Raw genomic sequence first — 144,179 nt, forward strand, 5'->3', positions numbered from 1 at the left:
TTATGCGATATAATACAACGTAGGTCGACGAAAAAAATGGTCAAGTAAAAACGCATTATTCGATATAACTTGAAAAGAACTTGTTAGATCTCAATTAAATTCAAACGGAACCACGTAATGTAACGCACCACCTTTCGATTAAAATAAAAATCATCGAAATCGGTCCATCCAGAAAATGTTCTGAGGTAACATAGAAAAAAAATACAATCGAATTTAAAACCTCCTTTTTGGAAGTCAGTAAAAAGGGGTAACAAATATTTATATAATTATCTATTTGATTTAAGAAACTAATCAAATAAATTAAATAATCTTCCAGGTACAGCTAATAATGTACAATAATGTCTATATAAGCCTACAAATACAAAAATATGCGAAAAATGTTCAATCAAAAGTTTAAACGCGGAACATGTTTGTATTATCAAACACGTGGAATTATTTGACATAAAAAAATGTCAACAATTTCAAACACTCTTTGTGTCGAACATACTCGTATATTCGTGTCGTGAAAATTTCGTACGTTTTTGTTATATTGTAATAACGTTATTTTTAACGTTATCTTCACCAATTTCGTTGTCTGGAAGACATCGTTGTTATACGACCACTTGCTGTACTGCTGTACTGTTATATTATAGTTGAATTTTATGTTCCTTATTTTTTTCAACATTTTTTTTGTTTGTAGTTTGTATATATTGTTTTTAAAAGTTCCTACGAAAACACTAATTTGCAATTCTGTTATTTCCAATTTGTTTTGACGGCCGATCCATGAACACACACTCGTATTCAACATTTGAAGATATCGCGCTAGGGATTACGAGGTCGATCACTTTTGGCAAATGGCTATAATATAATGTCCGTAAAAGGCCTGTTTCATCGACTGTGGATAACACTATTTGACGAATAAAGGCAACCAACGGATAACATTTTTGGAGTTTAGTGTATAAGAATCGTTTTTCATATAAGGCCTCCAAATAAAAAAAATTAGGAGTAAAATCTACTGAACGAATGACCTTGTAACGCCATCTATCGCATAAAGTCTAAAGGCGTAACGTCGTTTTCTAATAACGCCATCTCGTGGTAACGTATTGTCAATTAATAGCGTTATTTGATATGTTTTAGTTCCAACTTTTTTCCTATAATAAAAATGAAGTCATTGGCCATTTGTGGTTCATTTACAGGCTATTTAGCATTAATTTAGTTCAGTCTACAAATGCAACTGAAATTAATTGTTTTTGCTAATAAAGTAAAAAAAAATACTGTAATTTTCATCGACAAGTAGGTAATACAATGCCACCTGCATTGTTGGGAAAATAATCTATTAAATACTCATTACTAGAGGAAACTAAAAATTACTAGTGAGATCTCGATGAAATTTATATAGGACTACGATTATCATCATATTTCGATTATAAAAATGAATGATTAAAATCATTACACTCAGTAAAAAGTTATGAGGTAACAAACGTACAAAAAAACATACAGTCGAATTGAGAACCACCTCATTTTTTAAATTCGTTAATTATTAATTATTTAATAATAATAATTCCTGCCGGGCTTTGTGACTTACCTGTAGTGTCATCTTTCGGGGGACAGAACACATCAACATACACAGGCCTAGTATTAAGTAAGAGCCCGAATTATTAAGTTCATGTAGGAGGCACTAGATGTCGCTGAACTCATATTTTTTTGATTTGTACTTCAATATATCTTTATTAGTACTTTTTGAATGCATTTCGAGATATAAAGTAATAACCATAATATAAATAATAAATTAAAATCCTTACAATATATATATTTATCCAAGTTCATTCGTTCGTTCTACTCCAACCCTTTCAGTGATGAAGACAATTTTTTGATTAAATTTTTGCAAATCATTCTTACTGATAAGATTGCCTAAACTCTATCGCACGGTTTGATCCTCGCTCGGAGTGTATATCTGTGTTTGAATAAATGACTTTCCGGTGTGGATGTCTGTCCTTATGGATATCTCCACCGTGCTTCGGAGCCCGTTAAGATATTAGTGTCGATTGATAGCGATTGTTACTCATAGTAGGGTATATATCTACCAACCCGCATTGGAGCAACGTGGTGTATTAAGCTCCGACCCTTCATCTTACATGGCCACCAATCAATCAATAAATCAGGAAAACAATGTGTTTTTTAAACACATTTATAGAAGTAAAACTTCCTTACGCACGCTTGACTTTGGAGAGTAAGCTGGTGAATGCGTGGCGAGAGCGTTACGAAATTTGTGATCGGGCGAGGCGAATGGAGCAAGAGAGGTGCGAACACAAATTTTCATTGTCTTTCTCTGGTAGCCAATTACGTGTTGTAGGACACAGCGCTGGCCTATTGTGCAGGCCTATTGCTAAAGAAGTTTTACTTCAGTCGTGTGGTTTAAAGCACACTTGTTTTTTGATTTAAAAAACTTGAAGAAATAAAAGTTTACTAATAAATAACGTAAACTGTTTTACATTCATTCTATGCCGTTATTTTGTGCCAACCTTGTGCCAGAGGAAAACAAAAAGAATAAAAAATAAACTTTCCAGTATGTATATTTATTTACACAGCGTTTATAAATTAATCTAAATTAAATATAATTTTTAACATAAATTTGCATTATTTCATTTAATATTTTATTAAGTTACAAGCGACCTCTGTCCGTCTATGTTGTTTTACGCGATAAGTAATCACCAACATATCATATACTAAAATCTTCTCCAAAACATTTATCGCTTCTCTTTAATACAGATAGCTCAGCTACCTAGCTAGGAGAAGTAGAGATCATAATAGTAATTGCTTTCAAATTACACCTAGAAACTGATTGTTCCTTTTTTGTCACTTGTTACTTGAATATATTGTGTAAATACGGAAATAAATAAATGTATATGTATGTATAAACACGTTGCATCTTATGATATAAATATTATTCCGATCGATTTAGTGCTTTCGCAGTATAATCGAACAAAAAAAACCGGCACTCCATTTATTAGTATAAGTTTGTTTATTCTTTCACTAATAATTAATAATTAGTGCGAATTCTAGTTACTGTATAATGCTTTAATTATAAAAAGCAGAAAAAAGTCGATTGCGACGAGGCATATCAAATTTTTTGAAATATTTATATGTAATATCTGGGGGCACGGTAGTGCCCCCGCCAAGACGAACCAAAAAAAAAAAAAAAAAAAAAAAAAACGAAAAGCACTACCTATCTTTTCTCGAAGTGCTTCGTCGGTTTTTTGAACCATCATAACTTGGGTTTGGATTACACCAGATAAACAAAATTCTCAGGATATGATGTCAATAGTAAACTTACTAAACATATAAAGTTTCAATTGCATAGCTCTTATACTTTAGATTTTATTGATATCTAAAAAACCCCGATTTCGTCACTCACTGATGATCATCAAAATTCTTAGAGTACTTCCTGAAGTCCCAGAAAGCTGAAATTTGGTATGTAAGCTAGTATTAGTACACAAACAACAAAAAAATTATAAAACTTGGAACTTTTACCCCCCAACCCCTTAAACTAGGGGGTGGAAGTTTGTATGAGACTTCCGCAAATTTTGATGCTAGAGGTCTGAAAATTGATATAGAAACTCCTTGTTACTGCTTGTTACAAATAATAATAATAAAATACATTAAAAAAAATCGGTTATTAGTTTATGTCGAAAATTTACATTTTGTAATTTTGGTATTTAAGTTTTGGCGGAGGTCACCGTTTGCATATCAGTTCAACATAAAATCAAAAACAGCGTGCTTAAACCAAATATGGTGAAGATTGGATGATATTTATGGTATAAAATGTGTCGGAGGTAAAATGCAACTATAATATTGTCATAAGCAACTTACAAAAAGAAGTGAAATCCCACCAAAAACATTTTCATGTAAAATGTTGCCAAGACGAGATCATATGGCTCGCACTGTCAAAAAGTTATCAGATCTCATGTAGAGCCAAGCTTCTAACTCTACACGCCCTAACTCTACAAGCCCTAACTTCACAAACTCTACACCTTAGTCAAAATATGTGGCTTGGCCGTTTCGCTACCGTCACGTGCTTTTCTGTTATACAATAGTTCTATTAAAGAAAAAATAAAAAGAAGAATAATAAACAGTGAATAAATTTTTCACCTTACGCCCACGAGACGGTAGCGAAACGGCCAAGCCACATATTTTGACTAAGGTGTAGAGTTTGTGAAGTTAGGGCTTGTAGAGTTAGGGCGTGTAGAGTTAGAAGCTTGGCTCTACATGAGATCTGATAACTTTTTGACAGTGCGAGCCATATGATCTCGTCTTGGCAACATTTTACATGAAAATGTTTTTGGTGGGATTATAATTTCGATGTTGACAATAATTAACATTTTCTTATATTTATTTAAAGCACAGATATACACGTGTAAATTATAATTTTTACTACTTAAATAAAATTATTAAAGAAATAGTATTTATATAAAAACTGTATAGCTATATTTTATTATATATTCGCTAGTACATTCTTGATCCGTACAGCCAAAGAATGGAACTCTCTACCAGCGTCTGTGTTTCCAAAAAATTATAACCTGGGGATCTTTAAGTCGCGAGTGAATAGGTTACTTCTAGGTAAGCGTGCTCCATCTTAGACCGCATTTTCACTTATCATCAGGTGAAATAGTGGTCAAACGCAAGCCTATCATTGTATAAAAAAAAATATATAAGATAACATTAATTTACTGTCCAGATTCATATTGTGATATTCTAAAGTCTGTATAACCCCTGGATAATGTGTTATGATAATAATAATTTTTAATACCGAATCGACAGCTTCGAAGATTTTTCAAATATATTAATTTTAAAACTAAATTTTACTTTATTACAACATGTATTTGGTTAAAAAGATAGATTAATTTTAAAAAGTATTTTATTGGTAACAAATGACGGTACAATTCACACTTTTATAATAATGTTAATTATGGTGGTATAAAGAAATGTATTAACAACTAAAGTGCACCGTTTGTCTAAACTAGTTAGATAACTGTATCTCAGAAAAACAGGGTTCTCCTCTATAGAAATCTATATCTAATACTCTAATATACTTTTTAATATTATAATAAACATACAAGACTTATCTCGTGGCTTTGCCTGCGTTCATTGGTCCTATAATGTATATTAGTAATTTTCACACATCATTTTAAGCGATATATTTCTAACGATTGGAGGGTGCTGAGTTTAACACCCTTTTTTAATTTGTCTGTTTTAATTACTTGACATGGGCACCTGATAGCGATCGTTACTGATAGCAGATATATCCGCCAACTCGCATTGGAGCAACGTGGTGGATTAAGCTCTGAATCTTCTCCTACATGGGGAAAGAGGCCTGCAGTGGGATATTACAGGCTGAAGCGTAATTACTTGATTATTGTACTAAACCTTATACTAGCACTAATAAAATGACGAGATTGCTGTCGCAAAGTTATATTTCATCATCACATCACACCACATTACAAACCGCATTGGAGCAGCGTACAGCAGCGTAGCAGATTGTAACGCAGCATAACTTCCATCCTTATATCCAACAGAAGAAGTACCTAATATTAAAACTTTTAAGTAACTAACTATAAGTCATACAATAAATGCACATGTTTTTGTAACTTAATTAATTGTAATGCTACGTAATATTATATGACTAGAAATAATTTAATTACGTAAAATGTTTGTACGAATTTGTACACACATGCTGTTTTATTTTAATTATCTATAAATTATATAAATTTATTGAACGAATCATGAAAATGGTTTCTTATCATAATAACACGTCGATTTAATGATACAATATATGAGTCTTCTTAGGATCTAAAGCAAATAAATAATTAAAAATATTATTTACAGAATGTTATAGTATAATATATATGAGGTAGGACACAGCAGGAAACACCCTGAAGTGCCTCGAGTTTAAAGAAGATCACAGCTAAATTAGACTGTGTTATATTCCTAGGGTGAGTAAGCTGACCAGAGCTCCTGGGGATTGTGGGTAGGGTCAGCCACGCGCTTGCGATGCTTCTGGTGTTGCAAGCGTCTATAAACTACAGTAATCGCTCACTATCACGTGGGCCGTACGCTTGTATGCTGATCAAGTTTTATATTAAAATATCGATCGATAGTTCAATTTATCTGTGTAGGTAATTGTTGCCTTACTGGATTTACACCAGGATAGCTGTGCGCGTGTACTTACGTATGCAATATTTGCCTAAATACGTCACGATTGCCCTCAGAACGATGTTATTAAAAGCAAATCAGAACGCAGTGTTCGTACCAACGTGTTAAAGTAAACTTTTTAGACAAACTTCATCACTTTTTTGTGGCAATTGTCAGACAAAAGTCCATTCGATCGACATGTTCTAAGCGACATTCGTTCGTAATACAATCGTCATGAACACCGTCAGAACGATGTCAGATCAAAGTAAATTAGAACGCTTTTTACACAAGTTTTTTTTTATTTACTATGACTTAACAGAGTCCTAATAACTCCCATATTGGTACAGATTCTTAATAACTAATTTAAATGCCTTGGTCGTTAAGGATATAAATATTGTTAACATACTAAGCTCAAGATAGAAAAAAGATGCTTATTTTATATTTGTTCTCGTAATAACACCATTAAGCATAATTATAATAACTTACATATCTACTAACTATAATATCTTAGACATCTTTTTTTACCTTTATTCATCATCACATTTCTGTTGTGCAGTAAAACAAACTACTATCAGAAAATAATGCTTAGTAACATTTAAAGTCATCAAAGCAAATATAAATGAGCGGTGATTGAAGTCGATTATTATTATGGGAAAAAGTTGAGTTATTCCTATATAATATTTCTCAATGACATTTTGCAAATAAGTTGATATGAACTAATAAATTGCAAGTTATAAATAATAAATAAATATCTACACAATACACACACGGTCGTCTGTTCCTAGATTAAGCAACTTAATGCTTGTGTTATAGGTAACAGCTGACTGGTATAGCTACATTTTTTTTCGATAAGCATACATAAATATATTATACTCAGACTCGGGGTGGGGATCGAACCCACAACCCCCGGGCAGAAAGCAGGGTCACTACAAACTGCGCCAACGGGCAAGTCAAAGTTAACATAGCAATTCCAATAATGTTTACATTACATTCCTTAATTATCAAATATTAACAATATGAAAAAACTCTGTACTCAGATGGTATATATGTACTATTTGAGAATACCAAAAGTTATGACACTCGATGTAAGCATAGCTTTTATATCTGTAATTTTAAGTTTCACTAATACCTTTTCTTGATCTACATGTGTGCATAGGCATATTTATTACCACATAAATCACTAATATTTCTTTATATACAGAGTACGTCCTTCCAAACTTAGCGTAATTACAAAAATTGAGCCTTCCCCCTGTCCTTCCAGGCTGTTTCTCGCAAGGAACTCCTGTTTACTCTTCCGTACTGGATACTTCCATTACAAGTCGGTTTACTCTGATTACTACTTCTGAAGGTGACCGTGGTACAAGTCCTGACGCTAGACGTGTTGGATTTTTGACGCAAACCTTGCATCTGTGAATGGGTGAATATTTTGAAAAAAAGGACGCGTATAATATAATGCCAATCAAAATTCGACGGCGGTCTGATCTCAATCGATCCGTCTATTCTCAGTCTGGTCTCGGTCTAGTCTTGATGTAGTCTCGGTCTAGTCTCGGTGTAGTCTTGATCTAATCTCAATCTAATCTCGGCGTAGTCTCGATCTAGTCTTAGTCTAGTTTCGGTCTAGTCTTGGTCTAGTCTCAGTCTAGTTTCAATCTTGTCTCGTTCTAGTCTCGGTCTAGTCTCGATCTAGTCTTAATCTAGTCTCGGTCTAGTCTCGGTCTAGTCTCGGTCTAGTCTCGGTCTAGTCTCGTTCTAGTCTCGGCCTAGTCTCGGTCTAGTCTAAATCTAGTATCGGTCTAGTCTCAGATAGATTTTAGTTATGTTTTGTTGAATACGACAATGTCAATCGCAGTCCGAGTATACTTTATTTTTATTTCGACCGTAATCTAGTAAAATTTTGTTTTAGTAGTAGATCAATTATAGTTTTATCATTTGTTTTGTCTTATTTTGGTCTCGGTATGGTAAAAAGCCGACTTGTGAGTTACAATATTGGTGATGAAATCATGAATAAAGCTCAAAATACAGTGTATAATGGTACTATCAAATATCCTTGCTTCCTTCGTATGAATACCTTACCAGACCAAGACCAAAACAAGAACTAACTAGTATTGCAATGTGTATCGGCCCTTTAAACAAACGTGATAAATTTTAAACTAGAAATGCTAAGTAGTATTTATAATAAAAAAAAAACAACTAAAAAACAAAATTTATGTAGAAATATGTCTAAAACCAAATTTAAAATACAAAAATGTTAACAATTAATTTACCTAACTAATTAGTGTACCTAAATTATGTACTAATTTTTTTACAATTTATTGTATAACATATGTCAAAAGCATGAAAATACGAAAACTGAACTTAAAACTGCACTACTCTACTTCACGTAGCACAATATACTTTATTTAAAAATGAATCTATGTACAAGTAAAGCCGTACGTATTGCATTGTTTATAAAATAAGTCGTGTCAGCGAGATTCCGACGATTCTGGCATTTAAGCTTAAGCATTAATTTCACATACATTTAATTACATTTTGTTCATATTTTTTTATATCGGTGTTCGATAAAGACCGTAACACAGCGTCTTATCATTTCATCACTTCGCTCTCGGGCACTCACATCAATCTGTAAGGAGGATCTTTACACTTACCCCTTACAATCAATAATTAATATATTTTTGAAGTAAAAATTATTTACGCACGCTTGGCTTCGGGAGTAAGCTGGTGAATGTGTGATAAGAACGTTACGAAAAGTGCGATCGGGCGAGGCACACGGAAGTTAAGAGGGAGATATAAGTTAGTGCAGATAGAAAGAGAGAGAGTTACGTTTCGTAAGTTTTACTTCAGTCGTGTGGTCTAAAGCACACTCGTTATTTTTTTTATTTTATTTTTTTAAGATATTTATTAATAATTCGTTTAGTGTTTTAGCGTTACTATCTAAATCAGGACCGTATGAACTTACATGGAAATGAGTACTAGTGTTTATGTTACCAGGGTCGTGACAGAGAAGCTTGCGAAGCGATCTTCTGAAGTTGCGTGTCATCAGACAGTATACTATTGGGTTGATCGCTGAGTTCGTGTGTCCTGGAGTTACATAAATAGAGAAAATAATTAGTGAAAATAACACAGAGGTGATTAGAGGCGCGATCTCTGAAAACATTTAATTTTGCAGCAAAAAGGTATTATACCTCGATCAGTTATTAGTTGCGATGGTCCACGTTGCGTTATATAAAACTTCTTATATTAAATGGCAATATGATTATGTCTAATTTATACTCAATTCACACAGACTTTATAATTTAAATGAAATAAAAATCAAAAATTGGTTTTTTTCACCGTGGAAACTTACTATCAGTAAAATAGTTTTAAAAACATTATTTCAAGTTTTGTTAATCAATGATTTCATTTTGAAATTATGTTTTAAAATTTATTATATAATAGTTTTAACAGGCAGCCGATTAAAATAAAACCTTAATATTTCTTAATTTATTTAATTTAAGAAATTGCAATAAAAGTAACATTTACCTAACAACAACGTGTACGGTAACACTAACGCCACGGAGTCAGCTTGGACAGCGTTGATATCGATCAAGAGTTGAAGAATATTGTACGGCAACCAACACAGCGCGAACAGTACCGCCAGGAGAAGCAGTATCCATGCTACTCGCTTTCTTTCGCGGACGAGTCTTAAACGCTGAAAATAGAGAAAAAAATAAGTTCGGTGAAAAAAAATTAACTGTTTTTTTTATTACAATAAAATAACTTTATCGGATTTTATCGCGGTTTATTGTTTTTTTTTTCACTTGGTCGACGTTTCTGATCATCATCATTTCAGCTTATTGCAGTCCACTGCTGGACATAGGCCTCCACAAGTTCGTGCCAAAAATGGCGCAAACTCATGTGTGTCGCCCATAGTCACCACGCTGGGCAGGCGGGTTGGTGACCGCAGGGCTGGCTTTGTCGCACCGAAGACGCTGCTGCCCGTCTTCGGCCTGTGCATTTCAAAGCCAGTAGTTGGATGGTTATTCCGCCATCGGTTGGCTTTATAAGTTCCAAGGTGGAAATGGAACTGTGTTATCCCTTAGTCGCCTCTTACGACACCCACGTGAAGAAGGGGCTATATTCTTTAATGTCGTAGCCACACAGCGTACGTTTCTGATACTTTACAGCAACCATGGCCACGGGAGGACTAGTCCTCTTGTACCAGTAGGCTACGTATATTATCACTTTAAACAATCTATCCAATCAAGAACTAAATAACTATTTTTGATAGGTTTTAAGACATTTCTGAATATACGGTGTGTATGTAGATTTAGTAATTATACTATTATCTATACAAATAAATAAAATCGGAGTGTCCGTTTGTAATATTAAAATAACCGCTTTTTACTAAATGCATATGGATATACATACACACGGTAGATATACCAAAATAAGATTTTTTTTACAATTTTTGTGTCTGTCTGTATGTCTGTCTGTTTGTTTCGGCTAATCTCTGAAACAGCTGAGCCGATTTTCACTGGCAGATAGCTAATATAATAAGAAGTAACTTAGGCTACTTTTATTTTAGAAATTTTTTTATTTTATAACTCTGCGAACCGAAATATATATATATATACATATATACATATATATATATATATATATATATATATATATATATATATATATATTGTTTAATTCCACGCGCACGAACTCACGGACACAGCTAGTATTTTTTGTAAAATGACGATTCGAAGGTGATTTTGAAGTATATTTGAATAAAGTTGTTTTTGATTTTGATTTTTTAAATTTTCATACTACTTAGTAACATTTTTTTTAATGAGGCACAATTTCACTCAGGCAAAAATCATTAGGGCCCGTACTAAAATAAATGCTCGGATAGTTTCAAAAAAGCTCTGTGTTTCCATTTATTTTGTGTTGTGTGAAACTTTTCCAGATTCAACTTTCTCCATTCACAAGACATTTGTTGTTTAACTAACTAAATATTTCGTCAACATGTTTGCAAAGTCAACGTTACGCATGTCTGTTACTAATTGCCTTTTCAAAGTTTAGTTGATCTCAAAATACTGTTAATAATAAATATATGTATGAAAATATAATATTATAAAGCTGATAAGTTTGTTTGTTTAAGCGCGGTTATTTAAGACTGATTGGATTTGAAACATTATTTTTGTGTTGATAGCCCATTTATCGAGTAAGACTTATTCTATTTTATCCTCAAATTAAAGCATGTAAATCCACACAACATAGCTAGTGCTATTATAATTTAATAAAATTACAAATAAATTTGAATTATATTTATTTATGGGTTTAGTTATGGACTTTGTTGCTCGAAGTTCATACTGGACTGTAATTTTACGATTCCGTATCCAAAGGCTGTTAATGAAACTGTAACAACATATTTCATCAAAGGAATGTCTGTTAGTGACATATGCCAGACTTGAGCCTACGCAAAATTCTTGAATCCTTTTTTTCTGTCTATTTAGCGCGGGAAATATTTGAATTGGGATTTGGCAGTTAAGCCGTTTACTTCGAGGGTCACTAAGCCGTATCAGAGGTGTGAAACCTCTTTTCTTTACGTGAACGAGGTTAATCTTAAAACGGTTTAACAATTTTAAGGTTTTGCTCCATTAGATATTATACCAACAGAAAGAGAAGAATTTGTAAAGACTTTATTTTACATAGATTTATTTGTTTAAAATTGCACGTTATTATTTTTATTATTTCTGGAGCCCCGATACAGAATTAATCTCTGTGAGGGCCGTTGAGTGTGTAGCGTTTGTTTTTTTATTAATATTATTTTTATATCATAAACGTAGGTAGTCATAAAATTGATGTGTAATGAATCAAAAACGACTACTCAGACCTTGCTTAAACTTAAATGGGACCACACGAAAAGCTTGTCAATAAAAAAAATACACTCGAATTTTGAACAATCTCCTTTTTTGGAAGTCAGTTAAAAATTGTCAATTTCAGTTTAAAATTTAGTAATTATTTTAATATTATTTCAGATTCAACTTCGTTTAAATGAAGAAAGTCGAAAGTCAATTCCTTTGATCTTTAGTCAGTAAATTTAATGAACAAGACTTCATTAAAATGTAAAGATTATAAATCGAAGTTCAACGCAATCTGATTAGTCTTTTCTTTTTAAACCGACTTCCAAAAAAGAAGGAGGCTCTCAATTCGATTGTATTTTGAACTGACTTCAAACAAAGAAGGTTCTCAATACAACGGTTTCTTTTTTAAATGTATGTTAATACGCAATATTAGATATAACTAAAAAATTACTATTTAGATCTCAATTATATTTAAATGCGACTACATGACACGTACCAACTTTGAATTAAAAAAAACTTGATAAAAAAAAATCATCGAAATCGCCCCGCCCAATAAAAAGATATGAGGTAACATGTATTAAAAAAAAAACATTCGAAATCAGAACCTCCTCTTTTTTGAATTCGGTTAAAAAGGCATCCACAATATAATACGTAAATTTTAAAATATTTTACGCGATCAATACAATCAATGAAAGTAACAGCTAAATATAAAATTCTTACTATTTTCTATAGTAAGGCTTATGCCTAAGACTACTTTAATTTCCAGTAACAGAAAAACCACAGTCAGTAAAGCCGAAGTCAATTTAAATCACCCTTTTAAATAAACGAAAGTAAAAGGTTCTTTATGAGAAAAAAAATTCACTCCTATAAAATTTGCATTTATATTGTTCTGGACGACACCCGAAGCTTGCTTTTGCTTTATATTTCAAATACATAAACAATGTTTTTGGTTTTTTATTTTGGTTCTTTGATTTACAAAGTAATAAAGAGGTGCCATTTGCAAAAGCTGAATATCGTTTGTTTATTCAACAAACATTTGCCCAAAGGACACCGTATATTAAAAACACAATATGCATCAGACATTTTAATTTTGAACATTGAAGTTTCCGCAATTTTGTGAAATTTACATACATTCGTACATAATATATAGCTAGTTCGACTGTAGAATTCTTTCTATAGTAATATTATAAAGGGGTAAAGTTTCTAACTTTGTTTGTTTGTTGGGGGTAATCTTCGCAAATACTGATTCGATCATGAAGATTCTTTCCCTAACAGAGAGCCACACTATTCAGGAGTGACATAGGCTATATTTGATTGTTACTGAACAAAAATCTAGTAAAAAATAATAAAAGAATATGAAAATCAAGTTGGAGAAACGCGAGTGAGATGAAAACTTTACATTTGCATAACAATAACAAAAATAGTAATTAACGTCCAACGATGTGGGCACGGGTTGGCTAGTAATATAAGGCGTGTACAATCACACACATACTTTTAAATGTTGTTAAAAGAAACACTATTTAAATTCACGAGCCACGTTTTAAGTTTATAAATTAATTTACTGCAAATGTATATTATTATCGATGACTTTAACTGTTTCTTCCTCTCCTCGGTTATACCTATCTATATTTCTATTTTTAAATATTATATTTATATGAATATGTATTTATTTATGAACAGTATTTGAGTATCTATATAAAAAAAAACTATATATGTATAACTGTACACCTCTATGCGGTCTAATTCTTTATCATGTCCTTTTCATACTTGAAGTTGTCAGGAAGAGATGACTCTTTTAGCGATAAGACCGCCATTGTCCATGTTTATGATTTCCTTTTCAATGTAAAAAATTCTTCTCTTAGTGTACAATAAAGTATAATTATATTTTGATAATGCATTACAGCATTTATTACACGAAAATAGCCTTCATTTAGATAATATTACCCGTAGTGGACACATAAACGGACACATTGTATTAATCGAATCATCATAATGATATCGTCAAATACAAAGATAAGTCATATAAAAAAATATAAGCGTATCTTAAAATTAAAATCTGTAAAAATTTTACTCTGATTTGCTTCTGTAGGACGCGAGTTTTATATCGGGACGCAGATAACACAAATAAAAATGTTCACATCACAACAAATAACAAATAACGACCGTAATTAAAAATTGTAAGACAAAATTTGTATATAGGTATTTATATTAATTTTATATATTTATTATAATTCATCATCATCACTTAAGCCTATCGCAGTCCACTGCTATAGATATAAGCCTCCACAAGTTCGCGCCAAAAAATGGCGTGAACTCATGTGTTTTGCCCATAGTCACCATGTTAGGCAGGCGGGTTGGTGACCGCAGGGCTGACTTTGTCGCGCCGAAGACGCTGCTGCCCGTCTTCGGCCTGTATATTTCAAAGCCAGCAGTTGGATGGTTATCCCGCCATCGGTCGGCTTTTCAAGTTCCAAGGTGGTAGCGGAACTATGTTATCCCTTAGTCGCCACTTACGACACCCACGGGAAGAGAGGGGGTGGCCTCCCGTGGTTGCTATAAAGTATTAGAAACGTACGCTGTGTGGCTACGGCATTAAAGAATATAGCCACCGTATTCTTCCCGTGGGTGTCGTAACAGGCTTGTGGAGGCCTATGTCCAGCAGTGGACTGCAATAGGCTGAAATGATGATGATGATGATGATCAGAAACGTCGAGCAAATAAAAAAAAACAATAAACCGCGATTGTACGAACCAAGTCGTACATCAACCTATTTGCGAATCAGCGAATTTATTAAATAAATTGGTTATTAATATAATAAGCGGGCAGCAGCGTCTTCGGCCTGTGTATTTCATAGCTAACAGTTTGATAGTTATCCCGTTATCAGTCGATTTTTTAAGTTCCAAGGTGGTAGTGGAACTGTGTAATCCCTCAGTCGCCTCTTACGCACCCACGGGAAGAGAGGGGGTGACTATATTCTTTACTACCATAGCCACATAGCTAATTATTATTAAAATTATTAAATATTAATTCAATTATTACCTGCTGACTGTTAGCACTGCCCTCGGTTTGATCGAATGGAGGCAGCACTGAGCACAACCGACGTCCCATCAACGAATACGAGACAACGACAATACAACCTGAAAGAAATAAATTTCGACGTGACAAAATAGAATATTAACTGCTAGGAATATTAATTTTTAATGTATATATGTAATTAGTTGTTATACTCGTACGTTCCTACAAATGGAGGGTTCCGTGTAAACGGCACGTGATCAATTACACCTATAAAACTCCCCATTTGAAGGAACCTAGTTAAAAGTCGAACACCTTATATAAATGTATCTATGGAAACGAAATAAAATTCTGCAGTATCGCTTTTTCATCTTATATATAAAAATCTCGTGTCACAGTGTTTGTTGCCAAACTCCTCCGAATAGACTGGAAAGAATTTTTCGAAATTTTGTTTGCATATCGGGTAGATCTGAGAATCGGCCAACATCTATTTTTCATACCCCTAAGTTTCAAAGGAGGAGATTCAGGGGGTTATTAATTGGCAAAACAACGTTTGCTGGGTCAACTAGTATATTTTTATAATAATTACGCACCTATGAGCAATAAGAGCTATCATCGTGCTCTATATAAAGAGATGTAGTTATTAGAACAGGTGCACGAAATCAATCAATACACATCGCGCTCATCAGTCCACATAACTTCAATTAGCACCTCTCGTACCAATCCATTCACACCGCGCCAATCATTACATGCAGTATCAATTAACACCGCGCTTATCATTGACACCATACCAATAAATATACCACCCTCAGTCATCACAAGCCCGTGTTCCGCCAATCAATGTTAGTTAGAACTTTCACCACATTTTGCAGCAATTATTAACAGATAAGCCTAACACCTGAGTTTCTTAACATTTAGAAGAGCAAACAAGTCCCATGAAGTTTAAAAATGGCCATAAATGTTTTTTCACACCGGTGTATATTTACTGCTTGGTAAATAAAAAAATGTTTAAGCAAGCTGATATTTCAATTTTATTTAATCGTCCCTAAAAAGTTTTGCTATACTATTTTTACAACTAGACGGATAATAAATGTTTGCATAAGTATAAATATCCACTCCAAGTTTAGGCTTCTACACGTCACACGCACCTTTAGACCAGAGCAGTCGGTTAATTTGTAATTAAAAAATATGTATTTATATTAGTGTACTGTTACCTAAATTAGGTTGCCAATCTTAGGAAAGTGATTTTATAGTGTTGGTTATATTAAGACAGTTAGTGATTAGCAGTACTTGATAACTTTCTTTAATTACAATAAAAATGTTCGTATTTCTTTTTTTTATGAAAGAAGCAACCAATGTACATCTATACTTGTCAAGAAAGTACTTACTAATAAAACAGGGAAGCTGACAGCTAATTAATAATAAATTGTTATTAATTACTCATCGACTCAAATGATTAAAAACGTTGTCACTTCCATATTTAAGAGTAGTTAATTACTGATTATTAATTATAAAATAAATAATTTAAATAAATATTTTGTGCCATTTAAAATTAATATATACAAAATAACATGTAATTTGTGGCGTATCTAATGAATTTATTGTTGCCCTAGTTCACATACACACACACAGACACACACTTAAGCTGCTTAAAAATATTTTTTGATAAGCAGCTTAACGTGCTCTCCGAGGCACGGTGGGGAGACCCACAAGGACTGCACAAACATCCAGACTACGGCAAACACCTGTATGGCCAATACAAATGTATATCTCTATAATTAGATGTATGTAAATAGATAACATAACCCGCTTACCTGGAACCGCGTAGACGAGTATGAAACTGAACGCACCGAACAATTCCTTCCTTATCGAGTCCGGCCACTTCTCTGTGCAGAATTCGATACTGCTTTCTACCCAAATCTGGAAACAAACAATATTTTTAATGATACTCTAGGGATAGACACAAAACTGGATACGCTTAGGATTTTTGTATCATGGAGAATTATCTACCTTAATTATTTTTCTTTTTTTTTAATTTATTTAAGGCCTCGAAGGCTTAAACTAAAATTTAGAGTAAGTTTCACTTTAATAGGACGTTTTTAAGCCAGTTAATAACTACAAATAATCGTAGTAAAATTGTAGCAATTTTGGTTTATAAACAATTTTACAGGGATGAAACGACGTGACACAACTAGTTCATATTAACGTAATTGGTAATCTGATAGCCAATCTAATAGATTGACAATCGAATTGCCCATCAGGAAAGATTAGATGAAGAACGAAGACATTTGTAATATTCTTTTCATAATGTTATCTCAATAATACTGGCGTAACTCAATGGCCCCTTCGATGAGATTGATTTTATTCTATCTTACTATCTATATGTCTCGTATATAAACTATTTACTTTATTGAATCAAATTCGTTTAAAAAAAGTGTGTGTGTGTCAGCTCCGACGCACAACTGAAGTTTACTCCTTCAGATCAACTATCTAAATAGGCACAAAAAAGGCTTACTAGTCTAATAAAAAGATTAATACCATATCAAATGGTAAATAAACGAATCAAATAACGCCATCTATCGGCATCCAATAGGGTTTCGATAGATGGCGTTAACAAAAACATAACGAGGTCATTAGTTCAGTAGATTTTACTCTTCATATTTTTTTCATACTCGGGGCCTTATATGAAAATCAATTTTAAGGAGTAACTCCAAAAACTGTAACTAGAGAGAGCATAGTTAGTAAAAAACTCCTGAATGTATAATCCATTTAAGTATCAAAACTTACATATTTGTTTTTATAAAGGTAAATTCAGTATGCGAAGTCAAATTCTTAAGTCATATGCCCAATTCGTGATTTCGACTAAAAATGTTTATCACGTTTGACGGATTACAAGCAAAAGCTTTCAATACAGTCCTGTGAGTATCGTATTATTGGCGTATTATCTCGAGCTACAAAATCAAATCTAAACATGTTTTACGTTTTAAATCGTGTGTACTTTGTTGATTAATTAAGATCGAGAAAGATATATAATGTTTGAAATGTTTTGTTAGCTGAGGTAGGGCACAGCTGAAAATATCCTGCTCAAAATTTGAAGCTGCTCAACTGGGGACCTCGACCTTACAGAAGATCACAGCTAAATAATACTGTTTTCAAGCAGTGTTGTGTACATGTGGTGAGTAAGGTGACAAAAGCTCTTGGGGGGTTAGGGATAGGGTCGGCAGCACGCTTGCGGTGCTTCTGGTGTTGCAGACCTTTAAGTGAGACGTACGCTTGTATGCCGATTTAGTTGTATAAACTAAAATTAATTTAAACATTATACCTTCAAGCTCTTCTTATACAGTAGTAATTTTTTTTAACCAACTTCCAAAAAAGGAGGAGTTTCTCAATTCGACTGTATTTTTTTTTATATCACTAGTTCGGCAAACAAGCGTACGGCTCACCTGATGGTAAGAGATTACCGTAGCTTATAGATGCCTTACGATTTAAAGTATTGATGTTTATTTATGTCACGGATCTCAAGACAAGTTTACTTATGGCTTTTATGCAGAGCCTTTGAGTAAAATAAAATATTATATAAGGTGTTTTAAAAAGAATTACTTGATATTAATAAATAAATCTTAATTTTTAAAATACGCCATTGCATAGGAGTAATTCAGAATTGTTTTTATAGCCTACGCTTCAGCCTGTAATATTTCGCATGTAGGAGAAGGATCAAAGCTTAATCCACCACGCTGCTCCATGCTTGGCGGATATATTCCTTATTATGAGTAACAATCGCTAACAGATGTACATGATAACAATCGAGACCGACAGCTTAAAATGCTCTCCGAGACACGGTGGGGAGACCCACAAGGACTAAAAACCAAACCAGAAATAAACATTTATATAAACGCAAATATCCACTTTTAGCGGGAGTCGAACTTGCGGCCGTCGGTGTTTAGGCGCCGCCGATATCACCATACCCACTAGAACGGTCCTTTTATAGCCTGATTCGATAAATTATATGACTTTTGCATAGAATAAATTTAGAATAAATATTAATTTATTCTTAAATAACCTAAAAATTGTTTTTGCAGGCAAACGGAAAAAACCGACTTCAATTATATCGACAAGAAATACAACGTAGGTAGACGAAAAAGTAGTCAAGTAAATACGCATTATCAAAGATTACTCCAAAAGTTGTAATCAGATCTCGATGAAATTTAAATGTGACCACATGATAAACATCAGATTTTGATTAAATTAAAAATCATCAAAATCGGTATACCCAGTAAAAAGCTTTTTTGGATTTTCAGGTTTCCCTCGATTACTCTGAGATCCCATCATCAAATCCTAGTTTCCCTTATATCTCCTTTCCAAGAAAAAAAGAATTATCAAAATCAGTTCATAAACGGCGAAGTTATCCCAGAAAATACATTAATATATATATTCGCTGATCTAATTCTATATTCAAATGAATAATTTTAGTTGCATACTTATTTCAAGTCGTTTCACGAACTCGAAATTTAATTAAATAAAAACAACAAAACATAATTTGCATTTCACTCTATCAAAAATTAACAGATATCATTCAGCGGCGAAGGCGCCATATTCGCTGGGTCCCGCTCGCGCTCGCCGTCCCACCATATATATATATATATATATATATATATGTGTGTGTGTGTGTGTGTGTGTGTGTGTAATCGTCGAATTGAGTAACCTCCTCCCTTTTTTGAAGTCAGTTAAAAAACACGTTGTTATTATTAATATATTATTGTTAATGGTATAGATTTTATTTATCCCTCTCAAAATAACTCTATTATAAAGTACATAGAACTTCTTACTTCAAGTTTAATTGTTTCAATGTTTATATTGTTTAGTTTAGTTGTAATTTGAACAAGTGAATATTCCCAGAAACTAATCGTTTATTTCAGTCGGTGGAAGTAAATCCGATACAGAGTTATAAATAGAATTATATACTTATACAGTAATTATTTTTGTCTGGTAGAGAGTTTGAATTTCAGTGAAAATTACTGATAAGTACTGAGTAAAATGCTTAAGTTATTGTTAAATTAGTTAAGTTTTGTTAAACTAAATAGCATCTAAAGTCAAGATACCATGTTATTTTATAATTATGTTTGTGAGCAAACAAAAAAATCAACAAGTAATACATATACATATTACATACATATAAATAGGTAGGTAGACGAAAAATTACTCAAGTAAAAACGCATTATTAAAGATACCACAAAAAGTACTCGTCAGATCGCAAATAAATTTAAATTGAACCGCATGAGAAGCACAACCTTTCGATTTAAAAAAATCAAAAAATCGGACTACCTAGTGTAGCGACATCTACCTCGCGACATACAAAAAATTAGAGAAAACTGACGTATCCCACATCGCGCTATCAAAGTTATCAGAGTGATTGAGTATATATACAATATCCCGACAACAACCGCTGGGGCAGTAGTCCACCAGACACAACACCCGTCTGGTCGGAGGATCCTCCTTTTGCGATGGCGGATGAGGGACCTCACACCCCGTTCCTCGTACCCCCAAACTAGTAGAAAGTTAGGAGATAACACACATAATAATTGTGTTTCCTCGCAAACGAAAAAAAAACCGAGTTCAATTACATCGAAGAGTAATACAACGTAGATCGACGAAAAAATAGTCAAGTAACTACGCGTTATCAAAGATTACTCAAAAAGTTATTATCAGATCTCGATAAAATTTATATATGATCACATGATAAACATCAGCTTTCGATTAAATCAAAAATTATCCAAATCGGTACACCCAGTAAAAAGTTATTGCGGATTTTCGAGAGTTTCCCTCGATTTCTCTGGGATCCCATCATCAGATCCTGGTTTCCTTATCATGATACCAAATTAGAGATATCCCCTTTCCAACAAAAAAAGAATCGGTATAGCCAGTAGAAAGTTATGCGGTATAATACAACGTAGGTCGACGTAAAAGCGTCAAGTAAAAACGCATTATTAGATATAACTCGAAAAGTAGTTGTTAGATCTCAAATAAATTTAAATGGGACCAATTGACACACACCACGTTTCGATTAAAAAAAATTGTACAAATCGGTCCACCCGGTCAAAAGTTCTGATGTAACATACATAAAAAAAATACAGTCGAATTGAGAACCTCCTCCTTTTTTGGAAGTCGGTTAAAAAATACAGTCAAATCGAGAACCATAACGGACTTGTCGAAAACTTCGACAGTTATTGGCCATTCTTTCTTCCATGAGGAAGCTCACAGCAAGAAATATCTTTCTTTATAATACTTAATTATTTCATAAATATTTCAGAGCTCTTGGGGGGGGGGATTGGGGGTAGGGTTGGGAAAGCGCTTTCGATGCTTGTAGTGTTGCAGGAGTCTATAAGCTACAGTATCCGCTAACCATCAGGTGTGCCGTACGCTTGTTTGCCGACCTAGTTATATAAAAAAAACTTCAATCACTTTTAAAAGTAATATAGTATATCTCCCAAAAAAAAATACAATTTACTTTATTATATGGGCTGTAAACCCGATCCAGAATACGAAAAGTGTTGACGAAAGGACACCGTCTACTACTTAACCACGCGTGACCTCTTCGGCGTAAGGATCTTACCGTACTAGAATACTTGCTACAAAAAGCGATAATTATTAATAAACTACAAAAGTAGAAACACAAAATAATTATTTCTCTTGAAAGGAAAATTACATTTCAATCAATAGAGTAGTAACGTTGTCAAAGCTCCAAAAGTATTTAATAGACGAGATCTTTCTCAATTTATTTCGGTTCAGTAATAATAATAAATAGGCTGAAATATTAAAAAGTAATGTTTATTTTATTAACTTCACTTTCACTACTTAAATTTAAATGTCATGTTAAAAGTTTAAAAGATTGAAGTGAAGTAGATTTTGATAAAAATAAGTCACTCCAATTAACGTGCGCAAATTTTTTACGACAAATACGATACGATGGTTATTGATAGTAGTACTATAGATCCCTACTAATATTGTAAATGTGAATATAACTTTGTTTGTTATGCTTTCACGCAAAACTACTAAACCGACCACCAAAAGTTTCACATTATATATATTATATCTTTGGAGGTATTAGAAGTAACATAGGATACTTTATTTAAAAAAAATTCAAGCGTGTGAAGCGGCGGGTGAAAGCTAGTATAAGTATAATAATTTGTTGGTAAGAAATTAAACTGGTGTCAAAGTAATGATTTTATGGATGTTTGTAATAAAATAAAACAATGAAAGGATCTCAAAATCTAATCCAATCGTATATTAACGTTTTATAGCTGAAAATATTTATCGCTCTTCATATACCAATAGAACATAGTCCTAAGTATCTTATTCTTTACCCCTTACCACTCGTACATCTCAATCGTTCAAGTTTTTTCATTTAATAGTTTTCTTATTTGCTATTTCTTGGATATTGCAAAAGATATGTTTATTCTGTCTACAGACAAGAATCTATTACAAAAGGTAAAAAAAAAAGATATCAAATAATAATACTTCTAAATTGCGGCTTCTTATGATTGTCAAAGTAAAGGAACAACTTCTATTGTTTTGATTGACTTTGAAGAAGATAAAATGAAGAAGAATAAATGAGAGTAAAATAAAAAATTATAAGTAATCGTTGATTATAATCTATATTTAATTTTTATACACGTCTATTTTAAATAAATAAACAAGATTTTTTATTGGTTGTTTCTAACCGTATTATATAAAAATCACTAGATTCGTTGTTTTTTTAATTAAATCGGCAATCAAGCGTAAGGCTCACCTGATGGAAAGCGATTACCGTAGCTTATAGACGCCTGCAGCACCAGAAACATCGCAAGCGCGTTGCCGACCCTACACCCAATTTCCACCAGGAGATTGTCCCTTACTCACCACAGGGACACAACACTGTTTGTCGACCTTACGTACGCTTGTTTGTCGACCTAGTGGTATAAAAATAAAAAAAATCACAAAATTAAAACTTGACTTTTAGCTAAACCACACAGTGGGCTTACTTCAAGCGATTGTACCATCACAAATAATTGCGGCACTAGAACCACAAAGCACAAGTTTAAGAAGCCAAAAGTCTCAGTGTGTACTTAAGCATCACTATATTATGAACCAAATTCTGCAGAGTAACTTAATATACTTTATCTCATTGAACTTGTGAACTAAACTGTAATAAAATTATCCTCTAGATGGATACAAGAAAACACACAAACAAACAAACTTACTCTTGATTATAATAACAAACCTCCAAAAAGGATAACTTTTTTTAATACAATCATAGGCGTGCGTGTGACCACTATTTCAGGTGATGATAAGTGAAAATGCGGTCTAAGATGGAGCACGCTTACCTAGAAGTAACCTATTCACTCGCGACTTAAAGATCCCCAGGTTATAGTTTTCCGGAAACACAGACGCTGGTAGAGAGTGCTATTCTTTGGCCGTACGGATCAGGATGTACTAGCGAATCGCTTATTGCATATAGGGGGAATGTCAACCATATAAGGGTAGCGTAACGCAGAGCGTCTGGTTGTACGATTATGAAGGGGGAGGGGGGAATGAGGTCATGGACTTGCTTATATGAAAAAGTATAGAAAAGCGATCATTTCAACTACAGCCTATTACTTAAATAAGTAAAAGGCTTTTATACTTATAGAGAGCTTAATCACAGTAAGTACCTTTGCATATTTACAAAGGAAAATACTTATCAATCGTTCAATAAATATTCCTTTGTATGACTCTGTTATTCCATCTATATATAAAAATAATTAAAATTGGAATGTCTGTTTGTAATATTAAAATAAACCGCTTTTTACTAAATGCATGTATACACGGTACATATACCAAAATAACACTTTTTACAATTTTTGTCTGTCTGTCTGTCTATCTGTTTGTTCCGGCTAATCTCTGAAACGGCTGGACCGATTTTGACAGGACTTTCACTGGTAGATAGTTGATATAACACGGAGTAACTTAGGTAGCTTTTATTTCAGAAATTTATTTGTTTTATAACTCTGAAAACTGAAAAATAACTGTTTTGTTAAATTCCACGCGGATGAAGTCATGGGCACAGCTATTTTATTTATATGAAAGATGGTATTAATAATAAATATTGTAATTTTGTGTATAAAATATAAATTATTACCATTTTTTTTTAATTAAGCAAAGAAATGATTAAGCTTTTAAAATACAAAGAAGTTTTTGCGCTTTGAAATATTATTACTTCCTTGTTTAATATTTCCTTTTGTTCATATTGAATTTAATACGATGCGTATTGTTCGTGTTGAATTATGAATTATTCTAATTGTTTGTTATTTTTAAGTCTTTATAACGTTTTGTGTTCTTTTAGGTTAATGATAAACCGTAGTGGAGAACAATATCTGTAATTCACATCTGGTAATTCTAACATATACGCTTACACGGTAAGTCGTATGAAACATAACTTACTTTCAGGTTACGCGGGGTTTATCTCTCATATTATTTTGGTTTTTTTTTTTTTTTTTTTTTTATAACGATATATATCCACGGGCTTATAATGCCCGTGCTCTTGTTATTCCAATTATTTGTTTGTTACTCTCGATACCTTGGCACCTACATATGCAACTTAGAGACTAATTAAACTAAGCTTAGTATCACTAATCCTACGTGAGTCCACCGACCAAAATTTAAAGTTATGCTATCTTAATTTACTTATATATATAATTACTACTATTTATTATTACTTTTTCCTTTTCGTCACTTTTATCTTACAATTGTCCAGGGGTAGAAGCTGTGTACATTTCTTGAAATTTTTGTATTTATACTGTTATTTTTATTATCTAAGTTTATATTTACACTTATATGCTAGTTATCATATATTTACACTTATTTCCTAGTTACCTTATATATACACTTATGGCCTACTGGCCTACTTACAATATACACTTAGCCTAGGTTACTGTTAGTAAGTTTTTTTTTTTTTTCGTTTTTTGTTTCTTTTTTATATATATTCTTATATATTTATCACCATATATGTATTTTTTTTTAAATTAATATTATATAATTAATCTTAATTAATTTGTTACACATGTTAAGTATAAATAATTTGTACACGTTATGTTATATGTAATTAATCCTATTTAATTTAGTAATTATTATTTATATTTATATAATTAATCGTATTTAATTTAGCACTTAGTACTTATGTTTATTATTTTGGTTAACCTTGATGTCCTTGATCGCTACAACATTAAACAAAAAAAGATTGCCTTGAAACGCCTCAAAAAATCTTAATATAATGTAGCTGAGAGTCGATCATATCCGTTTTCAAATTATTAAAAAAACCGCATCATAATCACTCCAGTGCAGTCCTTGTGGATCTCCCCACCATGCCTCGGAACGCACGTTAAGCCGTCGGTCCGGGTTGTTATCATGTACACCTGATAGCGATCGTTACTCATAGTAGGGAATATATCCGCCAACTCGCATTAGAGGAGCATGGTGGATTATGCTCTGATCCTTCTCCTACATGGGGGAAAAGGCCTATGCCCAGTAGTGGGATGTTACAGACTGAAGCGAATCACTCCACTTAGTTTAGGAGCTAATATACGACTGATTTCCAGATACGTCAAACCTATAACACCCCCCATTCGTTGACGGTTGGTAAAAAGGTCAATGTAGTAATAGATAAATAATATTTTATGAGACAGAAAAAAATTATATTACGTGTTTATGCCAACATACGTCTAGAGACAGTTCGTATTAATTTCGGTAAAGGAAAAAAAATATATGGCGCAAAGCGAAGTGACATGGTACGACAAATAGGTCAAGCAATTTAATCATTTACAGTATTCTATATTATTTATAAGTAGAAAAACAAACAAGTTTGAGTTAGATAATTGTGTTTGCTCGCAAACGAAAAAAAAACCGACTTCAACTACATTAATAAGTAATACAAGGTAAGTAGACGAAAAGAATTAACAAACGCACTACTCGTCACTACTATTTTCGAGGGTTTCCCTCGATTTCTCTGGGATTCCATCATCATCAAATCCTGGTTTCCTTATCATGGTACCACACTTGGGATATCTCCTTTCTAACGAAAAAAGAATTATCAAAATTGGTTCATAAACGACGAAGTTATCCTCGAACATATATATATATATATATATATATATGTGTGTGTGTATCAGAATGAGGTAGATCTATCTCGCTCATCGTCTCAGAGTACTCGGTCTACTGAGGGCTTCAGCGGTCAATGTTGGCACGAGTAAACACAATTTATGATATCCCCAATTTATTGTGACACAGGAATCACTTAACAGAAGGATAACCCAACACAGAACGCGGGATAGTTATTAGTTAACGGGGCGGAGACTAACTTTTTAGAATTCGATGGATTCACCGTGCGGGTGCCGAGTCCATCGTGTGGCAGAGGGAGTAACTCAGAGTAGTGCCTAGGACTTGCAACCTAGGTGTAGGTTAAGGAAATCCCCTTTGAGATGTACATTACCGCTCTCCTTCACTGCTCGGGTTGTCCACCCTGCTTAGCCAAATTATAGATCGTTATGTAATAATTAATTGGTTTGCACAAATTAATTATTGAAAGAGTCTAGATTAAGCTACTAGAAGGATACAACAAGTGCATCGTGCCAAGCCAGAGCCAAGAATGCCTTAGACGCGGTTGCAACGTTCGTTTTATACACGTCAGAATAACTCGAGTAATATAATGAGTGAAGGTAGGTGACAATCAAACGATGTGCTAGGTGGCGTGATCGGTGCATCTGTTGTTTATAAATTCCTTGCTAATTACGTACGACAGCAAAAGTGCCGCAGCATATCATATAACATATCTTATATATATATGTCGAATTGAGTTAATCTCCTCCGTTTTTGAAAAATCAAATTAATAATTAAATAACAAAAAAAAAACAACAAGACACGAGAAGCGTTAAAAACTGCACAAAAAAGGAGAAGGTTCTCCGTTCCAACGTACTATCTATAAAAACTATATATATATAACGATCTAAAAAAAGTATTACTACAACATTAGAATCACTTTATATCATATAACATATAAAAATTACCGATTTTATATAATACATTATAATGGAAATAAAATATGTCAAGAAGATACTTTAAAATAAAACAGTACAAAATTCACGTGAAAATTTTTCAGACATTCAAATGCGTCCTGGAGTTGTCGTGTTTCCTGTTCAATGGCTTGTTTCTATTCGTTGAGCTGGGAATTTTAACGTTTGTTTGTTTTAATTTATTTTTTTATGTTTGTTTGTTTTTGCAAAGTTGGTGCTCAACTTTTTTTCTGTATGGGGAAGTACCTTGTCCTTACAGAATATCACAGCTAAATAACATTGCCGACGACAGACGACACGTTAGCGCAGCGCTGATAGCACTGGCTGTTACGCTGGCGGTCGCGGGTTCGATTGCCGCTCACGACAGACATTTGTATCGGCCATATAGCTATTAGTCGTGGTCTGGGCGTTGTGTTTGTGTATTGTATGTATTTTCGGACCCCCAACACAGGAGAAAATCCTACGGGGGGACAGACCACGACTAACATCTATATGGTCGATAGAAATGTCCGTCGTGAAGGGAATCAAACCCGCGACCGCCAGCGCAACAGCCAGTGCTATTATCGCTGCGCTAATGCGTCGTCAAATTTAAATTAAATATAAAAAAAAAACAACAGTAAAAGTAATAAATCAATAAAGTTACGTAGAATACGTTCAAGTCTTAATTTCTAAGAGATATAAGATTTTTTATGTAGATCGAATAAAATATTATGTTTTCCCATTAGCTCAGTATTCGACTTCAATCTACAATTCAACTTGCGAACTTTTGTCTTAATTTATAAAATTCAGAAACGTGCCATTAAGAAATTGCTATTCGAAGTTTTGGAAAAGATATTTAAATTACAGTCTGCGGTGGAATTATCTGAACGTGTCTGAAATATACATTTTTTTTCTAAAATATTAAAAAAATCAAAGTGTGAAATTATAATTGTGTTTGCTCGCTAACGAAAAAAACCGACTTCATTTACATCGACAACTAATACAACGTAAGTAGACGAAAAAATTACCAAACGTACTAGTCGTCACTACGATTTTCGAGGCTTTTCCTCGATTCTCTTTTCCCTGGGATTCCATCATCAGATCCTGGTTTCGTTATCATGGTACCACACTTGGGATATCTCCTTTCCAACATAAAAAGAATTATCAACATCAGTTCATAAACGACGAAGTTATCCCCGAATACACATTATATACATATATACGGTCGAATTGAATAACCTCCTCCTTTTTAAACGGTTTTATTTAGCTCACCCCGTTTGTTTTATTTTTATTTTTTATTTATTATTTATTCTTGGGTCAAATTTAGTAATTCAAATTTCACCCTCTTCCTGTCAACCGATTAATCTGAAATTTTGTATACACTTTGGATTTTGGTGACAATACAATTATGTTTATTCATTATCATTATAAATTCAAGATGGCCGCCGCTACAAAATGGCGGATAATTTATGTTTTATTAATCCCATCAATATGGGTATCAAATGAAAGGGCTCAACAAGCAGAATACAATAAACTATAAAAAATTGAAATCCAAGATAGCGGCCGCTACAAAATGGCGGATAACGTAGGTTTTATCAATCCCATCAATATGGGTATCAAATGAAAGGGCTCAACAAGCAGAATACAATATACTATAAAAAATTGAAATATAAGATGGCGGCCGCTACAAAATGGCGGATAACGTAGGTTTTATCGATCCCATCAATATGGGTATCAAATGAAAGTGCTCAACCAGTATAATCAATGTACTATATAAAATTAAAATCCAAGTTGGCGGCCTCTACAAAATGGCGGATAACTTAGGTTTTATCAATCCCATCAACATGGGTATCAAATGAAAGGTCTCAACAAGTAGAATACAATTTACTATGCAAAATTGAAATCTAAGCTGGCCGCCGCTACCAAATGTCTGATAACAATTTTTTATCAATCCCACCAATATGGGTATCAAATAAAAGGGCTTGACAAGAAGAATACAGTGCACTATACAACCTCAATATTTAAGATGGCCCTTGCAATAATGAAGCACTAAATGAATTAAACAGAATGCGAAATAAAAACTAAAAACTAGAAAATAAAAATAGATAAAAAAACTTTTTAAGTTAAACGGTTTTATGTTAAACATACATTGCAATGTTTAAGATAAATGTACTAAAAACCAAAAAATAATAAAATAGATACAGTCGTGGGAATTATAAACATATGCATAGACTAGACTAAAATAAAACCGTGGGGCACGTCAATTGTCTACAAATTATCGACTTAATGTGCGATAGAAGAATCGTTTAATTCGTCGTTAAAATAGGCAGTTGGCCCGCAGACGGTGAGGAAATTACTTACTATTTTCTTGCTCATGGAAATTCCAATAGTTATACACTCCATGTAAATAAAAGAGATGTTTCAACTAGTTTATCGTTGGACATTCACACTGCTGGCTGGCGAGGAATCGTTTCACTGCTCGTAGTTTGTCTTTAATCGACAAAACATATGATAAAAGTACTACTCGCTCACCACTATGAAACCCTAAAACTCGCTTATAATCGAGCTTGCTAGCTTGTTTCCACATTCTAGCCCTACTTATCACACGTCCATCTTTGTCGGTTGAACAACTGCCTAATTATAGTGTAACATTACAAAACAAACATTTTAATCAACGATTGTAGACAATTGACGTGCCCCACGGTTTTATTTTAGTCCAGTCTATGCATATGTTTATAATTCCCACGACTGTATCTATTTTATTATTTTTTGGTTTTTAGTACATTTATCTTAAACTTTGCAATGTATGTTTAACATAAAACCGTTTAACTTAAAAAGTTTTTTTATCTATTTTTTTTGAAGTCGGTTCTTATTGTAAGGTTCGTATTGTTCGCAATGGTGACATTGAAAATTGTACGATATTTTAGAGCTTGTTCGTGACTACAATAGATGAATCTTAAATAATCGGTGATCACGACAAATTAGAAAAATACTTTACGCACAACATTACATTACTTTCTTTTTAATATTAATTTTGTTTAATGGCTTTTAGTTGTGTCAGTTTGACACATATCATTTGGCCAATGTCACGTGGGAATATTATTACCTACTGTTTGTTTACTTTTATATAACTTTTCTGTCAGACTTCACATAACCTTTACGGTTTGACATTTATGTGACAGCTATTTGAATTCATGCGTTCGGAAACTATTTTTCTTTTCTTACGTTAGAAATAACTGTACATTTATTTTTTATATAATTAGGTCGGAAAACAAGTGTACGGCTCACCTGATGCTAAGCGATTACCGTAGCTTATAGACGCTTGTAACAACAGAAGCATCGCAAGCGCGTTGCCGACCCTACCCCTAATCTCCCCCCAGGATCTCTGGTCACCTTACTCACCAACAGGAACACAACACTGCTTAAAAACAATATTACTTGGCTATATTCTTCTTTAAGTTCGACGTACTACCCCATTTGGGCTGCTCCCTATTTTGATCAGGAAATTTCCTGCTAGGGTGGGGTAGGGCATTACCTCAGTGCCCTACCTGAGGAGTTGCCTCATTTTAATATGGTTATAATTTTTTAAATTTTATTTTCTGCCTTAATTGTTTTCAATTTATATGTTTCGTTTTATTTTTATTTGCTTTATTAGAAAAAAAGGTAAAAAAAGTAAGAGGAAATATAGTTTGGTATGAATTGTTATTTCTACTTATATACGTTCTTACTATTTTAATATCCTTTATAATTTTATCATCATTGTTATAATTTTGTTAAGCGAAAGTTTTTGTAAGCTAAGCTTTTTCATTTATAATCCTCATTTTATATTAGTCGGATAAAAAACACATTAATATACTTTATGTGTTAAGAGCCTAATTTAAATATAATCTTCATATAAATTCACAGTTACATTATCCGATACAAAGGAATCTCAAGAGCTTAAATATTATTCCATTTTTATCCATTCCATTCCACGAAAACGAAATTGAGAATTCGAATTCATACTTATACATAATTAATTTCGATGCTTATTATTTATTAACTGACTTCAAAAAAAAAAAGAAGAGGTTCTAAAGTCGATTGTATATTTTGTATGTGTGTATGACTCATACATTTTTATTAGGTTTACCAATTCTGATTATTTTTTTTTTACATACCAATGCTGATGCTTGTCGTGCGTAGTATTTCAATTTGAACGAGATCTGTCAAATGTTTAATTTGAGTTATACCTAATGATTGTTATTTGTTTGAGCGACATCTAGTGGGCAGTGGCACTTCTAATGATATGAAGTTGCCGCTTATCAGCCAATGAGAGGGCGACGGGCGAGGGGACCTCGCCTAACTGCATACGATTTTTTTCCTTTGTTCATAAATTTAAAATTGTAGCGTTCATCATTTTTCTTCTTTCATTATTCGTTGTTATTTGGTCAGACAATAACGGAATCCTTATCATACGAGTCGTCTTTTATTTCAAAGCAAAAGTAAACGTTAATAGTTTTAATACCAATTGATCTTGAAATCGCATACAAGCAATCTGAATTACGAACATTATTTAATGGACATTAAAATTCATCATCATTACAGCCTATACAGTCCACTGCTGGACATAGGCCTCCACAAGTTTACGCCAAAAATAACGTCAACCCATGTGTTTTGCCCATAGTCACCACGCTGGGCAGGCGGGTTGGTGACCGCAGTACTGGCTTTGTCGCACCGAAGACGCTGCTGCCCGTCTTCAGCCTGTGTATTTCAAAGCCAGCAGTTGGATGGTTATCCCGCCATCGGTCGGCTTTTTAAGTTCCAAGGTGGTTGTGGAACCTTGTTATCCCTTAGTCGCCTCTTACGACACCCACGGGAAGAGAGGGGGTGGCTAAATTCTTTAGTGCCGTAGCCACACAGCACACATTAAAATTAGAATATTAAAATTAGAACATTACCAGCATAGATAGTTGAAAAATAAAGTAATAACTTATCAATGTAACTTGAAGATAGTTTTTTTTTTTTTTTGTAATAAAAATTATTTATTGAAGCTACATAATTATTCCGTATAACATTTTAATATGCATAAAGTTGTTAGCTGAAAATCTTTGTCAATCTGATCAAAATGTCAATCGTTGAAAATAAATTAAACTATGAATTTAGTATTTTTTTCAATAATAGCCCGCCGATAGAGGTGGAGATTTTAATTACTTTTCTCTTCCATACCAGTTCTCGCTTTCATGCCTCTCGCACTTTCATTCCTTGTACTTTCTCTTTCTTGCAAACATCTCACTCTGACGGTGGGGTTCCCCTCTAACTCAATTATATATATTTACAATTTATGGGATAACGGAAGGACAGAGAAACATTATTTAAATAATACAATCTAGTTTAGTATTAGAAGATTCATTTTTAGCCAGCTCGCTTCAATTTCTTGATTTAGATAATTATATACTGTTACATAAAGAATCTCGTTCATCTAATTCACTAGTAAATTTAATGAAATCTCAAGATTTTACTGCGCAGTCCCCATTGAAGCACTCGTAGAGTCATTCGCTTCGTCGCTACGTACGCTGCGATAAAATAAAATAGGCACAATAAAGCAGATAATCGACTTTTAGAGAGATATTTGTATTATTCATTGATTCTTCTATATGTACATAGGTAGTATTGACTTCATTGTTAATAACGTAAGCCCTACTTCTCTTATAGTTATTAGTATTTATTGAAATAGCTTTCAGTTAGGGCTACTTGCAAATAGATCGTTCTTATATACTTGATAACCCCGTCAGCGCTGTTTGTAGTGGCGCTGCCTTCTGCTGTTCCGGTTGCGCGTTTGTATCTTGTCTGAGTCTGGGTGTACTTCAGCCTATCGCAGTCCACTGCTGGACATAGGCCTCCATAAGTTCGCGCTAAAAATGGCGTGAACTCGTGAGTTTTGCCAATAGTCACCACGCTGGGTAGGCATTTGTATTTATAAACTTACTAGATTTTACCCACAGCTTCGCTCACATTATTTTTTCTTTACATAAAATGTATCCTATACTACTTCTAATACCTCCAAGAATATGTGTACAAAGTTTCATTATTATCGATTAATTATTTTTCGCGTGAAAGCGTGACAAACAAACTTAAATCCACATTTATAATATCAGTAGGATATATTATTACTATGTATATTTATCAAAAGGAAAGGAGATGGATACGATTCCATAAATTCTTGGGCCAAAATGTAATGAAATGAAAATGGTATCAATTAATGCATTTAGGCTTATTGATCCCTCGCTGAAATTTATCTATATTTTGGCTATCTGAGAGTGGAGTTATTAGACTTTTTGTAGAAGTAAGGTTATGTTACAATGTCTACAAAAACCCGATCACTAAGTTCTTGTAGCACTAATGTTTGTTATATTTAGTGAAGACTGTTTGAAAACTCATTACAAATATTGATATACACTTGAAACTACAAATAAATATCTGGAAAGGACTCAGAATGCATCGGAAAACAATGAACACGAAACGAGTGACGGACACAGTATCACTGTTAGTCAGCTGTCAAAGCTGTCATTAAAAATATGATTTATTTTAAATCAATACGAAATCGATAATCATTTTGGTTTATCAGATATTAATTGATATTTTTAACCGACTTCCAAAAAAGGAGGACGTTCTCAATTCGACTGTATTTTTTTTTTTTTTTTATGTATGTTACAGCAGTTGGATGGTTATCCCGCCATCGGTCGGCTTCTTAAGTTCCAAGGTGGTTGTGGAACCTTGTTATCCCTTAGTCGCCTCTTACGACACCCACGGGAAGAGAGGGGGTGGCTAAATTCTTTAGTGCCGTAGCCACACAGCACGGCTTTGAAATACACAGGCCGAAGACGGGCAGCAGCGTCTTCGGTGCGACAAAGCCAGTACTGCGGTCTCCAACCCGCCTGCCCAGCGTGGTGACTATGGGCAAAACACATGAGTTCACGTTATTTTTGGTGTAAACTTGTGGAGGCCTATGTCCAGCAGTGGACTGAATAGGCTGTAATGATGATGTATGTTACATCAGAACTTTTGATTGGATGGAGCGATTTCGACAAATTTTCTTTTAATCGAACGGTGGTGTGTGCCAATTGGTCCCATTTAAATTTATTTGAGATCTAACAACTACTTTTCGAGCTATATCTAATAATGCGTTTTTACTTGACGCTTTTTTCGTCGAGCTACGTTGTATTATACCGCATAACTTTCTACTGGATGTACCAATTTTGATAATTCTTTTTTGTTGGAAAGGAGATATCTCAAGTTTAGTACCATAATAAGGAAACCAGGATCTGATGATGGGATCCTAGAGAAATCGAGGGAAACTCTTGAAAATCCGCAATAACTTTTTACTGGGTGTACCGATTTTGATAATTCTTTTTTGTTGGAAAGAAGATATCCTTAGTTTAGTACCATAATAAGGAAACCAGGATCTGGTGATGGGATCCCAGAGAAATCGAGGGAACTTCTTGAAAATCCGCAATAACTTTTTATTAGGTGAACCGATTTTAATGATTTTAATTTAATCGAAAGCCGATATTTATCATGTGGTCACATTTAAATTTCATCGAGATCTGATAACTACTTTTTGAGTAATCTTTGATAATGCGTTGTTACTTGAGTATTTTTTCGTCGATCTACGTTGTATTATACGATGATATATATATATATATATATATATATATACGACGTAATTGAAGTCGGTTTTTTTTTCGTTTGCGAGCAAACACAATTATCGATATTAATGTTACATTATTGTTTACAGCGTTAATTGTGCATCTAAATACCTTGAGTTAATTAACTAGTGCTAAATACCTTGAGTTAATTAACTAGTGCAAACATTTTCTTTTTGGATTCTGTAATCGATTATAGTTGAATCGATACCCAAATAATTTGATGAAAACTATCTTTCTCAATTTTCTCCGCTTCCAGATTCAGAATTGAGCTGATATTTTATATTTTAAAATAAAAAAAATATGACCAATTTTTTAAACCATATCTCTACTCATTACATTTTGGCCCAAAAGTCCCCATCTCCTTTAGCTATATCAGCCGGCTGTTACCTAAACATAAGCATTAAGTTGGTTACCATAGGAACAGACGACCGTGTGTGTATTGTGTAGATATTTATTTATTTATTTATATTAGATTTAGTGTTTTTTATCGACATATTTATTTATATAACATTTATGACATATATTCGTATAGAACGAAAAATTCGAAGAAAAAAAAGAAAAAATGTGAACTTATATTATCGTTTCTGTCAAAATAACTGTTACGAGTGTGTCACGGCACTAATCGTAAGGTCACATCACTAGTAATTAGTTAACGTGTCATGTAAGATGGCGTCTCGAACCACTACTTAATTGTCATAATATAATTGTTCTTTAATAAAGTCATTAAATATCTTCCTCGTATAAATATTATGTATTTCATTGTGCATCTCTGACCAACACATTACAATAACCAATAGTCTTGTGAACGTACAAAATAATATATATATATACATTTACAATTTTGCGATTTCGAAAAAAAACTTTACGAAATTATTACAAAGAAAAAGCTTAATCAAAGGGCAGTAATAGAGAACAATACTCTTAATTAAAATTGAAATACCTAAGATGTAAAAGATTTTGTCAGAGTTACAATTATATCACTCGTAGTATATGGTACAAGCAATTTGAATGAAAGAATCTGCTATATGATGCAACATTTTTTCTCATTGCATCAGATTCTAATAAAGACGGTTCAAAATTAGACGTTATGTATATTTGCATAGTGATTTTAATAAATATCATCCGTTATAAGTTTTAGAACAATATTTTACGTAGCCTAGGTTTAATTCTATTTGAAATATTTTTATGTTAACCAGACATACAATTAATGATATCAATATTTTTCTTTACAAAAACATATACAGTCAAAACTTATTACAGCGATTTCCTCGTGTAAATATAACACAACGTTACACTCAGTTTATATGAACTATCATTATATTTTTGTGAAAAGCTCTATAGTAGGTGAAACTGATAGAGAAATTTAAAAGAAATATAATTAATTCGTAATTATTAATTCGGTCACTAACCCGCCTGCCCAGCGTGGTGACTATGGGCAAAACACATAAGTTCACGTTATTTTTGGTGTAAACTTGTGGAGGCCTATGTCCAGCAATGGACTGTTTAGGCTGTAATGATTCACGGCGATTAACAGATTCAACATCCAGCCATATTACAAGATCCAAGATGCAATGCTGCTAATGTGGTTAATATGAGATTTTAAATTAACATGGTTATTTTTATTGCTAAACTTATTCGAAAACGGCTTATTTACCATGTTTTTATTTTTATTTTACGGAGCTCGATATTTCGATATTAGCTACAAATGTCTTGTTCACGAGACAAGTTTGCGGGTAGATCTTGACGGCATTAGCAGCGCCCCTACCGGACTACCTCCTTTCTCATTCGTTTGCTGCGTAAACACTGTTCACCACTACCATTGTCACCTTCACCCCTACCATTGTCCTTTGCTTTACGTACACTCGACTCCCGTGTTCTAGGCTTCTTGCTCCGCAAAATAAAAGTAAAAAACATTGTAAATATACCGTTTTTTTAATGTAATGAAGAATATGATTTTCAATGATTTTTTTATCGTATTTTGAATATTTTAATATGATTTTCAATGATTTTTTTTTCTTTAATAAAAATCGTTCTTGTAATACAGTTTTAGGTGGATGGGAGTGATTCATGTTGGATAGATGATCTTGAATATATATAATAAGACGATTAAAAAAAAAACAGAAATATTGACTGTTTTGGTATTCGTAACTCAATTCATTCACGACATCCGTCCTTTTTATTAAATCATTAAAATAAAGCATAATAGTACACCAGCTTAAAATCAATGCTACTTTCAAACGAATCTGTTTATTGCTGAGTCATAAACGACATTTTAGATGAAATTCCCTAATATTTGACTTTTATTTACAAGACAAAACATTTGATTGAAATCTGGCTGAACCGTCATACATTGTTGTCTCGCAAACAGTCAAACGCATAAAGTTGAAATAATCGTCACGTTTTCTGAAATTTTCCCATTTTTCTGCTTCAGAAATTCTAGAAATTATTTTTTAAAAATGGCAACCTATCTAGGGATTTTTTTAGCTATGTACGATTGTGTTGATGGAATCTATACATATAATAAAATGGTAGGAAAGTCAAAACACTGAATATTTTTTTTAAAAAGAATACTTGGGGTGTGATCTACAATCGGTACCGAAGCCAAAAATATAGTTTTTAGAATTTTTGTCTGTTTGTCTGTATGTATGTCCGGGATAAACTCAAAAAGTACTGCATGGATTTAATTCAAATTTGGCACGAATATTATTAAGAAGTCGGGTCAACATATAGGCTACATATTACGCTATCACCTACGGGGAACGAGCAGTGAACCTTTATTTCTTCAACGCATTCTGTGCAACGTGTAATCAAACGACGCATATTTGAATGTTGTTGTTATTATGTTAATAACCATGTCATAAGCTAGCTTCACACTATAAATAAAGACATTCTGTAGTATATTTAGTATCAGCATTGCACCCGTGCGAAGCCGGGGCGGGTCGCTAGTAAATGAATAAATTGGAATTGATTTACTTTAAGATATTAATGTACAATGAGAGTTGCCCTTGGACTCAAAAACGGATTGAATGAATCCATTCAATTTCTTATGAACAGACGAATCTCTGTTCACTGAATGAGTGTACGAGTAATTGTGTCAATTATATAATTTTGTTGTAAATTGTGAGTAGAAATATATCTTAGAAATAACAAATTTTATTCGCGCAGAAGATTTATAACCGACTTCCAAAAAATGAGGAGGTTCTCAATTCGACTGTATTTTTTTTATGTATATTACTTCAGAACTTTTGACTGGGTGGACTGATTTAGACAAAAAAAAATTTAATCGAAAGGTGGTGTGTGATTTGATCCCATTTAAATTTATTTGAGATCTAACAACTACTTTTCGAGTTATATCTAATAATGCGTTTTTACTTGACGCTTTTTTCGTCAACCTACGTTGTATTATACCGCATAACCTTTTACTGCCATTACTACCATTTTTAATTTAATCAAAAGCTGATGTTTATCATGTGGTCTCATTTAAATTTCATCGAGATCTGACAATAACTTTTTCAGTAATCTTTGATATCGCGTATCTACATGACTATATTTTCATCTACCTACGTTTTATTACTTGTCGATGTAATTGAAGTCGGTTTTTTTTTTCGTTTGCGAGCAAATACAATTATTTACATATTATTTGTTCTTAGAAAGCTTAGAATTAAAAAAAAATAGTGTCTGCTGAAGACCGCACAGCGGAAGCGAATATTAGATTTGCAATCTGAAGAGCAGCTGACTGTATCTTTCTCGCTAGGTAAACTCGGCGGTCCCGACTTCACCCGATTGAGCCTTTTACCTCTGAGCGTGACGGATCAGCCTAACTTACTACCTACGAAAAAATGTGTGTGCGGTAGGCCAAAATAAGTTTTCACTTCAAAAATATTATAAGTTACCTAGTGTTAAAAATTAGGTATGAATACTGTAAAAGCATTTAGCTGTCAGCGATTAAATAAAATAATGGAACAGGAACGTGAGAATGACGAAGATATGAAAGGATTATATATTTTTGAAGTAAAACTCGTGGTGGATGATGAGGATTGTGGAAAACCGGGATGGCTGGCGCGAACTTGAGGAAGCCCATGTACAGCAGTGGATTGCGATAGGCTGAAGTGTCAAGTAAAAATTTCATACTGACGCTTGACTTGGGACTTAAGCTAGTGAATGCGTGACTAGAGCATTACGAAAGGTGTGTTCGGGTGAAGCGAACAGAAGTTGAGAAGGAAAAATAAGCTATAAATGAAAACTTTCAAATATTTTCGAACCACATCTTTATTAAAAGAATTTATCACAACTCGATATAAAATTAATTTATTTACAACAAATAAATAAGGTTATATAAAATTGAAATTGTATAAGTCCGCTGTACTTAAAATTATTCAAAAAATTATACAATGACGCACAATTTAAAAATTGTGAAACTTTGAGATACTCTCAAATGTTATTAGACGGCTTTAGATTATTTTTTTATTTGTAGTAATAAAATTTTCTAAGCCTTATTCATCGTGAAGTAAGCAAAGGCTCTGTTTATTGATTCTGTGTAAGATTGAACTGTACTTGTCGAATGTTATAAAATGAAAAGTTTAGTGAGAAAAAAAAAACGTTGGCATGAAAATATTAATCGTTGTCTAATCTGATCGGTCTCATTTTTTGAACGATGTAATGTCATCAAATTGACGACAGACACATTGTAGCAACTACTTTTATGGACTAGCTGTGCCCGTGACTTCGTCTGCGTGAAATTTAACAAAAAGTTATTGTTCAGTTCGCAGAGTTCACATGACAAACATTTGTATTGGCCATACAGATGTTTGCCGTGGTCTGGGTGTTTGTACAGTCCTTGTGGGTCTCCCCACCGTGCCTCGGAGAGCACGTTAAGCAGTCGGTCCCGGTTGTTATCATGTACACCTGATAGCGATCGTTACTCCAAGTAGGGAATATATCCGCCAACCCGCATTGAAGCAGCGTGGTGGATTAAGCTCTGATCCTTCTTCTAAATGGGGAAACAGACCTAAGCCCAACAGCGTGATCTTACAGATTGAAGCGTAAGTTACTGTTAAAATCATGACCATGAATTGTGATAAAAATACTAGAAGCATTTCCCCCCTTAATCGCAATACCATCTCTGGGCATAAATGTCAATCACTATTATATCACCAGTGGATGATATGACAGTTGGTTTTTCCACCGTAATTTGTTCAGGACTGACCGTGACTTTGATCTCCACCGATCTTTAATGTCGTGTTTGCGCTTCTAAATACTTCGTGTATGATTCTGAGCCCTTAGTATAAGACTCAATACTACTGCGACCCACGAAGTTCTCTTAGTAAATAGATATTATGATATCAAAAACAACAAACATATGTTATAAAACAAAACATGAAAAACAACATGTCTGTTCTATTTTAGCTTTTGTCCACACTTCTAATTACCTCACTTTTCCTTATTTATTATCTTTTTCACATCAAAACAACATTTGATAATATTATTATTATTTGTTGGGGAAGAAGTCTTTTTGTGTTTTCTAGTAAAAAGTTGCAATAAAATATGTATGATTCTATTCCTTTTAACTGGCTGGTTTTAATATCTGAACCATTTTTGAAGAGATTGATCGCTGGTGACGACAAGTGTATCTATCACCTACGATAAGAACGTATGAAAGAGATTGTAGCCAAACGTTAGTCAAGCTGCACAGACTATCGCGAAATCTGGGCTGATACGCAATAAAGTTATATTGAGTGGGGAGACCCACAAGGGCAGACATCCAAACCGCAAAAAAGAAATATTTGTACAAATCAAATAAAGGGCCCCCATCTAACGTTTGGAATTGGAACTATAGGTTATTTTAAGGTTGGAAGATTTGATGACATTTCTGATGTGACAGAAAGTTAGTTTTATGTTTGACATTTATGAAATGGGTCGCTTTTCGCTTGAACAAAGTTAGGAAATATTAAAAACTTATTTTCAAAGTAGTGAGTCTTCTACTCAAACTGTAAGAAATTTACGAAAAAAAAATTGACAAAAAGGATGTGCCGTGAAACTGGATCGTTGTTGGATAAAGCAACCCGTGTACGTACTCATCCAGTGCGCTCAACCGAAAAAATCGCTGCTGTTGCTCAGAGTGTGTTCTCAAGAATTGATCATTTCACGCACTTCTTTGAGAAGAGTTTTGCATAAAGATCTCGGTATGAATGCGTACAAAGCTCAATTAGTGCAAGAGCTAAAACTGCATGACCATCCGATGCGTTGCTATGCGACCATCCGTTGGTTTGCTCAAGGGGTCGAAGACCGCTTGATCGAAGATGAGCATTTTTACCGAAAAATCATCTTTTCAGATGAAGCTCATTTCCACCTCGGAGGATAAATCGTCATATCTGGGGCTCTGAAAATCCACACGTCATCGTGGAGAAACTAGAACGAGTGACTGTCTGGTGCGGATTTTGGTCTGGCGGCATTATTGGGCCATTTTTCTTCGAAAATGAGCAAGGAAACGCGTTACAGTGAATGGCGATCGCTACCGCACCATGCTAAGCGATTTTTTGTTTCCCGAAATTGAAGAGGATGACATAGACGATATTTGGTTTCAACGGGATGGCGCAACGTGCCACACAGCTAACGTAACAATCGATCTTTTGCGCACTGTTTTTGAAAATCGCATAATCACTCGAAATGCTGATGACAATTGGCCACCTCGAAGTTGCGATTTGACTCCGTTGATTTTTTTTTTGTGGAGAGCCGTTAAGGACAAGTGTTACGTTAACCATCCAGAGACGATTGACGACTTGAAACACGAAATCGAAGTTGCTATCGACGAAATAGAGGCCCAAACAATCGAAAATGTACTGAAAAATTGGACTGATCGAATGGGATATTGTAAGGCTAGCCGTAGCAGTTATTTAAATAATGTTGTGTTCTATTCCTAAATGGAAAGGTTTAATCTTTCTAAGAAACTCATAACTTTGAAAAAATATTCATTAGTTTTTTTTATAGTCGATTCAAATGCCAAATCTTAAACCCTGTACTCATCCCGAGCGGGCATCTGATAGAACACGCGCGTCGGTGTTTTAGGCGACTACTAGCACCACTACACCAGTGGTAGCTATAACAGTCACGGTAAAGACGACTGTGTGGCTATGTTATAGGATATTTATTTAATATTAGGGTGTGCTACTCCCAATTGGCGGTCCATGTTACATACTGACTTTACGTTCGAAGGAATATAATTAAATAAGCTATCTTAACGACAATTTAATTAATATGTCAATAAATGATTTATAAATTTTGTATATTTTCCAAACCTCTAATGAAACTTAATTGAAATAATTAATAAGATTAAGGAAATATGATTTAATATTTTATCATTATCTCTGAGTATTCGTAGCATTTGTTATTAACGAGGAGATGATCCTAATATAATTTTATCTTTGGAATTCATATTTCATAACTTTGAAGCTAAATTACCGTTCTAATAAAACTTTTACATTTTATAATATTTAGCTAACGGATAAGGCATGCCTATGTAATGAATGAAACTTCTTTCCAATTTAAATTATTCTTAGACCATATAAATTCACTGTTAGATCCATGAAACGTAATTAACTTTTACTCACCTACAATATTTTCTTTTATTTAACTTTGTATAACTTCGCCTGAAATTAGTGTTTTATGTAAATTTTGATTATTTAATATTCTGTTTAATTAAATTTGACTACACATTTCCCCAGAGATTCCTAATTCTTAAGATTTCTTATTAATAAACTGACCCTCTCCGCTGTTACATCTTCGTTAAGCCTCTATAATAGTCTTTTAAAATTGTCATAATCCAAATAACACTAAAACTAATGTCTAACTAAAGTTCTATTTATCGTTTGTTGTAGCCATTTATTTAGATTTTTTTTTTTCATTTTAAGGTTTTAAACAAGCGTATATACTGCTGACACCTACCGTACTCACTAAAGATACTTTAGAGCGGCTTTTGTAACCTTTCGAGGTAGGGTTTAGGTACATCCTCACTAAGAAGATCCAGGTTTTGGACTATATACTCGTATCTCCTGATGTACCCTATCCCCTAAAATTATTTTAAATGGATATACATCTTTATAGACTATCTTAACTACATAAACAATTATAGTTAACAAATATCGTATATAAGAACAATAATATATATTGGTCCATACGTTCAAATATATATAATATATATACCTGAAATACCCATAACTCATATTAGCTGTTGTTATTGTTACAATTTTATCTTACATTTATTTTAAGATTCAAAATTATTTAGTTATACAAATTTAGAAAAAACTCACCGATCCGTTTCTAGTTCTCGAGAGCACCGGTACCATCACCGTCTCGACCGCTGCCACAGCTAACAGTGGTGCGAATATTGCCAGTGAGACGAGCCACAGCGCGACCAGTAAACTGCACGCGCCACGTCTTGATGGCATCCACGGCTGGCGAAGAGATTGTGTGATGGCCAAGAACCTGTCCACTGACATCGCTGTGATCGTGAACACACTCGATGCTACAGCGACACCTGAAATAAATATCAACAATTTGTGTCAGTTTCAATTAATATTTGTCCTAGTATAAGGTTTTTGATTTAAGATGAGTTTTCAGTCTCTTTTAGGTTTTTTGACGTTATTTTCAAATATCTCAAATAAGTTATCTCATTATATTGTCTTCCAAAAAAAGAAAACTTTTTAGAGAAAACCTTTAAAGAATTAAATACAACTCTTGAATAACTTTCTTTATAAGCGTTTCACATAAAACCGTCTCACACACACACACACACAAACACACACACACACACACACACACACACACAAACACACACACACACACACACACATAAATTTTCATTTCCCGATGTAACGATCTCTTCCTAAAGAAAATGCCGTGTGTACTGTAAATGTAAATAAAGGATTTGGAAACTTAATCTGATCAAAATATTTACCCTTGTAGAAAGAAATCATTAGAAAAGTTTAATAAGGAAAATTGGCTTTTATTCTCATGGCTACTCCGTTGGAAAAGTTCAATTATAATACAGGCCAATTATGTAAGATATCTGATATATACAAAACATTTATTTTAATGTAATTAGCTTTAAACTAAGTCTCTGTACACTGTCTGTTTTCCAAATAAATCAAAATAAAGTAATTAAAATAAAATAAAATAAATCACGTACAAAATTTGCAGACGTTTCTTTTTATACGAGAGGTTTTTTTTTATGTCACTAGGTCGGCAAACAAGCGTACGGTTCACCTGATGGTAAGCGATTACCGTAGCTTATTGACACCTGCAACACCAGAAGCGTTGCAAGCGCGTTGCCGGCCCAATCCCCAATCCCCCCAGGAGCTCTGGTCACCTTACTCACCAACAGGAACACAATACTGCTTGAAAACAATATTATTTAGCTGTGGTCTATGTAAAAAGTGTCTTATTGAAGTAAAACTTCTTCAGGCGCATGAGAGTAATTTTTTTTACGGATGAAACGTCACGAATATGTGCGAAGTTTTGATGTGCAACGTTTTTTACGTTACAACGTGTATCGTTTTTTAATTATGATACCGCCTTCTTCGTCACCCGCCTCGTGTTCCGCTTGACCTTAGTTTTCAATTAGATTTTAATTAATTATTTATTTTTTAATTTTCCAAAGAAGTTTCACTTCTGGCTGTGTACTTTGTACGCAAGCACTTTTTTTTATTTATACTTTATTGTACACCACAAATATATTACAAACAAAGCATAAAGATAGTTACAGACAATGAAGTACAATGGGCGGATTTTTTTCTAATTAGCCATTTCTTCCAGACTCAGACGTTACATTATCACGTCAAAAAATAACTGTTTTAATACAAAATCACTAATATTTTGTATGAAATACAATGTAAAGAGATCCACACATCTTTATAATTTATGTAATCGTGCACCGAATAACCAACTTCAGCTATTTATTTATTTTTAAAACAAACTTTACATTTATTCTCAGACGATTACAAAATCGTTTGTGAGATTTTATTACACATGCGAATATCATAACCCAGAAAGGAGACGTTTACTTGGCGCACTCGAAAACTTGGACTTATAATTCTGTTATTCCTTTTTGTGTTAACTATCACTATTCTCCTTGTGTGTACTATTTATATCAAAGACTTTTTCTAAAGTCCTTATGTAATAAAATAATAATTTAAAAAAAACCGCCTGCGTGAAGAACAACTAATAGAAAATCAACTGAAAAAGCTGGAACAAGATAAAAATTCAATATGCACATAAAGTCAGCGAAATAAATAGAAACAATATCAAACATTTTGTGCTGTACATTTAAAATATGCACAAAGAGAGAATAATTTGACTTATCCTTCAATTTCATGCCTCCGACTGCATATTATCTACGACGTTGCATAAAGTTTCGAAGGACTACCGTATTAATATATTTTAAATGTACAGCACAAAATGTTTGATATTGTTTCTATTTATTTCGCTGACTTTGTGTGCATATTGAATTTTTATCTTGTTCCAGCTTTTTCAGTCGATTTTCTATTAGTTGTTCTTCACGCAGGCGGGTTTTTTTTTTTAAATTATTATTTTATTTATGTCTTTTTAGTCAGACAAATTGCGTATTCGGTTCAATTCATTAAAACAGTTTACATCATGTGGTTGATTAAGTAATTTTTTAGGGTCAAGAGAACTGATAGCAAGCCCGGAGAAAGATCTCACTCTGCTCAAAGCAACGTAAGCCTGACCTTTAGCAAATAGGTGACTGCTTAAGTCAACAACTATTAGTTTTAATATAATGAAATTATTATTAAAATTATTTGTTTGTATTTGATATTATGTATTTGTTATTGATTTTATTAATGTAATTGTAAATTGGTGTGACATTTATTAATTTTTATTTGTAATTTTAATTGTATGTTTTTTTTTTAACTATTGTATTTTATTAGAAAGGCTACACCCCGAAGTTGATCGTCGCCTAGGAGGCGAATTTGGCATGGCATAGGCGTGGGAAAGAGCAAAGTCCACATTTTTAAACTTTAATATTGTATTTGTTTATTAGTATTACGGTAATAATAATCATGATATACCTTTTTAAAATCCTTGTATTGTGTCCTTCAATTTGATACCCATATTTTAGTATTCGAGAATTTTTTTTTTTTTTCATTATCTACAATGGCTTCGCGCAGCCGCCATGTTTGATTTTTTTTAATGTCACCTATCTAAGAACACTTGGGCAGCTAAGACGAACCTAACGATACCTCAATTATGTAAATCCGTTCAGTGGTTCTGGAAATATGAGGTAGTAGAGAATATTACATACAAACATACATATATACATACAAGATACGCGCGAAAAACATAACCCTTCCTTGGCAGTCGGGTAATAAAGATGTATGTCTACATGTTGCACATAAAAATTTCAGGCGAATATTACAACTTCACGTGTTCCACAGTTCTCAAGACAGTATGTACATAGCCTGTCGAGTCATTATTCGTCTTAAAAGTAGATCTTTGCTTATCGATATAGCATTTACAATTTTATTAATTACTCCAAACAAACTTTAAATTGACTCGAAATCAGATTGTTTTTAATTAGAATTGAAAATTCGCCTTTTATCAATCGAGTACCCTGTTGATGCAATTAGACTAATTGGATTCGGGTCCTTAAACTTTTTTTTCTATTATTTTCCTAAATTGTTCCAAATTTATTCAGCATTAATAAAAAATGAGAGCCAGGATTTCGGATATTCCTTACTTATTTAATATTTTTAAAATTATTTGTAAAAACCAAAATATTAAATAACCATTAATTATTTTTAAAAACCAATTATTCAGTAGATTAAATATAGAAGGCGAAAGAAAATATAAATACAAAACTTCTAATGAATATGACGAAACTGACACATTCCAAGCAGTACGCGCGTCGTCGCACACGTAGTAAAAACTACCCACCGAAAACTATAAAAGAAAGTGTGCCAAGTAAGAACACTAATACCTAATCTGTGAGTAAGAAGACTTATTTCTTTTTCTTAATTTGACAGTTGCCCGGTGCGCATAAATGTACATTATAGTATTGACTTGTTTTTTTTAACCGACTTCCAAATAAGGTTTAAGGTTTTCAATTATATTGTATTTTTTAAGTACCTCAGAAGTTGTGACTGAGTGGATCGATTATGATGATTTTTTTAATCGAAAGGAGGTTTGTGTCATGTAGTCCCATTTAAATTTAATTGAGATATGAGAAGTAATTTTAGAGTTAAACCTAATAATCCGTATTTACTTGACTATTTTTTGGTCGACCAACCAACAATTCTATATATATATATATATATATATATATATATATATATATATATATATATATATATATATATATATATATATATATATATATATAGTAATGGTACATATTCAACCTAGTAGTAAGTAGACCTAGTTTCGTTCACCAAATCATTTATTTGTTTTATCATTGTCTATTTATCTCAGCCATCGTTTAAGCGAGATGACGTGAATGTTATCAACGAAAATTTCAAACGTGCCATCTTAATATAATCTTCGCGTGATACAGAGCGTAATTCTACCTCCGTAGCTTTTGATTACATATGGTAATATTGCGTACCTCCATAACTTTTGATTCCCGCGCTATGAAACTTCGTAAGGTTTTAGGCAATGAAAGCCTTAATTAATATGATAAAGTTAGACAGGAAATTGTTACAGTAACGTTTTGTTGTACGACCAACAATGATAAGTGATGCGTGTATCTATACTAAGACTAGCTGTGCCCGCGGCTTCGCTCCCTTTGAAATTAGTGTGTCACAAAGTTTTCCTGGCAAACTTTCAGTGAAACTCTCATCAAAATCGGCTTAGCCGTTCCCTAAACCTTCTTCTTGCCAATGGTGGAGCCCTCTATCCAATGGTGAAACCGCATGAAAATCCGTTCAGCAGATTTTGAGCGAGTCGATCACATACACTTTTGGGGACTTTGTTTGACTGAGTAACTTTTTAAAAGGCACTATTTTTATAATTTAATAGTTATTTTTATAAAACCTCTCTATACATCACATTTTTAAATTTATTTTCAGGCTGTATATGTTTCATACAAACAATCAACCATAATTACAGCCCCTTAGCAGTGGAATATCATAAAATCCGTTCTTAGCGAACGTCTGCTAACTATAATCTACCTCCCTGCCAAATTTTGTCTTTGTCCAGCCTGGATGGATAGACCATCCAGCGGTTTTTGAGTTCTTGTGATGAGTGAGTTAGTGACCTTTCTGTTTTATATATAGATTACGATGCATTATTTGGTCACCTTTCTACCATCTATAGAGCATACATTTTAAATTTCAAGTATCTTACTTCAAAACCGTAGGACTTTCATATAAACTTCCAACCCCCGTTTTATCCCCTTAAAAATGAGTTTCTTAAAATCGATTCTTGGCGGATGTCTACGCCCTATAAGGAACCTACCTGCCAAATTTCAAGTTTGTAGCTGTTATAGTTTCGGAGATTTCGTGATGAGGGAGTCAACCTACCATCCCCCGTTTTAACCCCAAAAGGAGTTGATTTCTAAAGATACATTACGAGTATTTGGACACCTTTTCACCATCTATAGAGCATACATTTTAAATTTCAAGTCTCTTACTTCAAAAACATAGGACTTTCGTACAAACTTCCAACCCCCGTTTTACCCCCTTAAGGGTCGAATTTCGTAACATTCGTTCTTAGCGGATGTTTACGCCCTATAAGGAGCCATTCTGCCAAATTTCAAGTTTGTAACTGTTATAGTTTCGGAGATTTCGTGACCAGTGAGCCAACCTACTATCCCCCGTTTTAACCCCAAAAAGGGGTTGATTTCTAAAGATACATTATTTGGACACCTTTTCACCATCTATAGAGCTTACATTTGAAATTTCAAGTCTCTTACTTCAAAAACATAGGACTTTCATACAAACTTCCAACCCCCGTTTTACCCCCTTAGGGGTCGTTTTTCATAAAATCCGTTCTTAGAGGATGCCTACGTCTTATAAGGAGCCTACCTGCCAAATTTCAAGTTTTTAGGTGTTATAGTTTTGGAGATTTTATGATGAGTGACCTTTCGCGTTTATATATGTAAGCTGCTGTTTATGTATATAAGCTGTGCCCGCGGCTTCACCCGCGTTGAAATCAGTTTGTCACAAAGTTTTCCCGGCAAACTTCCAGTGAAACGCTCATCAAAATCGGCTTAGCCGTTCCGTAAACCTTCCTCTTGAAGCCCTTCATTGGTGAAACCGCAGGGAATCGATCACATACGCTTTTGGGAACTTTGTTTTATAATACTACACTAACTGTTGCCCGCGACTACGTCCGCGTGATTATGAAGATATGCATTACTATTAAGATGCTTAACGCACATTATTTTTATTATTTCATTCACTTGAAATGCTTATCACTCTGAGTAACTTTTTCAAAGGCACAATTTAGTATAATTTAATAGTTATTTTTATAAAACCACTATACATCACATTTTTAGTTTTATTTTCAAGCTGCAGTATAAATAACAACCTATCAGGCGAAGTTATAGCTGCTGCATGTATTTCATACAAACTATCAACCTCAACCAAACCCCCTTAGCGGTGGAATATCGCAAAATTCGTTCTTAGCGGACGTCTACTAACTATAGGTAATCTACCTCCCTGCCAAATTTTACCTTTGTCCATACTGGATAGAAACCACCCAGCGGTTTTTGAGTTCTCGTGATGAGTGAGTCAGTATATATATATATATTACGATGCATTATTTGGACACCTCCTCCACTATCTATAGAGCATACATTTTAAATTTCAAGTCTCTTACTTCAAAAACATAGGACTTTCATACAAACTTTCAACCCCCATTTTACCCCTTAGGGGTCAAGTTTCGTAAAATACGCCTTATAAGGAACCTACCTGCCAAATTTCAAGTTTGTAGCTGTTATAGTTTCGGAGATTTCGTGATGAGTGAGTCAACCTAGTGCTGTGTGGCTACGGCACTAAAGAATTTAGCCACCCCCTCTCTTCCCGTGGGTGTCGTAAGAGGCGACTAAGGGATAACAAGATTCCACAACCATCTTGGAACTTAAGAAGCCGACCGATGGCGGGATAACCATCCAACTGCTGGCTTTGAAATACACAGGCCGAAGACGGGCAGCAGCGTCTTTGGTGCGACAAAGCCAGTACTGCGGTCACCAACCCGCCTGCCCAGCGTGGTGACTATGGGCAAAACACATGAGTTCACGTTATTTTTGACGTAAACTTGTGGAGGCCTATGTCCAGCAGTGGACTGTATAGGCTGTAATGATGAGTCAACCTAACCCCGCTTTAAGCCCCAAAAGGGAATTGATTTCTAAAGATACATTATTTGAACACCTTCTCATCGTTTATAGAGCATAAATTTTAAATATCAAGCATCTTACTTCAAAAACATAGAACTTTCATACAAACTTCCAACCCCCGTTTTACCCCCTTAGGGGTCGAGTTTCGTAAAATCCCTTCTTAGCGGATGTCTATGCTCTATAAGAAACCTACCTGCCAAATTTCAAGTTTATAGGTGTTATAGTTTCGGAGATTTCGTGATGAGTGAGTCAACCTACCATCCCCCGATTCGACCCCAAAAGGGAGTTGATTTTTAAAGATATATCATTCGGACACCTTCTCATCATCTATAGAGCATACATTTTAAATTTCAAGTCTCTTACTTCAAAAACATGGGACTTTCATACAAACTTCCAACCCCCGTTTTACCCCCTTAGGGGTCGAGTTTTGTCAAATCCATTCTTAGCAATAGATTACGCTCTATAAGGAGCCTACCTGCTAAATTTCAAGTTTGTAAGCATTATAGTTTCGGAGATTTCGTGATTAGTGAGTCAACGTAATATCCCCCGTTTTAACCCCAAAAGGGAGTTGATTTCTAAAGATACATTATTTGAACACCTTGTTATCATCTATAGAGCATACATTTTAAATTTCAAGTCTCTTACGTCAAAAACATGGGACTCTCATACAAACTTCCAACCCCCATTTTACCCCCTTAGGGATTGATTTTCGTAAAATCCGTTCTTAGCGGATGTCTACTTCCTATAAGGAGCCTATCTGCCAAATTTCAAGTTTGTAGGTGTTATAGTTTCGGAGATTTCGTGATGAATGACCTTTCGCGTTTATATATATATATAATTATAGATTAACTTGAAAAGTTTGTTTGTTTGTTTAAACGCTCTAGTTTCAAGTTAGTTTAGTTAAAATCTACACCTCGGACCTTCGATTTATGGGGTTTTGAGGCGTGGGGGGAGAGAGGGGAGCGGGCTAATCTCGGTACCATTCTCGCCCTACGCAACCGCATAGTTATTGAGATATCCATTGTTAAAGTTTTGAGATTAGAAGAAGAATTTAAAGCTCAACTGAGGTAGAGCACAGCAGGAATTTCCAGCTCAAAATATAGAGCAGCCCGACTGGGGTAGTACCTCGACTTTACAGAAGACCACAGCTAAATAATACTGTTTTCAAGCAGTATTGTGTTCCTGTTGGCGAGTAAGGTGACCAGAGCTCCTGGGGGATTGGGGATTGGGTCGGCAACGCGCTTGCGATGCTTCTGGTGTTGCAGGCGTCTATAAGCTACGGTAATTGCTTACCATCAGGTGAGCCGTACGCTTGTTTGTCGACCTAGTGACATAAAAAAAAAGCTATTAAAGTACCTTCGAGCTCCACGTCTGAATCTTGCTCCATACCGCAACTTTCACGCGTTATTTTTGAACAGGAGTACGTAAAAACGATCTCGACGGCAAGATCAACAAAAGATACGAACTGACGTTTAACGACTGACAAATAGACGCTTGCAAACAAAATGGCGTCACTTAGTGTTTCGTTCAAAAACGATTTAAGCACAATTGCATTATTTTTGTCTAAATATCTGTACGTAAATTAACAACACGGTAACAATTATTAAAATCATCCATGGTTAAAATTTTGAGGTTAGAATAACGCTTAGCTCCAGCGCTGCGCGCTGCCCTCCGCGCCTCCGGCTTTTTATATACACTCTAGGGGTAGGGCAGACTAAGACCACATGGATAGTGGGGTGCTCAGATTCGATATAGTAGGTATTTTTTGGAATTCTATATCTATAGTCTAGCACAGAATCTTGCTAATTTTATTAGAATATTTGTGCTTACATTGTTTTGGTGGGGTTGGTACCAAGGGGTAGCCCACGCCATCCTTCCCCGTCACCCCACAAAACCCCAAAAATCGACGGTCCAAGACGAGATTTTAGCCGTTAGTTACTTATTATAATTGAAAAATTATTTTTGTGTTGAAAAGCCCATGTAACGTAGAAGGCTATAGGTTCTCTTTCCCCTCAAATTAACGTGTGTGAAACCTCAATACACTACTAGTGTAGTAATAAAATAGGCAATATTAAATTTATATAGTTTTCACTTAGTAGGAGTCATATCATAATGTCAGATAATAGTTATAATAGAAAACAACTTCAAATACAATGCGGATAAGTGTTGAGGATAGCTCTAAAACTAATTTTAGATCTTACTCAAATTAAAATAATGAAAAGTACCATCTTTTGAATATAAGAAGAAATATCAAAATTGGTACATACAGTAAACAGTTATGAGGTAACCAACAGAAGAAAAAAACGAGTATACTTTAAACCACACGACTGAAGAAAAACTTACGAAACGTAACTCTCTCTCTTTCTATCTTCACAAACTCATATCTTAACTTCCGTTCGCCTCGCCCGATCACACTTTTTAACGCTCTCGTCAAACATTTACCACCTTACTCCCTACGTAAAGATATTTTACTTCGATACATTTGAATTAAGCACCTCTTTTTTAATGTCTAAATTCAAAAGGATTAAAAATTGTGTTCCAACGACTGTTCGAAATTTAAAAAAAAACGTTATTATTCTTTACTATGAAAACTTAAAAATTATCACAATAGCCTCCAAAGTTGGAAGATAAAGAAAAAGTTATTTTACTAAGTACCTATTTTAATACGATAACTTAGTCATTATTCTTCATAATACCTAACTTCATCCTTAACATAATGAAAGCTACAACTGTACTTTTATCAACTTCTGTAATACAAGTTTGGGAGCGTGAGGAAAAGGGAGGATCCTCCGACCAGACGGGTGTCGTGTCTGGCGGGCTACTGCCCCTAACGGTTGTTGTCGGGATCTTGTATATATACTTAATCACTTTGAAAACTCTGATAGCGCGATGTAGCATACGTCAGTTTTCTCTAATTACGTAGTTTGTAGTCGTTCGTATTTCGCGCGATAGATGTCGCCACATCACTCCCCTCCGAGACCGGAGGTCGATAGTAGGTTAAGTCGTCCATTCATCTTGTGATGCTTGCCGGGCCAGTGGAATGTTCCAGTGAGTCGGAACCAGATGCCGCATAGTTCACGGTGAGTCGGAACTGTCTGCGGTGATGCTGCATATGCTCCAGTGAGTCGGAGTGGTGCAGTGCTGCGTAGTGGCTGGCTGCTGCGTCGACCAGGAGAGAAGTGCGTCTCTGCTTGCTGACCGGCCGAAGTGCAGTATGCTGTGCCAAAGTCGCTTAGAAGGCTGTGGGTGATGACCAGGAATGCGCGTTCGCTGCATGCTGGTGGTCAGGATACCCGTAGTAGCCGTAGATGCTGGCTGGCTGAAGTTGTAGATGGTGGATGCTACTCGCTGCTCGAAAGCTTGAGGAAGTGATGATGAGGATAAAGGTTGCGCTGATGTTCATGCTCGGGGTCAAGTGATGCTGACGTCATGATGAGGTAGCTTGCGAAGGCTGCGCTGATGTTCATGCTCGGGGTCACCAGTTTGGGGGCGTGAGGAAAAGGGAGGATCCTCCGACCAGACGGGTGTTCTGTCTGGTGGGCTAACGCCCCGACGGTTGTTGTCGGGATCTTGTATATATACTTAATCACTTTGAAAACTCTGATAGCGCGATGTAGCATACGTCAGTTTTCTCTAATTACGTAGTTTGTAGTCGTTCGTATTTCGCGCGATAGATGTCGCCATACAAGCATAAAATACCTTAAAAATTCGCGCTAATACACTTCTTACATGTAATGATTATCAGGTTACTTAATACGCTATAAGCGATACATTTCCGTAAATTACCTACATTTACGTAATACGATACGATACATTTACGTAATTACCTTCCGTAAATTACGTATTATTAATTATAATTTTGTGTTATTTAAAATTTCTAACTTACGTATATTGTGTAATAAATTGACTCTGTTGTAACTCATTATCACGAAAATATATCGCAAAAGCGTATAACAGTCAATATCGTGTATTACATTTTGGTACTTTACCGGTATGTAAATGACAGGGATGTAAAGAATGCGCAAAAACGTAATTTAAAAATATAAAACAGTAACAACACAATGAAATAAATTGCCTGTTTAAATTTCAAAATGTAGCGAAACTCATAAGTATACAATACTTTATTAACAAGTAATGTGTTTTAAAAAAGTAATTATTTTCATAATCAATTCTCAATTTTAGCAATATTTCTATTGATAGTGCTTGTCTGTAAGATAGTTGATGAATAATGATAAGACCGAATTTGCACTTTTTTAAGTTATAATTTTGTTAATTTGCTTCTGTAATTTCTAATCTATATATACCTATATGCCATTGGTCTTGGACTAACATCACACAAGACCATTAACCCGGCCCCGGGGGAGGTAGAGTCACCTTCTCTATCACCTACCGGGGTAATTCCTGACCGGCGCGTCCAAGCCGCGGGGGTGGGCACCCCTCACTCCAGTAGGCCGGAGTGGGACGGTGGCCAAGTTCGGGCAGGGACCCAGTCCCGCGGGGTATATCGCGGAGCCCGTACCCAGGGTTACGGGTAAAGACCTCAACGGCTGAGAAGGCGGAGATGAAAGGCATCAGTACGGTGGATCAGGCGGAAGAGGCAAACGGATCTGGGGTACCGTAGGCGACATTAAGGTCCAACCTGAATAAGTCGGCAGCCCCTGCAACCAAACCGGCTCCTCACGTAATGACTCGTCATTCCTGGGGAAACAGTCGGAGAGGTCGAGAGGAGATCATGGATGATGGGCATGTCCGTGCTCTCACAACTGCGTCCCAGGCATGCAGCGCCTGTGGAGAGGTCACTCCACCCGTGCTTGAAAAGGTGCGGATCACAACACGGGGAGCCGCAGTCACCGGTGATAAGCCTTGCGCAAATAGGCGTGTGCGCGGGCGCCAGGGGTGGCTCCCGACGGTAGGATAATCCATCGTGACTAACTGTCCAGTTACCGCCTGCCTCAGCTGGGCAGCCCCCGGCCAATAAGGTACTGGTCCGCCTCTCATCTTGCGCTCCTATAGGTGTATGGAGCAGCAGGCGTGTTACAGCGTCTGTATAACAGGATGGGTATTGATGCACCTAACAATAAAAGAAGGGATAATAATAATAATAATAATAATAACAAAAACAATCACCTAAATCCTAAAAATAATCCCAGCAACGTCACAAGATTTGCTACATGGAACGTGAGAACCATGCTACCCGGATCCGAAGATTTGACGACATCAACCGTGACCACTGCCGGTTCACCAGAGCTCAGAAAGACCACCATCATAGATAGAGAACTTCTCCGGCTTCGTGTTGACGTAGCTGCTCTACAAGAAACTCGTCTCCTAGACGAGGGCAGTATACGTGAAGATAACTACACCTTTTTCTGGAAAGGAAAAAATGACGGAGATAGGCGAGAACACGGGGTTGGCATCGCCGTTCGTAACTGCTTTCTCAAGTGTACTGAAGTGCCTTCATGTGTGTCCGAGCGCATAATGTCCATAAGACTATTAACAGCTTTGGGTCCGATCACTCTTATCTCAGCATATGCTCCGACTCTTAAGGCTCCTGCCGCTACCAAGGACAAATTCTACGAAGACCTACGCAAATGTCTGGAGGGTGTTCGGGCATCTGATAAACTCCTTTTGCTTGGCGACTTTAACGCAAGAATAGGAAACAAGTACGGCGACTGGACCGAATGCGTCGGGCGCTATGGAATCGGCAACATTAACGAGAACGGGCAACGCTTGCTGGAGCTTTGTGCATCGCTGTCTCTTTGCGTGACTAATACCTACTTCAAGTGCAAACCTATTCACAAAGTGTCGTGGAGACACCCCCGTTCAGGCCATTGGCATCAGATTGACTTTATTATTACAAGGAGGAGGGATCTGCGTGACATCCTTAACTCTCGTACTTATCACAGTGCCGACTGCAGCACTGACCACTCTCTAGTGATGGCAAAGACTCGTCTTACTCCTAAGAAAATTCACTCAACTAAGAAAGCTCCCCGTAAAGTTGCACTGAACACCGCAGCTATGCGTGACAAAAATCTATGTAAAGAACTAGAGAATCTGATGAAGGAGAAACTTTCCAGTGAAATCTTAGACGGAACAGCTTGTGCCGAAGACATGTGGCAGGTCACAAAGAGAGTAATCGCAGAAACCGCTGAAAAAGTGTTTGGCAGGAAAGCGAAGACTGCTGATGACTGGTTTGCCGAGTACGAACACATTCTGCTCCCATTAATAGAGCAAAAACGGACAGCTCATATAAATCTCATAAACAACCATAGAGATCCTGTCAAACTATCAATATACAAAGCAGCGAAAGCAAAAGTACAACGCACCAGTCGTAGCTGCGCGAATGAGTACTGGGTCAAACTATGTCAATCAATACAAAACTGCCGGGATGTGGGCGACTTTAAGGGTATGTACCGAGGAATAAGAACTGCAACCGGTCCTACTAAAAGGAAACGTTCCGCAATCAAAGACCTTGCTGGAAATCCGATCGCAGATAAGAAAGAAGAACTTGAAAGGTGGGTACAACACTATTCAAACCTGTACTCACAAGAGGTTGCTTTACATCCTGAGGCACTGACCACTCTTACTCCTCGACCTCCGGTGACTGAACTCGATGACCCTCCAACGGGCGAAGAATTCCTTCTCGCTATCCGAAACCTGAAATTAGGCAAGAGCACAGGTCCTGACAACTTACCAGCTGAATTAGTGCGACTTAGCTGTGTTTCATCTCCCCTGTACGCTCTATTACAGCGCTGCTGGGATGAGGAAACCATACCTCAAGACATGAAGGATTCAGAGATAGTTACCTTGTATAAGGGCAAAGGAGACAGAGGTGACTGTAACAATTACAGGGGTATATCTCTACTGAGTATTGCGGGAAAGGCATTTGCTAAGGTTGTTTTGAGAAGGCTGGACATATTGGCCGCTCGGATCTACCCAGAGACACAATGTGGGTTCAGATCTGGCCGATCTACTACAGACATGATTTTTACCCTTCGTCAACTGCAGCAGAAATGTCGAGAACATCAAGTACCGCTATACATGGCCTTTGTCGATTTAAATAAGGCATTTGACACCGTGAGTAGGGATGGGCTGTACGAAGTATTAAGCAAAATCGGGTGCCCTCCAAAGCTTTTAAACATCATACGGGCCTTCCACGACAACATGAGAGGCTCTGTCATATTTGATGGAGAAAGATCAACGCCTTTCAACGTTAGGCGCGGAGTCAGGCAAGGCTGCGTACTAGCCCCTACCCTCTTTGGGATTTTTCTATCAGCGCTCCTCTTGACTGCGTTTGAGGGTTGCGGCGTCGGAGTACATCTGCACACAAGAAAGGACGGAAGACTGTACAACATTAATCTACTGAAGTCCAAAAATAAGCGTCTGGATCTAATTGCCAGAGAACTCCTGTATGCGGATGATGCTGCACTAGTCGCGAACTCTGAAGGCGAATTACAAGAATTGGTGACGAGATTTGGTAACGCCTGTCATCTGTTTTCTATGAGCGTAAATACCAGGAAAACCGTCATCATGGTGCAGGGCGTAAGTCAGCCTCCTGAAATCACACTTGACGGCACCATCCTTGATGTAGTGGAACACTTCTGCTATCTTGGCTCCACCACCACCTCCTCACTCTCAAGCGACAGGGAGATAGATACCCGGATTGGCAGAGCATTGACCGCTTTTGGCAAGCTATTTGACCGCGTTTGGAGAAATAACAGGCTTACCACTCATACTAAAGTCCTTGTATACCAGACCTGCGTTCTTAGTATACTGTTGTACGCTTCGGAAACATGGACTACTTACACAAGACAAGAACGCAAACTTAATGCCTTGCATATGCGCTGTCTGAGGACTATTCTTGGAGTCACTTGGAGAGACAAAATGAGCAACGAGGTAGTTCTCTCAAAAACAGGCTGCTGTAGCATCACCGCAATGCTGAAACAGCGTAGATTGCGTTGGCTTGGCCACGTACATAGAATGGCCCCCGAGAGACTTCCACGTCAAGTAATGCTGGGTCAGATAGCGGACGCGAAGAGACCCGCAGGGCGCCCAGTGCTACGGTTTAAAGACTCCTGCAGGCGGGATATGATCAGCTTTGGGATCCCGACCGAATGCTGGGAAAATCGCGCCGAAATGAGATCCAAATGGTGCCATGACATCACAATCGGAGTTGCCAAGCACGACGAAGACTGGCTCGAGAATATCAAGCAGAAAAAACTGCGCTATGCCTCATCTCCTCCTCCAACGGATTCGCGATTTAAGTGCAATCGATGTGGCAAGAAGTGCCGGGCGGCAATAGGGCTCTATAGCCATCAACGACGATGTGGGATCCTACCAACACACTAGCGCTGCAACAATCATCTGCAACAGATGCTGTGGCCAATATATATATACCTATATATATATGTGTACATCAACTCCCTCTCAATTTCCGTTCACCTCGCACGATCACACTTTTCGTAACGCTCTCGTCACGCATTCACCAGCTTACTCCCAAAGTCAAACGTGCGTAAAGAACTTTTACTTAGAAAAAATGTTATGCAACTATTTCAATGTATTGTATTCTTTTCTATAATGTTTATAGCTAAAGAGTTTGAACGCGCTAACCAAAGGAAATACTGGTTCGAATAGAAGCATTCTTTTTGTGTTGGATAATTCATTTACCAAGGAAGGCTAAGGGCTATATAAAATTTTAGTAGGTACGTATTTTCCTCCAACCAACGCATTTCAAGCTGCGGGTACAACAACACCAAAAACAATCATTGCTTTAGGTGCTGTTGTGTTAGAGTTTTTGTCTGTCTGTCGTGCGTTGGTGCACGCTAATCTAAGAAATAGCTTATACAATTTAGACGTGGTTTTCATTAGTATATTGTGGTAGGCATTTAAAATTTAGTGTTTGTTCCATGTCAATCAGTTAATAAATAAATAAGTTATGCCAATTTAAAGAATCACGTTGAACATGTAAATACCCAAAAGACGGGGCTTATAATTCAAAATAAACCAAAAGATATGTGACTTATCCAAAAAATGCTGTGTAAAGTACTATTCCATGCGAATGAAGTTGCGGGCCCAGATTGTTTACAATTATTTTGTTATTGTGTTATTTAAAAACATAATTTTAAAAAAGTTGACGATATCGTTTTTCAAAATTTAGTTTTGGACTTTTAAAAGTTAAGATTACTTTATTTTGCAATAATATAATTAATTTATTGCAGAGTAGCGGTACCCTGCGCGCGTTGTTAAGCTTTTTTTGGTCGTACCAACTGAAAAACCTTTGTGGGCTCATGCACAACACTTTCCTTAAGATCATAACATGATTAAATGCATAGTTAACGATTCTATAAAGTTCATACAGACAAACATTAATTTTTATATTATATAGATAATTTATGCTAAACTTGTTATCAGACCTCCTGTCTCAGTAGAATTCATTGTATATGTACTATCTATTTTAATTCAAACTATTATAGCTTCAACAATAAGTGAATTCGTTAAAATAAGCACTATTGTTAAAGATCGGTGAACTTTGCTTTGTTTATTTAGATTTTAGTTTTAAATTTATCCATTTAAGTTATTTTATATATATATATATATATATGTATAACTAGGTCGGAAAATAAGCGTACGGCTCACCTGATGTTAAGTAATTACCGTAGCTTATAGATCCCAACCTGCAACACCAGAAACATTGCAAGCGCGTTGTCGACCCTATCCCCCCCTATTTCCCCCAGGAGCTCTGGTCACCGTACTCACCACCAGGAACACAACACTGCTTGAAGACAGTATTATTTAGCTGTGATCTTTACCATAAATTGAATGTGTCAAATTAGATAATTCTTTTTTTATGTTCGTCATTGTCAAGACAAAGCTAGTATAAAAGAAAATTAAGAAAAAATTAATAAATTTAGGAGAAAAAAAAAACATGTTGTTGTGTGTATGTGTTGTGTTTACATGTGTTACTTCTATGAATTACATAAGTTGTTTTTGGCAAACGAGATGTTATTGTTATTATTATTGTTATTATTGTATTGACTTATTCTTAATTTCACTGATAGTCAGAAAGAATTGGGATTGTCAATATTTACGCGAATAATATTTATCAATGCGGGAAATGTTTACTTTAAGAAATAGAAGACAAAAGTAATTAAGGTGTCTCTTAAATTAAAGGAAGCCATCTCAAAATAATTCTTAGAGCAAAAACGACATGCACATGTTTCTATTCTTAAAACTGGGTATTTTTCTTTGTGGATCTTCTCTCACCGTACTTTGGAACACGTAAAGTTTTCGGTCCCGGTCGATATAATTGACAATTGATTGCCATTGTTACTCGTAGTAGAAAATCTACCATGACTTCGTGAAGCAGTGTGATGTATAAAGCATCCATCCTTATTCTATACATTGAGACATAACAGGTAAGTAAGTATAAAGCGAGCTAATGCGACTCAAAACAAAACCTACTCATTTGTTCCAAGCGTTGTTTGAAACTCAAAACCTACTCATTTGTTCCAAACGTTTGACGTGGTCTGGCCGTTTGAATTTATGCCCTTGTTTCCAGACCTATTGGGGGCTTATGAGATTCTGGTGTTTATTTTATGTATTCTAAATTTAATTTATTAAGAAAACACAAACCTTGAAGAAAGTTGACAGTCTTGCACATGACCTCTCCAAAGTACCAGAGCAGCGTGACTGACTTCGCTATTTGAACTGGCATGCAGAATAGTGTTACCAGCAGATCCGCTACTGACAAGTTAACCAGGAAAATGTTTGTGACACTGTAACAAAAAAAATATTAAGAATTAGTATATTTTAGCCTTAAATACTGTTTATGTATGTACAAGTAGTATGTTATAAACAAGAGGGGGTAGGAAGGTAGGATAGAATGAAAGGACTTGGTAGTTGAAAACTGTGTTGATTTAGGGACGGTTGGAATGTACGTTGTAAGTAACGTAATGTGAAAAATAGGCGGTGTGTGTCTTTATATTATGTGACATAAAAGGGATCCCCCTAAAAACAGTAAGGCTGAGTAACGCAATCTGCCCTAAGAGTGACATTTTACCGTGTAATGTATCTTGTCAAAAAGAGTTAAAAAAATTAACTGACTTCAGAATAGGAGGAGGTTCTCAATTCGACTGTTTTTTTTTTTCGTGTATGTTACCCCAAAACTTTTCACTTCGAATTTATATTACTTTTTTTTTTAAATCGATCGTTTTTAATCTGATTTCAATTTCATTAATATCTGACCAGTATTTTTTGAGTTATCAATAATAATACGTATTTTTACTTGACTATTTTTTCGTCAATCTAAGTTGTAGTATATCGCATAACTTTCCACTTTGTGGATTGATTTCGATAAATTATAAATAATATAATTGTGTTTGCTAGCAAACGAAGAAAACCGACTCCAATTACATCGACAAGTAATACAACGTAAGCAGACGAAACTAATTAACAAACGCACTACTCGCCACTACGATTTTCGAAGTTTAACCTCAATTTCTTTGGGATACCATCATCAGATCCTAGTGTCCTTATAATGGTACCACTCCTAGGATATCTCCTTTCCAACAAAAAAGAATCATCAAAATAGGTTCAAAAACTACGAAGTTGTCCGCGAACATACATAAAAAAATATATACGGTCGAATTGAGAAACATCCTCCTTTTTTGAGTTGGTTAAAAAGTGCTTATGGTGGAGAATGGTTAGAACGTTAACTTACTACTACAGAGATTAAATAACGTAGCGGGATTAAGAAATTATTAAATGTACAAATAACTACATATTTATGTCAAGACGGAAGATCAAAATGGTCCAAAGCTTGTTATAAAATTTATATTGATTTTAGTTTGACTGTTTTAAAAATCTAATACAAGTCTGGTCAACATATAACTTCGTAGCGCAGAACAAGAAAAGTGTCTTCAATATTGTTAGCTTATTCTTAAACTTATATTACGTGTTTCAAAGTTTCACCACATTTTTCTTTTCTGTTAAACTTCTTTTATTTGAAATTTTTATCATGAACGGTTACAGCATACAGCTACTTGTCTAAAAAAGACGCTTCAGCCTGTAATATCCCACAGCTGGGCCTCTTTCCCCATGTAGGAGAAGAATCAGAGCTTTGTCCACCACGCTGCTCCAATGCGGGTCGGCGGATATATTTGCTACTATGAGTAACGGCTTAACGTGCTCTGTCAGGCACGGTGGGGAGACCCATAAAGACTGCACAAACACCCAGACCACGGCTAACATCTGCATGGCCAGGACAAATGTTTGTCATGTGCGGGGATCGAATCCGCATTCGCCAGCGCAACAGCCACAAACCAGTGCTGTGACCGTTGCGCCAACGCGTCTAAATTAGAAAATAAAGTATATTTATTACACATAAGCGACTAAAGTCAGATGTCTAGTATCAAATTTACGATTATTACTCAAAACAAGATAGAACTTTGTTCGTACTATTCGTTCGGTGAGAAGGTCGTTTTATCAAGCTTTTGGACAATTGCTTTCCAGATGTAGCTAAAGTAATGTTGTTACTTAAATAAAAACGACCAAGTTCATATGTTTCAATCACGTGCAATTTATTGGGTAGTTGTACTTAATGTTTTAGAAAGAATACAGCGTATTCGAAGTTTTTATATATATCTTTATCTTCTACTAGCGACCCGCCTTGGCTTCGCACGGGTGCAATGCTGATACTAAATATACTACAGACTGTCTTTATTTATAGTGTGAAGCTAGCTTATAGCATGGTTACTAACATAATAACAACAACATTCAAATATGCGTCGTTAGATTACACGTTGTTACAGAATGCGTTGAAGAAATAAAGATTCACTGCTCGTTTCCCGTAGGTGATAGCGTGATAATAAGTAGCCTATATCTTGACCCGACTTCTTAATAATATTCGTGCTAAATTTGAAGTAAATCCATGCAGTAATTTTTGAGTTTATCCCGAACATACATACAGACAAACAGACAAAAATTCTAAAAACTATATTTTTGGCTTCGGTATCGATTGTAGATCACACCCCAAGTATTCTTTAAAAAAAAATATTCAATGTACAGTTTTGACTTTCCTACCATTCTATTATATGTATAGATAATAAATAAAGTTTTGTAAATAAATAAATAATGATTGTTACGAATATTTTATTTCAGTTTTCTTTTCTATTAAATTACATGTCTAGAGCACATAAATCGTGTGTATATAGCGAGTATTTTATTATACACTCGAATATAAAGCAATATATGTATAGATTTTATATGTATTATTTTATTGAGATTGAAAATTTGAAGAAGCGTGACTGAGTAAGTACTTCAATCTTGTTCAGCTTCACAGCTAAATAACACTTATTTTATGTAGCCACCTTGTGTCCCTTTGAGGTATAAGGTAACTAGACTTTCGGGATTGTGTACGGGGTTAAGGTCGGCAACGCGCTTGCAATGCTTCTGGTGTTGCAAGAGTCCATACGCTACGGTAACCACTTATCATCATAAAAAGATATTTTCATAACAATCTATACTAATATTATAAAGGTGAAGTTTGTTTGTTTATTTGAACACGCTAATCTCAGCCACTACTGGTCCGATTTGAAACATTCAGTGTATCATCATCATATATCATCATAACGCTAAGACCGATAGGAGCGAAATGCCAATGAAGAATGTTTCAAAATAATAATAATAATAATATTCTTTATTGCATACCATTAAGGGCGTACCCTATCTGAATGACCTCGCGCGTTTCAACTCGCTTGACCGCCCCCTTCCCGCTCTTCACCTGACAACTTTTACGTATTTAAGCGCGTGAGGTAAAATAAGACATCTAGCGGATTTGTTGCGTATTATTACAACGCGCAGTCATCAATCGATTTTATAGGCCGAGAGTTGATAACGCAAACAGATTAAAATACCTAAATATATTTTATTTATAATTCACTTCTAAATATATGTGAATACTAACTTTGCAAATTATTTAAATACGCTACAGAGTTAATTTGCAATTAGGGATGGACTAAAAAGAAATACCTGGATATCTATTTGTTGGTAAGTAATTTAATTAGTATAGATGTGCTGATTATAGCTTTGGCCGACTAGCCAAATAGTCGATTGTAAAGAGACCACTAGTCAGCGGGCCGAATAAATAAAAAAAAATCCTACTCTTTTTAACCGACTTCAAAAAAGGAGGAGGACCGTATATATTTTTTATGTATGTTCGGGGATAACTTCGTCGTTTATCGACCGATTTTGATAATTCTTTTTTTTGTTGGAAAGGAGATATCTTAGGTGTGGTACCATGATAAGTAAACTAGGATCTGATGATGGGATCCCAGAGAAATCGAGGAAAACTCGAAAATCCGCATAACTTTTTAATGTACCGATTTTGACAATTTTTGATTTAGTCGAAAACCGATGTTTATCATGTGGTCACATTTAAATTTCATCGAGATCTGATTACAACTTTTGGAGTAATCTTTGATAATGCGTATTTACTTGACTAATTTTTTGTCTACCTGCGTTTTATTACTTGTCGATATAACTGAAGTCGGTTTTTTTTCGTTTGCCTGCAAACACAATTATTATATTGAGTACACATGATTAAACATACACTCATTGATTTAAAATTGTGATTTTTATTTTTAAATATGAATCGGTTACATTTTTGCTTTTATTTGAGTATATTTCTTAAATAATGTGTTCGGATCAATCAGTTTTTGAAGTATGCAGTCAATATAGAATTTTGTCAACTTTTGTTTTATTTCCTTCTGCCAAAAATTATCGTCTTTATTAATAATTTCGATTCTAAGCGATTCATTTTCACTGCCCCATACCGCATATACATATACATTTTTTGCTTTGTGTTACATGTAATTGACCTTGAATTTGGTAATACCAATTTTTGTTAATGTGGTATTGACCATTCTTATTTATTTTCCAGACGGTTATTTTTTTCTTCCTAATAGCTTCGTCTATGCCGATTCTATGCGCTGTAATGGGACATTTCACCTCAATGAGATGACGATGTTTGCCAATAACCTTGTGATTGTGGTCGTATGTATTTTCAGTGAAACTAGGCAAATTTATAGCTGACAACACTTCTTCAAGTTGTGACCGGCCACATCCTATTGCGATGGTACCAGCTACTGCACATGCATTCAAATTTAAATAATTGTCTTCACAGATATCATTTTCGATTGTAAGAGTTACGTTATACATTTTACACTGAAAAGTAAATAATGATATCAGACTATTTTGATTTTCTCCTGTTAGTATTATATCATTCGATGAATACGCTAGATGGCCATGTTTACAAAAGTTGAGTAATTTTTGAATTGAGATATGGCCACAATCTTCCTTCCGACGTATTTATCGGATATAATTTCTTCCGGTTCCGTAGTAACAGTATACTGAAATTAAAAAAATAACTGAATCGAGAACAAAAAGTTGAACACATATTTTATTTGTTTACCAGAAAGAAAATGTGAAAGGTAAAATAATACAGTGATAACTAAAATGGAAATACCTCTTTTTCTTCACTTTCTAATCCCTGACAATAGGTTGAATTAAACCCATTAGTTGACTCTGCAAACTTATTCTTATGTGCCATAGGCGTAGTTAAATCTAGACCTTGTGGCACTTTTTTGAAGGTAGTCCTAGAAAAAAATATACATTTACTAAGATAATAACATATTTTACATTTTGTACACATTGAATTAAGATAACACAATCGCACCGATCAATCTCCTTCGTGTATTCTCCATTCTACGTGACATTGGCGAAATCATCTGTGCTCATTTGGCACATTGAAAGCCATTAATCAAGAAGAAGAAGAAGAAGAAGAAGAAGAAGATAACACAAAGACACATATCTACACACACATCCACGCAAACAAATACTAGTACACTTATTGCTGCATTTTTTTTTGGTACTATATAGGTATGTTTGACACACTAAAACATACATTCATAAATAATATACATATACAAATACTTTATTCGTCGATTATAAGTAGGTCTGTCATTTCATTAGATAGTATGAATAAAGACAAAAAGAATACACAATATAACATACATACATACATACATAATTAATTACATACACACATACATATAACACACAAAACTTATACTATTACGTAATCGATGCCTACGATTAAAATGTCACTTCCTGGCTAGGTACTCATTTTTCATTTAAACTAATCCTAAGTAAAAAAAGGAAATTAAAAGAAATAAATAAAAACCGACTGCATAAAAACTGAAAAGAAAGATAAACAAGTCCAGTACTCAATCTAGATTCCTATACTAAGTACTGGACTTGATTTTAAATCACTCACAGCGATTTAAGCAGTCGGGTTCACATACCGATTTACTTTTTTTATAACCGCACCAAGTCCGCAAAGCCCAGTCAGGAAGTGTCTAATAATGCGGTGTGACTCTTAGCATATTTTACTTACTGTGTGACATCGCAAGTTCGAAGTTGACAATTTTCTGAAGTTAAATCTTGGTTTTCTATATTTCCATCGAGTTGTTGTAGTACCTGTCTTTTTCTTTGAGCTCTGTAAATAAAATAATAAGATGATTATTTATATTGTAAATTTTAGTAAATTTAATTGATATTATATTAATTTTATTAATACGTTCTATTGTATTGTAATAAACTTACAATACAATATAAAATTACGATAAAAAATCAGTACGTAATTAAGTACTTACACTGCGATTTTTATTTCCGTGAGCCTTTGTTGCTGATATCATTTCACTTTTGATACTTTCGGCATATTCAATTTACACAAGTAAACAAATAGGTAGTTATTTCGTCCTTTCGCTCGCTTATAAAACTAAATAAACAGTATTTGCACAAGCAAATAAGTAAATGCGTCCTTTCGTTCACTTGTAAAACTAAAGTGTCTACAGTGTCCTATCACACAAATGCCAAAATTGTAGGGTCAATAAAAATAAAATAATAAACAATAAATGCGCGCGCGTCGCATCAAACGACACAAGCTCCTCATACAACGGCCGAGAGGCGAATGCTCCTCGTCGCCCGCGCAGACACCCGCTTGCCCGGTTTACTTACGAAATTCAATATTACAGATTTCTCAAAAATTATCTATTTAATTGAAAAATTGGCAGACAGTATTGAAGAGTAATGCATTATTCACTACTGGTTAAAGTTTCATGTCTATGCGTTGCATAATTAGCGAGTTTATACGGATTTTAGACCGAGAAAAGCGTTCACGAAAAATTCATTTTCTCGTGATAAGGTAAATTTTTCAATATATCAGTAGACACAATTACAGATCAATTATCAAGCTAAAATATTGTCTTTAGAACTTTATTGTTTATTCAACGTTCAAGCATACTATAAGGAATGTAAAAACAGTAAATTCGGCCGGGTAGCCCCTTAAAAGATACAAACAAAAGTAGTATAATTAGAGGAAGATGTACAAAGGCAATCTTATCGTTAAAAGAGCGATTTCTTCCAGACAATCTTTGGGTATAGGACAGCGCATAGAGGAGCGGTTAGGAAGTGTACAAATAATTGTTATAGAAATTAGAATACATCACAATAGATTATAAAATTATACATACATATATACAAAATCGGGTTTTTTTCCTTTTGAGAGCTTCCACTACGTGCACTGCACGTAAGTTTTACAAAAATTATGTATGATAGAATAGTTCCTATTCCACGCGGACGAAGTAAAGCTAGTCTATGATAAGATTAGATACACATTGTATTCTCTTAAATATAATTTATTTTAGGTTTTAATTATTAATTATTCATTTAGATTTCTTTTCCGTTTCTATGTAACTCGGACTAATTTAGGCACGACCCTCGTTAATTAATGTATTCAAACGTTAGTCTGCTAGAAAATTATTCAGAGAATTTTGTAGCTTTTAAATAAATAGGAACATACTGAAATTTATATGTGTTTTGAAATATTATTAATAACATTTAGGAGTGTGTTACTCGGCCGGTTGGCTGATATAGGTATGTTATATGAACGTGACGATATATCAGAGTGCCTAGTGCGAGTTTTATTCACAGAGACATGACAGAAACACGTTTATACGTGAAGATTATTTTGTATGGAAATTTAAACCGTTCAGCCTAGGCGATAAAGAATAGTATACGATACAATCGATACAGAGTCATCTAGCGGCAAGCGCGAGAACTAGGTTGAAATTCCGAATTTCCCATACAAAATGAAGTTAAAGTTTACGCCCGTTATTGCGAGACGGATTAAACAAAACTCGCACTAGGCCACAGAGCACAATACTAACACTAGGCACTCAGGTGTATATGATAACTGTTGTATGGCTTCGGCAGTAAGGAACGTAAACACCCTTCTCTTCCCGTGGTGAAATATAATTCGTAAGAGGCGACTAGGGGATGACACAGTTCCACTACCACCTTTGAACTTAAAAAGCCGACCGAGTGGGATAACCATCCATCAACCATCCTTGCTTTGAAATACACAGGCCGAAGACGGCCAACAGCGTCTTCGGTGCGACGAAGCCAGCCCTGCGGTCACTAATCCGCCTGCCCAGCGTGGTAACATTAGGCAAAACACATGAGTTCACGCCATTTTTGACGCAAACTTGTGGAGGAGGCCTATGTCCAGCAGTGGACTGCGATAGGTTGAAGTGTGTGAGTGAGTGTGTGTGTCTATGATAAATATAGAAGTAGGCCTAAGAATTCTTGTGTGAATGGATCGTTAGGCTCTGACGTACCGCACTTTATATGCTTTAATCAATGCTGGGAAGTTTTAGTGTATTTTTAACCGACTTCCAAAAAATGAGGAGATTCTCAATTCGATTGTATATTTTTATCTATGTTACCTCAGATCTTTTTACTGGGTGAACCAATTTTGCTGATTTTTATTTTAATCGAAAGATGGTGCTCGTCATATGGTCCCATTTTAATTAATTGAGATCTTACCAGTATTATAGAGGTATATGTAATAATGCGTATTTACTTGACTATGTTTTCTTCGACCTACGCTGTATTATGCCGCATAAGTTTTTACTGGGTATACCGATTTTGATGATTCTTGTTTTGATCGAGCTCTGTTACTTGTTTTGTAGTTCTCCTAGTATGTAGTAGTTATCTGTAGTTGATGTAGTAGAGTAATATTTGATAATGCGTATTTACTTAACTATTTTTTCGTCTAAGTTGTATTACTTGTCGATGTAATTAAAGTTGTTTTTTTTTTTCGTTTGCGCGCAAACATAATTAATACCAGAAACATACTGGACACTTATACCCTACACTAGGATATATTTCAACAATCAGCTATGCTTCCCATGACGTTCGAAAATCAAATAAAAGTAATTTATTACTTCAAAAGTAAAGAAGGTCTTTTAATCAACCAAATAAATTTCAATGAGTGGAGGAACTTGTACCCATTATCTGCGTTTATATAGTAAAGTCGTAAAATATTTTCGCTTTAGGAGCGTATAATATTTTAAGCTGTATTAATATATTTTATAGTAAGTGGGAGTAAAAAATGTACGTAGCTGTAAAAGTTTATAAGCCGAGTGGTTTTATCAGACGAAAAAAGAGAAGGTAATTTGATTGAATGTGTTTTTCTTCGAGATTTATCCGACCGAGTTGAAAATTACTTTTTTCTTCAAGACACCTGGATAGATAAAAAATATAACAAAATACACACTTAAAAAATAACAACAGTAAATTTCTCCTGTAACGACACATCCAGCCCTGCGGTCACCAACCCGCCTACCCAGCGTGGTGACTATGGGCAACACATTTGATTTCACGCCATTTATGGCGCGAACTTGTGGAGGCCTATGTCCAGCAGTGGACTGCGATAGGCTGAAGTGATGATGATGATGATGATGATGATGATGAAGTTTAGTGATCTTATTTAAGTGTATTTAAAATATTTTAATATTAATCTTAACCTTGAAATTTTATATTGACCACAGTAGTAAGGCGTCGCATTCATATTGAAGTGCAAATACACCGAAAACGAAAAACTAATAACAATTACATTTTTAATTTATTTTTAATTAATTCGTATTCCAATTTCAAATTCCAATGTTTCATAAACAAGAATAAAACAACTTTTAATTATCATTTTTTTTGGTCAACTCTTCAATAATATTTCAAATTACCAAACGATTGTTAATCTACAAATCAGAAACATCGTTTTAAACTTTTCTTAACAAATATTTTGACAAATAAAAGATGTTGATTAAGTGATTTTTAGACTTTTAAAATGAGTGTTGTACATAAATTAGTCGAGAAAAGAAAAGTCAAAGTCAGTCTCGTACGCTAATCGGTAAAAGTCACACGCCTTTTTTGTGGACTACTAAAAATGACGAATGTGTCAAAGTGGAACAAGTGTTGACATTGACAAACTTCTACCGTATTTACAAAAAAAAGGAAGTGTGGGATATAACAGATATTATCAGTCTCTTAAAATGTGTTGATCTTGATGTTGTGGCAGTTTGGCAACTGGAAAAAATTATCGACTATTTGGTTCGACCATGTAGATTGTACTAAAATTTTAAAGGAATTTTTAGTACTAAAAAATGAAGTCAAAGAATACACAGGAAATAAAAGAACGGTCTCATGCATCATAGATGTGATAACGACTGGCAGCGGCGTTCAATGTCAACACGAAACGAGCTGCCGTATGGGTCTTTCACACGATGGGCATAGTACTTTTATAGAAAAGTCATTTGACGTGTCTATACGTGACGTGTCATCTCTTGAGAAAATAAAGATGAAGTATAAAATAGGGCACAGAGCATACAATTTCTTAATATCAGAACATAATCTACCGAAACATATGGAGGAAAAATTGTGGCCTAAGGTTTATATTCCGTCTTTTAGTAAATATTAAAAACAGAAAAGCGATCAGTGCTTGTAAAGACACTCTTTACAGCTCGAGCAAGACTGATAAAAAAAATTTACTCTTCGGATCGTCACTTTTAATTGTAATAGTGTTTACGGTCGGACACGTCAGAACTTGGTATGTCTAAAAGAACCGTGGTTACTGCCACGTGATATTCCATACATCGGAACTATATACAGTGTCTTCGGGTACATAGCGACATCTGTAATGTATATGACTATTTTACGACGTCGAACACACATATAGATACAGTGCTTTTCAAGAGATGTCAGTAATTTGTCAAGGGATGTGTAATAGACAAATAGAAATATACTTTATTGTACAACCAGAAACAATACAATAAAAAATAATAATAATAATAATTATAATAATAAATATTTATTTTATTTTCTCTCACACAAAACAAAATACAAATTTCAACATAACGAAACACAATCTGTGTGAGAGACTGGCGACTGTACTAGGAGACCTGTATTACAGATTACCAGTCCCTCCACATCCGGACCGAATTTGATCAATAAAATTATTAAATATACTCACACTTTAGTGTCATGGTGTATGTATGGGTTAGTGTATGTATTTTTTAATGCATGAATGTGTAAGTGTATGTAGTAAATGTGTTAATGTATGTAGGTCTTAGTATATGTACATGTATGTGTGGCAAAGAACATAATATGTGTATACGCGTATTAGAGTGCTTAGTATTAGCTGAGGACCAGTAACAACTTCTCAGTCTCATTGTAGTCTAGATCTTTAAGCCATTTTAGTATAGCTTTTTTATATTCATATTTAGTAAGCGGATATATGTTGATCAACCTGTTTATCTTGTTATATAGATGACAGCCCATAAAACCAAAAAACCTCCTTGAGAAAGCGGTGGACCAACGGGTATCTGAGGTGCAGACTTTATATTTGCATCGTTTGTTGTTATTTAAAAAAGGATCATAGCGAGTCATAGAATGTTGTTTGAGCACTGTGTTTAGTATATATAGTTGGCGAACACTGAGTACGTCAGATAAAAGATATCTTTGGTAGGGTAAAAAAATGGCTTAGAATAACTAACTTTCAATAACGCACGCTGAGCCCTCTCCAGTTTTATAAGATTAGTTTTACAAGCACCTCCCCAGACTGTAATACAATAGCTTAAAACGGATTGGCAGAGGGACTGATACACCATTTTAATGGTCGATTTTTCAGCAATATTACGGAGATTCTTAAAGGTGAAGATAAGTTTCCGAGTTCGCGATTGTAGCAGGTCTAAATGGTAATTAAAATTTAGCGAACTATCAACAACTACACCTAGATACTTAGTGCTGTTGGCAACAGAGATCCTTTGACAGCTACAAGATTCATTGTCAGAGCATACATGAGCAGTTAAGCCAAGGCTAATACTAGGGGCAGGAGTTTTTATGAAGAATGGTATACATTTAGTTTTATTGACATTGATAGTTAGGGCATTCATTCTGAGCCAGGCGTTAACAACGTCGAATCCTTTTTGCGTAATATCGAGAGTATCTTTCCATTTATCACCATGAAACACAAGCGCAGTATCATCTGCAAATGTAATAATTTTACCATTTTGTAACTGGAGGTCACAAAGATCATTGATAAATATCAGAAACAGTGTTGGACCCAAAACACTACCCTGTGGCACACCATAGCTTATCGGCAGGTCGTCACTAACAGTGTTGTCCACCTTTACTCTTTGCTTTCTGTCACTCAAGTAACTTTCAAATAGTTTGAGCTGCACACCACGAACACCCAGAGCTTCCAATTTATCCAGCAGAATAGGACCAGCGACCGCGTCAAAAGCCTTTGCAATGTCCAAAAATACAGCTAATATTTTATTTTTCTTATCTATTTTTTTAACAATATGATCAGTTAATTGATGAACCGCGTCGCTCGTTGATGAACCCGGTCTGAATCCAAACTGTGAGCTGGAGAGTAGATTATTACTTTCTAGATAATCGATAAGGCGTTTGTTTATCAATTTCTCAATAATTTTGGATAGCGTAGATATTTTAGAAATGGGTCGATAGTTACCAACACAATCCCTGCTACCACCCTTATAAACTGGAATTACTTCAGCTAGCTTGAATAAGTCCGGAAAGATCCCAGTAGAAAAGATCAGATTAAATATATGTGTAAGCGGGGGGACTAAGATTTCATGATAACGTTTAAGAAAGGCTCCAGAAATGCCATCTCTGCCCGCAGCACCGCTCTTCTTCAGTTGTAAGATAAGAGATTGAACTTCAAATTCATCAGTAGGTAGCAAGACGAATGAGGACAGTGTAGAATTGATTGGTGCTTTTTTACAAGAACTATTGGAATAGGCTTTTTCGGCAATATCCTTCCCGATAGAAACGAAAAATTTATTAATGTTATTGACTGAGAGTAACGGGCCCACTGGAGAGACCAATTCATGTGCAGAACTAGTTGTATTATTAGAGTAGGTTAGTTGTTTGATAGTGTCCCAGAGAACTTTTGTATTAGTCTTAGCAGCTTTAAGTAGGCGGTTGCTCTCATAAGTATTTTTAATATTTTATAAAAGTGAATTGCAAAAATTTCTGTACCTCTTGTAAGTTATCATTAATATTTCATTACTAGGATTTTTTCTTGATTTTTGATGTAGTTTGTCACGATGCTTTACACATCTTAGTAGACCTGGAGTCATCCAAGGCCTCTTGATCTTCTTACGATTTGGGATGGTGATAGTTTTTGTATTTGCTTTAATTACAGTGTCAAGCACAGTCAGAAGAAATGCTGTTGCCTCATTAGGATCAGTCATTCCATATAGAATGTTTAGATTCAAGTTCTTCATAGCATCAACAAAAAAAAAAGAAATGTACAAAAGGCGGTCTTATGGCTAAAGAGCGAGCAACCTGTGATAGGTGGAAATATTTAATTTTTATCGGTTTTATGGTTCATTAGTTGCCTGAAATAAAAATTAATTAATTTATTTATTTATAATATCTTCATAACTTAAAATATAATTTTAAAACTAACCATTTGGAATTTAATATATTTTTTAAATAATATTTCAAATATCTTTTTGATTCGTTGACAGTCACACTAGTATAATTGTTCGTGAAGGCGCTTAAATACAGTAAGCACGCCCTGAATAATAACCATATATTTTACAACTTAATTGATCTATACAACAAGATATGATATGAAGCGTGATACTATGTTCCATTTTGTAATTAGGTACTGTTTTAGTGTAATAAGTGCCAACAAATATATATTATTTTGTTCCGTTCCAATATCAAAGTGTCAGTAACATGTAATTAACTTTACTTAACTATATCATTAGTCCCGCCCTAATTAAAGTGATACTATATTTAAATATGTTTTGTTTTCATATGAGCATAGCAGTAATGAAATCCGTAATTTGTATAATTATCAAAATATTATTTCAATTGGAATATTTCTTGATTACAATATTAAACTTTTTCGTTTTTAAATAAATAAATATGTATTAAAAAACTAAATGCTCGTCTTTAAGATGCATTCATTAGATAATTAATAAATGTGTTTACCACTCAAAAAAAAAAAAAAACAATTTTACGTTATTTTTGGATAGTTAGCAATTGAGATATTAACTCATAGATATTGTTTTCTAATGTTTACGCGAATTTCACTCATTATGATTAAATAACTTTTTCAGATTTTATCGCGGTTTATTAGGTTTCTAAGATGCCAGACGTTTCGGATACTTTACATCAACTATGGTCACGATAAGACGTCATAGACCTTATTATTATTTATTTAATTTGAACCAAATATTACCCGACTCAATGCGAACTTAGACAGTGCTTTACGATCGATTTTTTTATCTCTTCTCTTTAACTATTTTCGTCATTTTACGCTTTTTAATTTACGGAACCAAAATAGTTTGCATATAATTGTGCCAATAATTTAATTAAAAATAATTGTGTAATGAATACTAGTGTTGCCCAAATTCAGTCTTGGTCTTGCAGTCTTGGTCTTGTTCTTGCGTTTTTGCAAGACCAAGACCAAGAACAAGACCGCGTATTTTTAGCAAGACCAAGACCAAGACTGACCGTGCAAGACTTGAGCAAGAACAAGACATAGCCTGCAAGACTCTTGCGTCTTGCAGCTAGGACTTAGCGCTATTTCACTGAGTAGTTAGGTGTAACAGTTCGGTGTATAGGTAGGTACGCTTAGGAATTCTATGAGACGCAAAAAACTGTATCAAACAATATGAAAAACTGGACCTATGCGCATTACGACTAATACCATAAACATAGCGAATAAAAAAATATCTATTAAAATCAAACTGAGTGCATGCATAGTTATGTTTTAACCATCGGCACTTTGATAATGCGGCATCAAAGGTTTTGTACTTACTTCTCAAAGAAATTTGCCGCTTTTCGGAAGTACATGGTTATGATACACGCGCCGGCGGCTTCTTTTGAAATCTAAAACAATCGTTGCCGCCACGCCGAAATCATAACATTTGACACTATTTGATTGCCGCCATAGGGCGTAGGTATACTCATGCAAAATAATTTCGAATTTTAAGAGTACCTACAGGTGTTCCAAAGAATAAATAAGTTTCAGAGTGCTTAGAATGAAAATGAATACATTATACTGATCACGCAAGTAGTATTATGATTAGGATAAAATGGTAAGGATAGGTAGTAGATGTCATATTTATTCATTCTAGTAAGTATATATTATAATATTGATTACTTATATGGTTTTAAACTAATTACTTAGGTACTATTATTGTACATTTAGTCATTATATTTCTTAAGTTTTTACAAGAAAAAATAGCAAAAAGTGTTCAAATATCACCCGTTTAATAAATATTGTAGCCACTTTTAAATATACTTGAAACGTGTAAAAAAATTCTACAAAACTAATAAAATAATATAAAAAGCGTAGGTACTTACCTACTAATAAAATAAAAAGCCTGCGATAAGAGTTTTGTATTACTTACCAGCCCGAATATCTCTGAGAGAAATGATGAGAGTAAGTATTTACTAGCTGTGCCCGCGACTTCGTCCACGAGGAATAGTAACTTTGGACGTATAGTGACGTTCAGGACTTATTTATTTAATTTAAAACTTCTGTCATCAAACATACAAACGAACTCTTCAGCTTTATAATATTAGTATAGATGTACGCCAAAACATTCACTTATATGTAAAGAATAGTGATTGGCACTAATTCTTTACATATATTTTATTCACGCGTCGCGTCTGTACAAGTAGGTAATATTTAGTGTGTGTTTGTACGCCGCACGCGGCATTGTTTGATTTGCGGCGGCATCCTTTTCATAGAGCCGGCACGTGGCGAGGCGGCGCGGTAGAAAGCAAGGAAACGTACTATAAATAAAGGAATTATTTTAATTCCAGTCATTTCCAATTGAGCTGTGCTTCGAGTCTAACTTAATAATTGTTTTTACTAATTCTCGTTGTTGTCTAAAAACGTATCACGTGTACAATTTAATATGAGTGACGAAGATTCAAATTATTCTAGTCCGAGTAACGAGAGTTTGAGTCACAGATCTAAAAGACCCAAAAGCAAATTTGAGGAGTTTTTCGAAATAATTCATGCATTCCAAACTGCCTTCTGTAAATTGTGCCAACATAAAAAGATTGAAATAAAAATGAAAAACAGAAACACTTCAGGCTTAAGGAAACATCTAATATCTTTCCACAAAAAGGAATCAGAAATATTTCTTCCTGTTAAACCAAAATTAAGTGGAGATATCACAAGCTTTTTAGTAACCGCTGGAAGAAGTGGACAGGTAAGAATATTTTTTTAACAGTTAAAAGAATTTTAACTCTGTGTAGCTATTCATGCGATACTTTCAAAAACGCCATTAACTTACGTAAGTATTTTTGAGTTAGTGGTGTTTTCATCTAGGGGTGCGACATATTAAGTATGTAATTATCGTCTTAAATATTTTTTATAAACACCCATATTTTCATTTAATCGGCCAGTAACAACTAAGTACTTTATTTTGGTAAATTACAGTACAGTGCAACCTTAATATAACAAATATCAATTTAACGATTTTCTCGATTTAACAACAACAAACCTCCTCCTCTTATACGCTCAAACCTAGTATGTTTTAAATAATAACACAAGATTTATTGTTTTGTTTCAGTCGGAAAACAGCAGTGACAACATCACGACAGCTACAGTTGATTGGGTGGTGAAAAAATATCTTCCCTTCTCATTTTTCGATGACGAAGCTACACAAGTATATTTTCAATGTATTTGCCCTAATATGGTGTTTCCTAAAAGGTCTACACTTAGAAGGAAAGTCAAAGAGCGATTTGAAGAGCTCCAATTGAATCTCAAGGAACAACTTCAACAATTATCATCTAAAATGTCTTTTACCATTGATGGGTGGACGTCAATTGCTGGTAGGAGTTACTACGGGGTTACTATTCATTATATAGACAACGAATGGAAGTATCAATCTGTAGTTCTTGATTTTATACCATCACGCGGTCGACATACTGGGGAAGATATTGCAACGATTTTCCATGAATGTTTATTGGAATATGGCATAATTGATAAAATACAAGGTATCACGGTCGACAACGCAACTGCAAATACCAAATTTATGTATGAACTGGGCAAACAGCTGCCGCCACTCTTTGATTCAGACAATCAACATTTCCGGTGCTTTGCTCACATTTTAAACCTTGGTGTACAAGATTTATTAAAGACCTTAGCATTACACTGTGAGTCTGACACTAACGTGCAAGATCAGCAGTACGAAGACTATGCAGACGAAACTGAGGATGAGGAAGATGAAGAATCTGCACCAAATATTGCTGACTCGCGTACATCTGTAACAAAGTTACGCAGTATTTCCAGTAAAATAAAAAGAAGTGAGATAGTGAAGAAGAAGTTTCAGTCTGCTTGTGAAGCAGCTGGCGTGCCATCAAATCTAAATGCCATTCTTGACTGTCCAACGAGATGGAATTCCACACATGATATGATTGGATTTGGTTTAAAAGTGAGAGCGGGCATTGACATATTGTGCAGTTCTGTCACCGAATTAAATGATTTTCAAATCAGAGCTAATGAATGGCAGGTACTCGAAAAATTACATAAATTTCTAATAAACTTTAAACTTTTAAGTACAAAACTTGGTGGAGACAAATATGTTACATTACCGCTAGTCATTGTATCATTCAATCTCTTGCTAGATAAAATTGAATCCATGGTAAAACAGTTAGATGAGAAACCTAATCGATCTGAAGTGGATGAAAGGCTCATTCTAGCTTTCCAAGCAGCTCGAGACAAAATGCTTAAACATTACAAGAAGAGCAACTGGATTTATTGTACTTCTTTAATTTTAGACCCAAGGCATAAGGCTCAGACTTTTGACCTGACAATGTGGGGGAAGCAACTTAAAACAGAAAGTCTGCGCAAGTTCAATGAACTTTATGAAGAATATAAAAGTCTACACTCACTGAACAAATCTCTGGAATTACCAGAAAAAGAAAATAAAGTATGTGATGAAGATGAAGACGTAATAGACTTTGATAAACTCTATGAATGTCCCTCGACGTCATCTGGATCTTGTCTTCAAGGCTTAGTGATAGACGAGTTGGAGGAGTACCTGAGAAAACCAAGAACTGCCAGCTCGGAAGACATTTTAGATTGGTGGAGGACGCATGAGACAGAGTATCCGATTTTATCGAAAATGGCCCGTGATTTTCTCTCAATACCTGCAACTTCAGTACCTGCTGAGAGGTTATTTTCTAAAGCATCATTAGTAATTAGAAAACATAGAAATAGGTTAAGTGATGAGTCAGCCAGATGGTTACTTTGTATTAATTCTTGGTCAAAAAAATTGATATAAAGTATCATAACCTAATGATAAAGCTGTTGATTTGTGTTGTATTTTATTTTTTATTCAAATAAATGATAAATCGTAAAACTCTTTTATTAAATTTCTTATAAGTTGAGGGTTCAATCTCTTTCTAGACAGATAAGTATTGTTCTTTAAAATACAGTCAAGTTATTGTAATTAATTTGTTTTTTTACATGTTTTAGCAAATGTAAGCTTATAAATCATAAATGTTTATTAAGAAACAGTTACTTCCATGGAAAACGACATAAAGGTCAGTTGATTTTTCGAATTTCTTATCAAATCTTCAGTTATTTATTAATCTGCTTGATCTTTACTATGGCTATGTTAATTCAAGCTCACAATGTTCCAATTCTAATACGTTTTTCTAAGATTTAAAGTAAACTTTAATAAATAGTAATAGACTAATAGGTAATTGCAAGACTTGCAAGACTCTTGCTGCAAGACCAAGACCAAGACTGGGAGCGCAAGACCAAGACCAAGACCAAGACCAGGTGTATTGGCGCAAGACCAAGACCAAGACTGGCTAAGTCTCGTCTTGTTCTTGCATTTGGGCAACGCTAATGAATACCTCACACTCAACAGCCCACACTCTCGTCTCGCGTAGCGTCGGGGCTCCGGAAACACTCAATACACAAACAAATACGCCAAAACCACGACAATTATCTGTATGACCTATACAAATGTCCGTCGTAAGCCTGTGACCACCAGAACAACAGTCAGTGCTGTGACCGCTGCGCCAAAGCGTCGTTTGTAAATTTAATCATCAAAAATTGATTTCACGAGCAATTGACAATTATAAACTCTCTGTTAAATTAATAACAGAAATGGTTTCGAATTCGACAGTTTGTTATATTGTCTTTTGTTTTGATTGCAATATTATTAAATAAATAAATATTATGAAATTTATTAAATAATATAAATGTGCACTTTTAAAATAAAACTTTATTGAACGTGCAATGTATAATACATCTGTTATGGGTTAATGGGTAAATAAATATAATACATAGTTATTTTGATAACATCCCTAGAGTTTTAATCGTGTTAACATTTATGACCACTATTTTTTTTATTATGAGTCGTTACTTTATGTTTTATGTCTATGATAGTTGGAAATGTAGCTTTCTAAGTACGAAACTGGAAGAATTGTTACGAGACTGAAAGAGTTTTTGACAAATCGATGTAGTTTCATAATTAGTTTTGCTTTTTAATAACAAAATGAATAAAAGTTTCCTTGTTAATAATATTTGTATCAATAAAAACAAATTATGTAACATTAAACCGAACTGACAAAAGTGATTGGTACATCGAGTTTCAGTTAGAGAAAGTATTTGCAATTTTTAATCTGTTTAATTAAATGTTTAATTTATATTTCGTAAGCTGCGAAATATATTTTTCATCACCAATTTTGAAAAATAAACTTTTCTTAATTAAACAATTCATCACTTCATCGTCAGGTCAGCCTATCATAGTTCACTGCTGGACACAGACCTTGACAATTTCGCGCGAAAATGGCGTAAACTCGTATATGTTGCCCATAGCCACCACACTGGGCAGGCGGGTTGGGCTGCGCTGCCCGCTGCCCGCCTTTGACCTCTGTATTTCAAAGCCAGCAGTTGGAAGGTTATCCCGCCACCGGTCGGCTTTTTATGTTTCAAGGTGGTAATGGAACCGTGTTATCCCTTAGTCGCCTCTTACGACACTCACGGGAGGAGGTGGCTATATTCTTTACTGCCGTAACCACACGGCACACAACAATTAATGTTATCAATATATTATAGTAAAAACGAATAGCGATTACATCTTAAAGAAACGAATGACGAGTTTACAAATCTTCGTATACCTAAAACAGCGACTGAGCGATCGCGTAGTGTTTTGCTTTGATCGCTCAAGTAGAACAACGAACCTTACCTGTGCATTAGGCACATAAACATGATTATTTTATTATGTACCTTTTGCTTAATTTACGATATGTGTATTTATAAAAAAAAATCTTAATATTTTTTTAACCGACTTCAAAAAAGGAGGAGGTTACTCAATTCGACCGTATATTTTTTTTTTTTAAATGTATGTTCGGCGATAACTCCGTCGTTTATGGACTGATTTCAATAATTCTTTTTTTGTTGAAAAGGAGATATCCCTAGTTTGGTACCATGATAAGGAAACCAGGATCTGATGATGGAATCTCAGAGAAATCGAGGGGAAACTCTCGAAAATCCGCATAACTTTTTACTGGGTCTACCGATTTTGATGATTTTTAATTTAATCGAAAACCGATGTTTATCGTGTGGTCGTATTTAAATTTCATCGAGATCTGATTACAACTTTTGGAGTAATCTTTATAATGCGTATTTACTTGTCATTTTTTTTGTCTACCTACGTTGTATTACTTGTCGATATAATTGAAGTCGGTTTTTTTAAATTATATGTTGAATTTCTGACCGTTTCTTTATAGTAGAATTAACATTTAAAATAAGCAATACCTTTTCAATAAACACAAATAAAATTAATGAAGTAATAATTTGGTAGTCAATTTGTACAATTACAATCCAAAAGTGCTTTTAACGTCCAAGGAACACATTTAAATTGTGACTACCAAGTCACAATTTCCGTTGGCACGCATCGAATATAAAACCGTAAAACTTTCACGATTTTAAAACACTATTTCTACTGTACACACAATTCTCGCATTTAGCGTAATACGTTGCTAAAAATAGTAATGGCAGCTTAGCTTTAACACAGTTTGTTCAGCCATTACTCTTCGGACAAGTTTTACTGTAGCGACTTTCATTAAAATTGCTGTTAGTTGATTGCAATGCAAATATGTAACTGCATCGACAAGTGCAACGAGGTCGTTGGTATTACAAGGTAAAATTGTATATTCATGTGCATAAATTCTCATTTCATAGAGTTATCTATGTGTGTTCCTTCATTTACGTGGCATTATTCGTAATGTGCAGTAGTGTGTAGTAGTATGTGTAAAACTAGGTATGATTTGTGCAACAGAGTCGTCGCAGCAGTCATGTTCTGTGCAAGACGTGCAAACTTTTTTGTGTTATTTAAATTAATATTTAATAAAACTTAGTATTCTGTTACAGTTTCAATGATAATAATAATAATAAACGCCTCACATTTAATGGCCCCCACTAGGTCTCTGTGTTGGGAGTCTGGAAACACATTATACAAGCACAGGTGTTTGTGCTAGTCCATAGTAAACGACTATATGGTCAAAACAAGTGCCGTGTGCGGGTATCGAACCCGCAAACGCCAGCTCAACTGCCATAGAAAAGTGCTCTAACACATTGTCAAGATGTAATCAGTATCCATTTTATGTACAAAGAAACGCATTTCACTATATACCTTACCCCACATAAACACTATTGTGTTTACATAAGCTTAGTACGTACACGTGAAGATAGCTTAAAACATCTACACGATACTCGTATGAAATATTCAGACGAAATTCACGTTCAAATTTACTTGTGGTTTGCCATCAACCATAGCACATTATATTAAAATAGCAATGCAAAGTGCTCTTAAGTAAGATTAGAATAAAGTTTATTTTTGTTTGAAACTCAAATGCTATAATTCTGTAAGACATAAGCGGTTACGTTGAATTTCAGTATTTGTTACGAGTATAATTAGCAACATACGGTATCTTAGGTATCCTTGTCAGCGGTCTAAGAAATACTAAATCTTGTGACCTGACCTTGTCTTAACCCTTTACGAGATTCAAATGTCGCAGTTAATTAAAATCAGTCCCTAGACTGTGTTTTAATTAATTTATTGGTCATTCGACTTCTAAATTTATATTGAGAATTATGGTCTGATGAATCTCCTAAAATCTTTATATGAATTTATGTTATAGACTCCTTAAATTTAAGGAGGTATAACTATAACTGTACACTTATAATGTAAATCTTATGTTCTTCTTTTAGCTATTACTAATTAAATCTCTTGTATCATAGAATTACATCTACAAAGAACATTAGTAAAGGCTTACTAAATTGTTCTTTTACAATGACAAATAAATCTTATATATAAAATTCTCGTGTCACATTAGTTACCATACTCCTTTTCATACCCCTAAGTTATAATGGGGGGGGGGGGGATTAAGAGGGCTAATAATATATATGACAAAACAGCGCTTGAGAGGTCAGCTAGTATCAGTATAAAAACCCCGAGACAAAGACCTAATGTTATATCCGCCGTATTCTATAAGTATGGTGCGGATATTCTTGTTTAATAAACTTTTATTTTGCCACATACAAGTACATACACTAACGTATGTTCATATTTCGAAATATCGCTACGTTGTTGATTAAACTTAACACATTTGTCGAAGGAAAATCAGACTGGCTGTGCAGCGAAATGCTACATATTGTTGCAATTTTATCTTGACGTAAATAAATCCTGTATACAGTGTAAAATAAATGCAATATTACTATGATATAATATATATCATATATGCCGTGTGTTGTGGGCCGAGTAGAATAGCACCACCCCCTTTATTCCCGTGGGGGTGTTAAAAGGTGACCAAGGGATAAACCTGGCTTAAAATCATCAGAGACCTGGAGAAGGAAAACTTCATTTGAAACCCGGAATGGGGTCTCTGTCAGGCATTCGTAGCATAGCAATAAAATGCGAAAGACTCCTGCAGCCGAACTGGCTCAACACGTATCGACTCGTCGTTCCTGTGTGCATAGCCAGTGAGATCGAAAGGGTGGCACAGAGCTTAGGCATCTCTGTGTGTTCCTGAAGAGTGTCCTAGGCGAGAGTGTCTGACTGTGGAGTCCTTCAGTCTCCTGACTTCTCTAAATCGTCTGCAATAGACGGACCAAGGCCAATGATGAATGATACTATGATATAAGTCGATAAATAAAATCAAAATCATGTCACATTCCTCAACCAAAATCACGTAATCACATCACACTCTTCAACAAAATGTTGTTGCGCGCTGTGATTTTCATAAATAGGTCATTCTTCTTTAATTTGCATGATCTATTTCTAAACTTTTAGATGCACACTGTTATTTTTTTTTTCTAATAACAAAAATGGTTAAAAGTAGTTTAAGGTACTACTGCTTTCATCCAGCGTTGAGTGTCTATCAATTCGACGTATTGCTAAGAAAGTTAGAAGAAGGCACATAATATTGAGATCTTATCTAATGTCCAGTAAGTGAGGGTTTCGATGATGTCATGACAACACAGTATAACAGATTAGTTGGACTAATTAGTTTAAAAGGTTGGAACAAGTCATTTTTACCTTCTTTGAAACAATATTTTGAAATGAAATAAATTCTAAATAGAAGTACCATTATACTTTACAGTTACCCTATCAGTGTTTCTTTCTGACTGACGTAACATATCAAATATAAGTCTCAGTACTGCACACCTTTTCTCTTTGCTTTCAAATTTTGAGCGGATGCAGAAAACCCTCAAGCACCAACTGTTATCGAATATATTACGTAACATTATAAAATTGTTATTTTCTTTAGTATTATAGGTTCGTTTGAATATTAGGGGCTAAGGCTCCAATTTATGTTTTCATTTATTAAGTAAGATTAATTGCTTAAAACGTCATGTCATTATTATTATGGTATAAAAATCACCCTTACCCTTAAAATTTTTAAAAATTTTAAGTTTTAACATTAATATGTCCATATCTGTTAATAAAAACGATTTACCTACTTATTAATAATATGCATATGTTTATATGTGTGTGTGATCTCGTGAGTAAGTAAACGTACTAAATCATTTTTTTAAGTTTAAAAATTAAATCAATTCGCCCTCAGTCCGCCATATTGAATTTAGAATAACACCACTTTATTTTTCGAGTTACTGTCATCAAGCCTTTTATTTGATAAAGTGTAAAATAAAAAAAAATTCTTGCTGAAAGACGTCTAAAATAGGACTAAGTATATATTCGCGAATACTTATAATATGTATATTAAGGCCTTGATCAAAATTAACAATAACTCAAGGATGATTGTCAAAATGACGATTCAAGAGTTCTTTAAGTAGCCTGCTTCTCCATTCTACGTGACATTGGCGAAATCATCTGTGCTCATTTGGCACTATTGAAAGCCATTTCAACCTAAAGAAGAAGAAGAAGTAGCCTGCTTGTATTGTGTTCCATACTATCCGTATTTTATGTGTATATTATCTGTGTCTTGTATATCTATAATATAAAAATGAGTCGCTGAATGTGTTGCTAAGCGCAAAACTCGAGAACGGTTGGACCGATTTCGCTAATTCTTTTTTTAAAATATTCCTTGAAGTACGAGGATGGTTCTTACGGAGAGAAACATTCTAAAAAAAAATTAATAAAATTAAAGAATCGACTGTTAGGCGATACGAAGTTCACCGGGTCAGCTAGTCTATCTATATTTTATTATAATGTGTATCGAATGATGGTGGCTGCGATCGCGTTAGTGTGTGACATTAAACGAGTTGTAAACCCATCTAGCTGTTATTCTTTTGTCCCAGATATTTAACTATCTTTTGGCATACTTAACATATAGTATATCATAATTTTGGCATAAAATAAATGGCAACTCGTCTTACTCGGAGATGTTAGTAGCAAAACAACTTATTAGGTACTTTCCCATTTCTAACAGTATTATTAGTATGTTTGTATCATAGGCTATAAATTCATACATTACGACGCAACGTAGCGAAACAATAGCCGTAAACGTCACCGCATGTTTACCACAAAGTCGTATTTAATAATACATTCGAAATATAAAAAATGAAAATTTTTGTAAGATAATAGAAAGGCTTTATTACTGATAGTCTATCAGACAGTGTATATGCGGTATAGACGCTGTATGTAGTTTAAAGAATATAAAATATTGGTCACTCAATATCAATCTATATTGCCAAATGTGTTGTAAAACTTGACTGACTATACCAATAAAACTAATTTTACTTAATCGACGCTGCTAATTATAAAAACTGGCGTTTTTAGAGTTTTCTATCTAAGCACAAACCATAACCATCTGCAGGTGAAAATTAGACACACTTGAACACAATAGACATACACACAACACACTAATTTCAAGAACTAAGTACGTATGTAGTTTGTTTATTCTTCAAAACATTTGACTATCTTTTCAGTTTTTTTTTGGAGATTACTCCTACTAAGAACCGATTTTTATATAAGAACCCTGGTATGAAAAAATATGAGTAATAAAATCTACTAAAAGAATAACCTCGTTACGTTTATCGTAACGCCATCTATTGGAAAGATAAACTACTAAGAAAACGTAAACGACGACGTTTTCTAATAACGCCCTCGATCGGTCGATAGATGGCATTATTAGATTCGTTTATTAACCATTTGATATTGTATTAATCTTTTTCTTAGACTAGTGGTATTTTTGTGCCTATTTAGACAGTCGACATGAAGGAGTAAACTCCAGTCGTGCGTCGGAGCTGACACACGCACTTTTTTTAATTTCATAACTTTCAACTGAAGTAAAAAAACTAGTTTTATACTTGTATACCCGTAAGTGTCTCTGTTAAATTTATTTTCAATCAAGTTAGCGCCAAACTATAGTTTTGGTATACCAAAACTAATCAAAGATCTTCAATTAATATACAAATTGCTATGATAATTTTGCCTTTAAACTCTAGTTAATTGCTGTTAGGAGTTCGTAGACGGTGGGACTGATATTAGGCTTACGTTATCTATAATAATCGACGTTACCAACAACCGTTCTGGTGTAGTGATGCGTGTGCCATGTACGCGCCTAAACGTCGACAGTTTGGTGTTTCGATTTCAGCTCGGTATGGATTAGCACAAATATTTATTTCCGGTTTGAATGTATGTCTTGTGGGTCTCCCCATTGTACCTTGGAGAACACGTTAAGCTGTCGGTCTCAGTTGTTATCATATACACCTGATAGTGATCGTTACTCATGATAGGCCTATACAAAGCAGAGGTATGTTACAAGCTGAAGCGGATACCTATAAATAATCGATTAAAATAATATTACACTTTTATTTAGACGGCTATTGCATCGTTACTGAAATATCGGTAGTTAATGGAGAGAGGAAATTAAATGTCTTGATAGCAACTGTGAAAGTTTGAAAAGTTATATCATCACTTCAGTCTATCGCAATCCACTGCTGGATATTGGCCTCCACAAGTTCGCGCCGAAAATGGCGTAAACTCATGTGTGTTGTCCATAGTCACCACGCTGGGCAGGCGGGTTGGTGACCGCAGGGCTGGTTGTGTCGCACCGAAGACGCTGCAAAGCAAAAATTATGAAATTTATTAATAATTAAAATTATTTTTTATGGAAATTATATTTTACTTATCTCCTTTATAGTATTTCTGTTTCTCCTTTCTTGCCACTTGAAGAAAAAATAACAATCTTGTAATTTACTCGTTCATTTAAGGATCTAGTACATTCAAAACAATATCAGCTCCACCTATAAAACCATCGATGTAAGAAAAATTTTGAGAATTTTCTAAACCTGAATGTTTGACGCGATCTTGGGGAGCTCTGCGTCAGTGCTCTGCGTTCATTGGAACTGCTATAGGCTGAAGTGATGATATAATTTTACAAACTTTCACAGTTGCTATCAAGACATTGAATTTCCTCTCTCCATTAACACATTAAACTACCGATATTTCAGTGAAGATGATGTGATGATGATGATGTTGTCACATTGTAAAATTGTGACTACCATTTTGTCACTTATTATGTCGATTTAAAGTTTAATATATATTTATATGATACTATTATATTGGCCAAAAACATTTAATACAAAATCCTATATTTAGACGTATTCAATCTAAACTTCTCAGAAATTCAACAAGTAATTATATATGGACCACTTAACATTCGTATTGTGTTATCAAGATTAATATCGATCAATTCACACGTTTTAATATTAACTGTACCAAATTTCGTATGTGATAACTATTATTCCGTTCCACTTAGAAATATTTCACTGCTGACTAGACCGTTGGCGCAGTTTGTAGTGGCTCTGCTTTCTGTTCCGCGAGTTGCGGGTTCGATTCCCGCCTGCGTCTGGGTGTAATATTTGTATTTATATATTAAAATACGTATTATTTCTGTGTATATTTATCAAAAGATATATAGTTATAACAGTCAGCTGTTACCTGAAACACAAGCATTAAGTTGCTTACCATAGGAATAGGAACAGACGACCCTGTATGTACATATATTATAAGATATTTATTTAATTATTTATTATTTACTACTAAGAAAAAATCTTTTTATTTATAAGTTGAATACAAGTTAAAAAATAGTGAGTAAACTGGTTGCCAATATTTATAAGATAAAAGAACTAAAATGTTTCTTTGAACACGTAAATCTCAGGATTTACGGATTTCAATTGGGAAAGAAACATTCATTTACTAGACTGAACTGTGTTGGATAAGGATGGTTGGAAAATATACGCGGGTAAGCTTTAACACATCTCTGAATTGTTAAAATGGTTACAATTTATTTTTACAGCAATAAGAAATGTAAAACGTCTTCTAAAAACCCGACTGAAACATCAATTGCTAGCAGTTTGTGTATCTTTAAAAACATTGCTATAGTCAAATCTCTTGATAAATGAGATTACTTCGATTTGGTATATTTCGGAATATGTATTTTAAGAATTGTATGGAGATTTTCGCTTTAGTGGAAATGAAATATAATAAAAGCTGACACGAAATATAAATATAGTTCCATTCTTAAAGAAAATGAATTCGTCCCACGAGATATTCTTCTCAAATGTGCCATATAGAATTATATACTATAACAATCCTCGAAAACATGATAAAGTTGTGTGAGTTTAGTGGCGCTACATTTTACGCAAGTCGCGACTAAATTTATATTATGCGGAATAATCGTTTTTTTTTAAATAACTGCGGAGTTTCTAATTGAATCTACGTTGTGAAACGGCGGTAGTTTCACATTCATCAGTCAGTTCAGCCTACTGTAGTCCACTGCTGGACATAGACCTCCCCAAGTTCGCGCCAGACATCCCGAATTCCCGCAATCCTCATCCAGTCTACACCGGCAATCTTACGTAGATCGTCGTTCCAACGGGCCGGAGGACGTCCCACACTGCGTTTGCCAAGACGCGGTCTCCACTCCAGGACACGTTGCTCCAACGGCTATCGGTCCTGCGACACAGATAACTAGCCCTATGCCACTTGCTGATTCTGGGGGCTATGTCGGTTACTTTCATTGCTTCACATTAGCCTCAATTAATTATTAACCTGTTTCGTTGGTTGTGGATAACGCAATTTGACGGATGACGGTATCCAACAGATAAAATATTTAAATAAATTATTTTTACTCACCACCTAATTCCACTATATTGGTGTGATATTTACATTCGTAAATAAGAATCTGACAGATGTAGTTTATTAATTGAGAAAAAGGTTTTTATGGTGAATTCTACCTGCTACTGCTAAATCATATTCGTAACTGATTTGCAGAATAACCTTCATCCACGGTCGGTGACACCGGCCCTCGTATAATTATAATTTATAATATGACTATTCAGTGTTATTGAATTACTTTTGAAGACTACTTGACTAAAAACCGCGTGGTGTCGTGGGACACCAGACAGGGACGAAGTTTCATATTATAAAATATTAATTTCAAGTTCTATTCGAGGTATAAAGAAAATAATTATTCGGATTTACATTTTTTATTATGAATTTTTTATCGATTAAAAAAAATACTTTACAAAATTATATTAACACCTTTATTTTATTTAAAAATATTTATAAAAATATATAAAAACTATCGAATGATATAACAATACTAGTAAACAGCAATAATAATAACAGTCATCACGTAGACTATACATTAGACACTGTATAGCCATAATACATGTTTATACATAGAATCTTACGCTTTTGTTTAGCGTTACAGGACGTTTTTTGCCGGCCAGGGTACTTCGCCGCAATGCCACATAAGGAATTTCGTTCCAAAAATTAAATAAATCATTAAACAATAAAACAAATTCAGCTAACGTGTTTGTTTTTCAGTGGTAAACTTAAGAAGTACTAAACCGATCATCCGTATACAGGGTAATTGATGAGGAAGGATCAAATTTGTTTGTATAACTTGATTGAAATATGACGATAATTTGTTGATTGTCTCGGAATAAATCGAATTGCGTGGGATTTTTCAAACAAAAAATAACGGAATTACTCGTTCACGTTCTGGGTTCGATTTCTGTCTGAGCCTGGGTATATTTGTATATGTATTATTTCTATGTATTATATTGGATATATTTTTATAAGTATTGTGTCTATGTATATATTTATCAAAAATATTTACCCATAACAGGCTGTTACCTATAAGGCTATAACACAAGTATTAAATTACTTGCCTTGTGTGTACGCTAAAACATATTTATTTATATTCTTATATTTTGCACTAATTAGAATTAGAACTGTAGAAAGGAATTATTAAAGAAAAAAGTCGAGGCACTTATCTGCTAACTATATCGTCAATTTTCAGAAAACTGGACTTTAATATACGGCTTTCCTTTTAAGTGTTTTAATGAAACTGTGAAAAGTTTGTGTAATTCTGAGTGGTGCTAAACTTTTTTTACGTGAAGTTCGAAGGTATCAAAGAACAATTTTTCATAAAAAAAACTCGTTATCAGCTTTATATACAAAAAAAGTGTCACCTTTTTATATTTTCGGAAATTAACGTTCGTTGAAAAGATTTTATTTAGAAGTAAACTTTCACCCTTTAACAACTTAAATTGTACCTTGAATTTATTATTACATAAGTTACTATATAAAAAAAAAAAACATTTTTTTTTTTATTTTTTTTATTCACTTTCACTTCTAACATTCTATAACCATCTATCATTAAAACGAAATTTACTGTACGTAGCGACTATCCTACATTAACAAAGTCGTAGCTACCAACTTTTTAATTAACTTTTTCACAAAATGCAACACAAACAAGGTTCACCATAATTAAGACTTCCTTCCGCCCTTACAAATGTATACAATAAAAATATTATCCCGGAAAGAAATTCAGGACTAATTAAGGTAGATAAAATAAATAGCCTTAACGTTGTCGTCGTTCAAATAATTATACATCTACCTCTTAGCTTTGCACCTGTGTTTATTCCTACGTTCGTGGAACCATCATTTTATTTTTTATTTTTTACTCAATCTATATGACTTAAGATGTTGACAATACATTAGGCTTATTTAGTTTTATGGTGTTCATTTTCATCAAATTATTATACTGTGTTAAAAAAAAATATAAAACACATACATTTTTTAAAGGTATGCTATGTGCTTACGGCGGTAAAGAATATAGCCACCCCTTCTCTTCCCGTGGGCTTCATAAGAGGCACCTAAGGGATAACACAGTTCCACTACCACGTAGGAACCTAAAAAGCTAACCTGGCGAGATAACCATTCAACTGCTTGACGACGATGTACCAGTTAGATCGAAACTTTTGATATGATGATTTTATATTCGGTTCTAAGCGACCGATAGTTACGGGTTTCTGTAAAGGACTCACTATAGACGCCGCCACGTCCAGGTACATCGTTCCATAGCTGAATTGGCTAAAGCACCGACAACAGAACGGTCGGTTTTTGATATGATATTAAAAATGTTTGTAAAAATTATTTTAAAACTTAGATCTGATCCTACTACCATTAATTTAATTCCATCATTCTGTCGTCTAAAGATTCTTAAACTTTAATTAAACTTATACAGCTTCAATAAAACAGCCAGAATATAATAAAATATCTATTTAAATTAGTAATAAAATTATACAGCCTTCATTAAATGTCAGATATAAAATTCGTAGATTTCAAAGTAGCACAGAATGTTACCTTGGTTCATATCTGTAATGTATGTGTACAATAGAGCAGTAAAAATTGATGGTTTTGATATTTGAAACAATCTTCAATTTCACTTAGGTATATGATTTATAAAAAAATTTAATAGCAGTATCAAAATTGTTTTCTACGTAATATAATTTTAAATAATACTATACGAAAGTTTTTGATGGTATCTAATTTGTAAAGGCTCCTAAGGTTTCAGTTTCTTGCACCATCTGGCATCATCTGGGCAAGATAGGTAAAAGCTTTAACTGAACCAACACACCGCTATACTCTGTATTTGCGTACAAAATTATAATTTTTTACCAAAATTAATAAATTTGTAGCTTTGCCGCCAACGTTAGGTACTTAAAATTAATAAACATCAAGAAAGGAAAAAGAAAAAAAAATCATTACATACGAGGAAATAGTTATTAGTTTCATGTTGTTATCATGTGCACCTATAGCGATCGTTACTCATAGTAGGGAATATATCCGCCAACCCGCATTGGAGCAGCGTTGTAGATTAAGCTCTGATCTCTGAGTATCTGATAGATATCATAACTTAAACTAAAGACTAAATAAGACCAAAAAATTTACAATAAAAAAAAAAAGATTTACTTAGTTCATTAGAATTTGCCAAAATAAACTTCCAGGATACGGTATATTCGCTATGAAAGCATGTCAAAGTACATTGTAATAAGATACAGCAGCGTTAACTCTATAAAACATCTTTCACGAATATTATATTAGGTAATCTCATATCTAAATTACCTCCGTACATTTTCTCATCCAATCTTCGCCATGATAAGAAACCTCATATTCGTGTCTGTGTGTATTATGTAGTTATAAAACGATTGACGCATTTATTTCTCATCTATTGTTATATTATAAAGAGGTAAAGTTTCTAACTTTGTTTGTATGTAGGGGGTAATCTTCGCAAATACTGATCCGATCATGAAAATTCTTCCACTAACAGGAAGCTACACTATTCAGGAGTGATATAGGCTATATTTTATTGTCATTGAACAAAAAATTCAGTGAAAAATAATAGTATATGTAAATCAAGTCGGAGAAATACGCGAGTGAGATAAAAACTTTACTAAATATTTGCATCACGATGCATCAACGATGTGGACACGGGTCGGCTAATCAAATATAAATAAATATAAAGAACGACACGGTCACTGTTCCTAAGGTAAATAACTTAATGCTTGTGTTAAAGGTAATAGCTGACCGTTATAGGTCAATATATATATATATTTTTTTTTTCGATAAATGTACTTAGAAATAATACACTATACTGTTGATAATTTAAGTGGATTTAAAATAAAAAACTGTTTAGAACACGAAAAAAATATCAGTGTATTTTATTGAGCAACTTTAACGGTACAAAAAGGAAGTAATTAAGTAACGAACAAAGAGAGAAATGTTGCCAGAATAAAAAGCAGAGTCACAAAAAACTGCGCCAACTGGTTAGTCTAAGCAATTCGAATTTCTTTGTTATCACACCAATAAGATTTCCCGTGTTCAATGTGACCTTTTCTCGTCCTTTCCATTCTTTTTAGGTGACAGATTACAAATATTTCAGTAATTCAATCAACATGAGTTACTGACTCACGCGCGAAAATGTAGGGCGTCTTACCTTTTATTTTACTTTCTTTTAGTTCGAATATTGTTTTTCGCACAGCTAGGTCGACAAACAAGCTTACAACTCACCTGATGTTAAGCGATTACCGTGGATTATAGACGGCTGCAACAGCAGAAGTATCACAAGCGCGTTTTCGACCCTACCCCCAGTCTTCCCCAGGAGCTATGGTCACCAGACACACGGTAATACAACACTGCTTGAAAGCAGTATTATTTAGCTGTGATCTTCTGTGAGGTGGAGGTATTTCCCCAGTCAGGCTGCTCCAGATTTCGAGCAGGATATTTCCAGCTATGCCCCACCTCAGTATAGATATTCTTAGACCTACCTTCACGTAATGTTTTAATATAAAAGGGAGGCAAATATAAACATAACATTTTTTTTAACTAAGTATTATATGTTGTGTATAAATAGTAATAGGTATATTAATTTATTATGGTAATAAAACCTAATTGTGAAAGATATTTAAAAAGCGTTTTTCAACAACCCACAAGATATATTCGGTAACACAAATTTGAATCAGCCTTTATCGTTACACAGCTGGGAAGAGGCTTTTTTTTTGTTATACAGGTGAAAGGCCCTTAAAGAATTGTATTATACACCATAGAACTCGTCACTCACACTGCGGATTGGCAGATAATATCCCTATTACGAGTCACGATCGACCGGTGTAATATTGCGTGTACCTGATTGTTCGGTTGCCACTGGAGATGGATATTTGTATTCCTTTCCGGTTTGGATCTCTATCCTTGTTGGTCTTCTCGTGCCTCGAAGAGCACGTTAAGCTGTAGGTCCCGGATGTTATCATAGTTATTCATAGTAGCGAATATATTCGCCAACCAGCGTGATCGCGATCGATTAACGGTCGCTATCAGAGTGCCTAGTGCGAATTTTGTTCAGAGTGCCTAGTGCGAATTTTATTCAGAGTGCCTAGTGCGAATTTTATTCAGAGTGCCTACTGCGAGTTTTATTCACAGAAACATGACAGAAACGCGTTTATACGTGAAGATTGTTTTGTATGGGAATTTAAACAGTGCAGCCTAGACGATAAAGAATAGTACACGATACAATCGATACAGAGTCATCTAGTGGCAAACGCAAGAACTAGGTTGAAATCCCAAATTTCCCATACAAAATGCAGTTAAAATTTACGCCCGTTATTGCGAGACGGATTAAACAAAACTCGCACTAGGGACTCAGGTATCTTTGATAACGAACGGGATCGATGAAATTACGTACTTTCTAAATCACAGCAATACACCCAGACACGAAATACCTATTAGTTATTATAAATACAAATATCTACCCCCGAGTACGAACGGAACTGCAACGGGTTATGTTTAAGCGACTACTTGAAAAATTACAGCAGTATGTTCGTCAAAATACATCGTTAAAATATAAAATTAATATTTAATTTTACGAGTTAGACTCAAACAGTCATAAAATTCCTACATCCCGGGAACCTTTTTACTAATCTACTCGAACAACGTTTTTAAAGCATTCAAAATAGCTTCGCTTTTCGAGCAGTTTAATTTCAAAAGAGTGATTCAACGACTGACCTCGTGGTTTTGAGTTATATTACCTAAATGTCAGATAGGGTAACTGGGTAACAAATTTTAAAACGTTATAAGGCTTTTGATTTACTCATTTTACGACGCAGCTTGCCTCCTGCGGTGCGGAGGCGTAGTGACACTTTAGACTAATGACGATTTAAAAATATATTTATGTATATTAAAGAAAATCAAGTAAAATAAAATTTCATTTGAAATAAGAACCTAATATAAAAAAGTTCCAAGGGTAAAATATGCAAAAAGTTCCCACAAGAAGCCGAAATAAAACTTTAAAATTAAGTTGTATCATGAATAAGTAATAATAATTTATAATTATACACTAAATTTAATGTTACCAGAAAATCGTTCTCATTATCTACGAATAATTTTTATAACTCATTAAATATAATTAAAATGAACAGTATAATTTCATCCCTATATTTCGTCATTCCAGAATCGAAGAGTTATGTTATATGGCCTATAACTTCCCTCGGTAAAGAAAAAAGAACACTATTCATGTAAAACAAGGTTTGAAGCAAAAAGTTGCTGCGTCTCTAAGTTTCATCGTTCCAGACCGAAACGTAAAATGTGAACCAAATATTAAACTGCATACAGTAAGTTACGAGTGAGTCTTCTGATACACTCATCGAAATCATTTTTTTTTTTTTGTTATATCACTAGGTCGGCAAACAAGCGTACGGCTCACCTGATGGTAAGAGATTACCGTAGCTTACAGACGCCTGCAACACCAGAAGCATCGCAAGCGCGTTGCCGACCCAATCCCCAATCCCCCAGGAGCTCTTACACCACCTCTTCATCTTCACCTTACTCACCAACAGTAGCACAATACTGCTTGAAAAATTGTGTTTGCTCGCAAACGAAAAAAAAACCGACTTCAATTACATCGACAAGTAATACAACGCAGATCGACGAAAAAATAGTCAAGCAACTACGCGTTATCAAAGATTACTCAAAAAGTAGTTATCAGATCTCGATAAAATTTATATATGACCACATGATAAACATCAGCTTTCGACTAAATTAAAAATTATCAAAATCGGTACACCCAGTAAAAAGTTATTGCGGATTTTCGAGAGTTTCCCTCGATTTCTCTGGGATCCCATCATCAGATCCTGGTTTCCTTATCACGGTACCAAACTAGGGATATTCCCTTTCCAACAAAAAAAGAATTATCAAAATCGGTACATCCAGTAGAAAGTTATGTTGTATAATACAACGTAGGTCGACGAAAAAAGCGTCAAGTAAAAACGCATTATTAGATATAACTCAAAAAGTAGTTGTTAGATCTCAAATAAATTTAAATGGGACCAATTGGCACACACCACCTTTCGATTAAAACAAAATTTGTCGAAATCGGTCCACCCGGTCAAAAGTTCTGATGTAACATACATTAAAAAAAAAATACAGTCGAATTGAGAACCTCCTCCTTTTTTGGAAGTCGTTTAAAAACGGTATTATTTAGCTGTGGTCTTCTGTAAGGTCGAGGTACTACCCCAGTCGGGCTGCTCCATATTTTAAGCAGGAAATTCCTGCTGTGCCCTAGCTCAGTTACAGGTAAAATGCGTTTAACTACATTAGTTGAAAACAAAGAGCTCTCAGTCGTTTTCACATATCTTTTCCTAGTGTAAGTAATTGTTTATTGAAAAAAAAATTCGTTCAAACAAAAGTACAAAGGGAATCTTACACCAATGGTGGTTTCTTACAAATAATAATGGCTATGGGTTGTCTGGAAGAAATGACTAATTAGCCATAAGTCCGCCCATTGTACTTCACTGTCTGTAACTATCTTTATGATATGTTTAATATATATTTGTGGTGTTCAATAAAGTATAAAATAAATAAATAAATAATAAATAAATAAACGCTTATCACTCAATGATCCTCAGTAGGATTTTCTCCTGTGTCGAGGGTACTGTAACACAGTACACAAGCACAAACTCCCAGACCACGACAGACATCTACATATATGCCCAATATGTCTAATGTCTGTCGTGAGTGGGAATAAACCCGCGGCAACAGCCAGTTCTTTGATCGCTGCACCAACGCGTCATATATAAATAATCCCTATCAATATAGAAAGGAATAATAACATAAACAATAACATGTAAATATTATATAATACTCGTTTATAAATTAAATAAAATTCAAGCAATTTAAGCACAATTCAAATAAAATAATTATAAATGTGCAAAAACCAGCGAAGCGTCAGAATAGTCATGAGGCAGAGAGGAAATCCTTACATAATTGTGTAAGGTGTAATTTTCATTAATTTTATAAAGTTCTCGATATGTAAGACAAAGGAGTTTGTAATTATCGTAGATAAACTCGCACGCAAACACATGACTGTGTATTCACACACACACACACACACACACACACACACACACACGCGCGCACGCACGCACGCACGCACGCATACACGCACACACAACACTTAGATTTAATTTTAAAGTTTAAAATGTTATGTGTACTATGGTCTTAGTCATTCGTAAAGGAGGTAGCGAGTCATTCCCAATACAAGTTAGGTCTCTGACTACTTACTGGGAAGACTCGGTGATAAATTGTAACAAAAATTATAGAAATAAATGATTTTTATTATTATTATTTATTAGACACTTCAATTTTATTTATTTGTATAGATATGTGCAATATATTTGATTATTTTTTTTTCATAACTCCGTGTCAATAAAAATACACGTGACACAAATCTGAGTATCATGACTGAATTACTTCCTTGGCTGTAGCTTCTTTAAAATTCATCTCATGCAATGGTATAAGAAAATGTACACGTTTCAAAGATATTCTAAATCCAAAGATATCCTTATTTGCAATAATCCACCGGGTTTGGCTACACCTTAATTTACATACATTTTTAATAAATAACGCTTTATATGTAACAATGTTAAATACGTTTTAGTCATATTTTTCATCCTAGTCCAATAACCACAGCTTCACCTAAAAATATTACACTTATTTTTACAGTTTTAGCTGAAAATTTTACAGATAAAGCTGACCATCGATCAAAAATTATAATTGAATATGTAAGAAGTAATTGTCAATAAAACACTGTCAAAACTTTTAAATGCTTATCCAACTTTTTGTTGGATTATAGATGATCAACTGAACTTCGAGAAGCGAAGTTCGATCATTATTATATGAGTTATTTCATTCGAAGATATACTTATAACTATGTAGTACCTTTATCCTACAAGGCAGCTCGCACTATTTAAAAGACAAATCAATTGACGTTTCATTCAATTGTCAAAACTGTCATCGGATCCACTCGGCCAACACTGTCACATTAACTCATTCTTTTCAGAGAGTATAAAATTAAATAAATCTTGTTTTTGTTATAGGGTAGGGTGGGCCGGGTGTTTATATCTTCGAATGAAATAACTCATATAATAATGATCGAACTTCGCTTCTCGAAGTTCAGTTGATCATCTATTATATTTCGTTATTTCATTCGAAGATATACTTATAACTATGTAGATGTTTAGAGATAGGTGTGCTAGTTTAAAATTACAAAACATATCAAACGTTTTCGTTAATGTTTATTTAATTTTATACAAAACAAATGAAAAAGAAAAAAATAATAATTATCTACAATTAGTTTTATCAGATAATCAATTAATTTAACAAATATATTGATTATTTTACAATTTTTATTATATTAATTATTTGTAACTATTTGACACACTGATTCGGCAAATAGCCTGCCTGTTCTAGATACAGTATCTGAAATTGGGCGGTTATAAAATTTTGCAAAGGTTTTGGAAGATTCTGACCAGCCAGCAGTTCTTCTTATTACGTCAATACAGACGCCAGCAGAGGCCGCCGCCGACGTGGACGCGTGTCGCGTGCTGTGCGCGCTAAACACGCCAACGTCGACGCCGCCCTCTGCCAATGTCTGCTTAATCCATCTGCTAATAGTCTGAGAGGATGCTTTTCTATAAGGCTTTTTATATGTAATAAGAAGAGTTTTTGTATTGGGTGGTCTTAAATCTTTCGTGATATACATATAATCTTCTAAAGCCATAGCAGGACATATATTAGGGTTTTCTTTAAAGAAGGGTAAGTACAAATGGGGCTGTTCTTTACCAGCTGAAGACGTCTTTATCAGATCGGTTATTAATATTTTAATTCCGTCGGAAGATTTTATGATATTTTCAATCTTTATCAGAGACAAGGTTTGTACCCTATGAGCAGTGCATAATGCTAAGAGAACAGTCACCTTTTTAGTTAATCGTTCTAAGCTCAGGGTTTTATTAGGAACCCACTGAGAAATGTAATCTAGTACTACTTGGGGATTCCAAGTAGTAATATACTTAGGGCGACAGGGTTTTTGCTTAAAAATGCCTTTTAACAGCCTTTTAATCCTCTCATCGGAGCCTACATGGTTACCTAAGAATAACGATAGTGCAGAACGATGGGTATTGATAGTGCCGTATGAACTACCATTATAAAATTGACTCGTAAGAAATGTTATTACTGATTCTATTGAAGTATCTAGTACATTAAGACTTTGTTCCAGACAGAACTGCCACCAAAGTTTAAGAGAAACGTTATACTGTCTTAAAGTGTTTGCTGATATTGAGGAAATCATCAGATCGAGAGCTACGCTTGGAACGTTGCGGTGCTTAAAGGCGTACCGGAGAGCTTCACAGCTGCCAGGGTAAGGGTCTGGTGCAACGGGTGAAGAGATCTGAAACGGGATTTGAGAAGATGTGGATTAGGTTCAAAAAATATGATTTCTGAAGTCATCATTGTTTTAAGTAGTGGAAACCACGGTTGTCCAGGCCAATGAGGGAAGACTAGTATGCCTGAGGCTTTATCATTGATTATTTTGTTTAAGCACTTTAGTATCAAAGCAAACGGAGGGAAAGCGTAGAAGAAATATTTAGACCAATTAATTGTAAATGCGTCTACAGTTACTGCGTCTGGGTCTTTTTTCCACGATATATACCGTTGACATTTAGCATTGACGCGAGAGGCAAACAAGTCAATATCTGGTGTGCCTAGCGTTTCCTTTATATTATTAAATGCCCACGTTGAAAGTTCCCACTCTATATCAATATTAAGTTTTCTAGATTCTTGGTCAGCTTCGATGTTATCTTGAGAATTTATATATGAAGCAAATAACCAGATATTGCGCTTCTCACACCACTGCCAAATAGACCTAGCTAGATCATTCAAGTGTGGGAATTGAATTCCACCCATTCGATTAATGTAGCATATTGCTGTTGTGTTGTCTACACGTAACAGAATAGATCCGTTTGAAAGATTCTTAGCAAAGCACTTAAGTCCCATGAATACAGCTAATAGCTCTAGGTAATTAATATGTAAGGAAAGTTCACTGTCTTTCCATCCCCCATTTACCCGATTTCCATTACAGAAAGCTCCCCAACCCGTCTTCGACGCATCTGAGAATATTTCTAACATAAATTGATCTTGTGGTCTTAGAGAGTTATTAGACGAAGTTATGTTATTATTCCACCATCGTAGATCAGGTAAAATATCCTTAGAAAGCTTAATTTTTGTACTGTAATCATCATTCTGTTGCAAGGCTAAGAATTTTGCTCTTTCGAGACTTCGTGTGTATAGCCAACCGTATTTTATAGCTGGGCATGCTGCTACAAGTACACCAATTAGTTGTGAAAATTCTCGAATTGTACATTTTGGTAACGTTAAATAAATATTTATCAACTTAGAGATCTTATTTCTTTTGTCTACGGGCAACCCTAGTGACATTTCAACTGTATTAAACGTGAATCCTAAGAACCTGCAGTTTTGTTGGGGCAATAACATACTTTTTTCCCAGTTAACGACAAAACATAAGCGCTCTAATAAATTTAATGTTTCTGTGACATTTCTGACACATTCACTGAACGTATCACCGATGCATAAAATGTCATCAAGGTATATAACAGATCTGTAACCCTTGGACCTCAGATGATTCATAACTTCTTTCATTATTTTTGTAAAAATACGTGGAGCAACAGATAGACCATATGGTAAGACATTAAAATGATAGATTTTACCATCAAAAGCAAAACATAAGTACTTGCGGCAACTTTTGGCGATGGGGACTAAAAAGTATGCTTCCTTAAGATCAATAGTAGCCATAAAAGCATTTACTGATAGAAGTTTAGTCACTGTCCTATGGTCTTCCATTTTAAAATGATTATTAATAATAAATTTATTGAGTGGTTTTAAATTGAGGATAAATCTTTTATCGCCATTGGGTTTTGGGGCTAGGAAAGAGCTAGAAATAAAAATATCGTCGTTTTGTTTAGACAACGAGATAGCACCTAAGTCTAATAGTTTTTTGATTGCAAGGGACATGTAAGTTTTTTCGTTTGTACTTAATATATTTTGGGGAATTTTCCCTTGTTTTACAGTGTTATTAAATTGTATAGAGTACCCCTCGCGAATCCATTTAAGAACTAATGGATTCGTGGTAATATTTTTCCAATTATTATAGAAATATTTTAATCTACCCGCATGTACCTGCAATGTTGTTAAGTTGGACGTGGGGTTGTCTTCGTTAACTTCGACTGGTTCATCGGGGGACCTCTGCGGTAGCTGCCTCCCGCAGTGTTGGGTTTCCTTGCCCCCCCCGCTCGTCCCCCCCTGTTTGATGGGTAGCGAGGAGGGCCCGACCAGTTTCCCTGGGGTCTAGTGCGACTCGTAGATGGCTGAGGTACAAACGATGAAAGAGGTTTAGGGGTAGGGACAGTCCTTTTAATTTGTAGACCTTGCTTTTCTATGACTTTGGAAGCTTTGATTTGTTCCGAAAGCTTACTACCGAATAGCATTTCATCTCTGCTTACCCCTTGTACCATTGTCTTAAACGATTTATCAAGGCCAGTAGTTATAAATTTTTTTCTAGCTACAGTCTCTACGTGATGGAGGTCGCATAAAATGCGGCAACTATCACTAAGAACCTTAATTGCCTCCAATTTATTGTTATCACCGTTAAGTAGCAGGACAAGGGCCCTGTTAATGGCTGTGACACCAAGACCTAACTGTTGTTGAACTGATTCAACACGCTTATCTCTAGCTCGAGATGGTTCTGAGATGGCAGCTGAGATCTCTGGATTGAGAGTAGGTGGTTGTAATAGTGGACAATTTTCGGGAATCAGATATTTCTTTAAAAGAGTATCTTTACTTTCCTTGGAAAGTCCTGTCCGTAGTATCGGAGTCCACAGGCGCGCCAAGTTGTCGTATATTTTTTCTCCGAATTTTGGTGCCTCCTCTGTGGTTTCCCCTAAGGCTTGTATGATCTCAGGGTCTAACTCCTCGTGTTCTGCCGCTTGAGTGTCGCCTGTTGGCAACACACCATTTTCAGAATTCTGAAGTGTTTCTTCATCGAGAACTTCCGGTTCGATAGGCAGTCCTTCTGGTTCTGGAATTAGCAAATATATATAAATATATATATATAGCCCTTCTCAGTCTATAAACTTCCCACTATTGGGCTTATCCCTTAGCTGGCTATTACAGCACACATGGGAGAAAATAGGGTGATGACATATGTATTCTTAATAGAATATCCGTCACCACACGAACAACATATATTTAAACTTAACCCCCTTTTTTGTGGGATTAAGTTAACAGCGTCATATGTCGCTAACTGTATAAGCCACGTGTTAACCCACGGTTAACCTCTAGGCATGATCTGACCCTTGTGTTGACCCGCAGTCAACCTCCAGTCATTAAAAGCAAAATTGAACAACTAATATCCTAATTAGTTGCTATATGCCTTCGTGATAACCCGCAGTTAACCTCTAGGCTTTGCTTAAAATTTTCTCACTAAGGAGTCGGTATTTATGCGAATAAATCACTTATAGAACACTTGCATAATAACATTTTTACATACCTGAATTGTTTTCAGAATCCGACGATTCTAATATTCTACGACACTTCTTATTTTGTTTTTCTTCTAATCGTTTTAATTTTCGTTTATAACGATTAAATTTTTCTTGATAATCTTTCGGCATTTTTTAATTTAGAAAATGTGGGTAGATGAATTAAAAGAAAACTAGCAAGCAGGTGCGTGTGCGAACGCTGCCTCGCACGAGAAAAGAATGAGTTAATGTGACAGTGTTGGCCGAGTGGATCCGATGACAGTTTTGACAATTGAATGAAACGTCAATTGATTTGTCTTTTAAATAGTGCGAGCTGCCTTGTAGGATAAAGGTACTACATAGTTATAAGTATATCTTCGAATGAAATAACGAAATATAATCGTAAATTTTACATCGTAGCATTCCACTTCGAAATACTAAATCGATCAAGAGATTATTAAGAAATGTTCTTTCAAACAATTTATTAGCAATACCCGTGTGAATAATTCGCACTAAATAAGTAAAAAATTTACCAACCGTCAATCATGTTGACGTTGTTTCAAAATTAAAGATGTCGTATGTATAATTTTAATAATTATTTAAGTAACAAAAACAAAAGCATTAATATTTTTTTTAGTTGTGGATGACGGTAGAGCAAGCAATTATCTATAAAATGATATATAATTTATGTGAAGTAATTGAGTGTGGTTTTTTTCTTAAAAGGGAGGCAAACCTTAGCGTATAGTATATATGGTGATGATATTAAGTGGAATGTGAGAGTGAATGTCGATTTGATGTCAACTTCAAAAATGTTCTGTCTAAATTTTATTTTTATATTTTATTCGCTTCAGCCTGTAACATCCCACTGGTGAGCACAGGGCTCTTTCCTCATGTGGGAGAAGGATCGGAGCTTAATCCACCACGCTGCTCCAATGCGAGTTGGTGGAAATTATATTTTATTATTCCTATCATATTTCTTTATTGAATTGACATCAAATTGCATGAAATAACACCGATAACCTCGAAATTATAAATATATAAATTACAAGAGTCTGCTTCAACGGTTTTTCTTTTTTAAATAATTTTCCAAAAAGGAGGAGGTGTTACCTCAGAACTCATGTCTTGTGATTCCATTTAAATTTGATCGAGACCTGATAACTACTTTTTGAGTAATCTTTAATCGCGCGTATTTACTTGACAATTTTTCGTGTATCTACGTTATATTATTTGTCGATGTAATTGAAGTCGGTCTTTTTTCGTTTGCGAGCAATTATCAGATTTCATGAACGTGGCGTTGCCGAGCAATGACAGTGGCCTGAGGCACGCAGTCAGTCTTCGTACTACCAACGTCGCAGCGACACCTTTATAGTGACTTTATGTACGTGTTTATTTAAGTTTACATTGTTGCGATATTATGTCAAATAGTTTTAAAATAACCAATGTATGGCATCCGGAACTTTTCACTTGTCCCGAATGCACTAACGGAATGTTGTTTGCAGGCCGCAAAGGTTTAAAAATTCACACCACCCGCTGCTACGGCGATCCATTAGTTACTTACTTTAACCTATACTTCATCAACCGTATCAAGTTATAATAACTCAGTTCAAATCGTATCTATCTACTATCGCATATCGTATTTAGTTACTCATATCTGAATCAAAAATTGTTTTAGAAATACTATTGTTTTGAAGGACAATCCTGTAATTGACAGATTCTGAAAATTCCATCTATAATTAACGCAAGCTAACGACAGCTAGCTGTTTGATCCGGTCCTCTCTGGTTTGATTAAGTGAGTGTAAAGACCTTCAAATATTTATTCTTCGTGAATTTATTTACTCGGATGATACGAGGACATTGAACTTAATCAGACAATTAGAGATTTTAATAACCTTTTAAAATTCGAATTCGAAAACTATTTTTCGTTGAAATAATACAATTCTTGTGTTTGATAAGTTTTCAGTTTTTATTCTAAACATTTTTGAATATCATATCAAAAATTGACCGCTCCAGCGGGGTTCGAACCCGCGTCTCCGACGTACCGTGTCGGCGCTCTAGCCAATTAAGCTATGGAACGATACACCCGCTCGAGCGAAATTTTCGATATGATAATTTTTAAATTACGGTTTAAGCGAACCGTGGCGCCGTCTATAGTGAGCTCTTTACAGAAACCCGTAACTATTCAAAGTTTCATATTACAATGAAAATCTTTGACAGGAGACGACACCGTGCTATTTTTAATATCTAAGATTTTTATTTTTGTGTTACCCACATTAGGAATTCTAAACATTTTTGAATATCATATCAAAAATTGACCGCTCCAGCGGGGTTCGAACCCGCGTCTCCGACGTACCGTGTCGGCGCTCTAGCCAATTAAGCTATGGAACGATACACCCGCTCGAGCGAAATTTTCGATATGATAATTTTTAAATTACGGTTTAAGCGAACCGTGGCGCCGTCTATAGTGAGCTCTTTACAGAAACCCGTAACTATTCAAAGTTTCATATTACAATGAAAATCTTTGACAGGAGACGACACCGTGCTATTTTTAATATCTAAGATTTTTATTTTTGTGTTACCCACATTAGGAATTCTAAACATTTTTGAATATCATATCAAAAATTGACCGCTCCAGCGGGGTTCGAACCCGCGTCTCCGACGTACCGTGTCGGCGCTCTAGCCAATTAAGCTATGGAACGATACACCCGCTCGAGCGAAATTTTCGATATGATAATTTTTAAATTACGGTTTAAGCGAACCGTGGCGCCGTCTATAGTGAGCTCTTTACAGAAACCCGTAACTATTCAAAGTTTCATATTACAATGAAAATCTTTGACAGGAGACGACACCGTGCTATTTTTAATATCTAAGATTTTTATTTTTGTGTTACCCACATTAGGAATTCTAAACATTTTTGAATATCATATCAAAAATTGACCGCTCCAGCGGGGTTCGAACCCGCTATTATTCTATTAATCGAACCCGCTTTTATTCTATTAATTAAATTCGTTATGAATACTGGCACTAGTTTTTTCTCACTGTTTGGTCATATTTTTTTTCTTTAATTATTATTATACTTATAACTTTTAGCGTATAGTTTCAGTAATTATGGTAATAAATCTTCATTTAGCCGTTATTAGTTTATATTATTCCTTATTAGAAAATCCCATGCGGCTCATTATTTATAAGTTACCTTACTTCAATCTTAACAAACTTTTGTATCTTAATTACTAACTTGTATCATTTAGAAATTGTTTTTCTTACTATCTTATAATATCTTAGTACTATATCTGTAACGAACCTCTCTAACCCCGTAGGTGTCATAAGAAAAGAAGAAAAGGAGGATATAACACAGAAAAATTTCATCTACCATCTTTGGAACTAAAAAATACTGATGATAGACGTTGTTACAATCAAAACTGCTTGCTTAAATTGCATGTCTACGGTGTGATAGTCAGCTTTGGGATTATCAATCCACTTTACCATTGCAGTGACTTTGGGTATAATCTTTTGATGCGTTCACTTTAAATATCTCGCTCGTCCAATAGCCATCATATTTTCAGCTATCGCCGCGATAACTGAGTGAGAATTGCGGAATACCAGAATGCCTCGCATGAACTTGGGGATACCTATGTGCACTAATAAACTGCGATAGACTGAATTGATTCATTAAGATAACTATGAAGATAACTAAATAATACTTTTTTTTAGTAATAAGGTGACCAAAGCTCCTGGATATGTTTAGGGAAGGGGTTCTTATATATATGATTCTGGTTTTGCAGGCGTCTAGAACCTACGGTAACAGCTAACTGATTTTAGTCCGTACGCTTGTCTGAAGAACTAGTTGTATAAAAAATTCAAGAGCGGGTATTGATAAATATTCTAAAGCACAATCCATTTAGGCATTTGAATAAAATTGAATGAATTGCTGTGACCATTTTGCTAACTTACTGTTAGAAACTATTTTCGTCTTCGTCACATTAAAATTAACATCAACGAGCTAATTTGAAAATAGTTCTTCAAAGATATGGCAACTAAACTTATTAATAATACTTTAAAGTCCATTACAGGTCATCGTCTCATTGTCAATCAACATCAAAGTGTGATGTCCATTGACAATAAAGTCGATGACGTGGCAGAGTAATCAAGGTTTTCTATTAAATGATGTTAATTATAGTCTAAAAATTTAATAATTAAAGCTTAGAGATTAAGTATAAAAAATCTTAAATAGTCATAATAAGCTGAATCAATTGATATCTTAATTCAATACATCCATGCCTATAGATATGTTGAAATGTGTTCAATATTCACACGTTCGTCTGTGTGAAATTTAACGCTTAAATATTTGTGTTAAATAAAACAAATGATGTGATTTTTGTGTTTATTCGATAAAATATTATACTATTCTAGTTAAAATGTATGATTCGTTATTATTATTTTAAAATGTTGTATGAGCTTATTCACTCAACTTATTTCCGGCACGGTCTCGCTTTCATGTTCACTGGCGTCAACCGAGTCGAGTGCGGTGGGCAATGTTGTTAGTGTTCTTCGTTGAAAAATCCGGAGACGGTCGATGAGGGTCATTAGATTACCAGAGCAAGAGGCCAACACTAGTCTAATTATTGCGATAAATAAAGTCAGTCCATACAAAAATAGTTGATTTCGTAAAACCACAAATCGAGACGGGTATAAAACCCCGGAACAGAAATCAAGGTCACTGCAAACTGTAATAGACTACATTTTGACATTATACAAGCTTAGTTTTTTATAGCATTTTATATTTTAGATTAAAACTTTAAGCATTCACGGTCATTCCATAATTATAAAATTATCAGAATTAAAATGTAAAATAAAATATTAACCATGTACATAATACCCTGTCGTTAAACTGAGTTTTTGGTTACAAAACATTTAAATTAATTTATCAATTAGTGACCAAATAAATAAAGAGGCAGTAAATAAAATTTACTAATAATTAAAGTGATTAAAACTACTAGAACCGATTTATCATTAAATGAAACAATCGGTTTCACTTTATAAAATTTACTTTAACCGAAAATAATTTAGTGATTTACATTTACAGTGATTTTACATTGACTTTATTAATGAATGTGGAGTGAGGCAGGGGGGGTTGAGCTCTCCCAATCTTTTTAACCTGTATGTCAATGCGCTGATTGAGGGGCTCAGCAGCATGAGGGTCGGATGCCATATTAGTGGCGTATGTTTCAATAATATCAGCTACGCGGATGACATGGTGCTGCTGGCCCCCTCTGTCAGCGCAATTAGGAGGATGCTGGCTTTTTGCGAGTCATACGCTGAGACGCATGGATTGGTGTACAATAACAAGAAAAGTGAATACCTAGTCTTCAAGGCTGGCAACAGACTACCAGAAAATATACCCTTAATAAAGTTAAACGGGGCATGTCTTGTTAGAGTACACCAATTCAAGTACCTAGGTCACATTGTCACAGAAGACCTAAAGGATAATGTTGATATTGAGCGAGAACGCAGGGCGTTGTCGATCAGGGCGAACATGTTGGCCCGCAGATTTGCTCGTTGCTCAACACCAGTTAAGATCACCTTTTTAAATCTTACTGCACTTCTTTTTATACGAGCAGTCTATGGGTCAGCTATACTCAGAGGTCTTACAACGCCTTGCGTGTACAGTACTATAACGCCTTTAGGGCATTGTTGGGGCTGCCGCGGTACTGCAGTGCCTCTAGTATGTTCGCGCACGCAGGGGTCGACAGTTTCCCGGCCATTCTGCGCAAAAAAGCTAGCTCACTTTTAAGGCGAGTGCGCGGCAGCCGCAACAATGTCTTAAGGGTCATCGCCGATAGCGGGGACTGTCCACTACTCAGGCTTTTGTGTGATATTACAAGGTCACTTTTAGTTATTAAGTACTAACATTAGTTATTAAGCTTTCATCTTTTATTTTAACTAACAATTATGGACCTCTTTGTTGTCTGAGTAATAAACATTTTTATTTTTATTTATTTTTTATTTTTTAAAACGAATTTTTTTATTTATTAAAACATTCTTAAATAGAATCTGATAGTTTGGTGATCAATTTCCTTTGCATTAGAAATAACTAATAATTAAAATACTTATTTAAAATAAAAATCTTAAGTCCACTTACAAATTATAATTAAAAAAAAATAAAAATAAATAATTACATTTTAATATGATTATATTATTTTTGAAAGGAGTTGGAACATTTCAAAATATAGAATTAATTTTCACCAAACAGCTAAGAATGACCGTAAGGAACATAGATTTGATGTATTTTGGAAATGGTCCATCCGTTCAAGATCTACGATGGCAAAGTCAGAGGTTGGCGTGAAACATACACTCTCTTTTTAACCGAATTCATAAAAAGGAGTAGGTCCTCAATTCGATTGTATTTTGTTCTGCTACCTCAGAAGTTTTGACTGGGTGGCGCCGAAAATAAAGAAAAATATTATAGTCACCCCCTCTCTTTCCGTGGGTGTTGTAAGAGGCGACTAAGGGATAACACACTTCTACTACCACTTTGGAACTTAAAGCCTACCGATGGCGGGATAACCATCCAACTCCTGGCTTTGAAATACACAGAGCGAAGATGGGCAGCAGCGTCTTCGGTGCGACAAAGCCAGCCCTGCGGTCACCAACCCGCCTGCCTTAAGGTTAACTAAGTTAAAAAAATTGAAAGACTTAATTTAAATATAAATATCTAATTGTTTTATCGTAAGCACACCATAGCAAACCTTTTGACGATGAGTAACTGCAGCGCTCTTAGGTCAAGGCACTGAGTTTTACAAGTATGGCCCAATACATGGTATTTGTCATGGTCTCACGTTTGTGCTTGTGTATTGTATGTGTTTTAGAACCCCCCTCGCCTAGGAAGTTCCTACTGAGGGCCGTTGAGTCTGCGTTCATTTATTACCTCTATAATTATGTCTACATACATAGATATATAAAGCTGTATTTAAAATAAAGTACGTTAAAACCGTATTGCAGTCAGTAAATCCGTAATAAAAACGAGACATTAAAACATAACCGTAAACTTTAATACTGGTATGAAACTGTAATTGACTTTCATAGAGTTGATGAGTTTGGAAATAGTAGAGTTTTAACCGACTTGAAAAAAAAGAGATGAAATTATTCTGTAACTTATACTATTTTTATGTATTTATGGTTGCTATAGATTTAATTAATTGAACCCGGGGAAATTAAGAATAGCTCCTTGTAAGTTATAATTTGAATGTCAACAAGTAAAATTTAGTTTATCTAAAACGTTTATTATATTATTACTGAATAATATTCCTAAGCAAAAGTTGTTTTGAAATCCTAATAATACTATCAATACTTCATCATCATTATCATCAGCTCACGGACCCCCACTGCTGGGCATAAGCCTCCCCTAAAGCTTTCCACGACTATCGCGGTCGCCACTCGAGAACCTTTCTGCCCCATCGGCCATCGGTTCGTCGAGCTACGTGTCCTGCCCATTGCCACTTCAGCTGTGCGATTCTACGAGCAATGTCGGTTACCTTGGTTCTCCTACGGATCTCCTCATTTCTGACTTAATTACAAAAAAATGTAAATTCAAAGTATACTACTACAGCCTATCACAATCCACTGCTGGACATAGGCCTCACCAAGTTCGCGCCAGACATCCCGTTTTTCCGGAATCCTCATCCACGCTCTACCAGCAATTTTACGTAGATCGTAGATCCATCAAATACATAGAATGTACCAATATAACTGACAATGGGACGTTGATAAGTTATCACAGCGATCTTAGCAACTCGCTAGTGCACTAGTGGAGTTTGCAATGACATTGCATGCATTTTCATTCATGTTATTTATTATTTCTTTGAAATTGTGTGTTTACGTCACATATGTATTTGTAATAATCTGAGCGATTATATGAGTTATATTAATTTTCAAACCCTGATAGTGATATAATATACGCGTCCATTACTTGAGAAGTGTATATTTTGACCTCTTAGAACTTCCATTGTCGGTGTTCTGTGACACATGCACAATAAAGACTTTAAAGATATTCTATTAACAATCAATTTAGAATGACAAACGCTTTGAAAGAATATTGAACTGTTTAAATATATAAATTAATATTTAAATTTATATTTGTTCGGGTGCTAACAACGTTTGTTGTTTTGTTGAGATCCCTATATTTCGGCAATGTTTCAATCGCCATGATCACGGAGAGACCTCTTCGTGATCAGCACCTGTAAACGTGGTAAAAAAGTGATCACGTTAGCGTAAATGCTTAAAACATATATTTAAATGAATCTTTGTGCTTTTCTCAACTGTATTGTTTATTGTTTAAAAAGATAAAGATGTACAATGTACATATATATAACGTATTTTGTAAATTTTTTGCATTAGAAAATTTCAGAATGCTTTGTGACTTATATGGACTCATAGGATTTGAAGATATTTCAACACAGGAAATGATTGGTATTTTTTACTTTATATTCATTTCAGTACATTTAAGGATACAGCTATACTTTCTCTGAGAGCTTTTTAAGTGTGTCTCATGTTAAAAAAGGTTTTTTCACGTCACACACACACACACACACACACAACACTCGTACACGCACGCTCACGCGCAAAACAAGCACGCTCATGTACGCCAGTTGAATGATATCTAAGGGTAAATACTAGTAACGCCCACATAACATAAAATTCAGAACCATCGTTTCTCGTTTCAAGTAACAAAGTTTATTAATTACACTATTCCGCCGTGGATTCGTAAATATAATCTTTAAATTCCCTCTCACATTTACAGCGTCTTAATTCTCACGGAGACGATAATTAATTGTAAACACAGAGTATCGTGTCTCAAAATAATACGGCCAACGTTGCCATGGCAACGAGTAAAACAAAATTAGCAACCAGTATATTATGTAAGGTAAATTAATTAAATTAAACTTAGAATCAGCTTTAGCAACTTTTGACTGAGAATGACAGCGTTCTTGTATTATATAGAAATCCTGTACAGATTGTTTAAAATAAATAGAAAGACAGATAAAATAATTGGTTATTGAAAAGATGATAAACAACCAAATTCAAAAAAACGAAGGAGGTTCTCAATTCGACTTTATTCGTTTTTTTTTTTTTCAATGTGTTACCTCAGAACTTTTTACTGGGTTAATATATTAATAATTAATAATAATAAGATTTTGTATTAATCACTTAATCGGAACGTGGTGCTTGTCATGTGGATTTTACAAGTACTTTTCGAGTTATATGTAATTATGCGTATCTTGACTATTTTTTCGTCGACCTGCGATGTATTATACCGAATAACTTTTTACTTATTTTAATCCAAAGCTAATGCTTATCATCATCATCATCGTCATCATTTCAGCCTATCGCAGTCCACTGCTGGACATGGACTGAACATGGGTGAACTCATATGTTTTGCCCAAAGTCACCACGCTGGGCAGGCGGGTTGGTGACGGCAGAGCTGGCTTTGTCACACCGAAGACGCTACTGCCCGTCTTCGACCTGTGTATTTCAAAGCCAGCAGTTGGATGGTTATCCCGCCACCGGTCGGCTTTTAAATTCCAAGGTGGTAGTGGAACTGTGTTATCCCTTAGTCGCCTCTTACGACAGCCACGGGAAGAGAGGGGTTGGCTGTATTCTTTACCGCCTTAGCGACACAGCTTAACATAACATAACATAAAAATACACTTTATTGTACACCAAAACAGAAATAATACATATTATGGACTTAAACAGAGTATCATCAGGTACAAAGGGCGGCCTTATCGCTGAAAAGCGATCTCTTCCATGCAACCTAGGGGCAGAGGAGATGGTATTATGTCAGTGTAGGTGTACAAATTAAGACATAAACGTTTGAATATATTTACTTATTTACATACATACATACATACATACATACACACATAAACACAAATATAAATACATACATACGTACACACATACATACATACATACATATATACATATATACATAAATACACATACATAAACATATACATACACAAACACATACATAGATATATACACATATATATATATAATTTTATTCACGTTGAATATCAAGAAAATGCTTCCTGACAGCCTTTTAAAAATAGAAAGCGATTGTACACGTCTAATATGCCAGGGTAAAGAATTCCAAAGTCGGGAATCTTAATTCTCGTCGTGTAGTCCCATTTAAATTTGATCGAGATAATGCACACGAATTTTAACAAAATCGATCCAGCAGCTTAGAAGGATATAAGTGACAAATACACGTACAGAAGAATTATATATGTTGATTAATAACTTATAAATCTAGTTTACTAAAATTTGTTAGTTTTAATCAAACTTTGTTAAGAAAGTAAAAATTTTCATTTGATTAATTTATTTTGCTCAACAAACGTTATGTAAATTGTTGTTGGAGTTAATAGTTTTTCTTTAAATGACTTTGTCCTAATGAAAATAAACTAGATGAAGTCAAACCTTGACGAAGCATCAGCTGTCTCGTCATAAGCGGGTTTAAGAATTATAATAAGCTAGCGACAATTATTCTAGAAAAGATAAAACATTTTCATGTTAAGTTTTATTATTTAGAGAAGCGAAACTTCTTTAGAATCGGTGTGATTTGAAACTCAATGAAACGGAAACTCGTCACGATAAAGAAACAAACGTAAATGTATAGGAGAGAATGAGACAGAATACATTACAGAGTGTTTTATATGAGTGAAAAAATATTTAGTAGGCTACATGTCAGAAGTTTAACTTCTACCGTGTGGGAATTGCACACGCACACTTTACTATACTTAATTTTTTTTACGGTGTCTCTACCAGCAACACAAAGACAGAAAATGGTGTAAGATTTTGGAAAAGAAATAATACCATACCTAATATTATAAATATTTGCGATTACAACATACAAAGCACTGCCCCACGGTTTCGACCGCGTTTATATAAGGGAAAACATGCACTAAAATATTCAAAATCAAAATCAAAAACAGCTTTATTCAAATAGGCTCCAAGAGCACTTTCGAATCGTCATTTTAAAAATTAAAACTTTAAAAATAAATTATTATATTTGTAGAAGTAAAGCTACCACCGATTCGGAATGTAGATTCTGCAGAGAAGAATCGGCAAGAAACTCCACAGTTATACTCTTTCGAAAAATAATATATAAACTGTGTTTTAGTACAAAATTAGTAACATGTTGCATAAAATACAGCGTCACTAAGTCCACACATCTTTATCAACTATGTAATCCTGCACTGAGTAATAAGCTTTATTTATTATTTTTTCAAATAAAAACTTTAAATTTATGTTGAGACAATTTCAAAATTTTGTGGGATTTTATTATACATGCGAATACCATGACCCAGAAAGGAAACGTTTACTTTGCGTAGTCGTATTAGCCTTTATATATATAAAGTTCCTCGGAAAATGGAGTATCCAATAAAAAAAGAATTTTTCAAATCGAACCAGTGGCTCCTTAAACTAGCGCATTCAAACAAATAAACTTATATTATTAGTCTAGTAAATACAATTTTATGCAATCTAATTAGCGATAAGTCCGCCTGTTGTACAATGTAATCTATAAGTAAGAAATAAATAAAAACTTTATACAATAACCTTCTTTAGAATATGATTATTGAAATGCAATTTTATGGCTTTTCTTATTTCGTTATTATTTTTGAAGAAACACTTCGTTACGCACGCATGACTTGGGGAGTAAGCTTGTAAATGCGTGACAAGAGCGTCACGAAAGTGTGATCGGGTGATGCGAACGAAGCAAGAGAGAGGTGCGTGCAAATATTTTCTTTCTCTCTTTCTCTGATAGCCAGCACACAGACACTTGCTAAAGAAGTTTTACTTCAGTCGTGTGGTCAATTATTTTATTTATTTATTTATTTATTTATACATTATTGAACAATACATTAACATTAAATAAAACTCAATTCGGCTACGTATGTACAGAATGCTCCGAATCATAATATTGTGATGAATTTTTCTTAATCATTGCAAAAAACATTTTCCAAAGATTTATTAAAATATAATAAATTGATTAAAGTGATATAAAATAAACAGTACCTACATTTCTGATAGGTTTAAAAAAAAATCGTTCCATCGAATTTCGATTTTCAATTATTTTGTACTTTATTTTCACACAGTGGACGCTCCACGCCCTGTTTTTAAAACAACGCCGACCACGCCAGCGTTTGATGGAGTAAAAATGTCCACCGTGCGGTACCAATAGCCTTCAATTTAAAAGAATTTGCTTTTATAAAACATCGCCAGTGAAAAATGTAATGTGAATAAAAAAATTTTTTGACGATATTTAGGAAGCGATTAATAATAAGTAAATAAATCTTTATTTCTTTTAACAAATGACCTCTAGGACAATTGCTCTTACATGACGAATCATCATTTTACAAATTAAAATAAAACAGGTTTCGATTTTTTAATTTTTTTTTTTAATTAAGACAAATATCAGCTTCACATTGGCGGTATTAATATTGTTTAACAGTAATGAATTTCTGACGCTATTTTTAAGAAATTACTTTCTATTGTCAAGGCTTAGCTACTGAATTTTAATTGAAGACTCGTCTACTCGCCATCTACATAAAAGCAAAATGTTTCGCCGCATATTTTGTATCACATCGTAAAACTCTATATCAAACAATGTCATATCAACAAAAACAATGTAATTTTATATTTATGATGTTAATATAAATTTTCTGTGCACATAAAAAGTAACGCCATCGTTACGTCATGTTTCCGAGCCTGTGAAACATTATTGTCGATTAAAAGTGTCATATAATCAACGTATTCCTCTTTATTAGACTTTGAATGTTAATAATTAAAATATATACCTAAGTCGTAAGAGGCGACTAAGGGATAACACAGTTCCGCTACCACCTTGGAACTTAAAAAGCCGACCGGTGGCGGGATAACCATCCAACTGCTGGCTTTGAAATACACAGGCCGAAGACGGGCAGTAGCGTCTTCGCGTTCAGCGTAGCTTCACTTTTACAAAAATAATAATTAATTTTTAAAGTTTCAATTTGTAAAATGACGATTCGAAAGTGCTCTTGGAGTCTATTTGAATAAAGCTATTTTTGATTTTGATTTTGATTTTTTGATTTTGATACTACAGACTTTCTGCTTTATTTTTGACTAGGGAATCACAATTTCGAATAAACTGAGAAATATCTTTACGATTCCACGGGGACTTGGTTTTTTTTTTTCGATGTTTTATAATTTATTTTATAAAATTTTATTAATATCTATTGCATCATAGATAAAAAAATTGAATGAAAAAATGGAAAATGTATGCCTTATCTGTAGGGATTTTATACTGGTCCCTAAGGACACATTTTTCCAGAACGAAAGATTGTCAATCTCCTTTTCTGAGTCCGACATACGTTCCATTTTTCATGGCGATCGGTCAAGTAACTGGCCCGTGAAAGTGGAACAATCCCACTTCAGAAAGTCAATTTCAGATTTATATTATAAGTAGGATAACGATATTGATAATGATGATAAAAAATATGTCAATTATATATTAATTCTCGATTCAATTTTATTTTTATGTGTGTTAACTCATAACTTTTTACTGGATGTACGGAATTTGATATTTTTTTATATGTTTTCATTCGACAACTGGCACTTGTCATGTCTCATTTAAATTTCATCTGTGGCTGTTGCGCTGGCGGTTGCGGCTTCGATCCCCGCACGTAACAAACATTTATGGTCTGCGTGTTTGTGCAGTCCTTGTGGGTCTACCCACCGTGCCTCGGAGAGCACGTTAAGCCGTCGGTCTCGATTGTTATCATGTACAACTGATAGCGATCGTTACTCATAGTAGGGAGTATATCTGCAAACCCGCATTGGAGCAACGTGGTGGATTAAGATAAATGGGGAAAAGGGGTTATACCCAGTAATGAGATATTATAGGCTGAAGCTTAGCGTCGTACAACGACAAGACGACACGACGCGTCGTGTCGTCTTGTCGGTGTAATTTCGTGTCGGTTTTTTTTTCTGAGAACACTTACAATAATTAAGGCCCTTAAATGAATATTTTATTCGAATGAGAAAAAGTAATAAAACTCAATTGATAGTAATTAACTTATTCGCTTCAGCCTGTAATATAATTAAGCTTAGTAATTTATTTAAGTTTGGTTAGTGTTCGATTAATGGTATCGGTGTTTCAGTGTTTTGTAGAACTTCTTTGAGTTTCGTGAGCAAAAATTATTTTTCCCGTGTTAGTGGCTATTGGTCGCGGTCGGGTTTTTTTTTGTTATTTCAATAATTAATTGTTATTAAAGTTGATTAATAAGCCTATCCTTTCGGTATAATATAGTAAATATAGCATTTTATAAATGCGTTGTTTAACACAAACATAACATACAGTGCTATATTATCGCACGTAGGCCTTTATTCTACGGTATGCACGAGTAGTATATTAAGTATAATGTTACCTACAAATTCAGTCGGATTATGTAATCAGTTTACGTGACACCTTTGCCTTCAGTATTAGGTTATCAAGACATAAATATTTTAGCAGGTTCATTCAGTGTTACGAAAATGGAAATGGGTTGAGCGTGTATATATATATATATATATATATATATATATATATACTAGCTGACCCCGCAAACGTTGTTTTGCCATATATTTTATTAACCCCCCAATCTCCCTCCCCTATAACTTAGGGTAATGAAAAATAGATGTTGTTCGATTCTCAGACCTACCCAATATGCGCACAAAATTTCATGAGAATCAGTCAAGCCGTTTCGGAGGAGTTTAACTACAAACACCGCGACACGAGAATTTTATATATTAGATATATATGTATTTGTTTTTACGATCGGTAAACCTCAGTACAGTACAGTAAAGACATTTTATGTTACGAATACAGACTTTACCCTGATGCTGTTCAGATGTCTCTTACTTCGTTAGATTTTCGAAGTAAAACTTCTTTAGGCACACTCGACTTGGGGAGTAAGCTAGTGAATGCGTGATGAGTGAGTTACGAAAAGTGTGATCAGGCGAGGTGAACGTAGTAAACGAGTAAGAGTGAGATGCGAGCATACGTTTCTTTCTCTCATTCTCTCATAGCCAGTTACGTTTCGTATATCTTAGACACAGTGCAGGCCTATTGTGCAGAAGTTTTACTTCAGTCTTGTGGTCGAAAGATTGATGTTTTTGCCATTCGTTAGATTGCCTGTTGTTGTCAGAGATACTCAGTAACACTATCATAGTACAAAATATATGTACGTCACATTTTGTACTTTTTATGGTATATCATTAGACTGACAAATATAGCCTAGGGAATATTCATTTATTTTTTCGTCTATAAACTTGATTGCACATTGTTATAAAATCTTAGGTATCCATATATAAAACTTCATCATTACCAGATCAGCCATTTCGGTGTGCGATGCTAAACTTTGATGCTAAAAGACAGGCATGATACAGTTTCCGTCCAATTTACCCGCAGGTAATAAATTTACCGAGTGGTTAAAATTTAAAAGGTGTCCGACAAAAGTCTAAATTTCTTTATGTGGTTTAATTTTAATTTAACTGTTATTGTTATTTTTTGTATGTGTGTTATTTTTTTTGTGTAAATTTTGAGGGTAAGGTATCCTATGTATGGTTAGCTATGACTATACTTTGAGCCATGTCATATTGTATTGTAACATACAGGTACAATTAAATATCTGATTTAAATAACTGGTTTTAAGTTTTATTACAATTAACAGAAGGTTTGCTATAAAAATAAATTACCTCTGAAGAAAGTAGGAGATCCGAACTAGAGAGACCTTCACGCATTTGTTTAATTGATAAAAATTAATTTTATATTAAACAATTTTTAAATATCATTTCAATAATTGTGTTTGCGCGCAAACGAAAAAAAACCGACTTCAATTACATCGACGAGTAATACAACGTAGATCGACGAAAAAATACTCAAGTAACTGCGCGTTATCAAAGATTACTCAAAAAGTAGTTATCAGATCTCAATGAAATTTATATGTGACCACATGACAAACATCAGCTTTCGATTAAATTAAAAATTATTAAAATTGGTACACCCAGTATAAAGTTATTGCGGATTTTCAAGAAGTTCCCTCGATTTCTCTGGGATTCCATTATCAGATCCTGGTTTCCTTATCATGGTACTAAACTAAGGATATCTTCTTTCCAACAAAAAAAGAATTATCAAAATCGGTACACCCAGTAAAAAGTTATTGCGGATTTTCAAGAATTTCCATCAATTTCTCTGGGATCCCACCATCAGATCCTGGTTTCCTTATCATGATACCAAACTAGGGATATCTCCTTTCCAACAAAAAAGTATTATCAAAATCGGTATATCCAGTAGAAAGTTTTGCGGTATAATACAACGTAGGTCTACGAAAAAAAGCGTCAAGTAAAAACGCATTATTAGATATAGCTCGAAAAGTAGTTGTTACATCTCAAATGAATTTAAATGAGACCAATTGGCACACACCACCTTTCGATTAAAAGAAAATTTGTCGAAATCGCTCCACCCAGTCAAAAGTTCTGATGTAACATACATAAAAAAAATACAGTCGAATTGAGAACCTCCTCCTTTTTTGGAAGTCGGTTAAAAATCGACCGTTCCAGCGGGGATCGAACCTGCATCTCCGACTGACCTGACTGATTATGATATTAAAAATTGTTTAGAATTCCCTAATGTGTGGGTAACACAAAAATAAAAACGTAATTTTATATTTATTTTACTATTTAAAAAAATTGCGAAAGGGTTGAGTAAATAATTTCTGACTATAATTATTATATTCGCCAAATGCCATTTAAACCAGATTTTTTGCAGAAAACTATAGACAGCAAGACTATGTCATCGTAAACGCAATGATAAAAACGCATTTTGATGTAAGATTTATTTATTAAACATGTAGTTGAAAGTTACTAGTATCAATATACAAAGATGGGAATCAAATTCCGTCTAAGAAAATCAATTGGCACTGTGGAGTTGATGCAAATATTCACGGTCCAAGTAGCGCTTTTATTGTTTTCACCCTTTTTTTACATAAATTCCAAATACAGAAAAGGTAAAACTTAGGTAATTCTTACATTGACTTGCGTAACTTTACTTTTACCACACTATCTTAAGGTAAGTTATCGTTCTTAGTAAATGCGTTGAAGTAATATAAAACCAACCGTCACGCGTCGTACTAAAACCTTTTTTCTATGATAATAAATCTATTTTATGACAACATTTTATATAAAATGACATATTTTTATCTGAAAAAAAGAACGTGATATGACCGTCTTGTGTTTTTATTGCGTGTTAGATGAAAAATAGGCTTAAGGACATTTTCAGTAGAAATCCAAAAATGTTGTTCAAAATATGTTCTGAAATATACATGAACTAAATAATCTTTACGGTTTCACATCTGATTCAATCTAACTTTCAAAACTACCAACAAAACACATTTCAGCCTGTAATATACCAATAGTGGGCAAAGGCCTTTTACTCCATTAGAAGAAGGATTGGAGCTTAATCCGTCACGCCACTCCACTGTGAGATGTTGGATTTTCCCTACTATAAGTTACGATCGCAATAAGGTGAACTGAGGTTTAACTGAGGTAGGGCACAGCAGGAATTTCCTGCTCAAAATATGGAGCAGCCCGACTGAGGTAGTACCTCGACCTTACAGAAGACCACAGCTAAATAATACTGTTTTCAAGCAGTGTTGTGTTCCTGTTGGTGAGTAAGGTGACCAGAGCTCCTGGGGGGTAGGGGGTGGGGTCGGCAACGCGCTTGCGATGCTTCTGGTGTTGCAGGCGTCTATAAGCTACGGTAATCGCTTACCATCAGGTGAGCCGTACGCTTGTTTGCCGACCTAGTGACATAAAAAAAAAAAAAAAAAAGGTGTACATGAGAGCAACTGGGACCAACAGCTTAACGTGTTCTCCCAGCACGGTGAGGAGACCCACAAGAACAGCATCCAAACCGAAGAGAAATAAAAATAAATAAAAATATCCACCCCGAGCGGGAATCAAACCGTCGGTATATTGGGCACCTATACGCACCACTAAACCACATCGGTTGTTACTACATGCTAAAAATGGCTACTGAGCACAATTGCGTCCAAATAATGAGACAAATGGGACTAATGGTGTAGCAAAATTCCACGCAAAAAAAATTGAGAAAGGTATGCTCAGATGGATTGGCCATGTCAAGAGAATGAGTGAAGAACGATTGACGAAAAAAGTGTATAAGGCAAGTACGAATGGAAGGGTTGGAAGGGGTAGACCTAGGCGGACGTTCCAAGACCCAATAAGGGACGTCATGAAAAGAGGCCAGGTCAAGAGTACCCTAAACCGAAGAGCAAGTATGAAGGGAATAATGAAAGTGGACGAAGTGAAAGAAGTATGTAAGGATCGTAGCATGTGGAAGGAAGTGGTCTCTGACTACTCCTACGGGAAAGAGGCGTGATTATATGTATGTAAAATTCCACGCCTTTATTTGAAACTACTACGGGGGCAGCCGTACATTGCAACATGCATTTAAATAATAACTTAAGCAGATACATACATTCAGAACTTATGTGGAGTATATAATACAAGTACATATTTAAAGGGAAAATCTATATAATTAATACTCTTTAACTGAGTTAGGGCCACAACAGGAAATATCCTACACAAATATCCTATACTGGAGAAGTACTTCGACCTTACGGAATAGAGAAGAGATTGTGTTCTTGTGGTGAGTAAGGTGACAGGAGCTCCTGGAGAAGATTGGGGGTAAGGTCGGTAACACGTTTGTACTGCCTCTCGTGTTCCAGACGTCTATACGCTACGGTAAGCTTACTATCAGTTGAGCCGTACCCTTAAAAATCAACAAAATTCTCTGAAATGTTTATTATTTTATTAAAATTCATTAAAATATACACTGATGTCTAATTTATAATTACCCGAAACAAAGTTTTGACACATCACAATTCCCGTTTAATTGCACAATATAAACGTAATGTAAAACAATACGAAAATATAGATAACTTTACAAACATCAAAACAACGATACAGACTTATGAAACATAAAAACAAGACTAAAGTTGTTACGTTAATTAAATGTTCGTTTTAATTTTGATACTAATCACTCGGTCTTACTTCAGACAGGTATGCTTAAGACAGGGCAAAGAGGTCATGCAACCTTTGTGAAGAGACGTAATTTTAATTTATTTTCGGAGTTTACTTGTTAAGAAACGATACAAGTCCCGCGGTGTAAAAAATACGCTGAGTGAAATCGTGTCAAACAGTAACGCTGACCTGCCCTGAAAGTATTGGTTCACTGTCAACCCTCGTGAGAAAGACATTAATATGTTTTTAAATATCATCCCTAAGGAGTAAGCTCCAGACCCGTGTCGGGGCTGACACACATACTTTTTTGTTTACAATCGAAATCTTTTTCAGTCATACTGAGTGACATTTAAGTGCCATTCGATTTTCAAAATTTTATTCTAATGAAATGAATGTTGACATGGTGCGTGAAGATCGCGGTCGCGATCGGAGGCGCCTAAACATCGATGGTCACGGGTTCGATACCCGCTCTGAGTGGATATTTGTGTTTATACAAATATTTATTTCCGGTCAGATTGTCAGTAATTGTGATCTCCCCACCGTGCCTCGGAGAGGACGTTAAGCTGTCAATCCCGGTTGTTATCATGTACCCCTGATAGCGATCGTTACTCACAATAAAAACATACATCAACCCTCATTGGAGCAGCGTGGTGGATTAAGCTCTGATCCTTCTCCTACATAGGGAAAAAGGCATATGCCCAGTGGGATATTACAGGCTGAAGCGAATTAAATTTTAAAAATCGACGATCTATGATATGTTTGCGTTGAATGACGAGTGATGACACACAGCTACATTTGGCAATTGCAATTTTGATCCCCGCTGTGGTAAAACTTTCTACAGGCCTATATGGATATTTGCCGTTATCTGAATGTTTGTTCTTCAGTATTCCTGTCTTGGTCCGAAAACGCGCAATTTTTTGGACCAAGACAGTAGTGAATCCTACTGCGGGCCGATGATAGTCGATAATTTGATAGATCAATTTGTATCATCCCACTTCTGGGTATCTGGCCTCTTTCTCCATGGAGGCGAAGGGAACTTAGTTCACTGCGCTGCTCTATACATTCCCTACCATGAGTAACGATCGCTATCAGGTATGTATAAAAACAACCGGGCCCGATAGCTTCAATTCCTCTCCAAGGCACGAGGGAAGGCCCATAATAGCAGACACTCAGACCGGACACAAAATCATTTATTTATGGAATACAAAATGCCTTCCTAGTAAGCCCTCCTTACCGAATAACCAACTCGACCCTCACATTTAGTCTAAATTTATATTTTCCCAATAGTTCTTTATGCATATTGATGAATCGTATTTCGTTATATTCGGCCCAAGTTTACAAAGTTGCGTGACAGTTGACAAATTTATGCAAAAACCTTTTAACGTAATATGTGATTTAAATGTCGTAACTTTATACACAAACTGTTGAAGTATTGGAAATTTCGTTTTAAATATAACGTAAATATATTTGATGTTCTTGGAATTGTATCAAACGATGTATTGATATGAAAATGTATTGTAGTGGGTGAAAGGAATGGGTCTTCCTATTGGAAACGATGCTCTGTATCACAATAATATTTTGTATGAAGATATCAACTAAATTCAATCACACAACGTCAGATGGTGCGCTAAGTATTGGTGATGACACTTAAATTTGATATTATAAATAAATAAATATCTTAAAACATGCACACACGCTCGTCTATTCCTATGGTAAGCAACTCAATGCTTGTGTTATAGGTTACAGCCAGCTGATATATCTAAATACTTTTTTTGATAAATATACATATAAATATTACATATATAAACTTATAACTACAAATATTTATTAGGTACGTATTAGGTGGTAATACTTATTAGGTGATCGCATGGGTCAAAACGATCACCCAAAACGTTTCGTTTGAAATTCTCTGAGTGCTAAGTTCTTATCGATTTTAAATACATCCATTATTCCTACACAATATTATTTCTTGCTTAATATCTATAACGACATTATACATTAAATCCAAAATTATTATTGCTCAAATCAGTTTGATCAAGAAGAAGCAATTACTAACCACCATCTGAATACTCCTTTATTTTTAACCAACTTCAAAAAAAGGAGGAGGTTACTCAATTCGACCGTATATATTAAACGGTTTTATTTAGCTCACCCCGTTTGTTTTATTTTTAAACGGTTTTATTTAGCTCACCCCGTTTGTTTTATTTATTTTTTATTATTTATTCTTGGGTCAAATTTAGTAATTCAAATTTCACCTTCTTCCTGTCAACCGATTAATCTGAAATTTTGTATACACTTTGGATTTTGGTGACAATACAATTATGTTTATTCATTATCATTATAAATTCAAGATGGCCGCCGCTACAAAATGGCGGATAATTTATGTTTTATTAATCCCATCAATATGGGTATCAAATGAAAGGGCTCAACAAGCAAAATACAATATACTATAAAAAATTGAAATCCAAGATGGCGGCCGCTACAAAATGGCGGATAACGTAGGTTTTATCAATCCCATCAATATGGGTATCAAATGAAAGGGCTCAACAAGCAGAATACAATATACTATAAAAAATTGAAATACAAGATGGCGGCCGCTACAAAATGGCGGATAACGTAGGTTTTATCGATCCCATCAATATGGGTATCAAATGAAAGTGCTCAACCAGTATAATCAATGTACTATATGAAATTAAAATCCAAGATGGCGGCCTCTACAAAATGGCGGATAACTTAGGTTTTATCAATCCCATCAACATGGGTATCAAATGAAAGGTCTCAACAAGTAAAATACAATTTACTATGCAAAATTGAAACCTAAGCTGGCCGCCGCTACCAAATGTCTGATAACAATTTTTTATCAATCCCACCAATATGGGTATCAAATAAAAGGGCTTGACAAGAAGAATACAGTGCACTATACAACCTCAATATTTAAGATGGGCCTTGCAATAATGAAGCACTAAATGAATTAAACAGAATGCGAAATAAAAACTAAAAACTAGAAAATAAAAATAGGTAAAAAAACTTTTTAAGTTAAACGGTTTTATGTTAAACATACATTGCAATGTTTAAGATAAATGTACTAAAAACCAAAAAATAATAAAATAGATACAGTCGTGGGAATTATAAACATATGCATAGACTAGACTAAAATAAAACCGTGGGGCACGTCAATTGTCTACAATCGTTGATTAAAATGTTTGTTTTGTAATGTTACACTATAATTAGGCAGTTGTTCGACCGACAACGATGGACGTGTGATAAGTAGGGCTAGAATGTGGAAACAAGCTAGCAAGCTCGATTATAAGCGAGTTTTAGGGTTTCATAGTGGTGAGCGAGTAGTACTTTTATCATATGTTTTGTCGATTAAAGACAAACTACGAGCAGTGAAACGATTCCTCGCCAGCCAGCAGTGTGAATGTCCAACGATAAACTAGTTGAAACATCTCTTTTATTTACATGGAGTGTATAACTATTGGAATTTCCATGAGCAAGAAAATAGTAAGTAATTCCCTCACCGTCTGCGGGCCAACTGCCTATTTTAACGACGAATTAAACGATTCTTCTATCGCACATTAAGTCGATAATTTGTAGACAATTGACGTGCCCCACGGTTTTATTTTAGTCTAGTCTATGCATATGTTTATAATTCCCACGACTGTATCTATTTTATTATTTTTTGGTTTTTAGTACATTTATCTTAAACATTGCAATGTATGTTTAACATAAAACCGTTTAACTTAAAATGTTTTTTTACCTATTTTTTTTTTTTTTCTTTTTTTAAATGTATGTTCGGGGATAAATCCGTCGTTTATGAACCGATTTTGATAATTCTTTTTTTGTTGGAAAGAAGATATCCCTAGTTTGGTACCATGATAAGGAAACCAGGATCTAATGATGGGATCCCAGAGAAATCGAGGGAAAGTCTCAAAAATCCGCATAACTTTTTACTGAGTGAACCGATTTTGATAATTTTTAATTTAATCGAAAGCCGATGTTTATTATGTGGTCACATTTATTTCATCGAGATCTGATTACAACTTTTGGAGTAATCTTTGATAATGCGTATTTACTTGACTAATTTTTCGTCTACCTACGTTGTATTACTTGTCGATATAATTGAAGTCGGTATGAAAGGATATGAAGAATTAAATTGTGTGAAATAAGAAAACAGCAGCGCGCCTTCATAGCGCATTGCTGTTTTCTTCACTGTAGCATGGTATATGTATAACAGTAGCGGATATAGTATACAAGCGTTTTTACGTAGGAATCTAAGTTTTGATTACATTTTCGTTACGTAGGTATATTCAAATACAATTTGATACAGTTAAAAGAGCATTTTAATTTCAAAATATCACGGTAATACTTAATAGTAATTCTTAACGAGTTAATTGTAATCACCTGTCGGTGTTGACATACACAATTTTTAGGGTTTCGTACCTCAAAAGGAAAAAACGAAACCCTTATAGGATCACTTTGTTGTCCATTGACTGTCAAGACCCTTTTTCTCAGGAACGCGTGGAGGTATGAAGCTAAAATTCATATTAAATACTCAGGTCTACTGTACCTTGGACCTGTGAATAAAACAGACTTCTAGGCCAACGCAGTCAAGACATACATCCGTTTATGCTGCAAACTTTCGACACTCGCAAGGGAATCAAAACCTACAAGGTACTTCCCGTGAATTCAGAACCTTGAAATTCCGTACGGAGCAACTTCATATAGCACAGATAAAGAATAAAAGGCAAAAAGCATAAATTTTTAGTTACATAATGTATTTTTTTATTTGATAAAATTTTACTTTTCTTATTTTAAATCAATTATTTAAATTTTTAGTTACATTTTTACTTAATTTTGACTTTTTTTTTCTTTTTACTTTTTTAATGTATTTGTGCTCTCACTGTGTTTGTTGTATGTCTGTAAGCAGTGTATATGTCTCAAATAAATGTCTTTCTTTCTTTCTTTGTTAATAAAAATATTTTTAATACTTTTATAAAAAAAATATTTTAAATATTTTTAATTAGTTTGTATGGAACCATCGGGGCGTGAGTCCGACTTGCAACTGGCCTATTTTTTTTTGAACACCACTCATGTAGTTTGTAACCCTAAGGGGTCGAGTGGATCTGTTATTAACAACCATTCATTACTCTGACCGGAACCTGTATTTGTGGGCACGTTTACACGGTTCGTAAAACACCCTATTGGGGTTAAGTGTTCGTCGTTTGTGAATAATATCTGACAAATATTTTACGAAACGGACTAATTAGTACGGTTTTGACGTGAACGCTTGTAAGTGGAAAACTCATAATACAACGTATTAAAACTTAGAAACTCATTTCATATTTCTTACTCTTAAACTAACTGTAGTGAGTATTTTGTTTCTTATTATTCTTATTAGTATTTGGATTAAAACTCTAATCGAATTAATAAATAATAGTCTATTAATAAACAAACTTAATTTTAATAAAATAAATAAATAACGTTGACGGAAAGGTCCCAGAATTGGTTTGTGGCTGTTGCGCTAGCGGTTGCGGGTTTAATTCGGTCTGGGTGTTTGTGCAGTCCTTGTGAGTCTCCCCACCGTGCCTTGGAGAGCACGTTAAGCCGTCGGTCCCGGTTGTTATCACGTACACCTGATAGCGATTGTTAGACATAGTAGGGAGTATATCCGCCAGACCGTATCGAAGTAGCGTGGTGGATTAAGCTGTGGTCCGTCTCCTACATGAGGAAAGAGGCCTATGCCCAGCAGTGGGCTATTACAAGCTAAAGCGAAATAAATAATTTATGCTGTCTAGTTGATAAACTATACAAAACAGAAAATATAAATAATAAGTGACTATTCCAGTAGTTTTATCAACTAATAAACACTATTTATCTTGTTAATAAGCATTCACCAATTATTCAAAAGACTTATTTCTCCCACCAAGTTTATTATACCAATAATAATAAACGCTTCATACTCAACGGCTCTCAATAGAATTATCTCCTGTCGGGGGATGTCGGTATGGAAACACTCACAATACACAAACACAAACGCCCAGACCACGACAAATATCTATATGGCCAATACAAATATCTGTCGTGAGCGGGGATCGAACCCGCGACCGCGAGCGCAACAGCCAGTGCTGTGACCACTGCGCCACCACGTCGTCACGCGCCAACACGTATAATAATATGTTTTTTCTAATTTTTTTCATTCATTTGGCTTAACAGATGCCTATTTAAATTTTTAATTAGTTGACGTTAAGAATTTCTGGCCTGGTAGTATTATTCGTATCAACATATTCTGTGGCCCATAATACTCCACAACAAATGCTTTAAAACGCAAAACACATGAAAGTCTAATAAAGTTGCCAAAACGGTTGAACTTCCCGAATACACTCCGAAAATACACACAACGTACCAAAATAAATTTATTCCCTAAATAACAATAACTAACATGCATAAAAAATAAATACAGTCGAATTGAGAAGCTTTCTTTTTTGGAAGTCTCTTATAAAGAGAGTTATGTAAATATTATGGATGGCAGTGAATATTGGTACGAACTTGAATTATAAATAATTGTGTTTGCTCGCAAACGAAAAAAAAACCGACTTCAATTACATCGACAAGTAATACAACGTAGATCGACGAAAAAATAGTCAAGCAACTACGCGTTATCAAAGATTACTCAAAAAGTAGTTATCAGATCTCGATAAAATTTATATGTGACCACATGATAAACATCAGCTTTCGATTAAATTAAAAATTATCAAAATCGGTACACCCAGTAAAAAGTTATTACGGATTTTTGAGAGTTTCCCTCGATTTCTCTGGGATCCCATCATCAGATCCTGGTTTCCTTATCACGGTACCAAACTAGGGATATCCCCTTTCCAACAAAAAAAGAATTATCAAAATCCGTACATCCAGTAGAAAGTTATGCGGTATAATACAACGTAGGTCGACGAAAAAAGCGTCAAGTAAAAACGCATTATTAGATATAACTCGAAAAGTAGTTGTTAGATCTCAAATAAATTTAAATGGGACCAATCGGCACACACCACCTTTCGATTAAAACAAAATTTGTCGAAATCGGTCTACCCGGTCAAAAGTTCTGATGTAACATACATAAAAAAAAAAAAAAAAAAAAAAAAAAAAAAAAAAAAATACAGTCGAATTGAGAACCTCCTCCTTTTTTGGAAGTCGGTTAAAAAAAAATAATTAATTCAGACCAGTACAAAGAATTCGGAAATATAATTCTATACTATATATATATATACCTTTACTAAAGCTTTTGCCAGTCGAAAATCGAAAATTTGTATGTAGGCATCAGTGGAAAAATTTTATCTGCCATATTTTAACATTATGTTATTTATTTTCTTTATTTATAGCAATGCAATGAAGAAATACAATTACGTAAGTTTTGTAACGAACGTATTATAGTCTAAGATCTGAACCTAACATGATCTTCACCCATCTGCTCAGTGGATAAAAAATATTTAATATCTACTTCAGTATAGTCACGAAACGTTTAATTGGAAAATAACTATCCAGGCTATATGTTTGGTCCTGAAAACGTTATTAACAAAACTGCTCATTATGTCTATACTAATATTATAGAGCTAAAAAGTTTGTTTAAACGCGCTAATGTCAGGATGTACTAGCTCAAGTTAAAAGCTTATTTTTGTTTTGGAGAGTCCATTTACCGAGGAAGGCTTAAAACCGCAAATCACAGCTAGTTAAAAAAAAACGTAATTAAATAGATTTATTTAATATTTGGCCAGCAAAAAATTTGATGATAACTCGGCGGGTGATAACGGCTGAAGTGATGATAGCGATGATGATGAATACAAGAAAGGTACACAATCACAAAAATATAAGAAAAGCTATAACACCAGGTTCTTACTGATGAGTAAAATAATAAATGTCACCAATAACATAGTAAAGGGAACCGGAGAAAATTAAATTACTTTTATTAACTCATATCTTACTTCTGTTCTTGGTAATTTTATATTTCTCAATGATCACGTATGACCTACAACACTTCGTATGAAGCGTATAATCTTTAACTTAAGTTGATATGTCAGAACGATAACTCGTAAAGGCGTTAAATACTTCGCGAGCTCGGACACTAACATGAAGCCAGTTAAGGCTTTCATTAGGAGTGATGAAAGTTTAAATGCATTCTGGTTTATGCAGCCATTATTTCTTCAGACTTATTGTGTCAAATAAATTCTTTACTACACTAGGATGATATAAAAGCAAACAATATGTATGACGATAGAAGACTACTGAAAGCTAAAGACGTCTGCAACACCAGGAAGATCAACCTTTTCCAACAGGAGACTGGGAGCTCTGGTTGCCAAAAGTACGTATTGTTTGATTGTAATATTCTGTAATTTCGTGCAGATGGGTTGTTCTACAAACAAACAACGCCGACGATGCCGGGTCGATTCCCGCTCGGAGTAGATATTTGTGTTTATACAAATATTTATATCCGCTCTGGTAACAACCAGTCCTTGTGGGTTTCCCCATGGTACCTCGGAGAGTATGTTAAACTGTCGTTCCCGATTGTTATCATGTCGTTTACTATTATACTCATGTATTACTCATAGTAAGGAATATATGTACTCGCCAACCTGCAGTGGAGCACCGTCGTGGATTAAACTCCAATCATTTTCTTATACGGATAAAGAGGCCAATACCCAACAGTGTGATGTTACAGGCTAAGTCGTTATCGTGATCAGGTTCTTCTAAATTTTGAGCCATTAATGTCCAGCCACACACTATCTAATGAAATATTGACGTGATACGTGTTTTATCTTTGTCATAACGATTGCATATAAATCGTTCATCATAAACTGTGAAATTATCTCTATTCTGAGCTTACGATTTAATGCAAGACGACGCAATTTGACTTAATGTGACATAAACCGAGTGACTTCAAATGACATCAAATAAAACATCAACATAGAACTGTTTTAAGGTCAATTTCATCACTTCCGGGTGACGTCATCTGGCGTATAGCAGTATACAAATAATAAAAGTTTATGGTATATTATTCTTTTTTGCATATAACTCCTTTTCACCTGTGTTGCTATTGCAAACTGTCAATCCAAAACTGTAGTATTAGTTTAGGTGAAAAGCCATCAAATTTTTGTTTTTATGTATCTAGATCGGCAAACAAGCGTACGGTTCACCTGATGGTAAACAACTACCGTAACTTAAAGACGTCTGCTGATCCTATCCTCAATTCCCCCCAGGAGCTTTGGTCGCCTTACTCACCAACAGGAACCCAGCACTGCTAGAAAACCGCATTATTTAGCTGTGATTTTAGTAAAGTTACTCATGTGTACGCTATTTTTTTTAGTCACCAGTGAAATATAGATATTATATATCCACATGGTAGGTCTTAAGCGCTGCGCTTACCGGTCCAAGGCCACCATTCTAACATTGGGACATCATACGGGTCGTTGGCAGTCACTAATTAATAGATACTTATTTCCAGCAGTGGACGTCTATCGATTAACAATAATGATGGTGATGAAAATATAAATATACTAAATTTAGTAATTCTGTAGTTTCACCGCATTATTCACGAAATTTCTTGAAATTTAATTTTTATTTTTTGTAATCTTACAATAAGTTTATAATTATAACTGTCTGTAAGACTTTTTTTAATAATTATTATCGATACCGTTTCAAAGTAATATTTATGGTTTTTAATCACTTTGATTATGCAAAAGAATCAATAAGGGAGAAAGTTTTTTATGCAATAACAAATATAATGTATTCAGGTAAAACTATGGTAAGTCGAACACATTGAATGTATAAACTATTCGAAAGAATCAAAACCGTTGATATTGAGTTGACTTGAAAGCTAAAGTCTAAGCTATTGTAATTTGGGCTCGTTTGGGATATAACAAGAGTCCGCGAGGGCCAAAACTTCGTTATATAAAAACTGAAATTTGGTCAGTGCGTATTCCCGTGGCATGGTCTGGGTGTTTGTGCAGTTCTTGTGGGTCTCCCCACCGTGCCTCGGAGAGCACGTTAAGCCGTCGGTCCCGGTTGTTATCATGTACACCTGATAGCGATCGTTACTCATAGTAGGGAATATATCCGCCAACCCGCATTGGAGCAACGTGATGGATTAAGATCCGATCTTTCTCCTACATGGGGAAAGAGGCCTATGCTCAGTAGTAGGATATTACAGGCTAAAGTGTACTCCCAATACAGGTAGAACAGGCCAAATATGAAATCAAACTCATAGTAGCTTTGGCAGAATGGCAATGAAACGACGAAAGTCTTGCCGTCCCGGGCTCTTGATCTGTGAGCTGAGATCTCAACAGTAGCACGTGCTTGTATAAGCAATGATGTGTTCCAGCTTCTCAAATGTTTTGTTTTAAGGTATCGTTCAATTTTACAATCGAACGCAGAGAGCTTAACATCTACTTTTTTTTTTTTTTTTAGTTATGTGATATATCCACAGGCTTATTATGCCCGTGCTTTTGTTATTCCATATATTGTTATTATTTTTTTTTTTTTAACATGCATCGGTACTTCACCGCAACTTAGAATCCAGAAGCCTTAATAACTAGTTTTAAAATTTCAAATTTCTAAAAGTCGACGCGAGTCCACTGACCAAGACTATTCTACATATTGCTTATTTTATATTCTTATATACTAATTATTTTTATTATATTTACACTTATTTGCTAACTACAATATATGTACACTTATTTGCTACTTACAATGTACACTTAACCTATGTTATTGTTAGTAGTTAGGTACTTTTTTTTTTGTGGTTAGGAATCGTTTTATCCATTTAAATTTCATTTTTTTTTAATTTTTATTAATATATTATATGACTAATCCTATCTTATTAAGTAAATATATAAAGCCTTATCATTACAATTACATTATCCTATTCCTATACTATTACATTCAATTTTATTATTTATATTACTTACTTTACACTTTTATCTACGCATAATTTATACTTACAATACAATAATGTCTTCACACCTCTACATTTTTCAACATTTTGAGCACATTCTCAATGACGGCAGCATCTCTATGGTGAATGGCCATCTTGAGACTATGCTCAAGGATTTTCTTGTCCGTCATCTCCGCTGCCCTCGCCACAAAGCGACCAATTGCGTCGTCACGGTCGTCGGTGTAATAGACACAGGTGTTGGTGTGTCTAGTCACCGCGACTACAGCGTGCGAAACGCTGTCGTGGATCTTGAGCCTCCTTGTATTTGTCTGGAGGACGATGACGTCCTCATAGGTCTGGCGACTACATCATATAACATCTACTTTATAGCGCTTACTATATTGCGCTTTAGTGATAGATATATAACTAATAATAATAATAATAATAATAATAATAATACTTTTTTATTTGCAACATCCACACAAATCAATGTTACATATCCATTAAGCTAAACAATTAAAATAAACAATAAGGATATCGCAAACCCGGTCTCAAGCTCGGCATATGCTGGCAGAGCTGTCAGCGCCGATCTTCCGCTTGAGCCGTCGGGTGACAACACGGTCGCACCAACACCACATACCATACAAAATCGGAATACAGAAAAAGAAACATGAAAATTAAATGGATATAGTGAAGTATACATGGGACTAATATATTATACGGCAAATTGAAATTCTCTGGACACTGAAAGGAATTTCGTTCTTATTCCGACACATTAGAGTACAATTCAGCTTTGTTTACATGTAAGTTCTAAAGTAAGTAATAAAAATATTCTTTCAACATAAATAACGCTTGCTAGGTAAAATTAATAATAGGTTAACTGTGAATGTATACAAATTTTCGTCTCTTATGTCAACTTCTTTAAGCCTTTTTTAGTTATAAAAGGTATGACTCCGTTGGCAGGAAATTGGTTACGGATTACATTCTTTCACAAAGTATTTTGTATGTCTGCGCTAAATGTCACCAAAATAGATTTATCAGTTTATGTATGAAAACATAAGAGACGAACAAGCGAGCAGAGTTACATTCACATTTATTATATATGTAGGAATTTACTGTGAAATTTCTATATTTTCAAGCATTTATTTGGACAAAGTACTTTAAGACCTTCATTAAAATCACTTCAACCATTCTTTTATCCGGATATCGGACCGGATTAAGTCAGTGAGGGACAAAACGTCGGATTGGTGTCACGTTTCCCACGTTCTCATTTAATATGACGCTGATTTATGTAAAAAGCACTTTATCAAAAGGACTTTAGGTAACAAGTTCGTATTTGAATCATTTTTTTAATGATTGGAATCAGTTTTAAACTAAAATTTAGCAACTTGTTTCATATATGGACTCATTGTCTTGAAAAGGAATCACTTCGTTTGTTACTATTTTCATACAAAACCATCAACATTTTTGTGTATTAAGTTAATATTATAAACTAGCTGTGCCCGCGACTTCGTCCGCGTGGAAATTTAACAAAAAAGTTGTTGTTCAGTTCGCAGAGTTATAAAATAAATAAATTTCTAAAATAAAATTAAGTTACTCCCTATTACATCAGATATCTGTCACTGAAATTTCCGTGAAAATTGGTCCAGCCGTTTCAGAGATTTGCCGGAACAAACAGACAAACAGACAGACAAAAATTATAAAAAATGTTATTTTGATATACGTACCATGTCATCATGTCACATCCATGTGCATTTATTAAAAAGCAATTATTTTAATATTACAAACAGACACACCATTTTTATTTATTTGTATAGATGTGGTTCGGTACTATGACGAAATTCTAATTATATCTGTTTTATTGCAAGCTTTTGAAGGTCCCAAATTAGACCTAAGATTATACAGATATCTAAAAAGGTTTGTTCAATATATTTAAGTATTATTCAGTAGCATCAAATTTATGGAAATATATAAAACTAGCGACCCGCCCCGGCTTCGCACGGGTGCAATGCTGATACTAAATATACTACAGAATGTCTTTATTTACAGTGTGAAGCTAGCTTATGACATGGTTATTAACATAATAACAACAACATTCAAATATGTGTCGTTAGATTAGACGTTGTTACAGAATGCGTTGAAGAAATAAAGGTTCACTGCTCGTTCCCCGTAGGTGATAGCGTGATAATTTGTAGCCTATATTTTAACCCGACTTCTTAATAATATTCGTGCCAAATTTGAAGTAAATCCATGCAGTACTTTTTGAGTTTATCCCGGATATACATACAGACAAACAGACAAACAGACAAAAATTCGAAAAACTATATTTTGGCTCGGTATCGATTGTAGATCACACCCCAAGTATTCTTTAAAAAATATTCAATGTACAGATTTGACTTTCCTGCGATTTTATTATATGTATAGATATTATACTCTGTTAGTGCAAGTCGTCGGTCTTGTTGATAAACTTTTCAAACCGCGTTGCGGAGTTCAGTCAGTAAGTTTCTAAGTGAGGGATGATAAATGAGAATTCCACTGATATTTTAAATCTAAATAATTGGTCCCTAAGGAAATTGTGATGTCACTGACGTGATTCCGTTTGTTGATGTGCGTTTACGAACACAGACCGTATTTATGAAATAGAAAAGGAGCTTAATATAAAGAGGAAATTTAATTAATTTGATAAGCAATAAATTGTAGAAATGATAGACTCAATTCCTAAATTTTTGTAGTTGTGAAAGATATAGATTATCTTTTCTGTATATCGTCCAGTGAATCAGACTGTTAGCAAAAAATATATACATATATCTCCTGTAGTCGTAAAACTTTATTTATAAATCTTTTATCCCGCAAATGTGACGCCGCGTTGGCGCAACGGTCACAGCTATGGATTGCACATTGTGCCTGTTGCGCTGGCGGTTGTGGGTTCAATCCCCGCACATGACAAACATTTGTATTGGCCATACAGGTGTTTGCCGTGGTCTGGGTGTTTATGCAGTCCCTGTGGGTCTCCCCACCGTGCCTCGGAGAGCACGTTAAGCCATCGGTCCTGGTTGTTATCGTGTACATCTGATAGCGATCGTTACTCATAGTAGGGAATATATCCGCCAACCCGCATTGAAGCAGCGTGGTGGATTAAGCTCTGATTCTTCCCCCACATGGGGAAGAGGCCTATACCCAGTAAGTGGGATATTACAAGCTGAAGCGTTATCCCGCAAAAGTCATAAAAAAACTTACCGAGGTCCACTCAAAGCAAACGCACGAATAATCATAGCGGTTTAAAATCAATTTCCTTCGCTCGTAAGGCAGATGATACTTCAATTTCCTTTCTTGACAATACCCTCACGAATCCCAAGATGTTTCCAGATATTTGAATATTTAGTAAACGTTTCCTTTACATTTCTGAATATTATCATATAAAATATGAATATCAAAGTGCCCCAATTTGTACTACAAGTGATCTCAATCAATTGACGGTTTTTATATTACCGAATCACTTAGTGAGTATAAAATTCATTTTGCGCTGGTGAAAAAACGTTTGAGAAATTCCTAATGAGGCAGAAGTAATTCTAAAATATTTCTAATGAAATATTATATTATATTGATTTAGGACCTTTGACGGGAACCGAAAAAAGAGGTATTTATCATATAAATTTATAAATGGCTATCAACTGTAATATAAAGAAAAATATGTACATATAAAGCTATTTGTAACCGTGAACTAGTACACATGTACATGTACTAGTACACATATGTTTTTAGTTTGTATTTATTGTAATATTTCTTTATTAATGTAATGAATAACGTGACATTTTAGATTTACACGTTCTAGTGTTTGCTGGTAAAAATTATTCTAGTTTTGTTTCAACGTTTGCATTACATGCGTTATATTAAAACACAATAAATAGTTAAAACGTAAAAATTTATGCCTGAGGAATCACCTCAATGCCTCAGCTTTACAGAAGATCACAGCTAATTAATACGCAATCGGATGTGATGTATTTGTCAGTAAGCTCAGCCTATTGAAGTCCACTGCTGGACATAGGCCTCCCCAGGTTCGCGCCAGACATTCCGGTTTTCAGCAATCCTCATCCAGCCTACACCGGCAATCTTACGTAGATCATCGGTCCAACCGGCCGGAGGACGTCCCACACTGCGTTTGCCAAGACCCGTCTCCACTCAAGGACCCGTCTGCTTGTGTGCGTAAGGTAGCCAAATTTCATGATATGCTACATGCCGTGGTGTTGCTTATATGGCATACTCGTAGTACAAAAAAGTCAAGACTCTAAAAAATTCTGGTAATCAACTTATATAAATTTTTAAACAAATAGAAGTTTCTTTTGTATAATATTAACGTTATATGTCTAAAATATTATAGTAAAACTAACTGACCCTACAAACGTTGTTTTGCCATATATGTTATTAACTCCCTTATCCCCTCCCCCTATAAATTATGGGGATGAAAAATAGATGTTGTTCGATTCTCAGACCTACCCGATATGCACACAAAATTTCATGAGAATCGGTCAAACCGTTTCGGAGGAATTTAACTACAAACACCGCGACACGAGAATTTTATATGTTAGATAAAAACAAACGACTAAAGTAAAACTTCTTTAGTTACCCCTTCAGTAATATACGAAACGTAAATATCTCTCTTTCTATCTTCACTTACTTATATCTGCCTCTAAACTTCCATTCGCCTCGCCCAAACACACTTTTCGTAATGCTCTCGTCACGCACTTACCAGCTTAATATAAGCCCCAAGTCAAGCGTATATAAGCTTTTATATTTCACATGTACGAGTAACTTCTATTAAAATATTTACAAAAGATTTCCAAATAATGAAACACTCGAGTTCGACGTGAATTGACAGAATCGTTTTATAAAGGGATCCGTTGTAGGGTGTTAATTTGACACCAAATTAATTGATGTCGGAATTATAGACGGAAAGTTACTGGAAATTTCCATAAAGTCGAATATTACTCAGCCCTTTTTCCATTCCAGAGAAGTAGGATATTATTTTTCGGACTTTCGATTATGTACATTCTTTAAATATGAATTTTCTGTATATACATGTATATATGTGTATGTATATGAAGTATTATTTTATTCGTTGGTCTTTTATTTAGTAAGTTTTGGTATATGGATCGCAGGGAGAAATAATTCAGGTAGAGCAAAGCGGGTATATCCTGCACAAAATCAGAAGAATCCCGTCTAGGAAAGTATTACCTTAAGATCACAGCTAAATAATACTGCTTTCAAGCAGTGTTACATTCCTACATACCCCAGTTAATAAAAGCTACATAACAGCTGTGATGACAGCATTAAAATTAAAATCAAATTAACGAGACTATTCGTAAAAAGTAATTTTTGCTCTATAAAAGACAGCTATCAAGAGAAAGATATTATAATTTATTTTATTTTATATATTTATTTAAAAGTGATAATAATCGTATCAAGTTATTTTACATCTAGGTTTAAAAACGACAGACAAAACGTCAACAGAACATTCGCTTCGCTTCAGCCTGTAATATCCCACTACTGGGCATAGGCCTCTTTCCCCATGTAGGAGAAGGATCAGAGCCTAATCCACCACGCTGCTCCAATGCTGGTAGGCGGATATATTCCCTACTATGAGTAACGATCGCTATCAGGTGTACATGATAACAACCGGGACCGACGGCTTAACGTGCTCTCCAAGGCACGGTGGGGAGACCCACAAGGACTACACAAACACCCAGACCACGGCAAACACCTATATGGCCAATACAAATGTTTGTCATGTGCGGGAATCGAAACCGCAACCGCCAGCGCAACAGGCACAATCCATGGCTGTAACCGTTGCGCCAACGCGGCGTCATCAAAAGAACATTAATCATAATATATGTCTGTATGTGTCGCTCATTATATTAGTAACCATTTACAGTGGTAGGCATTCCATAGTTGTTACCCAGTCGACAGTTTTCAAGATATTTACAGAAATATTAGAAAAATCTAACGATAAAAGGACATACTAAAAAATTTGATACGTGTACAAATCGTAATGAGACCAATTAAATAAACTTGATATAATTTAAAATGTAACAGCAGTACTTGTGTTAAGATTAGAACAATAATTTATATACATATTTTATATTTTTTCTATTTTTGGAACGTATAAAGTATAAAGCTGATTTTGATATAATTTTATACAAGTTTTATTATCATAATTTGGGTATAAAACATCAATTCATGATTCATATACATATATAATATTAACATTAGAACCTAGAAAGAACGATTCCTCTATAAAAACGTAATAAAATTGATCCATTCGCATAAAAATTTTATCTACGTACGTTTCAAAAATACTAATACGTATTCTATAATATTTAAATGTATTTATATTTTTGTATTATATAGAGAGAGTATTTATATCATAATATAATGAATAAAGACTGAGGTAGGGCACAGCAGGAATTTCCTGCTCAAAATATGGAGCAGCCCGACTGGGGTAGTACCTCGACCTTACAGAAGATCACAGCAAAATAATACTGTTTTCAAGCAGTATTGTGTTCCTGTTGGTGAGTAAGGTGACCAGAGCTCTTGGGGGGAATTGGGGATTGGGTCGGCAACGCGCTTGCGATGCTTCTGGTGTTGCAGGCGTCTATAAGCTACGGTAATCGCTTACCATCAGGTGAGCCGTACGCTTGTTTGTTGATCTCGTGACATAAAAAAAAAAAAAAAGAATACTTAACGTAAAGCTATAACTGATTTGAAATATAGAATCTACTGAACTACTACAGAACCTAAAAGAAAATCAAAAATTATTCTTTAAATAATTTTATTTTATTTACGAAACAAACAGTACAATAATATAACAAATTATAAAAACTTATACAACTGATACACAATCCAATAAAGTTTCCAATAATAAACAATTCATAAATGAGCTAAAAAAGCACACATTAATAAGAAGTACAGTCGTTGTTAAATACTCAGTCTTTTCAGGATTCCAAATTGTATTTTTTACTGTGTGGCTACGGTACTAAAGAATTTAGCCACCCCCTCTCTTCCCGTGGGTGTCGTAAGAGGCGACTAAGGGATAACACAGTTCCGCTACCACCTTGGAACTTAAAAAGCCGACCGGTGGCGGGATAACCATCCAACTGCTGGCTTTGAAATACACAGGCCGAAGACGGGCAGCAGCGTCTTCAGTGCGACAAAGCCAGCCCTGCGGTCACCAACCCGCCTGCCCAGCGTGGTGACAATGGGCAAAACACATAGGTTCACGTTATTTTTGGCGTAAACTTGTGGAGGCCTATGTCCAGCAGTGGACTGTATAGGCTGTAATGATGATGATGATGATGATGATGAAATTGGATTTTTTAATTTCTTAAATTACTTTTGAACCGACTTACTTACCTAATATTCGGGGATAACTTCGTCATTTATGAACCGATTTTGATAATTCTTTTTTTGTTGGGAAAAAGATATTCCAAGAGTGGTACCATGATAAGAATATCAGGATCTGATTATCGAGTTCCAAGGAAATCAAGAGAAACCCTCGAAAATCGTAGTGACGACTAGTGCGTTTGTTAATTTTTTTCGTCAACTTACGTTATATTATTGTATTGTAATTGTCTATGTAATTGAAGTCGGTTTTTTTTCGTTTGCGAGCAAACATAATTATATAATTAAATAAAATGCACAATTTTTTTCACGCATTTATCACTTCATTTAAACCACAAACGTATATGTAGGTATAGACGTAACCTTTGTACAATCTGTAACATTAAGCCACATTGTTCGCGTGTTCCTGTGTGGTGTATATTCGATAAAATAGGAAAATATAATTTTTTCAATGACAAAATCAAGACAATCGTCTGTTCATATAGATATTTTAATACCATTGCATCCTATACTGCTGGCTTCGAAACACACAGGCCGAAGACGGGCAGCAGCGTCTTAGGTGAACAAAGCCAGCCCTGCGGTCACCAACCCGCCTGCCCAGCGTGGTGACTATGGGGAACACACATGAGTTCACGCATTTTTGGCGCGAACTTGTGGAGGCCTATGTCCAGCAGTGGACTGCAATAGGCTGGAATGATGATGATGATGATGAATGATGGCATCCTATGCTATCTGAAGCAACGTTACGTTAACGTTGGCCTCTTATGCATTTAAAATAGATCTATTCTAAGGAAGACATGTTGAGACGCGGTAATACATCTTGGAGAATTTCTTTAGATATGCAAATTGCCTTTAAAACTTATTCATCGATCTCGATAATATCGTTATCTGTAAAATGGGTGTATAAGCATAATACCCAACTATTATCGTAAATTGGAAACTTTGTGAGGATGGATGGGTCTTTGCATTTTTGTACCACTTTAATTCATATTGGATCGACTGCTATAAAACTCGTGAATATCTTTTCAAGCAAGGGAAAGTTAAATTTATAACATTGTTTTATTTTTAATATTTTCGACAATGACACTAATCCTGACAGAACCTTGCCACCTAGCTAGTACCCCTACATGTCTTATGTATAGAGAAGTTACGCTTCAGCCTGCAATATCCCACTGTTGAATATAGGTCTTTTTCCCCAGAGATTAATCCACCACGCTGGCTAGCGGATATATTCCCTACTATGACGAACGATCGCTATCAGGTGTACATGATGACAAACGGAACCGACGGCGTTGGCGGATACTATGACGAACGACCGCTAACAGGTGTACATGATGACAACCGGGACCGACGGCTTAACGTGCTCTCCGAGGCACGATGGATCGCCCACAAGGACTAAACTTAGTTGACAGTTAAGTTCAAAAGAATATTTTGACAGTATTTTTTAAAACATGTTTCAAGAAGAAATTATTCAAAATTCAACGAATAATGAGATGAAAAAGATTTATAAACACAATTATGTTATTGTTTGACAATGTTTATCTAACCCAGTATAAGCGATAAATATGAAACGAAGCAACATAAGTATATAAATATAAATATATTATAAAACATAAATAAATATATTATATTATAGTAGCAGATATTATTGTAGTATACTTTAATTTTATGGAAATTTATTCTACGAAAAATTGTTTGTTTTATCCTCCCAACAGTATCTACTCGAGTTCTGATATTTTTCTGCTTTACACATAAATAACTAATTCATTCATTGGCCTTAGTTCGTCTATTGTAGACGATTTAGACAGTGTCAGACAGACACTGTGTCGCCGAGAACACTCTTCAGGAAAACGCAGAGTTGAAATATTTTATCTTCAAATTCTATCTTACAATAAAAATATCGCGGTCATTAATCGAAATAAAGTATTGCATATCTGTGCAAATTTTCATTAAAATCGGTACAGAAGTTTTGAGTCTACCCCGGGCAAGTCTGGTGACACGAGATTTTTATAAATATATATATAGAAATTACAGTATCGTATAACTAATACAAAAATTATCGACAGTTTCAGACATCTTTGTTTAAAAAAAAGAAAACTTTCAGTTAAAACAATATACTAAAGATTTAACGTGAAAGATAAAACCATAATCAATTACGCTTACGCTTCAGCCTGTAATATCCCACTACTGGGCATAGGCCTCTTTCCCCATGTAGGAGAAGGATCAGCGCTTAATCCACCACGCTGCTCCAATGCGGGTTGGCAGATATATTCCTTACTATGAGTAACGATCGCTATCAGGTGTACATGATAACAACCGGGACCGACGGCTTAACGTGCTCTCCGAGGCAAGGTGAGGAGACGCACAAGGACCTCACAAACTCACAGACCACGGCAAACACCTGTATGGCCAATACAAATGTTTGTCATGTGCGGGGATCGAACCCGCAACCGCCAGCGCAACAGGCACAATCCGTGGCTGTGACCGTTGCGCCAACGCGACGTCAATCAATTGCTATAGTAAAAAAAATCCAGGTGCCATTTCATGTCAAAACCAAAATGGGGAACCTAGTTTAATTAACGGCTCCGTTATTGTGACAAGTTTTTACGAAGTAATGAAAGTTTTATATGTTTAGTTGACTACGAAAAGTTCCTAATTAATTATCGGAAAGTAAATAAAAAAGTCGTAAACATATTCGTTAACTAATTACCATGGAATGTTTTAACCTCAAAATCACTTCTATTTTCGTCTAGGGAATGATTTTTTCCTGATTACTGTATTTTTAATATGTTATATGAGCCTTCGGATTTATTTATAAAGTAGATAGTTAATAAAACAAATTAATCATTTTCAAATGACAAAGTAGTTATAAAGAAAAAATTAAATAATTTTATACCAAATACGGCCGTACGATAAGGTGTACTTTGATTAAATAACAAGGCAATATGAAGCTAAAGTAAGAAAGTTACAAATGTACGAGCTTATACATGAGAAAAAGTATTTTAGAAATTGAGCTGACATAACCGCAAGATAGAAATGAAGAAAAATAGACAAATTTTAGTTCCTAGTCATATTTTGCAATGTATAACATTAGTTTGAGGACGTAACACGTACGAGGATACAGTATGTACTACATCACATTTACTAAGTAGATGAAAAGCTAACAGAATTTCACGTGAGACGACGAACAAAGAGTTTTTGAGAAAATTTAAATTTTGGAAGAAATTTGTAACCAGCATTGTAATTGCACACGTGTAACCAACAATAATTTAGGCTAAGAAATTACAGTAACATAACACTTATTAAAGAAAATTGTTAAATTGATAGTAGTTACTTTTGTTATAATTCAAAAAACATAACATGTTTGCAGTTTTGCTGACAGCATCACAACATTGCAGCAAGTAAGTATTCCAGTATGGCAAACAATTAAGCATCTTCTCATCGGGAGAAGCTATGAAACATGGAGTCGATTCTTTTAAAATCTTATTACGCTTCTCGACCTCGAATGACCTCGTTAAGTTTTTGCTAACGGCGTTTTTTTGTTGACCCTATTAGGTTCCAATAGATGGCGGTATTTGATTCGTTTATTAACCATTTGATATGGCATTAAACTTTTTCTTAGACTAGCAAGCTGTTGTTGCTGTTTGTTTGTGCCTATTTAAACAGTCGATCTGAAGGAATAAAAACCAGTCGTGCGTCGAAGCTGACATACAAACTTTCTTATTTAATAAATAAACAAAAAAACATTTCACACTCAACGGCCCCCAGTAGGATTTTCTCCTGTTTCGGGGGTCCGGAAACACACACAATACACAAGCACAAACGCCCTGATCACGACAAACATCTAAATGACCAATATAAATATCTGCCGTGAGCAAGGATCGAACCCGCGCAACAGTCAGTTCTTTGACCGCTGCGCCAACGCGTCGTCAATCGTAAATACGATTACAAATCGATGGTCGAGTGGTTGATTTCAA

The 144,179-nt window shown here is 34.6% G+C and overlaps 3 protein-coding genes and 1 long non-coding RNA gene across 5 annotated transcripts; 1 reads left to right on the forward strand and 3 right to left on the reverse strand.

The window, feature by feature from the left end:
• Positions 1–7,395: 7,395 nt before the first annotated feature.
• On the reverse strand, positions 7,396–61,480 carry LOC123654469 (neuropeptide FF receptor 2-like; the record flags this gene model as incomplete). Its single annotated transcript, XM_045590368.1, has 8 exons — positions 7,396–7,585; positions 9,117–9,246; positions 9,688–9,856; positions 15,042–15,139; positions 16,829–16,934; positions 43,065–43,291; positions 60,737–60,879; positions 61,440–61,480. Coding segments are annotated over 8 exons (1,104 nt in total), but the record flags the coding sequence as incomplete, so codon positions are not given.
• Positions 61,481–64,614: 3,134 nt separating this feature from the next.
• LOC123654161 lies at positions 64,615–67,507 on the reverse strand. Of its 2 annotated transcripts, XR_006743200.1 has the most exons (4): positions 66,817–67,507; positions 66,558–66,659; positions 65,628–65,757; positions 64,615–65,511 (listed from the first exon to the last, which is right to left on the reverse strand). It is a non-coding gene; the product is annotated as an uncharacterized LOC123654161 (long non-coding RNA). The 2 variants fall into 2 exon arrangements; XR_006743199.1 differs by having other exon boundaries at positions 65,500–65,757.
• Positions 67,508–97,851: 30,344 nt separating this feature from the next.
• On the reverse strand, positions 97,852–101,094 carry LOC123654470. Its single transcript, XM_045590369.1, has 3 exons — positions 99,856–101,094; positions 98,732–99,625; positions 97,852–97,875 (listed from the first exon to the last, which is right to left on the reverse strand). Exons 1-3 carry the CDS (start codon positions 101,092–101,094, stop codon positions 97,852–97,854), a joined length of 2,157 nt encoding a protein of 718 aa, XP_045446325.1.
• Positions 101,095–106,791: 5,697 nt separating this feature from the next.
• LOC123654471 lies at positions 106,792–108,756 on the forward strand. Its single transcript, XM_045590370.1, has 3 exons — positions 106,792–106,904; positions 107,853–108,344; positions 108,407–108,756. Exons 1-3 carry the CDS (start codon positions 106,792–106,794, stop codon positions 108,669–108,671), a joined length of 870 nt encoding a protein of 289 aa, XP_045446326.1. The 3' UTR covers positions 108,672–108,756.
• The last annotated feature ends 35,423 nt before the right edge of the window (positions 108,757–144,179 follow it).

Source organism: Melitaea cinxia, chromosome 6, assembly GCF_905220565.1.
Source record: "Melitaea cinxia chromosome 6, ilMelCinx1.1, whole genome shotgun sequence".
Lineage (NCBI taxonomy): Eukaryota > Metazoa > Arthropoda > Insecta > Lepidoptera > Nymphalidae > Melitaea > Melitaea cinxia.

Coding starts and splice junctions, on each gene's coding strand:
- LOC123654471 (XM_045590370.1), top strand. CDS start 106,792: ATGGCAACTAAACTTATTAATAATACTTTAAAGTCCATTACAGGTCAT. Junction 106,905..107,852: donor AAAGTCGATGACGTGGCAGA/GTAATCAAGGTT, acceptor TTTACAGTGATT/TTACATTGACTTTATTAATG. Junction 108,345..108,406: donor TCAACACCAGTTAAGATCAC/CTTTTTAAATCT, acceptor CTATACTCAGAG/GTCTTACAACGCCTTGCGTG.
- LOC123654470 (XM_045590369.1), bottom strand. CDS start 101,094: ATGGAAGACCATAGGACAGTGACTAAACTTCTATCAGTAAATGCTTTT. Junction 99,626..99,855: donor GGAAAAAAGACCCAGACGCA/GTAACTGTAGAC, acceptor ATCCCGTTTCAG/ATCTCTTCACCCGTTGCACC. Junction 97,876..98,731: donor CTGCTGGCGTCTGTATTGAC/GTAATAAGAAGA, acceptor TAATATTTTTAG/GTGAAGCTGTGGTTATTGGA.